At 44.4% G+C, this 142,831-nt stretch overlaps 4 protein-coding genes across 4 annotated transcripts in view; all 4 read left to right on the forward strand.

The window, feature by feature from the left end:
• Window positions 1-15,506, forward strand: part of LOC146189399 (uncharacterized) — an 18,072-nt gene extending 2,566 nt beyond the window's left edge. Inside the window, exons 2-3 of the mRNA XM_084604229.1 lie at window positions 3,881-3,995; window positions 10,492-15,506. Of these exons, the coding sequence (XP_084460355.1) occupies window positions 3,881-3,995; window positions 10,492-10,611 (235 nt within the window). The 3' untranslated portion in view covers window positions 10,612-15,506. The remainder of the gene's footprint in view (window positions 1-3,880; window positions 3,996-10,491) is intronic.
• Window positions 15,507-17,872: 2,366 nt separating this feature from the next.
• Window positions 17,873-44,623, forward strand: LOC146189400 (protein singed wings 2-like). The gene is made up of 9 exons (XM_084604230.1): window positions 17,873-18,164; window positions 19,444-19,909; window positions 21,007-21,297; window positions 27,023-27,146; window positions 30,265-30,416; window positions 31,940-32,130; window positions 33,320-33,383; window positions 35,173-35,364; window positions 38,049-44,623. The coding sequence occupies exons 2-9, from the start codon at window positions 19,502-19,504 to the stop codon at window positions 38,289-38,291; spliced, it is 1,665 nt and encodes a 554-aa protein (XP_084460356.1). The 5' UTR covers window positions 17,873-18,164; window positions 19,444-19,501; the 3' UTR covers window positions 38,292-44,623.
• A 2,408-nt stretch (window positions 44,624-47,031) lies between these two features.
• Window positions 47,032-112,850, forward strand: Tbc1d8-9 (TBC1 domain family member 8/9). The gene is made up of 29 exons (XM_084604231.1): window positions 47,032-47,261; window positions 54,042-54,153; window positions 56,686-56,737; window positions 57,434-57,511; window positions 60,054-60,230; window positions 61,436-61,569; window positions 63,091-63,156; window positions 63,859-63,935; window positions 65,495-65,620; window positions 67,083-67,215; window positions 68,417-68,527; window positions 72,071-72,159; window positions 74,606-74,649; window positions 76,241-76,370; window positions 81,287-81,395; window positions 82,185-82,385; window positions 85,563-85,698; window positions 86,395-86,506; window positions 87,257-87,317; window positions 91,858-92,022; window positions 93,153-93,263; window positions 94,689-94,799; window positions 95,514-95,652; window positions 97,280-97,516; window positions 98,827-99,039; window positions 99,990-100,063; window positions 100,303-100,393; window positions 102,625-102,728; window positions 104,017-112,850. Exons 1-29 carry the CDS (start codon window positions 47,218-47,220, stop codon window positions 104,251-104,253), a joined length of 3,474 nt encoding a protein of 1,157 aa, XP_084460357.1. The 5' UTR covers window positions 47,032-47,217; the 3' UTR covers window positions 104,254-112,850.
• A 16,593-nt stretch (window positions 112,851-129,443) lies between these two features.
• LOC146189402 (uncharacterized) lies at window positions 129,444-139,857 on the forward strand. Its single transcript, XM_084604232.1, has 3 exons — window positions 129,444-129,730; window positions 139,062-139,223; window positions 139,660-139,857. Exons 1-3 carry the CDS (start codon window positions 129,588-129,590, stop codon window positions 139,718-139,720), a joined length of 366 nt encoding a protein of 121 aa, XP_084460358.1. The 5' UTR covers window positions 129,444-129,587; the 3' UTR covers window positions 139,721-139,857.
• The last annotated feature ends 2,974 nt before the right edge of the window (window positions 139,858-142,831 follow it).

Here is a 142,831-nt window from a genome sequence, read left to right on the forward strand (position 1 = left end):
CAGACGTTAAAGAGGTCTTCCAAAGCAGTCATCTGGGCCACACATCTGCTTTGGTTTGGTTGCCTGTAATGTGGCATTGCAGCCATTCACAACTGTAGTCCTATTTGAAATGAGAGGCGACTCAGTTAAGCTGGAGCTCTGGAGAATTTTTGAACATCATTAGTTGACTGTCACTGTACACTCTTGGACCTCTGCCTTCTAGCAGCAATGAACAGCTTTTTCATGATAACAAAGAAAGAATGATAAATCAAAAACCAATAACAAGAGAAGGAACCAGGAAACTGAAACCAAAACTGGGTTTTGACCTTAAGGCAGCACAACAAATGATGTCGCAGATATTGTCATAAAACCTGTTGTATACGTGCTAAACAGCTGAAATTGTTATTGGAAATAATATCCATACAGAAGCTAAGAATGTTTTGTTCAACAAGCTCAGAGTGAATATCAACAAAATTTTTGCACACATGGAAGGTTGTCCTTGTAAATGAACTCTTTTTCAGCAGTACACCTCTTTTGTGGCCATCAGTTAAAGTATATTGTACGGGACAGGTTACCAAGGCTCGGCCGCGTGTTTTCAACAAATTTTTTTTTGCAGTAGTGGGTTAAATTTATCTTCCAAGCAGTATTTAAGGGTAGGGCTGGTCTTTCGTAGCCTATGCAGAGACGTGTGAGTCACCTGTGGACACACTGTGACACACCTTCTCCCTGCATTTCCTCTGTTAACCCAGGACAACAGGATGCTGGCAAACTTGTCTGTGCCTTCTCGCTTGAAGGGAAGGCAAGCTGGAAGAATGCATTCCATGCATTTCCGACAGTGTAGAAGATGCTAACATTGCATGTAATTATTGTGCAGCAGTTCGTTGCGTCGATGAAGCTAGGAACTTCATTTCAATAGAAAAACATGCAGCAAACTCCTCCACTGGCATCCCGGCAGGAATGGCGGCTGAGGAAGCTTCGCACATGTGTAGGACGTTACCGGAAAAAGGTCCATTATCTTTATTGAGGCCACAAAATGGGAAAATAAAGTTCGTTTTTGCCTAAACAGAATTTCATCGATCTGCAAAATCATTCACAAAGGGTACGAAAACTACAGAGAACTTGTGATGAAAGTTCTAGTCAAATGCATGGATGTCAAAAAATAACCCGGGAGTTTCCTGTAAGGCACGTTCACAGTGGCGAGTTACGAAGGTCGTTGAACAGAGCTCCATCGACCTGCAACAAGTGTTGATTGACACCTAGTTGTTCACACCAGGCAGGGCAGTTGCATGTCTGTTATGCACCCTCAACTTCGTCCTCTTTCTCCTCCCGTCAATCACCCTCAGCTTTCACGGATAGCAGACATGTATGCGCAATGCTCCGTAGATCTTACCTCCGCACCGTAATGGGCACTTGTCTTCAAGCACACTTTCTTACCCTTCAATTGCCTGATCACTACAATACTGGACTGGCAATGCCTGAACATATGGTTGCCATCCAGTGGAACAGAGTTCTAGATGTGACGTTTGAAAAAAGACCTGTCGTTTCCAGTGTGAACTGTATACACAACTACCAGACAGATCGCAAAAATGGGTTTGTTCTTGGCACGAAAATGTATGAAAAGAAAATAAACAGTGATGAACTATGTACAGATATTTCAATCGTATGCATAAGAACTTTTAATATCAAACCAAAATCAAGCATCGCAATGCGTAAAAAAATGAAAATTATAGCAAGGGTAAGTGGTGCTAGTGCACCTACTTTGTTTGATTACCTGTGCGAATTGGCAATAATTATTGTTGATGCCACAAGGTTCAGGTTCTAAAATCCGCTTCTCTCTGCTATAAATGTCTTTTGCTGCCACAAAAACATTAGCATTGCCAGAAAAGGCCGCAGAATTTACTTTTACCGAGAACAGAAATTGGATATAGTTGTACTGAGAGACAATTTAATGAATTGAAAAATTCACAAAATACAAGTAAGAAGCAAACAATGTGCTTCTCTTGGTGATGCAAAAGCATTGCCACCTTTGATTCACTTTGCAGCATTTACATATCAAGTGCATTTAAGTAAGCATGACCCGTAATTAAATGTAAGGAATTTTTCTGAAATTAAAAAAAGAAAACTTTGCATTTTAAACAGCGCATAAATCATAAAAGCTGCTAATGGAGCTGTTCTTCTTTTCTTTTTCATGCTTGACTTCGTCATTAAGTGACACTTAGTGACGAACTGTGGGTCACTAAGTGTCACTTAGTGACCCACACTAAAGAAGTCAATATAAATTATATCACACCCAGGGCTTAAAGTCAGGGGGGTCTCGGTGGGTCCGAGACCCCCCCACCAGTCTTTAAGAGGGGTCTAAGACCCCCTGTGCTCAAAGGTATATATGGACTGCATGAATACTGTCACTAGTGGTTAGAACAGTTCTCTGTTTCGGCAATTTGGCAGAGTTTTAATAAAACCATTATCATATATCTTCTATAGCCCGCAATGGAAGAAAATAATTTCTCTCATTTTGTATAAAACGATGTGCGAAGCAGACCTCCAGCCGCTTTCTCTCTCTCCCTCTTTATTTCCCTTTCCATGAGTAAAGACCCCCCCCCTTCGATAGAGCCAGACTTTAAGCACTGATCACACCTTGCCAAAATGTGGTCACATAGTGGAATGTACTGATCAAGACTAAGTTTCGACGAAGTTTCATTGCAGAACAATATGTCCAAACTGTCTTATGTTGCTTACGGGGCCCTTGAAATGCTGCTTGCGGTAATATTCTAATGCCTTAAATCCTTATGAGTATTAGAGTCAAATTTGAAAGCTTAGCGAGGTGCATATAATTTACAAAAATGTTTTAAAAAGTGCTTCTGGCAACCGCTCGCGACCGATCGGGGAGACACATCCCTGTGTGCACCACACGCAAGCCTCCCATGTGACATCGCATGGGCTTGCTGGGCACACTCGCTCATTCGGCGCTCCCAAGTGACGCACACAGAACGGGGCTTGTTGGGGTGTCATCACAACTTGTTTACTTTTCTTTTTTGCATGCTGGCATGAGCCGAGTTGATGGGGAGAAAAGCATAGTTTCCGATCGCTTGTATCTTCAGGGCTAATAAAGCAACTTAAAAATTATTGCTTTGCGATGACGACTGATGGGTTAACCATTGCTCTTGCTTGTTTTCTAGTTTTTGTAATCAGCTTTTCATTGGCCCTTTAAGGTGGCATGCTAAAATTGCAAACCCTTCTACTATTTATAAGAATAAGAACACTGAGGTCTGTTAATATGATTGAATGAAGGTCTTTTCATCCTCACTGTAATTTTACAGCATGTTTTGATCACTTGGCCCCTTTAATATATGCTTAGAGATTTGCATGAGCCTTGCTAAACAGGTTGAATGAAGAACAGCTTTCAAACTAACTACCTCTGCCATCCTTTAACAAGCTATGTAGCTTTGAAGGAACCTAAGGAAAAAACAAAAGCAATGAGAACACAAGGCTGTATATCCTTTTAAGTATCACAGGCTCTGCAGCGACATCTCTGCCTCTTGTACAGAAAAAGAGAGGCTTTTTGTTTACATTAAAATCCTTGACTAATTCTCAAGAAATTATTTTTTGTTTTTACTGGTCCCCGGGCCAAATTTGACATTTTTATTGTGATAGCTGAAGGCGTAAATGTAGAGAGAACCACTTATTACTAAGCTGGATTCTATCATGGTTTTCTTGTTTCTTGCATCATCAATGTTTTTGCTGACGCTGGCGAAAGTAGCGTTAGTGCGATGAATGCATCTTTCCTTTGCTCTGCTTATGGTATTCTATCGTCTGCTCTTGTTTTTGAGGTACTAGAGAGGTACTAGTGCATCTAGCCTGTTTGTGTTTGTTTGGTAATACTTGGGCGGTGTCTCATGTGCAGGATACCCACATGGATTGGCATCATTGCCACAGGCAGCGGCATCATGTTCCTTTTCGTCGGAGTCACTCTGACCATTCTGCTGTGCAAGCTCTTCAACCAGCAGGCTGCCAGAGAGGCGAGTCATTATCCACATTGGCCTTTTTCATCACTGCTAGCCGTGTATGGGCCATCATCATCATCAGCAGCAGCCGGACTATACACACTGCAAAGCAAAGGCCTCTCCCATATTCCTCCAATAGACCTTATGCAAAAGTGCTGCCATCTACTGGAGGAAAATCGAAACGAGTAATCAGCGCTATGTTGGGGGATTGCGTTCGAGAGATTGCCTGGTGCGTAATCTATGAGGAGATTTCTCGGTTTGGCGATCCTTTTATTTTAAGGTTTATGAGAGAAATAATATAGTGGTCAACAAGTAATCTGCAGACCTTTCTGTGTTTTTTACGTTTCCGATCGGCTTTGCAGGTACCTATTATGCGTTGAAAACGTAATCGGAGAGGCACCGCAGCAGCTAAAGAATTCACAATGGTATCATATGTTCGAGGGAGTGCACTGAAGCAAGAATATCTTTTCTTTTCGTTTTGGAGTGTCAGACACACTGTTCTTCAATGGTTGGTCTCCGTTTGTTTTCTTTTTGCTTCGGCCATCATATCGTGGAGGTTAAGCTCCACGCCCGCATTGCACAGACAACGCCATATCACGATCGCACACTCTATTACAAATACATTGCACAGACAACGCCATATCACGATCGCACACTCTATTACAAATACACATTGGTGAAGTTTGCTGATTATTACAGCTGACCAAAGACCTTGTTCTGATGAGTCGGAGGATGCAAGCTTGATTTTGACTGCAGCAGCCACTTTTCTAATAGGAATGAAAAACTAAAACGCCCGTGTGTCGAGATTTCGATACTTTTTAAAGATTCCTAGGTGCTCAAAATTGATCTTCAGCCCTTTACTACTGTGCGCTTCACAGCCCTGGTGTAGCTTGGAGGCAGTAAAAAAGGGCCTGATAATTTGCATTGCAGTATGCATTTCGGCGCCACGAGAGCCAGTGATCGGTACAGTGGTGGCCGAACCGTGACTGCTATGCTCCACTGTGGGTGCACACCATCGCTTGAGCAATTCTGCTTGGAAGATTCAATCTTCGTAAAATACGCGAAAACGAACAGCCGGTCACGAGCGGTGAATGACGGATTTGCGCAGAACACTGCATGCAACAGGCTAGCTGAAGGCCTGCTTCAGATGTGTTCGCCTGTGAAACTTCGCAAACAGAAACATAGGTAAGACTTATATAAAATCAAACTGAGCATTAAAATATGAAATTAAACTGAGTTAAAAATAAAAAAACGGGCACATGAAGCCAAAACGCCAGGCTAAAAAGTAAGTCTCACGTGAGAAAGCACTAGCTGACAGACGCACTGTTGCAGTAACTGCTAGCGGACTGTGGAGTGCTTCTTGGCTACCCTAACTTCTGCAAAGAAATTATTACCTCTCGTGAATTACTCAACATCTGGTACAGTCTTCCTGGTGCGGGCAGGGCAATTTATTTGATACAGCCCAAACTAACTGATGACCTCATATCTTGATCGCATCAAGAAAAAACTGTCGGGGCACTTAAGTCTCCTTACGTACCGAAATGAGTATCATTAGGTTCTACTGTTTTTCTTCTGTTGCATGTTTTTTAACTGAGGTAGATAATCGTTAGCTCGGTTAGCGCCCAGCTTTATCAGTTTGACATTATTTTTCGTGGTTTAGCGTTTGATTTCGGAAGTCATCAGATTCTTGTAACCAGCTAGCCCGCACGCCAGTTTTACTCATCCACCTACCTGACTTTCTGCCGCCCCCTACTACACTTTCCTTCCCTTGGTATCGTGCATGGGTATGCAGCGGAAACACGATGATTTGTACGTGCCTGGTTCGAACTGCCACTTTGCTCTTGCTTTGGTCCTGAGACTACCGAGTGAACTATTAAGTTTTTAGGCTCCCTTTCTTTTTTTAGAGCTCCATGGAGTTCCCGAAAAATTTTTCCTCTTTGAGTTTTGATTACTGACAGCCATGCCTTGGACAGTATTTGCTGCACCTAGTCGGGCGCTAGGGTATGCAAAAAATGCTATTGGATAATGAACGCCACATGTCTGTGCTTATGGGTGCCAGGAGCCATTCCGAGTTGGCATTCACGAGGCGAGCAGTCGTGTTCAAGCCACTCTTTTTGTTTGACTACGCACAATTTATTTCAGTCCTTGCATGGCTAGTCAGCCTTGCTGTTGCATCAGATGCAGTGGCACTTCAGAGAGAGTGGCCGTCCGCTCGCATGTTTGCACTAAGAACGAACGGCCCTGTACATTTAGGCCATCCCGCTACCTGTGAACCTGGATATCTACATTTGGCACTATGGCTGTACTAGACATACAGCAGTAATCTTCTTTGGACTGGCCTGCCATGGAATTCAGTGTCTGAGCCTTCATTAGGACAATCTTTATTTTTGTAATGAAGAAGCTCGCTAGAGGAACCACTTTGCCAGCATTACCCTAAAGTGAATTTCAGGGTATGACCGTGCGTGATTGTCGGCAAGTATCTGCGGCAAGCATTCCAGGTTGGGCACAAAAAAAACGCATAACACCAAAGCATCGACTTTCAGCTGACTGCTTTGAATTCTTCGAATTCAGGGAAGGCTTTAGATGAGCAAAAAAATTAGTAGGTTTCTTGAGGCAGTCATTATTGTGCAGTCATGACCGTCGCCTTGGTGGGCATTATGAAAAGTGGTATAAGTGTTGATTAGCAATATCCACCATTAGTTCTGGAAAAATGTACTTGCCTGCCCCACTGCGCTGCTGAGAATTCCACACCCCATGCTTTTTCTCCAAGTCAAGCAATGGCAAGCGATGGGCCACAGCCACTGGCTGCTGCAGCATCTTTCCCCACCCAAATGTTACTTGTCACATTCGTCAAATTGAGCATACCATATTTTCATGCATATAAGATGCACCCCTCACGTTCAGAGACTTTTTCATCGCATTAAAGCTATTCTAAACACGGATTTAGACAGCTTTGAAGCTGTTTGCTCTGCGCCTGTGTTTCGTTTAAATAGTGTTGCGTAAAACGAAAAAAAAAAGGAGCATATAGGCCTGTTAAAAAAGTGCTCGAAGAGCATTACCATATTATTGGAGACTGGGCTGTGCTCATATCACAGGCAAGGGAGCAGGGTTATCTCCCCCCGAGCCCACCCCACAGTCCCAGTCAGACCAGTTTCTTCAAGGGTCACGGAAAGATGCATAAGGCGCACCGTTGTGTGGGACGTGATAGTAAATATTTTCTTGTAAATAAAAACCTGTGTCTTATGCACCAGAAAAGGCAGTATGTAAGTTAACAGATTGCATGAAATCAGCTCTCGCATGCATCATGAACATTTCATTTAATTGATGTGAGCCATGTTTGCAGTGAGCACGCATACTTTACGCACAAAAGAAAACTGCATTCTTGCAACGCCTAAAAGAAAAATGTATGTATGGGCTATGTAGTGGAGCGATCTTAACTGTGTTCTATATTTGCGTATAAATTGAAGAAACTAAAAAGGACTTAATGCAATTTTATGATGAACACATTCCTTTTCACCCTGACTGCTCATTGGAGGGTCAAATTCTAAAGTTAAAACTCAGCTACTTTGGTCATCTGATGAGAAGAGAGGAGTCGCTGGAGAAAGATTTGATGTTGGGAAAGGTTGACGGTCGCCGGAGAAGGGGTAGGCAGCGAACGCGATGGTTAGATGGCATCCTCGAGGCACTGCAGATGAAGTTATGTGATGTTAGGAAGATAGTGAGAGACCGGAAAGCGTGGCGTGAAATGGTCCATAGGGTCACGAAGAGTCGGACACGACTGAACGACTGAACTGAACTGAACTTGCTCCTAGGAGACCATTCATTTGTTGAATTTCATCTGGTTTTAGCTTCCTATAGAAGCAAAGGTCCTAAAGAAATTATAGTAACAGAAATTTTATTTCTTATTCATTAATCACACACATTAAACCTTTGTTTGCTGCATGGTAGCTGTAGTTGCTTATGTGCCGTAAAACACCAGACAAAATTTTTGTAGTAGGGTAACGCTGTGTAAGCTGTTAAGTTTTGCAGGGCCATGCACGTAGACAGCCTGATTGAGACTTCACCAGTCATGTCTGGTAGTGTTTTAAGTGGTTAAGAGGATGCAACAGTAGCAGCAAGGCCACTTTGACAACCGGCATAAATTAACAGGTTGCCGTGGTCCCAAACAAATAAAAGCTCCCACCTGAGCTTCCATTAGTGCCGTATCTAGGTATCGTCCTTGATCACATCAGCGGGTCTTATTTGGAGTGTTTCTGCTTAAGCTGCATACACCACCTCTTTCGAGCATAGTTTTCTCGTTGGCATGTGAGACATGCACTAACGAGGTTTTGCTGTATATTTGCTACATTTCTTTAAATAGAAACCAGCAGTTGATAGTCGGGGCTTAGAGTTTCTCATCCTTTGCTCTCTTTTCAGTTATGAACCATCACTGACAAGCTCCTCTCTCGGCATCTGCATAGTTTATATGTTACTTCTAGTGTGGGACCCTAGAAAGCCAGTTGCCCTAATAATTCCAGTCGTAATCGTAATTCTAATTGTAACTGCCCAGGAGGCTCTCGACTTTTCACTGAACTTGCAAGTTGCATGATCACTGCCCTATATCTCCCAACAAGTTGCCTCTGGCTGCACAAAAATAGTTTTTGCGGAATCTGCAGTTGCATCATAATTTCTAGCATGACCGTCAATGGCTGCACTAGTACCATCGGCTGAGCAGTTGATCAAAGCCAAATTGAGCCAAAGCCGTAGCTGCTATCGGTCTTGCAGTTCGTGTTTGCTTTTGCAGTTGCTGGCCTGTATATTTAGGGTTAGCTAGGCCGCCTTTGTCCGATGCAGTTGCAAAGTTAGAATTCTTGTATGCTTAAAGTCATGGCGCTATCAAACCCCATGAAGAGGTATTTGCAGGCGTCTTTTCCACCTTATACTTCTAAATTTCCATGTTTCATTACATCAAGAAAATACGAGCATTTTATATTTGGCACAAGATGTGGATATGTTCATGACGGTGTGGATGGGACGTCAGCATATCTCACGGTGGCAAATGTGATTTGAAACTGGAACTAGAACGGAGTTCCGCTCATAAGCGTGCAGCACAACCTTCCAAAATCTGGTGCTGGTGAAGGGCCGCCAATCTGTACCATGCATTAAGCAAAAGCTGTTCCAACGGACTTTTGACGCCAGCATTGTCTGCTACTGCAAGGTCCGTGCAAAAGGACTCATTGGACACTGGCTGAAAATTTAATTGAAGCTCTCCCACCCCATCACCACCTTCATATTGAAACTTTGCTACCTCCTCCCTCCTTGGTGCAGATAAACAAACGAAGAGGGTTTAGTGCTTCTGAACCGAATGTGGAGCTAAAGCATTAGCTGCGGGTGACCAAGCGTTCTTCTTCGCCTTCCATGGTGCCATGGCAACACGCTGCCATGCCAACGGCTTGAAAACCTATCGCAGTGTAGCTTTCGGTACAAAAAAAATCTTCCGATTTTTGCCGTCACCATGTTGGTGAACTTGCTGGGAGCATCACCTGATCAACTCTGTCGAGTAGCACTATCCATTTCCCCAGGATAACACATGCACACATGCATGAGTTCAGCCATCAGTATGTAAGGAGTAGTGAGAGAAGGGCTAAATGACTAGCTGACGTTGACATTTGCAGCATGTTTGATGGTCACGTTCTTGTATGTGTGGGTATGTATGCGTAAATGCTTTCTTATGTGCATGCCCTTAAACCAGTCTTTCTTCAGGCCAAATCGTCATAGCTCTGGTTGGAGTAGCTGCAGTTCGATGCTGGTGTAACTCAAAGGGCAGCCTTGTCTTCAGCAATGCTGTTCATAGTAAAGAAACTAGTTTTGATGCACTCAGGCCCGGTGCAACGGTTAGGGTGCTCAATTACTGTGCCCGAGAAGGGGGAATTGAATCCCGCCAGTGGCAGCCACTTTTCAATGGAGGCGAAAAGCAAAGTGGCTGTGTGCTGTGCAGTGTCAGCGCACTTTAAAGAACCTATAGTGGTAGCGATTTCCGAAGCCCTCCACTAAGGAGTTCCTCATAACCCTAGCCGCTTTGCGATGGTAAATCCCATAAACTAAACCAAGCCAGTTCTGAGGTTAGCCTCACCGTGGTGGTGCAGGGGTTAAGATGCCTGACTACTGTGCTACAGTACCCGGGTTTGATCTTGACTGCCGCCAACTGCGTTTCGATGAAGGCCTCCGCCTAAACGAAGAGGCGTCTGTGTGCTGTGCAATATGTCAGTGCACGTTAAAGATCCCCAGCTGATCGAAATTACACCGTAGCCCCCAACTATGGCTCCTCTTTCTCTTTCCACTTTCAGTCCCATCTTTCTCCTATTCCTTAAAGTGTGGTTCAGGTGTCTACAGAGCAAGTGTGACAGATATTGTGCCTTTCCCTTCCTTGAACTAATTATTACTATTATTATTATTAGTATTATCATATTATTATTAACTAATTTTGAGGCACTCTGTGATCAGTGTGCTCACTGCTTCCTTCTCTCCACAGGGGGATCCAGGGCACATCCAGCGCTTCCCCTCTCAACCGGGTCTCTACCCGGTGCAAGCCATGAGCTGCACTTCACCTGGTGACGCACAGGACACGGCCGAGACTGACAAGCTCACCTGATCCGTCTTGGAAGTGACTCGACTTGGCTTGGATTCTTGCAGCCCTGCGAGCCGACCGCGCTCTCGCCATTTCGCTCGGCTATGTCCGTTTTTACTTGTTGGCCTTTCCATTTACCTCGCTGGTGTTTTATCAGGTTGGTCCACTCGAGCACACCCCTTTTTTGTGACGTTGATGAGAATTCATCTTCAGGGCATGAGGTTCTCGGAACTTGCATTGGGGTACGATCTTGCTTCGGCAGCGATTACTGTCGTGAGAAATGGCTCTTTCAGGACAAGGGGGTTGCGAAGCGAGGAGTGATTACCCTGGTTCTGCCTCACTCGTCCTCATCCTAGTGCTTATTGTAGTTCCACCCCACTCTTTTGTGCTTTGTGCCCGGAGTGCAATTGTTTACCCTTTTCTCGTTTAAACTCCCCTTTTTCGTGGTGCAGAACTTTTGCCTTTAAAGCTGACCAGGCAAAGGCTGTAATCTTATCATGGTCAACTTGTGGTAGTATAATTTAGTAGGTGCTGCTTTTGTTATGTATTTTTGAAGGAAAAAAGACAGATTGTTGACGATATCTGATCTGCGGTTATTCAAAGATTCGTTTAATTTGTAACTACTATCTGGATTTGATTTGATTTGATTTGATTCGCACCGCACATGTACTGTTCTATGTATCTGAATCATCAACTGGTGCCACAAAATGCCACAGCTATTGATTCCAATTGAACCTGGTAGTTCAGTTAATGGCAAAGAACAAATATGGAGGATGTTGTAACTGCAAAGGGTGAATAGTGGGGAGTATAAAGACAAAACGAAATCGTTTCCAGAACCTGTATATTATATGCTTCAAAACTTGAACTCCACGTTATGACCTATACGTTAATGACCTCACCTTTAGACAAATCATGTGCCTACATGTACTGCTATTGAGGTTGCACATGTAATCTTTTACCACCATAAGGAGACATGCAAAACTACGCACAACTGATCAAGGACAGTGAACACTAGCGCACAGGGTGAAGTCACTATGGATGTGGAAAAGTATGGGTCTAACGTAATTTTCATCTATTAGCATCTGTGAGCTACCCACTTTGTGCTGTAAGGAAGATGAAAATGGCAGCCAGAAATATGGGCTCCGTTCATTGAACCGGTCTATCTAATGGGTGAATTTCAATCACAGAATCGGAGCAGTCCGCATTCTTCGCGACAGAGCGCCCGAATCCGGCGGAGAGCATGGGTTCGGACTGTGTGTTTGGAACACTCGTGCTCTGGCTGGAGCAAGTAGATGGCACTCGTTTTAGGACTTTAAACCCCACAAATCAAAGAACAAACCAATTGTTGCAGGAGTAAATGTGGTAATGCAGTGACATATGGCATATAGCACATGTTTAGCTAACAACTTAACGACTAGCTTACCTCTGTCCGGCTTAGTGTGTTTCCAGGTGCTTGTGAGCACTGTTATCCACTTTCCTCTTACTCTGGCACTCTGTGTACCTTCGCCGGCATTTCTGGCTCTTATTCTCGCTCATTCCACTTGAGCCATGTTTCCTTTAAGCTTCGTAGCATGTGTAATGCATTTTGTTGTGACATGCACAACTTGTAGGCTGCATCTGACTGGCAAAACACATCCTGTACATAGCAGCCTCATTCATGCCACCTCTGCAAATATAACCTGTTTCTATTGCAGTTATTTTATACGACTTTAGCATATCGGAATCTCTATTTATAGCCGCCTAACAAAGGTGAGCACATCTTCACTGTGTACCCATCGGTGGAGGATCATTCCCTTCGAAATTCTTGAGACATTTCTGTAGCCACCGGTTGGCAGTGGGGAGTCTTTCATTATACCATATGAGCATTCTGAGTAGGGAAGAGAGAATATATTTTATTGAAGCTTTGTGACTAGGTTAATAAAATGGTCAAATTGTTTGGTTCTGACTGTTCCAAAGTAACCATCCAAAGCTCTACAGCTAGCGCGTTATAAGTATGGAAAGCATTGGAGGAGTTGTACTTGTTATTTCTATCCTGAGGTGGCAATACATTAGTGCGCTCTTTTCAGCATTATGGCCTTTACTGAGGAAAAAACATCTTTGTCCTGTGTACTTGCTAGGTTTCTAGCCACGCGAGTTATTTTCATTGTATACCTGAAGTCGCTAGTTTATGGAAATTATTATCAGCAAAGAAAGTAATTTCACTGCATTCTTTCATGTAGCCCCTAAGCCATATGCTCAGAAATATTGAGCAATGTGCCCAGAATGCAAAAATGTTTAATTTCTTCGCTCGTGTGTCTGTCCTGTAAACTTATAACAATCGGTGCACATTTGACCTAGAGAAAGAGGTGACTGATGCAACTCGGTCAGTGGCTGCAAGTTGTACCAGTGCGTAAACCACGCTGACGCAATTGTTTGCAGACGATGACTGAACCTTTCTACTGCATGTTTCGTAACTTTGCTTGATTGCACAACAATGATGAATCGCTCTTTTTGGGATTTGCCTGTACATGCATCGCAACTATACGGCAACCTTCTTGAAAGTTTTAATTCTGAACTTTCTCACTGTGGTCATCATTTTCGATTGACATTTTGTTATCAAAACGCTGATTATGCTGTCATAACTTGGCTCCCGCTAAAATACGTGAACATCTAAGAAAAAAAATTGTAAGGGGCATTTGGACCACTAAAATGTGATAGGATGAAAGTCTTTATAGTGCGGAGGTTGTTGAGTCTTTAGCGCCCTTCCCTTATAGCGGGGTTTAGGTTCCGTGGAGAATTGTGACAGATAATGCACCTTTTGTTTCCTGTAAACCAATTTGAAACGCTGTACTGCACCTGCTTCTGTAGGCTGTGTGGTGCAGCGTTCGAGGATGCGCCAAAAGAAAGCCACAGCACAGATGCCTGGACCGGACGCCCGGCAGGGTCAGCTTCATATACGCGTGAATCGCTTGGTGAAGCCATTGGTCATGGTCGGACGTGACATCGTGACTGGGTGTGACGTTATGATGACGTCACATCCACTCATGGCCGATGATGTCAATGGACTCCACCGGATCTCGCGGAATCTTGCGAAGAAGTGTGACACTTCTTGCAGAAGCACACACGCATGCATGGACAGACACTCATAAAAACTGAGGGGCACTTAATCATTATTAAAATAAACAGGCTTTCTTTTATCTTGTCCTTGGTCTTTGTGTTCGCGCTGTTTATATTAATAATGAATAAGTACCAACTCGCCCAACAAAGTATCTTGAGGGGCACTTAAGCTTTGCCTTTAAGAAAATGACGCAGCAACGGTCATGGCTACCCTTGCGAATCCTCATTCGCAGCATTCAATAATCTCACTAATCTAATCACTAATCTCTTCATTTGTGCCCCTATTATCTCACACATACTCATCACCATACAGTTGTAAGTTGCCGCATTATGTAGATGTAGATCTACTCACCTGATGTAGATATAAATATCTGCTTTACCCAAACCATATGAATATGCATGCATGGCATAGAAGCAGCGTATCTAACTTGGGACACAAGAGTCCTGGAAAGCTTGATTCCAGTCTGGCCTCCCTGTCTCTAATGCAAATCCCAAATTGGCAGCGCCTGACTCCTTCACCATGGTCTCGTGTTGTCGCACAACTTGACGATCAGTCAGTGCACAGCCATGCCACCTGTCAACTGCAACCTGCCATGCCATGCCTGCGACCTTTTACCCACATGGGTGACAATGCCGACACCAGATTTTCTGGAAACCAGAGTTTTTAACATCTTGTTAAGAATTCAACCTACTGCAATGACTTGGGCGCCGTAGTGTTTAGTTTCCAGCAGCAGCTTGAAGGGCAAGATGCCTGTGCACTGTGCAATGTCAGCACATCGTAAAAATTCCAGTTGGTCAAAAATATTTTCCTGAGCCTTCCACTACGGCACCACTCATATAGCTACGGGACGTTAACCCGCCCCCCCCCATATTGCATGCCGTACAATTGGTCTCACATACAGAAAGGTCACATGGCAACGCCATTGCGTCAGTAGGAAAAGAAAGTTGGCATTTGCTATCAGCAGGCATATTCAAAATTAGCTGCACTGCTGTAACCTTGACAGTCACCAACAGTCGCATCAGCATTGGCAAGCATGCATAAAAATAACTCAAGGGCCTGTTTTGAAGTCCTAGGAACTGAAATTGACACAGATGTGGCTCTGCTTTAGCTGATATAAGGGCCGCTTACACAAAATGAATGTAGGCCAGTGCTGAGATGGCTTGTCTTAATAGATGTCTTACAGCTTCTATCCACTTGGCTATAGATGCTGAGAGTTTGTGTTTGTGCTTGTTTGTTTTCCAGCAGAAATCACTTCGTGGTATTGAAATATTGTGTGAGGCATTCACCCAAAACATGCTCGTATTGAAACCAGGACGAACAATGAATGCTTCATTGTTTTCTGTTGCATGAAGAGTATGCGGTCCTGGCTAGTGCAGGACTAATCATTGTTTATTGTGGGGCATACATGAAAAAAAGAAAAGCTCTGAGAATAGAGCACAGTGTGCATGAACCTTGTAGGCAACTTCTTTCTCAGCCTTTTTTGATCATACTTGTCAAGAAAAACTTTTGTTCCTACCTTGTAAGTCTTCGTAGTCTTGTCCTGTGGCGTGACCTGCTGTGATAACGTGCATGATGAGAGTCCACATTTCATGAACCGATGAGCGTGTCATGAACTCAATAGATCTGTGATTGTCATGAGAGCACCGAGCCTTCAAAGGCACTCCATTATTCAGACAGAACTGTGGAAAGAAGGTTTGTACATCGTTGTTGTGCATATACACACCACGACCTAAGCACCTTGTCTTTCTGTAAGAGTTAATCTCGTTTCATTTATCATCCACACTTTGCTGCTTTGAGTGTCGAATAAAGCCTGTACTACATATGATTGTCAAGTTGTGTCTTTAAATGGCGAAAAGTTTGAAAAGTTACTGCAGTGTAGTGTACCCGGGCATACTATGGAGGCCGCACTAATTTAGAAAGCTGAAAATTTGAATTGTCTGAATTCCTGAGAAGACGCCTTTTGTGGTTTCGATTCATCGATCTGTATGTAGACAATATGTTTCTTCATCATGCACTGCTCGACAACAGGTAAGTAACGTTGCGAAATTTGCCATGGTGCAGAAGTTACCACAGTATGCAGGCTCGCAAGTGCTCTGCACAATTTCGCCGCAAACAAGCGAAGTGTTGAGGAGCGAAAAGTTTTGAAACTTATGATGCAACAAGTAGCTCTAAATTGTGTTCTTGCATTAGCTTTGTTCTGAGCCCACATAGTATTCTTTATAAAGCTAACTTATTTGCATATTCTTGACAACCAAAAAAATTGATGGTGGCTCAACTCCGTTAAGCCTGGATATGCGTAGCAACAGCTATCAAACGGATTGTTCACAAAGTCCGACTCATCGCCGATGCACTGGCTGCGAACTATATGATGGGACTGACAATTCGGTGTGTCGTCTTGGCACCTACAGAGTCTTCTTGCTACATTTGATCGGCTTTTTCTTCTCCTCCCTCTTCTTTCTTCTTCTTGGTGTGTTCAGAATCTTCTTGCTTCATTTGACTGGCTTCCTGTTCTCCCTTTTCTCTCTTTCCCTCTTCCTGTGCTTTGCAACGCCACAATCCAAGTACTTTGATTTCCGTTTTCGCAGGTATTGTCACGTTTGCGAGTTGCAGGGTGATTTGTAAGTCATATTTCCTTGTGCCTTTCTTGATTAATACGCATTCTGATTTTTTTGCTGAGCATGATAGTCCTCTGGCCCTGGTGATCATTCAGCCCTTTGCAGCCGCTCTTCTTTTTCTGCTGGGGAGCCTGTGGTTGCCTATATTGTTATGTTGTCTTCGTACATTGCATAAGTGATGTTTTCTATTTCGTCAAGTTTTTTCATGAATGAGTCCTATCATCACTACGTTGAATAGTAGCGATGATATTACTGAGCCTTGCAGAATACCCTTGTTTGGCACCGTGAAGCTCTCAGATCTTGCGTTTCCGGTGCCTATCATAGCCGTTCGGTCTGTACAAAAGACTTTGGCATAGCGGAATTCTCTGTTTCCGCAGTTTATATTATTGAGACCTTCCATGACGGCCACATGCCCCATTTTATCGAAGGCTCCCTTTATGTTGAGTGTTAGTACTATGCGTTCTCCACTTTGTATTTCATTGAGGACTTGTTCCTTTAATTGTAGAAGTACGTCTCGGTGCATAGTCCCCACCTGAAGGCAAAAATGGCGTCAGGTTAATATCCCTTGTCCTCCATGTATTTGTGATCCTTTCGTTGACCACTGTCGTGTATCTTCTCTAGGCAGGAGGTCGGGGAGATTGGTCTTAAGTTTTCGATTTGCAGTCTTTTTCTCATCTTTGGTACCTTAATTGCCTCTGAATGTTTCCATTCTATAGCCATGATTCTTTTTTCACAAATTTCGTTTTAAGTATTTGCTGAGTTCGGCGATGGCCGTGTCTCTCATGTTTCTAATTGTAGCGTTCACCATTTCTGACTGCCGCATTCTTTTTGGCTGCCCCTATAGCCTCCCTTATTTCCACCTCAGTGATTGACCCATCCATCTCGGGGTTTTCTTTTCCTGTATATTTCTGGTCTTGCTTTGGGAGCTTGGTTGTGCCATAGGATTTCTTCCTCAGTGCCTGTGTTAGTGTTCCGTTCCGGAAAACGTGTGAATTCATTTTCTCATGGACTTTCCGCTCTCACTTTTGGTTTTTGTTGGATCTATCATGGCTCTTAGTGTGTTCCAAGTTCGGGCCATGCCTAGTGTCCATACAAGTGTTTCTGAGAATTGTCGCCAGTTCTGCATTGTGGTGTCTGCTTATTCTGATGCCTTCTTGGTTAGTTCTGTGATATTTAGTTAGAGTTTCCTGTTGTGTTTTTGTTTCCTTTATTTCCTGATAAGTGAAAGGGATTTATAGGAAGGCACGGTAACTGCCTCACTTGTTTTCTGTGGACACCTCAACCGCGCCGTAAGGGAGGGGAGGAAGGCTCCGCGTGTCCTGGAGTGAAAGTGGAAAGAGGAGCTGTAGTGGAGGGCTACGGAGAAATTTCGACCATGGGGATATTTAACGTGCTCTGGCATCGCACACTGCCTAACCGCTTAAAAAGTTTCCATTGTATTGTTTTTTGAGAAGGATATGCCTCATAGCCTGAGTTGCTTTGGGACGTTAAACCCTACAAACCAACCAACCAACCAATCAGGAAGCGAAACTAATTGTTCGAGGCGCTCTTGTCTCATCGCCATCGCCAACGCTCTTTCAAGATGGCCGCGTCCGCTCTTGTGTTGATGTTTCACTGTCAGCTTGGAAAATTGGCCCTTTAATTATTTAGAATGCGCACTTGTTGACCCAGCTTCTCTCTGCAAGTTAGTCGCACCGTATCTGAAAAATCAGAGTGTGCCTTAAATGGGCTACTTTAATTCTTATTCAATTAGCGTCGTTGAAACTTGGGTCGGTTAAGGTCAACAACTTTGTTTACGAACTACCGATGGCCCGTCTTATCGAGGTTCGTCGCCGCTATGAGGGATCGCCAAGGAATTCTTCGAGGTAAAGTAACACCGGCGGCTACTCATCGTTCTGTTCTGCACATCTACCATACATGAAATGCTGACCTTAAATACGTGCTTCGAAACCTTGACAAGTCGCGCAACAGGTGTTTCAAGGACCGCCGCTTAGTGAAGCACATTCCGATGGCGCCGTATCGTACGGGCGCCGCCTGTCACTCAAAGCCGAACTGCCGCGCGTGAGCAGCGAGACATCCGCGAAACTTTCATGTCAGATTAATTGCACGCGTGATTGCGGCCACTTTGGCATCTAGGCTCGTTCTCAAAACTGCCACTACGTTGACAGGGGTCATCGTCCATGCTGAATGCATTTGGATTGTTTTGATCGGGCGTCCTCGAAGAGCTGTTAGTTTTCGTCCGCCAAGTTTAAATGTGTGACGTCCGCGTGACGGTGGTTGTAGGGGGTTGCTTTTAACGGTTCGTGTACAGATCTTATTTCTGTTGTAACAGCGATGGGGCTTTGATACGTTCCAAGCTGCCTAAACTGGAAGAAAAACTGGAACATTGTGCGCACGAACGTTCTGTGTGGTAAATTTAATGTCATGGTCATTCTCGTTACGCGGCAACTTGGTTTATCGCACTTGATTCCCCAGGTCTCAATCTTTGTTTAATGATTATCTTGTGTACGTGTCTACCAGCAAAGGACAAAGAATGTTTTTTATGTTGTTTCTGTTCTGCAACAGCGCCAACCGTTGCATCTCTGAAATTGTGGTAGTCACAGGGTAGCTAGAACAAGGCACTTCCTTCCAGCCAAGGAACGTGCCTAATCACACAAATGCTGAACTGCAGACACCATCAGTGCTGACAAACTTGTAACATACATTTATTTCCGTCTGCAGTTTTGCGAACAAAATCCTCGCATCTTTGTCACATCACAGAAGGGACATATTCGTGAACATTCTTCTGATAATCAGGGAAACATGCAATCAGCAGCTTTACTGGTTTCATGGTGTTGTCACCAGTTATGCTATCTTGCTTCATAGTTGTGCCAGTGTTAATAGTTTGCTAGCATAAATTTGTGTGATACTCATATTTAGTCGGGAGCAGAGAGAGTTGTCTAGCTTGTACTGGTTATCAAATACTCTATTTTCTGCCAGAAATAACAGGAGGAAACCTTACAAACGTCATAAGAGTAGAGAAGGCTGTATATGATGAATGCATTCGCTCTTGCATAGGGTGAAATCCAGTGCAGAAATTACTAGGCCTGCTAGCAAGCCTTTGCCCTCCTCCCAAGTCACACTGGATGCCTTGCGATATTGCAGGCAATTCCTCTGACCTGCGGTTCCTTCGCTTCGTGGTCCACAGCTGATCTGCCAAAACATGGCCAACCTCTTGGCGTCTACATGGGGGCAGCCATGGCTATTCCTCCTTCTATCTTCGTGTGTGCTTGCCAATGCATTTGAAATTGTAGACGAGCTCGACAAGACGCGACCCTGTGGCTGCCTTGAGGAAGCAGTGCCCGGCGGCCGACACAGCTGGGCCTGCACAGGCAGCGAGGAGCTGACGCAGCTGCACGCATGCTTTGTTAAGGCGCCCAACACTGCACCATACAGGCTGACGCTTCACAACTTCAGCGCCGATGTGCTCACGTTGGGATCTGCCAGGTTCACAGCTAAGCTCGAACACCTGTCACTGAAGGACTGTAAGTTCAAGGACTTGAACCTAGAGGGCGCCAGCAACCTTGTTTCACTCGACCTGGCTTCCAATCAGCTGCAAGCTGTGGACAAGGTGAGGACCTTGTGAGGATGGACTTTAAATCTGAGAGCAAGAGCTGGTGCTCATTATACACACTGGGGTAAAAACTACTGAGCTGATTGTGACCACAGCTGTTATTTGTTTACATGCTTTGCAGTGCAAGCTAGGTGTGGCCTAATTGTGAACTGTGAAGTAAATGTTTTTCATAACAGGTCTGGTTTTGGGAGCTTTTTTAAAGTTTGAATCAATCATTTTCAATGTATGCCTCCTTCACTCTAGTAGCCTGTGAATCTTTTTCTTGGATAATCGTCTTGATGTAATATAATACGAGCATGGCTTATCGTTGAATTTGAATATAAAAGCAGCTACGCTTCTAATTTTATTCCCCTTTGTGGGTTTAGCTATGGGCTTTTAATTTGCAATTAGCAATTTCGGATGTAATATTAACTTTGGAAGGCGATGACACATCACCCTTTCCTAGTGATATCCATATAATTCAGTTGAGTGTTATTACTTATTTGTTTCAAGGCACTCCTCATTTTCTCCAGGTATGAGATATTACATGAGGTCTGTATTCACAAGATTAGAAGCAGGCAGGATTCTTATCATTGCTTCACGGCTTGCCAATCTCTATGCTGAGACCAAGGTATTGAGGTGCGGTTTCACAACCTTGAACACTGAAGGAAACAAGCTGGTAGAAGAAAATTCCTTGGTGGTACTAATGCGCAATGCGACAGCCTGAATGTGTTGGACACCAGTGACTGAACCTATCTTAATTTTGCTTGTCATGTAAAGATATTGACGCATCACTTCACTACTCATGGTTTCCACCATCAAACTACATGAAAACGGGTGCATGCAGTGATAAAAAAATTCTCGGTAAAATATTTTTACGGCGTTTCTGACCAAACCGCTTCAGAATCGACAGCTTGAGATGGGAAACTTTTCATTGCGCTTAAGAGAATTGGATGGTCAAAGTGCAGTGTTTTGTCCCGTTGACATCAAAGTTCGTGAGACCCATAATACATACACATACTATTATTGTTTTCTTCTTGCTGTTATCGTTGCTGTTTGCTTGGAAGCTCTAAGTTGAAAAGGATATGACAATCCTACTTCTACTCTTCTTGCAGGCCTGGTTTCGGCCTCTGACCAAACTGGAGTGCCTAAATGTCTCTGACAACGTGCTGAGCTCATTGCCACCTAACCTGACCCACAGCATCACAACGTTGACCACTCTTGACCTCTCTCACAACCTGTTTGAGGAGCTCAAGGCCTCTTGGTTTGGTCCATCCCCACTTCTGAGGCACCTCAACCTGTCAAGGAACCAGCTGGAAGGGATCGCTGTCTCGGAGGAAGAAGCAACAGCACTGTGGGGCGGATACCTCAGTGCAGTGCAGACACTGTTCCTGTCGCGAAACCAGGTCAGGAGTTCACACCTTTCCATTGTTACTGTGTGCTGTTTGCTATCTTAACAGCATAGTTAAAAGTGAATAACTGCTATCGCACAGAGTGGCAAGACATCGGGTGTTTCAGGGACCGCTTTCAAGAATCTCTAAATATAGGGAATTAGGAGTAGAAAAGTAATATTTTCAGGTATACACGGCTCTGAGGCAGATGTAATTTACTCTAAAATTGTTTTATTTGTGTATGCAGTAAACTAAAAGACACTAATTAACTCCTTATTTGATCTTGTTTGATGGCTAGTCTTTGTGTCAAGTTCAATGCCACGGGACAAGCTGACATCGTGGCAATTTCTGCATTGAGACAAAAATCCGGTACATTTTTCTGCACAAAGTATAAACTTGAGTTTATCAGATACGCAGAAACTTCAGGGGAAACGTCCAGCGTGGAACGTCCAGCGCTGATGTGTTGCATTGACTGCAGTGCCAGATTCCACATGCCTGCTCTGCTGTGCTGAACCATGCACTTTCAATTGTTGCATTGCTTTAAAGAACAGCAGATGCGCAGCTGCCAGTTGCTGTCCTTTACCCAGCCTCAAGCAATGAAGCTCATGGATGGGCACGATGTGGTACACAGGCACTTCGAATTGGGTGCCGTAGGCACCGAGACACATCATCAGTGTCATCTCCTTCAAGCTTCCTGCATTTCTAATGGACTCAGTTTCGTATTTTGTGCTCAATAAATCACTAGATTTCCTCGCTCCACAGAGCTTTAGAGAATGAGTTTTCCTTTATTTGAAAAACTGATGTGGTGATGTCTTGTGCATGACTTCAAATGTTTCTTAAAAGGTTATGATATTATGTTAGAAATGACAAGGTCTTGCCTCATATAGCACTGATCAGGCACTACAATATCAAAGAAATGAGGATTTACAATTTTAATTTGCCATTGAAAGTCGCATAATAACAACTGTGGCGACATCTTGTGGAGAAACGGTGTTGGTTTGTGGGGTTTAACGTCCCAAAGCAACTCAGGCTATGAGAGACGGCATAACAACTGTGGCGACATCTTGTGGCTGTTACTATCACCGTAGTACCACACATGACTACACCTCAGAAGTATATCACTGATCTTCATGAATGCATATGTTCTTTCTTCTAGGAGTGCTCGCTATATTTTATTATATCTTGCGTTCCCTCCAGTGTGCCCTTAAATAAAAACCACCTCTGTTTTCGCATTGCGAATGGCATTCTCTAGCTTTGGTTACTAGATGGCGCCACAGTGCTTTGATGAAGTGGGGATAGAGACCACTAAAGCTTTTGTTGACGAAGCATACATTACTGTGCCGTAACAGCTTCAAATATGGAAGCTCAAATGGACGCTCAGTTCAGTTCAGTCGTGTCCGACTCTTCGTGACCCTATGGACCATGTCACGCCATGCTTTCCGGTCTCTCACTGTCTTCCTAACATCACATAACTTCATCTGCAGTGCCTCGAGGATGCCATCTAACCATCGCGTTCGCTGCCTACCCCTTCTCCGGCGACCTTCAACCTTTCCCAACATCAAATCTTTCTCCAGCGACTCCTCTCTTTTCATCAGATGACCAAAGTAGCTGAGCTTTAACTTTAGAATTTGACCCTCCAATGAGCAGTCAGGGTTTATGGTTGACAATATCGACTGATTTGATCTTCTGGCAGTCCAAGGAACTCTCAAGAGTCTTCGCCAGCACCACAATTCAAATGCGTCAATTCTTCAGCGGTCAGCCTTTTTCACAGTCCAACTCTCGCATCCATACATCACAACTGGAAAGACCATAGCACAAGTTATACGGATCTTGGTTGGCAGACTAATGTCTCTGCTCTTTACTAGGCGGTCAAGGCTAACCATTGCTCTCTTTCCCAGAAGCAGGCGTCTCCTAATTTCATGGCTGCAGTCTCCTTCGAGGTAATCTTGGAGCCCAAGAAGAGAAAATCTGTCACAGCTTCCACAACTTGTCCATTAATGCTCCAGGACTTGATAGGGCAAGACGCCATGATCTTTGTCTTTTTAATGTTCAGTTTAAGCCCAAACTTCTCACTCTCTTCTTGTACGCGCATCAGAAGTCTCATGAGTTCCACTTCACTTTCTGCCATTAAAGTGGTATCATCCGCATATATAAGGTTGTTGATACGTTTTCCAGCAATCTTCACTCCATCTGAAGACTCGTCCAGACCGGCCTTCCTCATGATGCACTCTGCATATAGGTTAAATAGGCAGGGCAACAGTATGCAGCCTTGCCTCACTCCTTTCTCAATCGGAAACCAATCAGTAAGACCATGCCCAGTCCTGACTGTGGCCTCTTGTCCTTCATACAGGTTCCTGAGGAGACAGATGAGGTGAATTGGAACTCCCATCTCTTGGGGAGCTTGCCACAATCTGCTGTGATCTACGCAGTCAAACGCTTTCGCATAATCAATAAGGCAGAAGTAGATGGGTTTCTGGAACTCTCTTGCTTTTTCCACGATCCAGCGAAGGTTGGCAATTTGGTCTCTAGCTCCTCTGCACTTGCGAAACCCACTTTGCACGTTCGGAAGCTCCCGATCCACATACTGCTGCAGCCTTCCTTGGAGGATTTTCAACATCACCTTGCTAGCATGCGAAATAAGCGCGATCGTGCGGTAGTTGGAACAATCTTTGGCACTGCCTTTCTTTGGAATGGGGATGTAAACTGACCTCCTCCAATCCTGTGGCCACTGCAGGGTTGTCCAAATCTTCTGACATAATGTATGCAGAATGTTAACAGCGTCATGGTTGAGGTTTTGAAGCAACTCAGCTGGAATGCCATCAATTCCGCTAGCTTTGTTCTTAGCAAGGCTGGCTAAGGCCCATTCAACTTCACTCTTCAGGATGCCCGGCTCGAGATCAGTAATCACAACCGTCTTATGTTGGGTTTGCACATTCGGGTCCTTCTTGTACAGTTCTGTGTATTCCTGCCACCTCTTCTTTATCTCTGAGGCTTCAGTGAGGTCCTTGCCTCGTTTGTCCTCTATCACGCCCTGCTTAGCACAGAAGCTTCCTTTGATATCTTTGATTGTCTTATACAGAGCTCTTGTGTTCCTTAATTGGCTGTTGTCCTCAACTGCATGGCACTGTATATTCAGGAAGGCATTCTTATCTCTCCTTGCTATTTTCTGAAAATCCGCATTGAGAACCTTGTATCTTTCTTTTTCCCCCATAACTTTTGCCATCCTCCTTTCCTCAGCTATTTGCAAAGCCTCTTCAGATAACCAGTTTGCTATCTTGAATTTCTTTTGCTTTGGAACTACCTTAGTAGCAACTTGTATTATATCACGAACATCAGTCCACATCTCTTCGGGCTCTCTGTCTTCTAGATCTAATTCTTGAAATCGATTCCTCACTTCCATAGCATATTCTAATGGAATTTGATCCAGATCATACCTGAAAGGCCTTCTAGTTTTCTGCGTTTTCCTCAATCGAAGCTTAATTTTGGCAACAAGAAGCTGATGATCGGTGCCACAATCGGCCCCAGGCCTTGTTTTTACTGCTTGTATAGCGCTTCTCCATCTCTGCCGGCAAAGAATATAATCGATCTGATTCCTGTACAGACCGTCCGGTGAAGTCCATGTGTACAGGTGCCTCTTGTGCTGTTGAAAATGAGTATTCGCTATGGTCAGGTTGTTTTCTTGACAAAACTCTACTAGCCTCTGCCCAGCTTCATTTGGCTCGCCAAGACCGAACTTGCCTATAATTCCGGATATTTCTTCACTCCCGACCTTAGCATTCCAGTCTCCTATGAGAAAAACGACGTCTGATGATGGGTTGCGGTCTAAAAGGCATTGTAGGTCCGCATAAAATCTCTCAACGTCAGCTTCTTCAGTAGTAGTGGTCGGTGCATAGACTTGGATAACTGTTATGTTGAAAGGGTGACCTTGGATCCGAAGTGAAATCATTCGGTCGTTTTTGGGGTTGTACCCTAGCACTGCTTTGCCCATTCTTCTGTTTACTATGAGAGCAACCCCATTCCTTCTCTTGGATTCGTGCCCACAATAAAAGACATATGGTCGCCGGAGTTAAATTCTCCCATTCCGGTCCACGTGAGCTCGCTGATACCCAAGATATCAATGTTCAATCTGTCCATTTCTCGCTTGACGACATCCAGTTTACCTTGCGTCATAGATCTTACATTCCATGTTGCTATGTGATATATCTCCTTGCAACATCGGACTTTCCGGTCGCTTCCCGATGCATCCACAACTGAGCGTCCTTTTGGCTTTAGCCCAGCTGCTTCATTCGTCCTGGAGCTACTAGGAATCGCCCTTTGTTCATCCCCAGTAACATGTGGGACGCCTTCCAACCTGGGGGACTCATCTTCCGGCTCCATATCTTTAATGGTATTGTGACTGGCCATAGGGTTTTCTTGGCAGGAAATACTGGAGTGGGTTGCCATTACCTTCTCCACAAATGAACGCTACTCTCCACTAAAAATGTCTAATCACTGCCTGGTGGGTGAAATATTTATTTTGTACATCTTTTCTGTCGACCACCAGATGTCATCGCAGTCTCTGAAGTTTGGTCACATGATGTTGGCAAAATGGCGAAGCATAAATTATCAGAGAGTAGTTCTTACTTCATGTACTAGAGATGCGGAATAATAATGCGGTGTCGTGGCTCAATGTGTCCATGATCATGATGGCTATGGGGTTCAATGGGGCAGTTACCATCACTTGCTGGTGTCCTGGTCTTGTGTGGCTAGGGGAAAGTTTGTTATCTGTGTCAAGGGTAGTACATGCTAACTGACACACCTTTTGTGTAAAAAAATAAAAGCACCAAAAAAGCGCCACTTGCTTCCCCAGGCACAGGTACTAGTTCTTATTTCATGCCTGGTGCCTTTTTTTTTTATTTATTTATTGTAATCTTTGTGCAGTTGTGGCTCTAGCTGGGCACCCGAAAATGCGCTTCTGTTAGCCTAGTGTGTAGCTTTTGCTACAATAAATAAATTATTAATTGTTGTTCAAATTGGTTCCACAATAAGCATTTGAGTTCCATGCTGTTTACCCGGCCCACTCACATTGGCAGTTGCTTTCCCTGACGGGCAGTAGACAGTGCCAGAAAACACTTCTGGTAACCTCTGCAGCTGTCGCTGTGCCAGCTGAAACTATGCGACTGTTTGCATTTCGGCTGTGCAGTTTGCCACTAGTCAGCTGACCACATGCAATTATGGGAAGCAGGATGAGCACTGTTCTGTTGCCTTTATTCTCCATTTGCCTCCTACTAATGGCATTGCATTTGCATTGTTTATTTGCATTGTTTCACATTCTTTGCTGCTTCAATTCCTTGTGTCATGGTGCCATCCCGCAGAGGGTGGGAGAGGGTGTTTACATATCAACCTAAATTTGGAATCAAATTTCATTTAAGCGGCGTGCTCTGAGTTGATCGGCTAGCTTGTATTCGGAGCCAATTTAAGTGTGGCAGTAGTATGCAGAGCTTTCCTATGAGCAGAATTCAGTGAGCTTTTTTTTTGTGATACCTATGCATACGCCGTAATGGAAAAAGAAAGAAGGACGTACTGCATGCAGCAGCCTGAGCGCACAAGAAAGGGGAACTGGAAGCAAATAAACGACATAGTCCAAATTAACACTTCTTGGTTTTGGCTACCCTTTCACTTCTGCTGTTTGCTGTTGCCTTCTCTCAGGCTGGTGTGTGTTTGTAAATGAGGATCGTACCCTTGCCTCCCTCCTGTTTAGCTGCGTTCGGTTATGGGCCTGGAGCTGTTGCGGGGGCTGAAGAGGGTGCGGCTTGACCACAACCGGCTCACTGCACTCCCGCCGTTTGCCAACAACACCCAGCTGGTGCACTATCATCTTGCTGGTGAGCCTTTCTGCAACCAGAGCAACGTTTGAACTAAGCAGTGTTTTCAATGCACATAATCAAAGGGATCTCCATAAAATCTCTGGAGACAGTAAAGGCGAAACAAATAGAGCCGGCAGATAAAAAAGAAAAAGACTGAAGTCATTCCTTGCATACGTTTTCGCATAACATCAAAATAGGTCGCCAATCTTCAAGGTCTTGTAATTGTTTTTTTTTCCGCCTCGTGTAAACTGGCTAGTCTGTGCAGGAGCATTGGTAATAACAAAAATTCGCAGTGCACTGTAAATCGTGGGTGAGAGTTCGTTCCCTGTGCAACGCTGTATGCCATTATCACGAGTGAAAATGTGCGTCGGACAGACGGGTCGTTGCTTAAATGCACAACTTTGATAACATGAAAGGTCTGTACATTCTGATCAGGGGACGAATTTGCAAAATATGCGGCCAGAAGCATAAATGCCTCCCTTTGCTTGAGAAAACCATCATACTGGGGCAAGGCGAAATCAAGAGCCCACGCAAAATCCTAGAAGCGTATCATATTATCAGAAATAAAAAGAATTGGGTCAGTGACACGCCTGTGACCTTGTTTTATAAAGTGGTTCAGTTTTTAAGCTCCTTCCAGCATCTATAGATAACTTAGCGTGCTGTGATGGGCATTTCATTTCCCTCGTTATTTCCACATGCGCACTTGTGGCTTCATAGTTGAAGGGTATTTATGAGGTTGAATTTCTTAGAAACAATTTCACTTGTTAGTCCAGCATTGTCCCGTGTACCTCTGTGTGTCTGCTTCCTTCCACTGGGTTTAATCTCTACAAATGTCCCGACTGGCCCAGCTCTCCACTCTAATTGTGGGGTTGGTAAATTTGAGCCTGCCCACCAGAGCTGTTGCAGCAACTCTGATGCTTTGGGAGGGCTGCACAAGGCGCTATTTGCCGAGGCCAGCTGGGATATTTGAAATTTGTATTTCGACAGAGGTTAAATGTTATAATGAATATAACAGTGCAAAGAACGGAACGAAACACGGAAGGAAGAAACACAGACATGGACGCTGACTAACAACTGATATTTTATTTCGATACAAAACACATATATAAAGGTACAAAAAGGGGGTGTAGCCAAGGCGATCCTGCGCAGTCACCGGAACAGTGTAGTCACATCCAGAAGTAAAAATGATAAAAAAGAAAAAGGCCAAAACGGCTAAAAGCGATGAAAACCACGGTGTAAGAAGCCGGGACGGAGAGTAAAACCGATAAAAACGGATATACACGTAGCCAAAAAAAAGCAAGTGAAAGCGTTAAAATATAATGGTGGAAACGCAGGACTAAAAAGGCAGCGCAAGGTAATTAACAAGGCAATTTTTATCAGTTTTACTTTCTGTCCTGGCTTCTAAAACCATGGTTTTCATCGCTTTTAGTCGTTCCAACTTTTTCCTTTTTTATCGTTTTTACTTTTGGACATGACTACACTGTTTCGGTGATCGTGCAGAATCGCCTTGGCTACACCCTCTCTTTGTACCTTTATATATGTGTCTTGTATCAAAATAAAATTTGTTTTTAGTCAGCGCCCGTATCCGTGTTTCTTCCTTCCGTGTTTCGTCCCGTTCTTTGTGCTGTTATATTCGTTTTTCAGTACCAACTAGCCCGGCATCTTGCACTTGTTAAATGTCAATTACACGCTTAGCTCCTCTATGTTACGATGGGGCGGCGACAGCGTAGCTGAGTTACTCTGTGTATCATTGCGTGACACCTTGTCCTCACGGCTACACTGCATAAAGCCTGGTAGATCAGCATTTTTGCAGCAGCTTGCAGAGTTTCCTTGGGACCAGTGATTTAGAGTACTGAACTTCATGTGAGGCACACTGAACTCAGATTCATGCATAAAAGAAGGCAAGGACAGGAAGAAGACACATGCACAGCGTTAATTTATGGAAAACATTATTACAAGAATGAAAAAATTGCTTAGGTCACGCAAGTTTTCAAGCAGTCCCAATATGACAGACATGGCATTGCAAACTGCTAGCATCACCCAGGCACACTAGTTGGGCCTCCAGGGAGAACGATTTATATATAGCATCATCATCATCATCATCAGCCTGACTATACCCACTGCGGGGCGAAGGCCTCTCCAATATTCCTACAATTAACCCAGTCCTGTGCTAACTGCATCCACTTGACCCCTGCGAACTTCTCAACCTCATCCGCCCACTTAACTTTCTGCCTAGCTGAACTTTTGGCAGAAAGTTATATATATATATACAAAGTTAGACAGAAAGTTAAGTGGGCGGATATATATATATATATTTAAAGATGAAGATGTACGTGCAAAGGTGAAGAAGAAAATTCGGTGCACTGTCTCCAATGGCATCGCTATCGGTGTATGCGCTGGACCTGCTTGTACACGGACTGTTCCTCAGATAGAGTCCTAGTACCTTTAATGAACCCCCATCCTAAAACATATATATATATATTCCTTTTTTTTCCAGTTATCAATGACCCTTTCTTTGAAAGAATGGATTACCAGATGGTGGTTTATTCCGACAGTTATTAAGCATCTTGTATGGGTAGTGGGACTGCTTCGTAACTTGCACAGTACATGTAGGAATCATTTTTTTTTCCTATATCATAAACTTTATATATATAAAGATGAAGATGTACGTGCAAAGGTGAAGAAGAAAATTCGGTGCACTGTCTCCAATGGCATCGCTATCGGTGTATGCGCTGGACCTGCTTGTACACGAACTGTTCCTCAGATAGAGTCCTAGTACCTTTAATGAACCCCCATCCTAAAATATGTATATATATATTCCTTTTTTTTCCAGTTATCAATGACCCTTTCTTTGAAAGAATGGATTACCAGATGGTGGTTTATTCCGACAGTTATTAGGCATCTTGTATGGGTAGTGGGACTGCTTCGTAACTTGCATAGTACATGTAGGAATCATTTTTTTTCCCTTATAAACTTTCCAGGAATTCAATGTTATGTATACATATATGGCCTTTCTGTCACTGTCTTCTTTTTACTCTAATCAGTTAGGTCATTGATGTTAAATGCAGTCTCCAGTGAAGCCAAGGATGGCCATGGATGATAAACTGCAGGATTTCTGTGGCGCTCTCCCCCTCAGAAAATCCGTGGCACTGCGATGACCACTTTGCGCAACGTCGGTACAGCTGGCTGTCGTCACTGACGCCGCTGCGAGAGGAAGACAAGCATCGGGCGGGCCCTGAGCTGCATGATGTCAATGCTACCCTGTGCGCATCGCCACTACAGTGGAAGGTAGGTGATCACTTGTTGTTTATTGTGCGTGTTTTTTTTTTGTTTTTTTTTTGTTTTTTTTTTGTTTGCCAGGTTTTAACACGATAAATTTTTTGGTCATGTATATGCAACGTCGAGTATACAGAAAAAAACATCTGCATTTGTGTACATCTCGGAAGCATTGTATAGTAGTAGAAAATGCCTCTGGGATTTTCGCCACATTCCTCAAGTGCCAGTGGAACATTTATCTTAGAGCCATGCTTCATGGATAAATCATCAGTGGTGTAGTAGAGCGTTATATTGATGGGAGAAGTCAGAATTGAAACTCCATGTTTTAAGACAGGTAGAGGCCCTCCCTGCGGGGGTGCAGGGGTTAGAGCCCTCAACTGCTGTGCCCAAGGATGCGGGATCAAATCCCGGCTGTGACGGCCGCTTTTCGATGGAAGCGAAAAACAAGGCGCCCATGTGCGGTGCGATGTCACTGCACGTTAAAGAACTCCAGGTGATCGAAATTTCCGGAGTCCTCCACTACGGCGTCTCTCATAGCCTGAGTCACTTTGGGCTGTTAACCCTCATAAACCAAACCAAACCTAACCAATGTAGAAAGCTCAGAAACTGAGTTGGATTATTTATATGGCAGCCTTTTTTTTTTTTTTTTCATTTAATTTTTATTTGCTGCAGCCTTCAGCTAACTTTCCTGAGAGCATACTTTGAGTTTCAGTGCAAATATTTGGGAAGCCTACGGACTAATGTGAATATGTGATAAATGCATCGGACATTTTTCTCCCTAAAGGGATTGTGAAAAGACACGCCGAAGATGTCAGTGATAAAAGGTAATGCTTCTCCTTTCTTGCTTCGAATGACTCTATCCGAATTGGAAGAAAAAATATATAAAGAAGGCAGGTCGCAAGTGTGCCTTGCCACACCATGTCCTTCCATCTTTTGGGCAGTCCCACTTAGAGGAGGTACCCTGATAGCCCACTTATCAACGAGGCAAAGACGGCCAAGAATTTGCAGCGAGGTGTCACTCTTATCGGTTGAGAGAAGCAGTCTTTAAAAATAATTATTTGTCCATTGGAGTATCCATGCAGAGCCTTTAAATCTGCCTCGAATAATACTCACAAAGACGACCTCTGCAGATTTGCTGCATTAGGATATGACCACAAATATCTTATCAAGGTCTCTGTATTTAGACCCTTATGCCGAAGGGCATACTTGCGCAATAAAAATAAAAAAAAAGGATCCCTGTAAGCCACATTCACAAATCATGGCATGCAAAATTGCAAAGCTTTTGATGTATCATTTAGGCCGTTGCTTCACTGTTTACTACAAATGGGCCACTTGAAAGCCAGCTAAACTACTCGGAATCACTGTAAGCGCGTTCAACCAGTATGCGGAAGAGGGATTTAGGGATTTGTTTTTAAGCAGTGAAGTGTGGGAAAAGATGGTCCAGGCAACAGGCATTTCTTAAACCCACACATCCAGCAACCCCAGGCATTGAAGTCGTCCCTCCCTTCCCCAAATCCATACCGTGTCACGTGCAGGGCCGCAGCCCGTTCCTGTTTGGCTTTGCGCTGTGCGAACGGTGCACGTGCGACACGTCCGAGTCCCTCCTGGTGGACGTGAACTGCACGGGTCGAGCCCTGGAGGAACTTCCAGTCGACCTGCCCCTACGGACGCGCATGTTGAGACTGGCCAACAACCGCATCAAGTCACTCATGCCGCCAGCCAACGGGTGAGAGCGCCCTACTGTCATGAGGGCCCCTCCCCCCACCCTTGCTTGCCTTGCATTCGCTCTGATTGGAGAGGTCCCAAAACTCGTTAAAGGCCCCATGGAAAGCTATTTACTAAAGTGATAAAACGTGCACGAGCGATATGTATCCCATAATTTCTTTCCGCAATACAAAAGTTTTTAAGCTGGCTTCATTAGCAGCGAGCAAGCGTCCACCAGGAGCACTTTTTAAAAATTATTTGTAAATTATCGGCTCCATGCAAAGCTTTCAAGTTTGGCACAAGTACTCACAAAGACCGCCTCTGCGGATTTATTGCAACATAAGTTTACCGCGAGTAACTGTTCAGGGGCCCTATAAGGCTCATTGGTTCATTTCAGTGCTTCATTTGAACTGCCAAAAAAAAAAAAAAGAAGGTACTATATGCGAGCACAGGGCTCCATATTTTTTCTGTCAAACTAGGCATGGTGAATGCATAACATTTTCACATTGCTGAAATCAACCTACTTTATAGATTTCCACATATCAAGCGACTCAGAATATGAACTGACCTTCCCAACTAGAAGCCCCTGCTATGCAAATGACATTTACCAAATTGACATTCCTTCCTTGCTCTGGCCAACCAATAAAGGAAGGTGGCAATGCACTGTCATTTTGTTTCCAGAACAAAAGTTGTGTACTGTTAAGATATCAAAAGCATACGGAAAGTAAAGTAGAACCTCAATGATATGAATCGCACGGTGTCGCAGAAAAAATGTTATCGTCCACAAATTCGTATCATCAAAGCAAACAAAAATCTGTATAAGGAAGTATGGGAAAGGCATTCAAGTAGATCTTTTTAAGGACATGCAGCCAGATCTCGCCACTCACGACACATACAGTGTCACAGATGATCGCAGCATTGCCGACATGCAGGCCACGAGCCACCGTTAACTGCTCATACCGCATACAGCACGTCAAGAGACCACAGTGTCCACAAGTATGGTTCCTCTCTACTACAATGGCATTTGCACTGCTATTCTCGCAATAGGTGGCAGTGGTTGAGTCCTGTGATAGTTTAAATGAACATTTCTGAAAATCAACTTGCATCTGTCAAGGTGTGCTGTGTTATGTACTGTAATGCATTATAATACATCAATATATGCATATTGACCCAAGCTGCCCTTTAATATTGCCTATCCTTTTTTCGTCTAGGCATGGCTGGGACAGTCTCCTGATGCTCGACGTCCACGGCAACGAGATCTCATCCATCGATCAAGTGAGACACGCGTGCATATCTGTGCTGCAGTAACAACTGCTTCAGCTCCAGTTTAACCAAGTGTATACTATTACTCATAATTTGGTATGAAATAGAAACAAACAGGGTTGAGGGATAACCTCAGTTCGCAAGCCAAGCCAACATTTTGTTAAGTGGACTTGTCTTCATCTGGGCAAGTCCAATTGTCGTAACGTTGGCGCGGCTTGCAAGCTGAGGCTCTCCCTCAACCCTTCTTTGGTTCTTTTTTATACTGTGAATACTGTGTCACCATCTGGGCCGTATAAGATACCCTTGTTGCCTTATGCAACCCAGAACACAGGGTAGAATAAGAGGAAAAAGATGGCAACACAGTTTAAAAGAGAACCAAACAAGGATGTTTTATACAGACCATCAATGGGTGGGCTTGCACTGAGGCTTGTAGTACGATTTGAATCCGTGACCCGACTCCCTCTGCATAGTATGAGCCTCTCTGTTGATGCCTTCAGGGGTAGTTGTTGCGTGTTGAATGATGAGAACAGGAACCATGCCACAAGACAGGGCGTTGATGTATTGAAATACATCTCCCTTGGGGCATGGATGTTCTTGGGAACGTTTGCCTGCAGCATAGGTGAAGATTGAATCCCAGCCTCCACAGCGATTTTTCGGTGGAGGTAGCAAGCAAGGCATCCGTGTGCTGTGCAATGTCGGTGTATGTTAAAGAACTCCAGGTGGCTGAAAATTCTGTAACCCTCCACTGTGGCATGTCTCATGGCACGAGTTGCTTTGGCACCTTGCAAACCAAGCCAAACCACCTTCCGCATTTGAGGTCTTGAAACTCTCGCACTGACGGCTGCATCGTGGTGATATGGAACTGATAAGCAGGTGCAGCTGTTTGTAAACAAGTGTGTACGATATGCAGACTCAAAGGCTCAGAATAATAATATTAATAATAATAATAATAATAATAATTGGTTCACAGGAAAGGAAAGGTATAGTATCTGTCACACTTGTTTCTGTCGACACCTGAACTATGCTGTAAGGGAAGGGAGGAAGGTGGGAGTGAAAGTGTAAAGAGAGAAAGGGGCGCCATAGTGGAGAGCTCCGGAGTAATTTTGACCACCTGGGGATCTTTAGCGTGCACTGACATCGCACAGCACACAGACACCATTTTGTTTTGCCTCCATTGAAACACAGCCGCCGCCAGTCGGGATCGAACCTGGGTACTCTGGCATAGTAGTCGTGAATCTTACCACTGCTCAACCATGGCGGGGCAAGGCTGAGAATTTTGACTGAGATTTTTGTAGGCTGAAATACACTACACCATAGTTGCCACACAGACATCCGACAGTAACAGTAGGAATTGCAGGAATAGGAGTGGCGTTACATGCAGAAAGGCATGAAAAAGGGAATGATGCAAAACAGCACAGCCAATGCTTCCATACCAGAATCGAAGGTGGCAGTCCCCTTACACCATGTTTAGCAGCTGTCCACTTAAAAATAAGGAAATTGGGTTTGAAAGGTCCCTACAAACTCCTATAAAATCATCCTGCAGTCACAAATGTTCTCTGAATGAATATGCTCGCAGTAAGCTAGCAAGGGAGTATGAGTTGGTGTGTCCAGTAAAGGTAAAGTATGGTAACGGGAAAGGGCCAACAATTTGACATGGGGCTGGTTAATGAAGAGACAAGCCGGTGAAAAGAGACAGACAAAAGGTACCATCGTCTCGTCTCCTCTATCTCCTTTGCGGCGGTTTTGCGCTTCGTGCTGCAGACAGCAGAGTAAGCGGGAGCACGCACCTTTGCTACTGCAGGTGGTGGGTATGCGTACCCTGCGTTCGCTGATGGCACTTAACCTGACCAACAACCGGCTGAGCCGACTGGCCTCACATGTGCTGCAGCACCTGAGCGGCCACTCGATGGACGACCTGCGCCTCAGTGGCAACCCATGGCTGTGCACCTGCGACACTGTCAGCTTCGTCTCCTGGCTGCAGGACAACAAAAAGGTCCCACATCATATTACACTTCCCATCCTTCCTCTCGAGGAAAAAAAGCTACACGACCTTTTCTTTGTTTCGGAGACGTTTTTTCGAGCATTTGTTGTTATACTGTGTTTGCGCCTTCTCAGCCTAATATTATTTTTGGTTGAATTTCTTGCCGGCGAGCATCCTTTCCCATCCTAGAGTTACCTTCGGTTAAATTCGATGTTGGCGAGCATCCATTTTCAGCCAGGGTTATCTTTGGGTAAATTTCATGTCGACCAGTGTCCTTTCTTCATCCTAGAGTTATCTTTGTTTAAATTTCATGTCGGGGAGCGTCTTTTTTTCTTTATTATTTTTTTTTTAATGAGTGAAGCATTAAAACACTCTTGACGACAAAAATCTATCATCAGGCGAGGCAGTGCCAAGAGTGCAGAAAAGGAAAAAGTGAGCGAAAGAAAATTAGTAGACGCCTAAGGGGCATTGCCCAGCCCAATTTGTAGTACACGAGAATCCTGTCGGCAACTGCCCAACCGCTTCAAAGACATCTCGTGGCATGACGGCACCACACGTGCGCCAGTTAGTGCGAGGAATTTTAAGGGCGTGTCTTCGTGTGATGTCACTTTTGGGCGCTGGTGTTGCTTCCTGGTTTGGGGACTTACCTTCTGGGCTGGTGCGTCACTTCCTAAGTGGACAGCAAATGTGCATGCGATTGAAAGGTGCATGCCAAATCTATTTCAGAATAAGACACATCATCACTTAAACACCGATCATGAATACTCATGCGAATGATAATCTAAACGCAAACTAAACATGGAATCATATTGAGTCATGGAACTGTGTCATTTCCACCTGGGCTCACCGTCGGTCATCCCAGATTTCTTTTAAAAGCTTTTACGTAGTGCTTCTGTTGTATTCGAGCTGTTTTCTCGTCGTAACATTACCTTTGGTTAAATGACTTGAATTTTGTGTCGGCAAGGCTTCATTCATCAAATGCTTGTACTTTCCCCTTCCCCCCACCCATGTTTTTTGTGTTCTCACCTCTTTTTTTCTCTTCTGAATGCTTCATGCATATTATGGAAAGGAAAGCTCTTGTCAGGTATTGCATCATTTGGGTCCTTTCCCAGAATGTATTCAAGATAGACTTCCAGGGCCATATTTATAAGCTTCCATTTTCCACTTCAAATCTATGTGGTCCTCTGCCATTGGTTGTATGACAAAGCCAATGCTTTCAAGTGCCCGTGGGTAGGGACCAGACATCAGCATCAACTGCATGACACAGCTCATAGTTAGCCAATCTGTGTGCCTCTGTTGCCAACAGCACAACCTGCTTTTCTGGAATTTCTGTTATTGACCACTCACTGCTTTCATCTGATCACATCCAAATACTGCAAAATAGAACCTTATGTGCTACGGGCCCTGCTTTAACTCCACTGTCATGAGACCCAGCCCTTAACCCTTTCGCTGTCACGAACGTACCAGTACGTTTTCGCGCTTCCCCACTGCAGTGTCACCAATGCACCAGTACATTCTCCATCATGCGTTCAAAACTTCGTTCCTCAGTGTGAAGCTGGCGCGCTTGGACTGGCTGCGCCATCTGTCAAATCTTTCTACAAGTTCGTATTTTTGCCCTGCGCTGTGTTGGTGCATATATATTGAAGAGTATGGAGCGACCGCGCCCATCCCCGCCATCTCCTTTGCTGGGAGGCGCGGTTGCTTTGCGCGCGCTACTCTATCGCTCTAAGCGATCGTTTGGCGCACGCGTACGGTTACGGGTTGAAGGGTTGTTCTGACATCTTCCGCAGGTTTGCAGTTTTTTATTTTTATTCTGTTGGCATGTCTGCTGCAAGGCGTCAAGTTCAGGGGCGCGCACCATTGCCTCTCCAATAGGTAGACACATGACTCGATCTCTGCTTTTGCTTTCTCTCGCCGCGCCCTTGCTTACGGTTAGCATCAGCAAAGGATGTTGTTTTAGCCTCTTTCCATCTTCCTCTGTCATCTTGATTTCACAACGTGCTATTTCTCTTCATTATGTGGGCCACCAAAAGTGCGCTCTTCGTGCACGCTGTTACTTTCGAATGGCAGACTACACGGGACCTTCGACGGCGGACTGGAACGATGGCTCTTCTGGTTATGAATACAAGCCGAGCTCGGATTCGGACTCTAAAAAAGCAGCGCTTTTATCTTATATTATCCTCATTTATCTAATTTATAGTCTGGCTGATGATGATGATGGTTTTAATTAACAACACGTGCAGAACACTGAAATGTGCATATTCCGTTGACTATGTTATTTGCATAGCAATCATCATAAAAAATAAATCTCTATGCTCGTTTCCTGATATGCTCGTTCCCTGAAACCAAGCCGACACTAGGGGTGGGTCACAGCCAGAAACGCCCGACAGCGAAAGGGTTAAGTACGGTTTCAACAAGCCGCGGGGACAATCCCTGCAATAATCACCTCAAATTATATATTACTAAAAGATATGCTGCAGTTGGTTGCGTACGCCCATCATTTTTCTGTGCTTGGGTGTACTATATATGTTGATGTTATCTGACTTTTTTTTCTTGCCACTGAGAAGTATCTTGTGTATTTTTATGCTTGTTTGTGTGAAGCCACGTGTGAATATATGACGCAGGCCAGAGTGTGCTGAAGTTTTGAAAAGCGCGAGCAGTGGTGCAACAACCTCCTTTTTATCCCTCGTGGCCAGGTCAAGGATGTGGAGGAGATCCGCTGCTCTGATGGCAGCACGGGCAGCCTGACGGGCAAGACGGTGTATGCACTGCCCAAGTCCGACCTGTGCCCACAGCCGACCGACTGGACACAGGGTCTGCTCGATGCGCTCAGCATCCTAATGGCTATGGCCATTGTCGCCATCCTGGCCAAGTTATCCAGGGACTACTGGCGTCAGAAACGCACTGGAAAGCTGCCCACTTTCTTCAGCTTCGTGTGAGAGTGGCCCGAAGATGTGCATTCATCTCGCAGCCAAGGAGAGCGGGATGGGCCTGAGCACCCGACATAACACAAGGCCCGGTGTTTGCACACCCGACACAACATAAGACCCGAGTCTGAGTACCCGACACAACACAAGGCCCGCTGTTTGCACACCCGATACATCACAAGACCTGATGTTTGCACTCCTGACACAACATAAGACCTGAATCTGAGCACCCGACACAACACAAGACCTGGTGTTTGCGTACCTGACACAACACAAGACCCGGCGTTTGTGTAGCGTGCTGCCATGCGCCAAACATTCTAGGCTGTTGAGTGGAGCACTTATATTGGCATAGGTCGTGGGTTTCGGGACGTTTGGTCTCCATCTTGGGGCTCCGATGTGCAGTTACACTTCGGAATGTCTCAAGCGAAGTTTATTTTTTCGAAGGTGATGGCTAAGAAAAGTTACTTGTAGGCCCTGCGCAGGCAGAGGGCGAAGGAAGATGCAAGTCAGAAGTGACAGGAGCAGCTGTGGCCAGTTGTAGTTCAAGCTACACATGAAACCACGAACATATTGCTGGGGGCCCTGCTAACCACATATACCTGCAGCTCGTGCCGTAAAACTGACCAGCACGGTGGGCTGCCATGTTTAGGAGGGTCATCTGAAAGCACTCCTGGTCACCTGTGAAGAAGAGGCCACGTTGGTTTCGAAACGATGGGATGACCTCTTTTGAGAGAACTAGAGGGTCATCGCAACGAACAGCGCAAAGAAAACACAGGGAGAGGAGAAAGGGCGACATAGGACAAGCGCTAGCCCTGTATCGTCCTTTTTTCCGTCCCCGTGTTTTCTCCCGCTGTTCGATGCGGTGGACCAGCTCACCGAAATCACTTACATTTAGATGGTCATCCTTATCGTTACTGTTTTACCCAGCCAGCAGGTTTCTGCAAACAATATATATATATATATTTGTCTTCAGGATGTCAAACACTTAATGTTTTGTGTATTGTTGCTCATGGTGTCATGACAATGTTTTGCTGTTGCTAGGGTGTCCGTGCCCCAGAGGATGGAAGTTCTCTTTGGCACATTTATGGGCCGTTGAGGGAAGTGCAGAGACCTGTCAATGTCGAATTTTTGGGGACGAGTCTAGCGCTAAAACGGGGTTTGCGTTCAACTAGCTTTGACCAGTAGCAAACCACCTAGCTGTAAAAAAAAATTAGTGCAGCCCTGTTTTGCTGTGATCAAAATGGTCGAGAAACAAGTTTCGGACAACTTGTGCCATGCACATCCGAGGAATCCAGGGCTTGTTCAGCACAACCCGTGTCATGCTTTTTGTGCAGGACACGCATGACACATAACCAGCTGCTCAGAGAGGGAATGTTTTTGCCATGGCATTACTGGTTTCGTTGGTGACACCTGTGGCTTGGGTTGAATTCATGATTTTGTCACAGCACGAGCAGACGCGCGGCTTATGTGGCATTAACTGTGGGAGTTGTGTTTCAGCAGTAATGGTAAGCTATACTCCATTTCATATACCAGGTGCAACGCAGCAAAAGCTACGCAAGTAGTTCGCAAGAAAAAAAGGGGGGCATATGACTACGCGCTTGTTTTGTGGCTGAGTGGTTTCTGCGGAAACGGGCTCTATTTCGAGCATACACGTTTGCAATAACTTCCTTCGCGTGTCTGGACATCTTCGCAATGCGGATCTTATAGAAAAAAATTTACTCTGAAGAAGCAGTTGAGGTGGCTGTGTTGCGCAGTGCGGAGGGCACAGCTGGCAGGGTTACGGTTCAGAGAAAATGCGACACAAAAGAAAACGACAAACAAACCAAACAAATCCACCGAATCCAATCCTTTATCCCTAAAAAAGGTGCTTTTTGTGAAGTTGATGGCAAATGTAAGATGTATTAAGCCTACAGACAAACCAACTATTATTTCCTCTCGTCAAGAGCAGGCACTATTTTTGATCGCAGATGCGGGGAGCGCAAACAAGAACTCTAGCTTTGGCAGCGTTGCACTTTCTGTATGAAACGGAGTACAGAGCGGCCTGATTGCAGTGCTTACCAGTTTGGGGTAACAAGTTTGGCTGATACAAAAGGCATTTGGGCTGTAGAGAGGCCGTTTTGCAATGCTTTCCTTATTATTTTTTAAGGCGGAAGCCTTTAAGGCCTCAATGTTGTAAGCAGGAGTTGTCGACAGAAATTTCACACTTTTCAATTGTTCGAGATGGTCGTGACATCACAGTGTGCGAATAAACGGGGCCAATTGTATTTTAGCTAGTAACCATGAAACCAATAAAAGGGATGGTATAGTGATGCTCCATGTAAGTGGGACTGAGTTTAGTTAGTTAGCTAATTAAGAAATTAGCGCAGTTAACCTAATTAGTTTTCTAAAGGTGGATGTAGTCAAGCGAGGGTGTACTTACATTTGAGCGAAGTAATAATAAATTATACTAATTAGCTAATTAGCATAGTTGTTCTAATAGGCAATTAGAACAAGTTTGCACTTTCTGAACAGGAACTAAGGTTTACTGATAAGTATGCCTTGTACTGGTAATTGACTGAGGTACAATACACTATATATCTAATTAGTGTGCTAGTGCTAATTAGGCAATTTGTTATTGGCATCACAAGAAGTCTTGCACTCAATGCCTAACAGTGTGCCAGGAAAGGCTTCTGCCTTGAAGCACTTTATTGAGCCAAATTACCCCCTGAATTTCTTATTTTGCTTTCCTAGATTATTCAGGGTCTGCTGTGCCATTTACAGAAAGCAGTGCATGTGCCATCTTGTTTCGGTAAAACAATGTTTGGTGGGGAAGAAAAATAATGTTTAATCGTTGTTCTTGTAGTGGTGCCGTCAGCATGTGAGATGATTGCAACGACAGGCCGCTTTTGTGTGCTTGTTTTGTAAGCAGAAGGGGATTATCCTTGCTTTGTGATAGAAAAACTATGCTTCAAGCTTTTCTCTTTTTTTGCTTGAGATACAGATTGCTGCACAAGCTGTCTGTGCAGGCTTCTTTTTTTCTTTTTTACTTATATCGTCACCACTCATGTTCCTGCCTCACCCTGTGAAAGATATAGCCCTCGTATTGACAGACAGTTGCCTGAGGCTGGCTCCTACTGAGAGAATTTAGCTTTATTTTCTTCTCTGTTGGGTAAAGTTATGCGATCTTTTAAGGGATTATAGAGAAAAAAAAAAGACAAATAATGGTAGCCCTTTCATATGGTGTCTTTAGTTTCAAAGGCGTACGCCTTCTTTTGTATGTTTGTATTAGTGAGTTTTGAATACACACTGTCCTTGTCTCCTGAAGGCTTGTATTACATCAGTGTACGTGCTTGGGATTTGATGGTTTTTACATGGTAGGAAATGGGAGATATGAAGCTTGTAAACTGGGAATGTACTTCTTGTTGGGGGTCAACTTTCTCTATGCTTTGTATAAAGGTGGCCTTGTGATATATGGTTTCCTGCCAGAAATGTTAAGCACGCACGCCGTTACATTTGTATTGTGCATAGATATTTGTCGTAATGAATGCCCCCCTTCCTTTTCTGACAAACTCTTTAGCATGCCATTCTTAACCATTTTGATGGCATAGCATGCTCATTTTAGCAAAATGTGTTCACTGTGCATAGGACGCTGTTGCAACTCCTTTGAGCTTGAGCTTGGTGGCCTTTGAGCTTGTTTTGGTTGCAAGTTAGTCGTGCAGAGTGAAACTAAATGTTCTGCTCTATTGTTAGGTGTGAATAGTAAATATATGTTGCTTATCGTGGTTTTTATTTTGTCATCCAGTTGAAAAGGATGCTAGCTTTGTAAATATGTGTGTAACGTTAGTGCTCACTTTTGTACCTTGGATTCACGTGTACACTATGTTGACCGACTTCTCGCACCTTGCTCATTTTAATGCGTTTGGACATTTTGGCTGCATTAGTCTTTTACGTTGCTTTTTGCTCACTTATTTTTTATGGCTGATGTATTTCTTGTTTAATTCTAAGGCCTATCACCGCTTACCTGCTGCGGCGGCTCAGTGGAGCCAAAGGTCACGAGATCGAACACTAGCCGCCACGGCTGTGTTTCGTTGGAGACAAAATGCAGAATGGCCCACGGGCAGTGTGATGTCAGTGCGTGTTTAAGAAACCCCCAGGTGGTCATAATCAGTCGTGAGTCCTCACTGCGTGTCCCTCGTAGCCTGCATGCAGCCTCAGAGTGGTGGTGGAACATTGAGCACAACTCGATCCGTTTAGTATTGTCGGTGAAAACTGATTTTGTGTCGGCATTTGGAAATTTTGTTTGAAAATCTTCCCACCAGTCTATGCAGACTCACGACATTCTATCCGAAAAGAACGAATTGCCGTCTTTTTGAAGCAAATGGTAGTGTAGGGTAACAGCCTTTTGGACCCAGACCCAAAAGTCGGGCCGTCGACACACGCAGTTTACTCGTGAAATTGGCCAGTTATGGCGACACCTGCTTTCATTTTTTTGGTGATTTGTTTCTAGCTTTTTAAAAGCCCTGTTATATTGAAGCAGTCTCTTTCCTATCAGAATGTGGTACCATACGGATACCAGCTAACACATATTCGTCCTCATTGTTCATACCACAATGTTCCGTACTGTATCATAGTTATTGTGACCTGGATGTGTGGAATTTGAGATCCAGAAGAGGCACATCCAACCCATCTGCTGAGCAGATGCCGTAAATAACATTTTGGGAAATTTTCGTCGTCAGCAGATGTATGTGCGAAAATTGCATCTGCAGACTCTTCTGTACTGTTTGCACAATACATTGTAAAAGCAGAGCATATTCTTGCTAGTCAGGAATACCGTGTTTGTTTTTTATTTCTTTTTACTTTTTTATTTTTAAATAATGTACGAAAAAGACAGAACAGAGTTCTGCAATTTTTACTTAGTAAATATGCATTGGCATTTGCAAATGTTTGCCATCGTTTCTCAACTAAATGAACTGCAAGAAAAAAAATAGTATCAGTAATAAAAGGTTTTTGAAAAACAATTTTCAAAAGTATTACACTTTAATAACTTATTAAGGCAATCAAAAAACTTACCTGAAGATCTTTGTTTTCAGACTTCATAATGGACAAAAACAGACTGTTTGGTGTGACACCGAAATATTAACATTGTCTAAGTTTAAAAGCATAGAAGTATAAAACAGTATTTTTTCATTACTTAACAATACCAATGCATTCTCATAGTAGTTATGAACACTTCCCACATTGGGAAACATTTTGATGGAAACATTTTTACGTGGCATGCGTAAGGATTAAGCAAAGTGGTACCATACCATGCAGTGCAAAGTTTAGTCGATGTACTAGTTAGGGTTGATTGCCAAGAGTGGTCTGGCATTGCTCATGGCGGATGTTTTTTTGTTTTTCTCTGAAAACAATCTTCATTGCTCACTTTTTAATTAAGCTAGTTTCACGGGTCTTTTTTTTTTCTTTTTTTTTTCATTTCATTCATTTCCTTCGTAAATTCCTGTAGCAGATTTCACTACGAAGGAAGTTTACATTGTTTGGTTATTGCAGCGTGTTTAAAAAAATGAAGAATTGCGGAGTGGAAACTTATTGAAAGCCTGATTTAATTGCAGAGTGTTCAACACACAAAATTGTACATCTGTATTGTGAAGCACACAACAAAAATATACTGGTAGAGAAAACAGGAATCAATAAAATGGACTTAGAGCAACAAACCAAAACAGGACAGACTGTAGGAAGTCAAAAAACTAACAAGCGTAAAAAAATGGCTACAAACGTTTCTTCCACCTTATTGCTGATGTACATTAAATGTGCGTTGGCCCCCTCCCATTTAATAGGCTTGATGATTGTGTGTTCATGCAATACATTTTTGTTTGCTCTCATTGTCCTATTATCTCACTGTATTTTTTTTTTTTTATTTAATAAATTCTTGGCCAAATGTGTTTTAATTTCTGCCAGCTGGCTCACAGAACAGTGCAAGGGAAGTGTGAAAAGTGTACTGTCTTGCTCACTGATAATAGTTTGTGACACTTTGCTCAGTTAGATGTCTTCAGCAGTTTTTATAGTGGTATTCAGTGTTTGATTAGTTTTTTGCCTTTCATGTTTTTCTCCTTTTTTTTTCTTTCTTTAACAGAAGGGCGACTGCTTGTCAGAGTTGTTCATAGCACCTACCCAACCAGACAATTCATTGTGACTTTAAGATGTCCAGTACGTTAGAGTTGCTGTGGTCTGTTTTAGCAACCGTTGCTGCAGCTTTGAGTTCACTGGCATTTTTTTGCAGTTCTACTTTAGCGGGTGCATGTCAGCTCGCACTGTATGCTTGTTTATTGTTGCACTACAAAATAAAATGTTTTATTGTTGTCTTTGCATCTACTTGCTAACTTATTTCAAATATTCCAAGGGTTCAAGACATTACTAGCAAAAAAGGGGAACGACAACAGGCATGTGTGTTTGCAGTGTGCTGTAGAGTGGTCTCGGTGCTAAAGCCTTTAAGGGGGGAACAAGGCCCTTGGAACATTTTTCTTTACCTTTAGACTAAATGCAACAAAAATGGTCAAACTTAAGCAGTTTTTATATGCTGATTTCAAACATGCAATCAGAAACAAAGAAAAAAACATTAATCAAAAAACTGTTATTAACATGTGGGTAGATAGTATACAGAATAGGGAATACAGTGTAGGAACTACTTTTTTGTTAGGGCAGTATTAGTCGTTTTACTTTTTGTTGAAGTTCGATTTGAGAAAAGTGATTCATGAGCCATTTAATTTAGAATGCACAAAGAGTAAGCGCAAAATGACAAATCTGTTCCCAACATTGTAGAGTTAAATCACTCGGGAGCATTCTACAACCAAAATTATTCTTTTTTTTTTCTCTAGATGTGAAGATATCCTTGTAAACCAACAAACCAGAAAAAATTTGTTTTTTGAGAAAACAAGCAAAAATGTACAGAGATGGGATTTATTCAGCTTGTTTTCACCTTATAAAGTGGAATTAATGTCCCAAAGAGAATATATTAGTTGACATGGATAGCTCCAAACTGTAATTGTCAAAAAGTTGCTTTTTTTTTTGCAATTAGAGGAGAGGACAAACTGCAGTTGACTACCTCTACAGATCAAATGAATGCTGGAACACAATGCAGAATAAAACGTTTTACGGGCGACTAGCTTGAATTTGTTTTCTTAATTTACCTAGTTGCTAGAATTATGATGTATAAACAAGATGAGATGAGACTTTCTTTTCTTTTTGCTTGAGCATTTTTTTATTTATGAACAAAGCCTCGGGAATAGAAAAATGCGAGCTCTTCATTGGCCAATTGGAAATGCTGTTCTTGTATGCCTGAAAAAATCCATGGGCACCCTTTCTTGTAGGGATAAATTAACATTTTTGGGGCTAGGAAAAATGCGTCAACATGGCTTTTAATGAATGGGCACGCAGCCTGACTCAAAAATCAAATTATACATTTGCATTGATATTTTCGGAAAAAACGACATTGTTAATGGTTCTCTTCAACAGCACCACGCAGATTCTTGTTCACGTAGTACATGCACTTTGCCACTCGCATCCTTTCATTTATTCCTGTATTATCTCACACATACTTATTAGCGCACAGTTATTAACCTACCACAGTGTGTATGTATACCACCCGACATAGGCAGAAGGCCCACCCCACTTTGAACAAACCGTGCAAATGTGCCTGCACGGAGTAGAATAAGTTTCATGTCTGACTCATGGATTTAGTGGTCTGAGATTGTATTTCCATCTACCTTTTCCTACCTGAGTTAGTAGCTCCTGGTAACTCGATCGGTGACGTCATGGGGTCTCGTGATGTCATACAACCCACCGACCATTCAGCGTCTGGCCATAGTCATATTTTACTCCCAACATTCATGTCCGATGTTCCGGAGAACAGTGTCTTTACACGCGTTTAAAAGGAAGTGTAGAATGTAAGAGTGTTAAAAAGGAGTAGAATTTAAATTTTCACAATTCCTTGGAGGAGTGTTTCTGAGGGTGGACCATGGTGGGCACGGATATATCTTCATAAGGAAATGAAGGGTCGCAAGCATTTAGGCTGAATCCCTTCGCGCCTTTCCCTGCTGTATTTGGCTTGACAGCATGCGTAAGTTTTGGACAAACAAACAAATTTTGAGTTTTAGTCAAGTGAGTGATTAAGTTAATGTGTCTGCATTAAGCACATCCTCATAATTATGTGCCACATACTATGGTGTAGTACGTACAACCATACAACGACAGGCGACGTAGACTGCTGCAAAACTGAGCGTCACATTTGTTGTTGCAAGAACGAGATGCTCTGTGGTGTGTGAATTACTGCCAGTACATGTTGTGCAAATGGCAGGAGTTCAGGCGGCTTTTCTCTAGCTTTTCGCACCAAAACAGCCGATCGTAGGGCTGCTGAAATCTTGTATCCAATAAAAACCAGCTGGTACTCGGTGGAACTGTGCATAATATTCAGAACCTTCGGAATCAGAGTCGTTCTTTTTCCAAATAATTTTGAAAAACGCGCTTAAACTTTTATTATCATCATTATCACAATTATCGCAAATACACTCATTTTAGCTGTTCTTTAAAGTCCTTCAAGCAAAATACTTTCAAGTATAATTTTTTCGGCTAATAATGTAAATCATTATGCCATATTAACGCTAAAAAGTTGGCATTTTTAATAATGTGGCGCTGTCAGACATACTTATTCTGAAACTTGCAGTCATACTACGTCTACAGCATTAAGGCAATTAAGGCACTAGAAATGCGTGTGTTTATCTGTCTATTGGCTGCCCACGAAGCCACAGGTGATTTTTGTAAACACTGGCATCGAGAAGCTAGCGTTGCAGCAGTTGACACCACGCCACGATGTGAAAGCATTTCCGTTCACTAGGCTGCGTTTTTCGTCACTGCAAGCCCGTCATGACATTGTTGAGTGTATGACCGGTGCGTCCAAGGCTGCACGATGTGGATGAAACCGGAAGAGATCCTTCTGGCAAACGCTCTTTGGTAAGCTCGGACAGAGCCTGACTCAATTCAGCTGGCATTCGCTGCCGTCATTGCGCTCTGCGGCGAGTAACGAGCCGATTAATCATCCTGTCGAGACGCTGCTAAGCCAGGCGGCTTGCGTCGTCTCTAGAGATCCTCCCGTGCTTTTTTAGTGTTGCCCCGACGCACGTTCGGCGCGTGCTACGATGTGCGGCCAACGTTGCGCAAGGTTTTCAGTTTGGGTCATGATCGAACTAGTCGAGGCCGCGTTAAGCCCCCCTTGCGTAAGCAACGTTCGTCGGCTAGTTGGCATATGTCACCTGGAACTTAATCCGCGACTCCAGCGGGGTTTGAATTTCAGACGGCTTTCGTTCAGGATTGAACACCTGCATGTTCACAGCTGCTCGAGGCTTTGTGCTGGTTTATGGAACCGCAGTCCTGTACTACGTGTAGACGCAGTTACTGTCGTCAAACAGTAGCTACAGGTACTGCACATACAGCGCGTGGTTGTATCGTCGATAAGCGTGGTTATTTGCTGCTGATATGTGTCCCCCTTTGCAATATCGCGCGCCTTGTCTGTTTATATCTCCTGACGCGTTACCACGCGCGAACGCTGCTGATATGCGAAAGTAACAGGCATGTAAATATTGGAGCGACTGAAGTCGAACGGCCGACGAAGCATTGTGTTTCGGCAAACTGTGGGGTACAACGGTTTCGGTTGTGAACTGCACAGCATTATCAGCCGCTCATTTTTTGTAAACGCCGACTTCACGCTTTTTAAGTGCTTGTGTGCATGCTTCCCAACTGGCTGTAGGAAGATCTGACTTAAGAGAAAAAAAAAATTAATTGGTAAAAAAAAAAACTGGTTTCATTAGTGTTGAATGTGCCAATGAAAGGCGTCGAACCAGTGTGACACATACCGACTAGGTAGAAAAAAATATCTGCCGGGCTTTGAATTCTTAACATAGTCGCTGTGGTACATGTCATTGTGTGGTGTGCAAGTGTCTTGAAGTGCCAAATGCAAGAAGGGCCATTATGTGTTGTGTGCCTAAAAAACATTTATGAAGCCATCAAAAAGACTTGCTTCATGCTAAAATACATTATCTTAAAGCATTCGCAATTTTCGCACGCCTGCATGGTGGCCTCCCACTTCCCATTTTGCTTAAAAAAAAAAAAATCTGCTGTGGGATATATCAGAATCACTGTACAGGGTTACTGCCAGTATCAAAGGAGGGCAAGATAAAAAGCCCCCCCCCCCCAAAAAAAAAAAAATAAATAAAATAAAAAGACTGCCTGTGAAAGTGTGAGATAAGATAGAGCTGAAGAGCTATTTGGTGGAGTGCATTCCAGTATTTCTGGTTATCTTGGTATCAAGACTGGGAGCAGAGCTTCCTCATTAAGGGTATTACAGCAGGGATTTCTAAAGTGTGCTACTGCACTCTCTTCTCACCGAAACATTTAATATCAGGAGGGAACACATTTGCATTTAACAGGTTGAGGTAGAGAGTTGTTTGTCTGCAAGGAATGAATGAATGAAATTTACTGGCAGATGAAGGTTTGCATTTTCATAGTTCGGGAATATGGAAAAGAGGATCTGCTAAGTTAGGTAATACTAGTTTGATTCATGTTGTTAGAATAGCATGATCCAGTTCCTTGTCATAGGAACACAAGTCAGAAGAAAAGCAGGAGTAACCGATTAAGTGGAGTGAGTAGCCCCAACCACACTGAAGACACTTTGTCTACCCATGGGCAGCAAGGTCTTCCTCAATATTGTGCAGGCTGAAAGAAAGCAGTTGATTTAAGGCATTGGCATCTGCAAGAGCACCATGTTTGGTACCCAGGGGATTCCGGTCTGAACTGGAGTACCATAGCCATATTATGTAAAATAAGTCTGACTCACACTTACCATGGGCAAAAAGGCACAAGCTGTTTTGTGCAATAAACAAAAATTCTCCTCATATCTGTTTCAGGTAATGATAAAAGCTTTGACAGTGGATCTAATTGGCTCTCTGACATTTCTTGGTGTGCAAGAAACGGTTAAACCTAGCACAGATAGATAGCATAAGTGGAGAACAAACTCTGTTAAGCATTTATTTTGCGCTGCCTGTGTGCACTGTTTTGACACAGTGTTTTTATATGCATTTGCATGTGCTGTTTCCGAGCAGCCATTGCACACACAGTTCAGTAGTTGAGGTATGGAAATGACGAGGGCGCATGTACTGATTGTGTTACTACTCCAGGTTTTTGCTGCACCGGGATTGCAGGTGTTATACGGGAAAACTTGTGACACATCGTTTTTCTTGCTGCGAGCTTCACGAGTCTGTTGAAGTAATAATGTAGAAAAGTCTTTGAGACATCCAATAAATGAACTGAATAGAAAAGTTATTTAATGTACAAAATGTGTTAATTAATAATAATGACAATATTAATAATTAATGTAATTGCAGTGTACACATATGGGCCTTCCCGAGGCAACAACAGGTGGCTTATGGGGCAGTGCCTGTGAGCATGGAACACGTCAGATAAAACATCACCGATCTATTTTACATCACGAGCCAAGAAAAAAAAAGTACATAAACAGAACCATACAGATCTGAGGTGCCATTCTTTCTGGCTACCTGAGAGAAGACACTATTTGGCAAATAATTACATAGAATTACACTTGTCACATAGAAATAAAAAATTTCTTCGTCATGTCTGGTCCTTACTTGGCACAAAATTAAACATTCATGTAGATGCAGTGTTTTTTATGAGAGCATATGGAAGTCAAAATTAATTGCTCCACGAATAACCTAAGAATAGCAATTTCCTTAAATAACATGATGAAGGAAGGCATATGCGAGCACAAAAAAAGACTAGCGATATCAGTTGTTGGCATGCCATAAATCACAGCTCAAATTATAGATTATTAATAAGCCATCAGCCTAGCTGTGCCAAAATACTGGACAGAACCATATAGCACAAAAAACTGTAAAGCAATGCATACGCAGTCATTTTCTGTGCTTCAAAGGTTACACCAGACGCACTGTTTTGCAATGACATCCGCAAATGTAAGCCAGATGGCTGTTCTAAGACGTACTTGGATCATTAGAATATTTTGCTGAAGTCAGTTGTTGCAAACAAGGAAAATATCCAATTATTTCATGCACGTTGATGGACATTGTATCTTGTAAGCAGGGATGTGATAATGCTAAAATTGATTGTACAAATGCTTTTCTACAAGCTCGATATTTAATGTGTGTAGATCAAAACAAATGAACTACAATAACATATATAACTATGACAGTCATAAATTTCATGACTTTAATAGGAGCAGCTGTTCTGGTTGTTCCAAAACTGAAAACCCGATGACGACGAATTCAGTAATTTAGTGAGTTCAGTGGGGAGGAATAATTAATGCAACTTGCAAGCGGGCATTGTTACTAAATAATGAAATGGGTTGCAAAGCAAAATAATATCAATGGATTGACAAGACGGAAAGGGAATTTTATACAAAGTATAACTCCTGTGTTTGGGCAGTAACCAAGTCATTCGGTCATGTGAAGCGCATGACCCTGTCCATATTGTCGCCGTTACTCCCAGTCCGCCAAAGCAGTTGAGCATCCTCCCAATTTCCTTTTGCGCTGCTTCAGCACAGTAGGTCAGCAGACAGCATTTTGTAATTTTTGATTGCACTGTGATTACACTCTAAAGTATCACACTTCTGTCGTATGCATAGAAAGCTTGACGTTCCAGAAATGGTACTGCAGCTTACAATTCAGTAACGCTTCTCTTTCTTATTTTGGGTGTAGCTGCCTTGATTCATCTTGTTTTATTCATTGGTTTCGTTCTGTTTTCTTTTTTGCATGATTTATTGGTCCCAGGATGACCCTTTCATTTGTTTGTTTGTTTGGCATAAGCTTGTTTCGGTTTTTCCAGTGTTTTTATCAACCTCCTCACTTTCACGATATATCCTCTGTGTCCTGGTCTGGTGGTTCGTGCCAAATTTCACATAGGAAAGGGGGGGGGGGGGGGGGGGGTGCTGTTGCAGTGTGCATGAGCTTTATTTTTTTTTTTTTTTTTTTTATTATTATTGTGCTGTTGCAGTGTGAATGTGTTCTTAATTTTTTTGTTTTGTGGCCTCGACAGGGGAGATTTCTGTGGGTACTGCCAGTGCATGACGGCACACTGATGCACCACTGTCAGTATTCACTCAGTTTGCCGAAGAACAAAATTTCGAGCTTGCATTTTGGTCACTTCAGACAAGTATAGCGACCCGAGCTACCACACCCAAGCTGTCACTTACAGTCGCCATTTTAGCCAATCAGCATGCACACGAAAGGTTTTATGGTGTCAGCGTTTAGTCAAAATTCAGCTTCAGTTTAGGCTTCCTTGTTTTGCAGTTTTATAATTACTTCTATTCGGTTCTTGAAGAGTGGCTTTTTGTACCTGAGAGCAGCGACTCTAAGGAATGTGATGTGATTATCAAAGCCAAAATATTCAAAACATCCTGTAGTTACCGCTTAAACTTTGCTTTTTTCGCAGTTCTTTATTATATTAGTCTGCATTCGGTCATTCGATGACAATCCCCTTGTTCAGTGTCCTACCTCAGGCCTCCAGTAGTGAATAAATGTGTAGTCATGGAGCTGACTGAAATATGGTTAAGTGAAGATATATATGATTATGACTTCATCCCAAACAACTGCAAAGAATTCAGAGTTCTTTATTATATTAGTCTGCATTCGGTGACAATCACATTGTTCAGTGTCCTACCTCAGGCCTCCAGTAGTAAATAAATGTGTAGTCATGAAGCTAACTGAAATGTGGTTAAGTGAAGATATATATGGTTATGAGTTCATCCCAAACAACTGCAAAGAATTCAGGAAAGATTGTATCAAAAGAAGTAGAGCAACAACCATACTGCTTAAAGCATCTTTTCAGCTTTTTGATTACCCAGCATCTCAAAAGTTGAGGCAATGTTTTGTGAAGTGTATAATAATATCAGGTACATCCTTAGAACTGTTTCAGACCTCGTAACTCTTTGTGTCACTATATTGCACCATTTAAAGGAATGCAATTGGTGTTATGTAAAGTCAGCAGGAACATTAATTATTCCGAATGATTTCGACTTCCCAAGCATTGATTCCTTTCAAATCAATTAGCTAATGCTATGAAAAATGAAATGCTGGATTTCATTTCTAATTGCGATTTCCTACAAGTTATAAATGAGCCTGCTAGGCTCCAGCACAGTCGACACCAATTCTAGGCTTTTTTTTTTTTTTATATAAGTGGCAACATTGTGAAAATGTCTTTCATTGATTTACTGTTACTTTTCTGGTTGTCCAGCAGTAGTCGTCGATGAAATGAAATTCAGATGACATCACTCTGGTGTACAATGTCATAGGCATGTAAGGGGATGCCTATGACATATAGTCCTGAATGATGAATATACTACGATTCTTTACTCTTATAGTGATGACCAATTCAGTATGCAACATAGCACGACTTAGCACATTGAAAAAACAGTAACCTAATGTAAGGTGTATTCATGGTCAATGAAATGTAATACGGCTGAACAGTTTACAAAGTAATACTCTGTAAATTGGGTCTATGTAGTTTGTACAAACATTAATGCCCAGTAGTGACTCAGCCATGAAGCAACGTAGCATGACTCGGCACTTTAATAATCTGAATACTGTAAGCTACAGAGTTTGTACACTTGTTTGCGTGGCCATAACTCTAATCATTATGAAAGTCATGTGGAGAGTCTGAACAAGCATTGTACCTAGTCATGACTCATAGTCATTGTCAGCGTTTTGTGTTATAGATATCCAGGAAGACCTGTAGCTATAATCCCTGGATGATTAATAGAGAGACATAGCATTTGCAGAGCAGACTTGATATGCCTGAAGAAACAAGAAAACGTGCCCACCTCTTCCACAGCTACACTTAACGAAGGCCTGTCACAGCAATTAAAATATTGCAGTGCACGTGAAACCAATGGATAACCTCAGTTTGTGTCCCACAGATGGCGCATACTGGACATCACATATATATATGTATACCCTTTACATAGAAACGAATGCCCCTTGCAGGTAGGAGAACAGTTCTTACATGGATATACATAGTGAAGATGAGGTTCCTAGGCAAACATCTGTTAACTTATCCAATTATAACTATGTGCACATACAGAACACTGCCCAATAATAAGCCTTGATTGACCATGGCCTTTGTTGTTACTCTTTGAAGAGGAATGGGAACAGAGAGGCTAGGTGACACGGCCCACTGCCACTTGTACTGATAAGGGGCGGTTGATTCTTTGTTCAGCAGAAACAACCCATGTTGCATAATACTGGAAAAAATGTACTGTGTTGCACATATGCAGGAAATGTATTGACTGCCATCTTTTCTTGACTGAATCCTAGCCTATGGGAACTGAGAAACGGGGTGGGGGATTCCACCCTTTCATCAGCCTGCTTTTAGGCCGTATTGTCTTAGTTGCTGTTACTGCTTTGTATTTTGTGACTGGGCAAGGAGAGGGTGAAGAGTGAATGGGTTGATTTCATGTTTCAGTGGAAAGTCGAGCATCGTGCGAGGTGGCTGATCTGTGGCTGAGCTATTGCCAAGGTGACACCATTGTAGCTTTTTCTTCATTGCTGAGGAAGATGTTTGCCAAGTACAGCAACAACATGAACATGAACATCGTACAGAGTTCGGTACTGTCGGCAACCCCGGTTGCAAATGATGGGGGGTTGTGACTTGACAGGTTTTTTTCTTATCTTTATAGTCATACCCATTGTACTTGTGTCATTATGTATGCAGGGTGACGGAGCAGTCGAACACCTTCTTCACCTTGCAGAGGCGGAAAGGACATGGCACTAAGGGTCTATCATCCGTCCTCGTAGGAACTCTTGACTCAGTGTTTGATAGCAAGGTGAGCACTTGCGCTGTTGTGTTGTTGTTTTTTTCAATACCCCCTCTGTGAATGCTAACTTGATCACTCTGTACGAGTGAGGTAAAATCAGTGGCAACACAGTTTATTTTTGTGGTCATCATCATCATCAGCTGAACTATACCCACTGCAGGACGAAGGCCTCTTCCATACTCCTCCAATTAACCCAGTCCTGTGCTAGCTGCATCCGCTTGACCCTGCGAACTTCTTAATTTCATCCGCTAACCTAACTTTTTGCCGACCCCTGCTAAGCTTTCCTCCCCGTGGAATCCAGTTTGTTACCCAAAGCAACCATCAGTTATCCCCTCTTCATACTGCATGTCCTAACCATGCCCATTTCTTCTCCTTGATTTCCACTAGAATATCAGTAACTTGAGTTTTTTCTCTGACCTACTGTGCCCGCTTCTCATCTCTTAATGTTACCCCTATCATTTTTCGTTCCATAGCCCTCTGTGTTGTCCTCAACTTAAGTAGAACACTTTTTGTTAGCCTCCACGTTTCAGCCCCGTAGGTGAGTACATGCAAAATGCAACTGTTATACACTCTGCTCTTGAGCGATACCGGTCAGCTGCTAGTCATAATCTGCGAGTACTTGCCAAATGCGCTCCATCCCAATCTTATTCTCTTTGTTATTTCCCTTTCATGGTTCATGGTCTGGATCTATGCTTACTACCTTTCCTAAGTAGACATATTTGCCTTGCCTAACACCTTTCTTTGTGGGAATTTTGTTAGTTTCTTGATGCAAAGCTATGGTTGCTGTGCAGCCACTATAGATATCTTCCAGTACTTTCACATACAGCTCGTCTACACCCTGATTTCACAATGCCAGTATGACTGCCGACGTTTCTACTGAGTCAAATGCTTTTTCATAGTCAATGAATGCTATGTATAAGGGCTTGTTATATTCCGAACATTTTTTTATCACCTGGGTGATGGTATGAATATGATCGATAGTAGAGTACCCTTTCCCAAAACCTACTTCAACTGTTGCTTGATTGAAGTTCAAGATTGTCCTGATTCTTTTAGCAATTACCTTAGTAAACATCTTATATGCGACTGATAATAAGCTGGTTGGTCTGTAATTTTTCAAGTCCTTAACATTCCCCTTCTTAGGAATAAGAGTAATGCTAGCGTTCCTCCATGACTCTGGTACCTTTCGATGACACCGGGCATTGTGTATACAGGGTGGCCAGTTTCATAGTTTCTAAAGCTTTCTTAACCTCGTCCTTCATCACTGGCGGAACATCTGACTGCTTTTCACTACTGTATGTCTCATTATTGTCCTGACTACTTCATCTACTATATAGATCAATACAGAACTCCTCGGCTACTTTTACTATCCTGTCCATATTTGTGATAGCGTCGCCTACCTTGTCTCTTTGCGCATACATTTGATTTTTGCCTATTTCTAATTTTTTCTTCACTGCTTTAAGGCTGCCCTCATTCTTTAGAGCATGCTCAAGCATTCTAAATATTTTTACATAATAACTTGTGCATTAACATTTCACTTTGTTCATGTAATGCTTTGTTCTTGCTTTGGTTTGTGCACTGGAAGCTGTGTCAGTACTTTGATGACTTGCACTGCATTTTTGGCCTTGCATATTTGGTAAGAGCAGTTCTGTGCCTTTGTTGAGCAACATTTGATCAAATTAATATACTGAGGCAAACAAGTGATGGAGATTGTTTGCTTGTGACAGCACTTGCAACTGCATCTTGTCTTCTGCTTTTGTGCTTTTCTCTCAGCTCTCACAGTCAATCATTGAGCATTACTGGATGTCAGAATTAAAAAATACTGTTTCTTTGTGAGAAAAATTATCATTATTACAATGCATCTGTTTTCTCTTCTGTAGTTTGTGCACAATTCATATTGGAGGTTATTTCTGAGCCATGTGGAATTCTTGAGTACAGAATCTTGAAACAGTCTGTTTCAGGTAGTCATGAGTAAGATCCTGCACATATTTTTTATGCTGCTGTTTCCTAGATGCACAATGTTTAGCCAAGTCAGACTGGAGTTAGCTGCTTGTACAGATGCTCACGATTCTGCTTCCAGTCCAGACAAAATCTAAAGCTGCCTGGGTGCAGTTCTGAACTTATCAAGTCGAAGAGACCAAAGGCCGCCCATTTTGGAGGTCATGAAACATCACTTTTGTATGGGTGCGTCTGAGATGGTGTCACATTTAACAGAGTAATAAAAAGGACCCTGTGTACAAAATCACACCAATAAAGGTGCACTTCCATGTTTTTAACTCACACCTTTCAGAAAGTTCAATAATGGATGCATTGGGATAGTGATGCACCCTTTAATGGGTGCAGTGCTGCTTGCGGCACCCATGCAAAGAATGTCTTAGTACCTCAGTGCACCCTTTCTGGAGGGTGTAAGTTATAGACACTGAAAGGGTGCAATTTGTTTACACTGTATGATGCAAATGCCTAGTGCAGGCAGGTTCAGGCAACTATATGCAATCGTTGCTGTTTGACGGCTTCTGTGAATAGTTGCCAACTGTTCCTTTGCAGCCCGCCCCATATAGGATATTGCACCGAACACCTCTCTCAGAAGTCAGCTATGGTGAGACACTTTCGGCTTTTTCTTACCTGCAGGTGGCATCAAGTAAATGCTCGTTAGGGTAATGTACACAGGTGTAATGTATAAAGGTGTAAAGTGACCTTCTCACACAGTTAACTACAGCATGAGGCCCTTGCTTCATGTTCACTGCCATGTAGTCAAGTATGAATTAGAAACCTTTGTTCATGGTCTGCTATGTTGCTCACACCTTAGCCCTTGAAAGCATTTGGATGTTTTGCTGTATTTGTTTGTTTTATTAACAAGACCTGCAAGTTATCTATTTATTGACTGATAGTAGAAGGTGCTGTGAAATGATGTTGGGGTTTAACCCATAGTTTAATTAGTGAAGCAGAAAGCATGAGAGAATAAATTGAAATTGGAATTGTTGAGCATAAATTGAATGTGACGATAATGTTTGTTGTACAGGTCTGGTTAGATATAAGAGTAACTTCCCATCATGTATTTCATTAAAATTTAGTAAACTTTTCACTTTGCGTTCTGTGCACATTTATATATTTCTTTTTTAAGTGCTGGCTCTTGAATTTTAATTTGAAGCAAGTGCTTTATTGCGCTTATCCTGAGCCTGCGGTATCGCCTTCTCAGTTTATGGTATTTCACTATGTGGACACATTATCCATGTATAATTGCAATGAATCCACGGGGCGCAGTGCTCAAACGGCTTGCCTCGTTATTTTCCAGTTGTGGCCACGTCATTGTCGCGAGAGGAGATCTTCCAGAACTGGACCTGGATCGAAGAGAACCTTCTTGAGACTCTCAGTGAGTCAACACAGCAGGCCGAGCATCTTAAGCACTGACAAAAAAGAGAAACCACTTTCATACATTGCATAATTATATGGCCAGGGAAATGCAAAGTGAGGTGATGATTATGGTTGGCAAGCACCTACATAACTAAAATGGACTGCTGAACTTTTTAATGACTGCAGCTAGCATATGTGTTTATATTGCAAACTTAGAGGCAGTCTTATTCCTGCGCAATTATATTCGATAAGATTCCTTAGCATGCAATAGTTCGGACCTTGGTGATACGAACCTGGCTGATACGAATTGCTCAAAATTCCGTGGCCAAAGTTCATTGTGTACGTGCTGAATTTCAAATGTTCCGACAACTCTCCTGTACCGTTACGGATGGTACAAACGCATCAGCCACAACTGCAGCCTCGAGAACAGCACGCTAACCGCATGTTGTCAACTTTAAGATCACTAGCCGCTCTGTGTGCACGAGGACAGTTTACGGCGGCACATGGTCGACACATTGGCGATGTTGCGATCACCAGTTGCGTTAACTGCATGAAATAGGAGGGGGGGGATATCTCGCAGCATGCATGCTCTAGAAGGCTTCCTCCTCCCTCTCCCTCTCTGTTTTAAATATAAAAATTCATGCTAGCTGCTGTAGTTGAAGACGTTCATTAATCGGTTTTATTCTGTTGTTCGATGATGGTAATTATGCCTCGCATTGTTGGCTGCTTGGATTATAGAGTTTAACGTGCTAAAGTGACTTAGGCTGCGAGGGACACTGTAGGGAGGACTCTGAAAACTTCGGCCACATGAGGCTCTTTAACGTGCACTGCCATCGCACGGCACGCGGACGCCTTGCTTTGCCTCCACTGAAAGATGACCGCCATGGCCAGTATTGAAACCGCATTCCTGCATTCATCAGTCGAATACCTTAACCACTGACCATCATGGTGGTACTCTCCTCTCTTCGTTCTCTCCTGGCTGTTTAACTCAAGTGCATAATTAGCGAGCAATTACTGAGCTGAGTAAAGGAGTAATTACTCCCTTATTAGAAATCTACTCCACCTTGAGGAGGTCTCTCAAATATTTGACCAACCGTGTGCAGTGGTGGATTCTGCGTGCCTATCAGGACCTAACTTTATGAAACCTGTTAAGCTCAACCTTGGTCACCCTATGGATTGAAGCACACTAATATGGGCAATCGCGGCACTTCTTTGCGACATTCTTGCTGGATGTTGGTCAGATGTTTAGGGTAATTCCCCAAGGTGGAGTAGATTTGTTATAAGGGAGTAATTACTCATTGACATTCACCCAAGCGCAAGCGCCCCGCCAGGGTGGCGCAGTGGTTAGGGCGCTCGACTACTGTGCCCAAGGATGCGGGATCGAATCCCGGCCTCAGCGGCTGCTTTTCCGTTCAGGCGAAAAACAAGGCGCCCATGTGCTGTGTGATGTCAGTGGACTTTAAAGAACCCCAGATGGTCGAAAATTCCGGAGTCTGCCACTACAGCGTCTCTCGTAGCCCGAGTCGCTTTGAGACACTAAACCCCACAAGCCAATCCACCCAAGCACAGCCATACAGCTTCAGAGGACAGCTATACAGCTTTCTCAGAAACTTTTTAGTTAAAGAAACATTCGTCCTGGTCGCTGGGGTGGATGTCCATAATTCCTCCCTTATTCTTGCTGGATGTTGTAACTGCCAGTATTTGAGGAGGCACCATCAGTTTCTACAAAACATTGCGGTTGTCATAGAAGTGAGGGAACAATTATTGCCAGTACTGCATCAATATTTCTAGAATTCAATTAACTTTGTCTTTTTTTATTACTATTATTGCTCTTTGGTGTGCTACAGGAAAATAGGCAGACACTGCTTGGACCCATAGCCAGCGACTAGTAAAGGGTCCAATGAAAAAAGTACACGAGTTGCAGGCACTCATTCATCAAAGTTAGACATCAAAAGAAGGAACTTTACAATAAACGTGGAGAAAGTTAGTTATCGCTTATACATTCATAATATTACCAATGAAGAGAAGAAAATATAAACTAAAACCTTACAAATGAAACAAAAGCGCATAGAACTTATACAAGAATTAAAGCAACAAAAGATGAATGCATAATGTCTTCTCACTGTAACAATACATAATGTCACATGTCGCAAAGAAATATCACATATGATAAAATGCAGGTGTATGTAGGAGTTATATGGGTAATATCAGGCGAGCGATGTAAAGTTACAGTAGGCAAGTGCAAGTTTGGACTCAAAAGGGTTTCATTCATTTTAAGGTAGCGATCTTTTATTGCAGTGCAAAAGTTCTTGGCCTGCTTTATGTCATAGGGTAGAGAATTCCAGATTTTAACGCGTAAACTGCAGCATACGCTCACCATAAACGTTTCTTTTTATGGGTAAATTAAATTTTCCGTACGTGTGGCTTCGGGTTGCACGTGACGGGATGGGGTCTAGGGGTAAAGAGATAAAAGCACGCAGACAGAAGATCATAGCTTATCATATGCTTGGTATTCAAGTTTGCCACCCCCCCCCACACACACACACACTGTTTTTCCGCAGGGTCGTTTGACTCTGAGGACGAGGCCACCGAATTCGTGTGCTGCAAGATCCGCAGCCTTGTGGCCCAACGGGAGGTGACCCTGCCGGAGGTGGACCAGGACAACGCCCAGTTCCGGGTCAACGCCAGCCGCTTCACCACCGTCTTCAACCTGCCCCCACAAGAGAAGCTAGTCAACTGTGAGTGGGGTGGCATTTTTTTTATTGTTATTTGAAGAAAAAAAAATAGAGATGCATACTCCACAGCACCGAAATTCTTGCCTGCTGTTCTTGATACCTTAACTACTAGAGAGATTTAGTTTACCGTGACCTGCGATCCATCACAGTGACCCTTTACCGCGCGTAGGCGGGGAGCACCACAAGCTGATTGGTCCCGACATGGCAGGTCTGCGTGCCGACATCCAGTATGTGGCGCCATCTATCGGCGTGAAGGGGATCTGGGCATGCGCAATGGAACGCGCCGTGGCAAATCACGGTAGCGGATCGCGGTTCACAGTAAACTAAAACTCTGATATCTCTAGTGAGGTCTACAATGGGGCTTATGGGAAGGCTTTCCTTGGACAGAAAGTTTAGATGGCAAAATTTTCTGCAGTAGCAAGACTTTCTTGTTTGTCGGTGTTACAAAACAAGCTGTGCTGCAGGGACGTCCTCTCTCTGTATTTCATGTGGCACTTTGAAGTTGCTGGAAACACATTGTGAGCATGGAAGGTGTATCTATTGTTTGCATATCTAGTTTTAAAAAGTATTTTCTATGCTGGCATAAACGTGTTAGTTTAATCGTTCTACACCTCTTGAGGGTAAACACAGTAAACAACATGTATCTGCTGTGACAATACTACAAGAGTAGGTAAAAGAAAAAAAAAGCAGCTGTGGTTCTACTTGTTATGGCAGAATTTCCACTAGGCAAGGGAGACCTTGAGCAGGAAAAGAAGCCGGGCTTCAAAACCGAGCCATCATTTGTGCAGCAGTTCGGCAGTTGTCTTGACGGGTATCACAGTTCTACTGCCTTGGACTAATAGAGAGATTTAGCTTACCGTGATCCGCAATCCGCCACCGTGACCCTCTGCCGCGCGTGGACGGGGGGCGCACAAGCCTATTTGTCCCGACGCAGCAGGTCTATGTGCCGACATCCAGTATGTGGCGCCATCTATCGGCACCAAGAGACTCTGGGGATGCGTAATAGAATGTGCGGTGGCGGATCACAGTAGCGGATCGCGGATCACGGTAAACTAGAACTCTTAATAATGTGCCTGTCAAACTTCGAAATGTGGGCCTTTGCGGCTAGAGGATTGAGCAGTTCTTCCAACCCATAGGGAGGTCTGCTAGCTGGGCTCGTAACCAAAGAGTAGGGCACTTACCCGTGCGGCATCTTCCGTTTTTGGCAGACTACTCATGCAGCTTCTGGAAGGGCAAGCTCCCTCAGCAGGGATGGCTGTACCTGAGCATGCAGCACCTGGCCTTCCACTCGTTCCTCTTTGGCCAGACCACTCGGCTGCTGCTGCGGTGGACCGACATCACGGTCAGTGGCACCTTCATGGCGCACTTTCGTCCCCGTCGTTTCTTGTCGATGGCATTGGGATCGGTCGACTCTTGGTCGTGAAACTAGCAACGTAAGCTTTTGTGCTGGGACGCACCTGGCCACACTGTGGCTGTTTCCGGCATTTAGCGGAGAGGGAGCTAGGTGATGCCGCGAAGCCACCATCGCAAGCGAATAGAGGTTAGTGTTTCGGGAGTGCCCGGAAGTGCGTGCTAACGGGGGAGGAACGTGTCCTAGTTGGTATTAAGTCATGTTGCGTAATAGTAATTGGGCAATAAAAATGTAGCAGAAAACTGTGCCGCTATACATATTTTTGCACTAAATGTCCACAAACAGTATGCACAAGGGTAGGTACCATGTCTTTTAGTCGCACTGTGGGCTGGCAATGCATACCTTATGTGGACCACATGTTGTCATTGTTTTTTTTTGCACCTACACAGCACCCATCAGTGCCTTCGCATCTTGTTTTACCTGCATATCTACGCATCAGTAAATAAATATATTACAGAGTGCTGCCTTGAAGTTCTTAATATTAATTACACATCTTTTGTTTTTCATTTTTGAGTTGTTCATAATCTTAAGTGAGGTTGTCGGTAGTAGAACCTCTTTACAGTGAAGTCGCTAAGACCGGCAAAGATCTTTACTATATCAGGGTCTTTACTGTATCAGTTGTTGGCGATGATATGGTCCTAAAGATGCTGTTTGGTAATTAAATGCCTACTTACGGAACACATCTTGTTTCTTATCGGAAAAAACACTCTAGAATACCTTCCATCTCTCTCTTAACGTCTCTTCATGCCATTTTTTCCTTTAATAGATTTTTTTTTTTTGTCTTGTGGAAGTACCCCTTTAGCGTGAATGCAGTGTGGCTATGAATACGACTGAATTTGATTTCATGTGAAAACCAAAGCCTTGCATGAACTTCCTTGACTTTCTGACTGGACTGCACCACCTTCTTTCTACGTTTGTAGACAGCTATAATTTTTTTTTTTCTACGCACTGCATGCTTTTGCTTAAGACTTTGAGGCCTACGTAAATTTGGCTTCTCCTGAATGGTGCTAAATCCAGTGGTAAAACCTTTAAAAAAAAATTTTTTATCTTTTTTTTCGCAAAACAAAAAATTGGCTCGCGATTTTAGGTAGCGCGCTTGTGGCGATGTCATTTCGTGGGAAGTCATCACGGCGGCCAAGACGCACTTTACCATAACCGAATTTTACCAAAAATAAAGGTAGAAAATGTTACAACACTCATCTGTGGAAGGTGAGCTGGGACTTCAGTTTCATCGGAGTTTACTAATAGTGGGGTTCTTACAAAGCTTGCAACCTGTTAATAAGAACAGGGTAGCTTGAATATACTCCGACTTGTGGACTAGGTGAACCATTTTTTTAGTTTTGCCATTTAACTAACCATGCTCATTTTCTTTCCGCCGTGGTTTCCCTGAGCATTGTAGTCCTTTATTTGCTTATGCCTGTCAAGAATGGTATGTCTTTACTTTGCTTCCAGACCCTGGAGAGGAGCAACAACTTCCTGTTTCCAGAGACCATAATGGTTGCCAGCCGTCAGAAGAAGGTGAGCCATCCTCATCTTGCTTTCACAGTTGACTTTCACAGAGAGGAATCGCATTGGGCCATCATAACCATGGATGAAAGGGGCACCGGTATCAGTAACCATTATTACCGCTACTCACGTATCGGGGAAACGAAGAGTTTGTGAGGAATATAGTTCTAGTTATTTGTGATGGAATATGTGTAGCCTAGGCAAGACAGAACAGTCAAATGCAAGCTTGCCCTGGCACCAGATAAATGTGCGATTTTTGTCACCCTTCGCTTTCCTGCTCAGCTGTTATAGGACCATACCTGGAAGAAAAAAACGTAAACCTAGATATGGAGGGAAAAAAAAAAAGAGCAGTTGTTCGAGGGAACATTGCTCCTTTGGGAGTAAGGTTTGAGCTGTTAGTTATTTAAGAGAAGTGAAAGTTCAGTTCAGTCGTGTCCGACTCTTCGTGACCCTATGGACCATGTCACACCACGAGAAGTGAAAAGCAGCGTCTATATTTTTTTTCCTCACTTTGGGACATCAAACCTAGCTGCGCAGACATTAGAAAGCCGGGTCGTGGGACTATTCGATTCTTTCCCGCGCAGTCTGTCACGAGTAACATAGTACATGAGGAGGCCCTGGTAATGGGAAGGAGCGACTTTTTAGATTTGAGTTATCGTGAGACTGACACAGTTTGACCTTTTCTCTCTCTCTCTCTCTCTTTTTTTTTTCCAGCACTATTTTTCTATGTTCACCAACATAGTGGAGACGTTCGCACTCATGGAACAGCTGGCCAACCTTGCCATGAGACAGTAAGTTTGTATGTTCACTGCGGTCCCTTGGTAAAAAGAACTGTTCGAAGCAGTAACACATTCGAGCAAGAAGCCTTACTGCTTCTAAAAATGTGCAGACAGTTTGAGAGCCTTTGGAAACTTAGTATGATGGTGCTTTATCATGTTCTGAGTAGTTGTTATCCGTGGTGGAAGTTACAAGAGATGTTTCTTCAAAGCACCGGTTTAAATATTAAGAAAGGGGCAACCCTTGGCTAACTACCCAACATTTTCGCGAGGAAACTTGTCTTCGTTTGAGTTGTAAAGAATGGATTTCGATCCTGCTTTATTTTTGCTGTTAGGGGGCGGTCCCGATACTCTGTTTTAAATTTCGCATCCAACTAAAGATACGTTCTTATTGGCAGATGCTACAGCCTATCGGGACCTGCAAGAAGCATTGGAAAACTTGCTCGCCCTCTTGCTGGGGGGAAAGAGAACCGGTTCTGAATTTTAACCATGACGATATAGTTTTGTGGTTTCAGCTTTTCAGTGTGATCACAACTGAGGCTCGCAAAAGTTAATTTCTATCTTTGTTTGCACTGTACTTTGTTTATTACCGATGCTCACAGGGTATTATTGTTGTTTTCTGGGTTTTCCGAGTTTCCTCTGAGTAGCTAAAATGCCTGGTGACATGGTGTTATGGCCGCACACGCTTCTTCTTGACACAGATGACAACGGTGCCTCTTCTGATACAGATTTTTCTCCATACGCTGAGCCTGAATTGAATGGCAGCTGGTTATTTTTTTGGAGATGATAGCTCATCCTTGGACGATGAGCTCCGTTTCATCATTTTTAGCTCTAACGACACTCTTAAGGAGTAGTGAACATTTTTTCCCTTTCCTTCTGTCCCTGACTTTCCCCCATAATACTTTCTCCAATTTCATCCTCTTCTTTTTCTATTTGTTCTCATTTTGTTTATTCAAAATCAAGGTAAAAGTTTGACCATCTTGGAAGGTTTTTTCAAAATAGTTAAACCATCAAATGAGTTAACCTGAAAAATCTGAAAAGCACCTTGCTTTTAGCTATACTTGACATTGACAGTTGTTGAACAACTTGGAGAAGGTGTCATGTGCTAAACAAACTGCTTGCCTGCACCGTTTTCACTGTCCTTCTCTTTCTGGTTGTCAGCATTTCTTGTTAGTTTGTTTTACAGAGCATGTCACCTCAAATTGGGAGCCTCTGGAAGTTAAATTTTTATAATATATTGACATTAGCATACTGATCAGTCAACACGTCCCGCCATGGCGGCAGCTGTGTGGAAGTTCTGTCTTCATATTCTCTGTGCTGAACAGGTGTTGGAGTTGCATAACGCGCATCCTGAAAAGGGGTCCCTGTTGAGCTGCTGTCAGAATTGTATGGAATGGCACGGTTCAGGGCTAGTCGGTTTGATTCCATCTGAGTGGGTTGGTTTAAACAACGTGTCTGGTCCACCTTTCTGCACCTTCTGTCCGTTCAAGCAGGCCACCCGAGTGGCTCGAGAGTAGTGTGTATGGTTTAGAAACTGCAGCTAGGCAATCTGACAATTTTCTTTGCCTCTGCAGACTCATTTCGGAGGAGACGTTTGAGGCGGACGAGCAGCTCTCGAGGAAACTCAGCCGCAACGCACCCAAGAAGCTGCCCCTGCTCAAGAGGGACCTGGACGCCAGGGCTCAGAGCGAAGCCTATCGGTGAGGGGCAGATTTGCTTCTGGCGCGGCGTTAAGTAGGTTTTTTTTTTTTACTGCGGGGAATACCTGCCGCGGTAACTGACCAGATAGTTTATTCGACTGCTGATCCTAAGATCGAAGGTTATTTAATCCTAACCATGGCGGCCGTTTTTCGATGAAAGCTAAATACAAAAAAAAAAAAAAAAGAGCCCATGTGCTGTGCAATGTCAGTGCGTGGTAAAGAATCCCAGGTGATCCAAATTAATCTGGAGTGCTCCACTATGGTGTTCCTCATTGCCTGGCTCACTGTGGCGAGTTTTTACCTGACAACCTAAAATACTCCTGTCATAATAATAATAATAATAATAATAATAATAATAATAATAATAATAATAATAATAATAATAATAATAATAATTGATTCGCAGAGAAGGAAAGCCTCAGTATCTGTCACACTTGTTTCGACAGACACCTGAACCGCCCTGTAAGGGAAGGGAGGAAGGTTGGAAGTGAAAGTGGAGAGGGAGAAAGGGCTGCCATAGTGGAGGGGTTTGGAGTAATTTCGACCACCTGGGGATCTTTAACGTGCACTGACACTGCACAGCACACTTCGTTTCGCCTCCATCGAAACGCAGCTGCTGGCAGCCAGGGTACTGTCATTGTTTTTTTTTGGTTTGTTTTTTTCTATAATTGGTATCTTGTTTTCGGTACCAGATCATTCAATCTGGCTGCAGTCTGTCTGCACCTGGTGAAGGGCTTTGCGCTCTTGTATGTTTTGTTCAAAGCATGTTAAAACCTTAAAAAATTGGCAGTCGCGAGGCTCATGTTTTGCAGCACTTGTACGCGGTTCCTACTGCTTTGCAGCAACGCATGGGAGTTTGCCCACTGCGATTGAGAGAGACGTCAGGTCCGCACTATGGCTCTCAACACTATGGTTCATCTGGTCTCAAGAAGTGAATTATTGGTGTTGTGTGCAAATGGACAGCTGAGTAAACAGTGGCAAATATAGTACTGAATATAAAATAATATCTTCAATTTTCTCGTGTAAGTTTCTAGTATACCACGGAAATAAAATACCTATTTGCTTTTTCTGCATATATTTTCATGCAGTTTTCCAGCTAGGAGCTGTAGGGGATGTAACTGTTTAATTTCGGTTTACTTTTTTGTTTTTGCCTGTTGTTGTTAGATTGCATTGTGAAGTTGCTGCAGGTATTTTCACCGCATCAGAGAACAATGCCAGGGCAATGAAATGAACGAAAGCTGCTTACAGCAGTTGAGACACTGAGGAAACTGGAAAAAAAAACAAAGAAAATAATGGTTGCAGTCACGAGAAAACTGCTTGGTAATTCTAATCTGACAAATTGCTGTTCTAGACAGCTCCATAGTGACACAGTCCTATGCAGAGGCTGCAAAGCATAACCAAACTATAACTCTCAATGGTTTGCCGTCGGCGTGCGATGTCTTACTCCGACATCTGCTCACAGCACCACATTTCGTCTGCCACTGGATGAGAGACTTGATGGCAGCATGGAATGCTGCCTGTGGACGCCGTACAACAAGCACACCGTCCGTGGCAAGCTCTACCTGTCGCCAAACTACATCTGCTTTGAGAGCAGGGTGAGGAGACTCCCCGTTTTGGGTGCAGATTGAGTGTTTAATTGATTACTCTCGATATCGGTGGTCGAAAAGTTCCACACAGAGTGGCCCTCGGGAGGGACGACAGAAGAAGCCATTTCTCACTCACTGTCTTTGTCGCAAATCTCAGGCATGATGCTATTGGTAATGCCATGTTTTGCTTGGGGTTCAGAATGCGATCATACTTTCCCTTGTGAAGGCACTATGAGCTCGTTATATAGAAGCTCCAAATGTGTTTATATACAGCAGCTCCAAGCCTCGTTGGAGCAGAAATCCAGTGTCCAACGTTGTCACACATTATGGGGTTCCCCTGTATGGGGGCGTGATGTCACAGCCCATGTGACAGTCCGAAGTTATGTTACCGACGATACGCCAGGGAACAGAGGTTGACATAGCAGTACAGAGTGTGACATCATGCTTTACATGATCAATGGAGGCCCTCGGCACCTTCATGTTACATCTAGACCCGGCTGTGGTAGCCTTGAGGTCTGCAGACAGCCATGGGGAAGTTATGCCACTGTAAACTTTGCCTGACCGTGCTTAATCCAGTGCCCTCTGTGATTTCTGTTTCGCACTTCATGTGGCATTGACGAAAGACCACAGTTGTGTGCGTGCGTCCGGTGTGGTTGCCTGTCAGAAGCATGCTGAGAGATTATGTGGATGCTACAAATGCAGGGTTTCCAGCAAACAGTGTTCTTGAACTCATCCCTTGTGCTGGCCATTTCTTCTTTTTCACTTTAGTCATTGATTGCATACAAGTAGACGATGTCACGAACCAAATATGCCAGCCTTATTGGTGTCTCCATCTTCTGGTGGAAAGAGCTGAAGGAAGCACCACGATGAGCCTGGCATTGTAGATCACAAGGGTGGTGATGACAGTCCAGATAACTGGGTGGACTTGTTTTTCTGCAGTAGAGGCCACGCTCGAGGTTTTTTTCACTAATTCTCTCACTGACATTGAAGAACTTGACAGAACATCGGGCATGTTTGTCTCTAGCCACAAGTTAAAGTGTGAGCTAGGGGAGTCAGTGGAAGGCGTGATAATACATGCTTGTTACTTCGCCTCGAGGACCAGTGTTCAGTACCTGTGCTTCATTGTTGCCGCAAAAGCATTGCAGCATAGTTGCCATTTGAGTGAATGCACCAGTACCAACAGAGCTTCCGCGCATGCTGGGTGGCGCAGGTGAAGAACCTGGTGTGCCTGGTGATTCCACTGCGCCTGCTCCAGGTGACGGAGAAGGTGGACAGCCACCACTCGCTCTCCAACGCTCTTCTGCTCACCACCCGGAACAAGGTACGCTGTTGCGGTGGCCACGACGTTTGCACAATTTGCACTTCAATATAAATTCGTTCTATGTTCTGTGTGTGCATAACTCTGCACAACTAGTGGGCTCCTACCGCTTTGTTTGTCAGCAAGCTTGCTTGTTACAAGTCGCACTGAGTGAGCGTGATGGTATGTGCCGTGTTGACCTCTCGCCTCCTGTTCGCATAATTGAATACAAATCAAGAATGTAGCAGCGAATACCCACCGAAAAGGGCCCTTAAGCAAAGGGAGCTGACCATATTTCGCGGTGTCTCAATTTGACATTAGAGATGACATTAGACACCTCTAATGTCATTAGAGGGGACATTACAGATGACTTGTTTGACATTAGAAGGGGTGGGCAGACTCATCCTTGAAATGGGATTACCTGCAACATCTTGACAATCGGTCAGCGCCACTACCTGAGGGGGCTTGAGCCTTTTTCTCGAGCCTAACCATAGCACTTCTTTTCAAGTTCAGTATCAGAAGTCAAAATTATGTAGAAGCAGGGAATACTCTACACCAGCATTCAGGATTGCATTCTTTTACATTTTTTTAATCATCGTCACAAATTACACTAGGCTCTCATTAAGCCGAGCACACTTAATCCAAACTTTTTGTTATTCAAAACATATTGTTTGGCCTTATCACCGCCCAGTGTATTTTTCTAAAAAGCCTTCCTTTCATTCAAGCACTCCATAAAATTTTACAAATTTTCGAATGCCCTTGAGTCGAAGTTGTAGCAAGCCGACTGTATAAAGGGATATAAGCTGCCAACCTTATGGTCTTTGATCAGATTTGATGGGGAACTCCTGTGCACACCTTGCGCGTGGACGACTGGACTCGGCAAGCATTGATCACTCCTTTTTCACATCGGGGCGTTTCTAAGCGGTCACAAGGGCTAGTTGTGCACCGGCACCAGAAATGCCTCCTCTTGTTGCAGAGACCGCTTGTGATTGTTGGAGGGTTGCCCCACCACAGGCATAGTATTAGTGTTATCTACAACAACGAAATGTCTTTTTTTTTGATGGCCATAGCTTCATCAGAAAATGAAGGGAGATGTGGCAAGAGCCTCCCATGCAGGACCAACCAACTGGTCAATATTGGCAATGCACTGTTCCTATGTAGGCCCTGACATTGCCAACAAAGAACCAATACAGTAAAACCTCGTTACAAGAGGCACTCAAGGGACCCGAAAAAGATGTCTCTTGTAAGCAAGGTCTCTTGTAACCAAAAATTCTAAAAGCACTGTGTTGGTCAGTTTACTGCAAACCAGCATATAAATGCATTCACACGCATTAACAGGAAATTGTTCAGGAAAGCTTAACTAAGTTATTAATTAATTAACTCATACAAGTATGTATTTTTGTGAGTGCAGAGTGAATTCCTTCCCAAATTCTGGAGGTAAATTGCTTCACTTTGCAAGCCTTCCTGTTGCTCTGATAGCTTTGAAGCACTCTTACATGCTTGTCACCCTCAGATGCTGACACTTTTCCTCTGAAATGTCCTCGTAGTCATCCTCTATGGCACATGTGCCATTTACTTGCGTGAAAATTGCGCAGTCTGTAAGCTCTTCGGGAGCACACAAGAGCCACATCTGCAGATACGAATTCCTGAAACGATTCTGGTACCTCAGCAGTCTCTTAGATGCTCGCCCAAGCTTCATATTCAAGGAAGCTTTCCACAGTATCCATATATGGGCCCTGTTACAGCATGTCACTACATTTAAAGCCTGCTTGTCTGAAACAGTTTTTCACAGCTTCACTTCTCAGGCCATTCCAGACACCTGAAATCACCTGAACAGCAAACTTCGCATCAATTACTATTGTTCAGTCTCGCTGCCTGTCGAGCAACAGACGTTCTACCAACCTTGTTTTGTGCAGCAACTTGAATGAGTGCATAATGCCTTTGTCTATTTGTTGAAGGTGGGGTGGGGAGTTTGAAGGGAAAAAATAACTTGTGGCTTTAAGCACGAGAACTTTGGTGCTGCAAGAAGCATTGTCTGCAAAGAGAATGACGTCAGGATTCTGAGCTTGCATCTTGTGATCAGATTTTAACAGCGAGGAGTTAAAAATGCTGGATGTCATTCATGCATTTTGATCTGCTTCACAGGTGACAGTAATGCGATGCCAGTGGCTGAAACAACGGGTTCGTTTTGACTTTCCAGTCATGGGGAAGCACTCCTTCTCAGTTGCTGACATATACAACAAGAAGGATGCTGATATGGAATAGAATTTAACTAAGGGAATCTGAAGTGCATCATGTACAAGTTGGCATGCTTCAGCTGCATTGCATGAGCACACCTGGGTTGTGTCTCTTCTAAATAGTGAAGATTTTAGTCTAGGGACCTGAAAAAGGTGCCCTTAGTAACAGAGTGTCTCTTGTAACCAAGTCTCTTGTATGCATTGTTGTTAACATGGCAGACATAGGAAAACCAACCAAACCATTTTCAAATGTCTCTTATAATCGAGTGTATCTTGTAACAAGATTTAACTGTATTGGCCCATGGTTTGTGCTGCCTAGGCTGTTTCTGCCTCCAGTGAGGACATTTCCAATTGCTCGCTGGGGTGTTGTGGGCACCTGACTCGTGCAGGGTGGATGTGGCGGTGCGACCTCTCTTCCCAGTGTGACCAGCCTAGAACAGTCCCAGGGAGGGGGGGAATGTTTCAAAACCTTTACTTCAGCAGTTGAAAGGTGTGTAGTACATAATGGCAACCTTCTATTCGTCCAGTGCTGGGCAAGTTCATGCGATCGTTCAGTGAACAGCCAGGACGGTGCATCTCCATTAGGGAGTATGCAGGTCATCGAGATATTTTTCTCACCATGTACAACCTCACATTTGCAGCACACAATTCAAAGGTCAAAGGTCACTGTTGTCCTTTCACTCGGCTTCAGAAACGGCGCTACCACTTTTAATCTGTTTCTTTCTCCGAGCCTCTCGTTGTGAATTTGCTAGAACTCTGAGGAACCAAATTTCTGCTACAATAGGATACTGTAGTTATAACAGGTAACTTGCGACTTGGACACAAGCTGCATTGGCTTGAATGGTATGATTGACCATCCCGAGCAGCATTCATTCTCGACAGACCGAATCTCCGATTTGCACTCTAAGCTGCCTGAGCACAAAGTAAGATTCATCTTGTGCATTCTGATGATAAAAATCACAAAAATATACCTGTGTACTTGGCGATGTCAGTGCACTTAGAACAACCCCTGGTGTTTGAAATGGGTCCGGAGCCCCCACTGTGGCATCTCGCTTTGCCCTTATGTCATTCAGGGAGATAAACCTCAACATTCACTACTGTTCTTTGTATTTTCCTGTCAGGCTTGTCTGTCCGGTTAGGTAACTGGCGTAATCTGAACAAACTGTAATTTAATTGCGTACTCTGCAGCTTTTGCCATGTAGAGAAAAAGAGCGCAGGTTAAAACTTTGGAAAGAAGGCTGGTGCAGTGGTGCTGTCTGATTTTGTTTTGAATCTGTGGCCTTTGCTGTTGCTCCTTCTTATAGGGGACGACCTCTTCTTTTTGTTCCAGGTGAACTTCCTGTTTGCTCAAGTTGAGGGCCGGGAGTTCCTCATCGAGAAGATTTCTGAGCTCCTCGCCAAGATTCCCCAACCCAAAGAGTACGCTCACGACAGTCTCTACACCCTTTTTTTTTCTTCGAATATCTGTTTTACTGCACAGCTAAGTTTTCTCACAACGAAACGTCTCTAGCTTGCGGTGTCTATTGAGAATAATAAATCAGGGTCTTCGTTCGCACTTAGAGTGAGCCCATGGCCTTCACTTAGTTTCTGACGTGCTGTTTCCAGGAGCAACATTGGGTTTTGAGACTGACGTTTTGATACTTATGTGTGCTTCTGCTAATGTTAGCCACTTGGTTATAGCTCATTACAGAGTAAACCATGTCTAGGACAGATTTGAGATTTTCATTTGATGCTTACTTTCATAATGAGAAGCAGATGGAATTACTGGCATTAAGACCCATGGCATTAAGACCCATAATTTGCTGTGTGTGTGTGTTGTGTGTGCACGCACACGTGTATATATTTGGTTTGTGTGTGTGTTTATTGCATGCTTGATGCCTTCCCATTCATGACAGCCCAAGGTTGTCAAAAAGTTGGCCTGTCCTTACAGTTCATTAGCCTGGTGAGCAAGGTGCTTGCATTATATTCGTGCATGTACTGTAATGCAGCTTTCAATAGATGTCTGTATTGTGACTCGTCCCATCAGGGCAGGATTAACAGGTATTAGAGCCTGGTTAGACTGTGGGTTATTGGTGTGCCCAGTGTGTGCATGCAAAAGAAGTCTGCTAGCCGCTTCCTTAAAGCGTTTGGAGAAGAGGCCTCTGTCAGAGGAACTGCTGCTGGGTGCTTGGCAGGACAAGGGGAAGAGTGTCTGGGCAGTGAGTGCTCTTCGCCGTTTTTTGTGCGCCAGCGGACTTAATTCGTGCTTGTAAAGCAAGCTACTGTGCCTGTATATATATTTCATATGCCTTCTTCCACATCGTCACTCATCATGATCTTCTTTCTTCTCTCTTTCCCCTTCCCCAGTGCAGAGTAGCAGGCCAGATTTGAATTATTCCGGCCAATCTCTCTGCCTTTCCTTTCAATAAATCCATCTATCTATCTAGAGCCTGGTTCAAAAATAATTAAGAGGGCCCTTATAATCCCTCCCCACCCTACCCTGGCCCTTGTTGTCATGTTTGAGATGACTCATTTCAGAATTTCCTGCAGGAAATGTCATATTTACTCGAATAATCCGCGTCCTGTTTATGAACATCGCTTGAGTATATACTTTCCCACAAAGTGCACGGACAGATTGGCATCTAGACTGAGCTGTTCTAGAAAATGAAAGGACATATAACATCCTCCCTCAGAAATCAGAAGGCGCATTCGTGAGAGAAATTTTTCGAGGGGTTATTTTCTTGGATAATTCAATAGCGCAGGACGTTGTGTGAGCACAGACAAAGTAAAGATGAACCTATTCGTAAGGTGTGCTTGAATTCTTACCATAAGTATGCTACCAATCATCAAATAATTTTGTGAATTCATCCAGCAAGACGAATTAAGTTCGTCTAAGGCATTGTTTCTGCAGAAACTGCGATATTATGTTCTGTGTGCTGACTTGAAGGACTTTGTATTAAAACTGTTTCCAGAGTATCTAGAAAACGGACTTTGTCACATTTTGTCCATTCTACCATGCCTTTTTGATCTCAATAAATGGCATTTTCATAAAAATGTATTTTGGTTGCTGACACACATTCTACGAGAAGTACTGAAATCCGCAATTTCGAAGCTAAAGCTAAGCTAAGCTAAAAAAGCGAAGCTAAAGGCCCGGTCGGGCGAGTTCCGCCGTGTGCGTGTCAAATGACCTTGACCTCGGGTGCGGCTTCTTATTCTTCACACACCTGCCAAATTTCGTTTGTACCAGTACATACCTCCACAAATATTTAACATTGCTTGATGAAATGCCACACAGCCTTCCAATCCTCTGCTAACCCTTTCCCTCCGCCATCTGGCTCACCTCCCAGGACTTCTCCCTTTACCTTCATGTCGTCTAGACCCGGCTGTGGTCGCCTTGAGGTTCGCAGACAGACGTGGGGGAGTTATACCTCTGCAAACCTTATCTGACCATGCTTAATTCAGCTTCCAGTCTGTAAACTAGGTTGTTCACATGGGTCTAATCTGGCTTATCAACACAGCATAATCAATCATAACGATGCTTTTGCTTGCATAACCAGGCTTAGCCGAGCTAAGCTGCAGCATTTATCTTTTTTCGTAGAATTGTGAGCAATAGCTGCTGTGTTCAGTTACTTCATTTACTTAAGAGCTGTGTCGATAGTTTGGCATTAGTCAGTTAGTTAATAGCAGTGTGCCTAATGGTAGATTTCTTTGATTCGAAATATAACAACTGCTTTTTGCTCTTCCGCCCTTTCAGCACAGTAGCTGTCTCGTATCATTTTAAGTTTCCGTAGTGGACGTGCAAGCTTTTCATTGTCCACAGCAGTGCTGACTAGTGAGGGAATGATGTCTTATATTTATTGTCTTCTTTTTTTCTTTCCACGTGTAGAATTCCGTGCCCAGAGGATGACAGCACTTCGCTCGCATCTTCAAGTAAGCTTTCTTGGGGTTGGTCCTCTCTGGCTCCGCGGTCTCTTTGTAGCTTCTCCTTGCAAGTTTAAATGTGACACTGTCAAAGGCCCCATTGTGCAGAAAAATCATGGGCATACCTCTGGCAGGAAATAGTTAACATATTGATCGGCGGATTGTATGACTTCATGAGCCTACATAGCATCGCCGAGGGTTGGCAGCTCTGGGCTGCTCCTCTGATGTGGGAGATTAATAAGGGTATTGATCTCAGGACCTTTCAGTCCACCCCTAGGCTATGCAGGTACATAGACCTGTATGGCTTGTTTGAAGTAGGGCTTTTCAGATAATGTGGTAGCTAATGACTTGAACCCCTTTATAAGGGACATGCACTGGGGAGCAGTTTTTGTCTCTTAGATGAGAGGTCCCGTATAAGCAGGATGCCACGTCTACAGCTAAAGTACACAAAGAAGAAGGGTATATCATGTCACCATATTGCAGTTGCTTAGTGGACCACCACAATGACCACACCTCGCAACTTTCTTACATTTATTTGCTGCTGAAATAGCTCTAAATCTTGGTCTGCTTCATGGCTGCATTGATAATGTTCAACACAGCCTATCCCAGTTTCAAAATCTGGCCAAGTGCCTCATGGCAGATGTGCAGCGATTGCAAAGTGCGATCGCGATGTGACATGGCACCGCCACTTGCGATTCGCAACTAAACTATGTGTCTGGTAACACTACAAGACCTGGCACTTCTAGCACCGAGGTGCTATAAACCTATAAAACATCACCAGCAGAAATATCCCTCCGAAATTTATGCTTGTTTGGCAAAGGGTAACAGCGGCTGTAACAAGTCTATGAATGCCGCTACTTGGACGAAAAATAAATGAAAAGCAAACGAGGCATTTCTGAGTGGACAGGAAATTGGTTGAATAGCAATCAAAGCAGTTTATTTGCCCTCGCCAGAGCAGAACCACTTCTGTTTTTATGTCATTTGTTTTGGTCTTGGCTTGGCTATATCTTGCTTTCTAGGCACAATGACTTGTTTATGTCAGCGGCACCAGCTGAGCACTTTTTTTGCATTTACCAGATGATTTGTCGCTCATACTGATAGGCAACGTAATAGACAATTTTCACTATATTCTTCGGACTAGTGGATGCAACACCTACGGGGGTTCGTGATAGGAAGCTCCACTAAATGGAGAACCCAACGGGGTTCAGCTGTATATGGCAACATGTGTGGGATAATACAGGCAAATTATAAAGGATTAGGGATTAAGGTAGCGACAAAGTGCGTTATATGCAAAGCAGCATCCGCAGATGGAGCCAAAGGTGGAAGCCATTAGCACTGTTGCAGCATTACTCTCAAAAGGCAGAGCTTAGCATTTCCAGTGGTGTCGTGTATGTTAGCTTCCATGTTTAATTAATTGCGTGCAGTCAGCATTACCTAACCTTTAATACTGTCCTGTCCGCGAGTTGAAGAGCTGTGCAGTGGTGCGTTATTACCAGTGTGTTTAACCTGATTGATGTCGACACCAAATTGGATGTTCTGATGATCTTGTGAAGATCAATGCGTCCGGTGCTCCATGTTTCACCGTTTAATGTCTCCACAGGTTCCTCGGCATCGTGGGAGCCAGAGCCGTCGCTGGCGGCGCGCTTCGAGCTTCCGCGGTCGCCAGAAGCACAGGAAGCAGAGACTAAGAAGGAGAAGCTCTGGGAAGAGCACTTCGCTGAATACGGGAGGTGGGAAGCACTTCGTTCTCTTGTTTCACACTCGTGACTTTTCGCTGTGTACTTTCGCACCCGAGGGGCATCTGTGCTTGTTATGCACCTTTCATTAGCTTCCCTTCGTTCTGAACATATCATAATGAGTAACGAAAGGCATGATATGGAATGACCTCGGGTAGTGTGTGAAGCAGGGGCTCAGGCAAAGTCCTCACTGCATTTCCGGAAGAGTATAGAAGCAGCGCGTTTGCAAACCCTTATTAACGCTTTCTTGTACGTGGGAAAAGGGGCGGTTTTTAGGGGATGTCATTAATATCTTTTATTTCTATAACAAAATTTGCTTGGTACAGGGGTGTCTAGTAACAAATTGTAAAGGAGGAATTCCTCTTCACAGTGGTATTAGTGGCAGCATATTTATTGAATAAGCGATGAAAAAAGATTAGCAAAAAATTGTAGTTAAAAAAAAACACTCAAAAGCATAGAAGTATCGTGATACAGTGAAAGCTCGTTAATTCACAACTCGTTAATTTGAAATTTTGGATAATTCGAAATAGTCATCGTGGTCCGGTCCGCAGTGCATAGAAGTCTATGCGCGTAACAGCTCGTTAATTCACTCAAAAATTGGCGCCGCCACCCATAATTCGAACTGCGCGCCGCCAAGCGGCGCTGTTAAAAACCATCGTTGGAAGCTTTCACGGCAGAACGATAGATGGCACAACCATCGGGGCGCCTTAGGGTGCTGGAACAAGTACTAAACAGTCTTTCCTGCCGCGACTCCTTCGAGGAACGACGTTTTAGTGTTATCGACCACGGTTTCGTGTTGCATTTCGTGAGCCCTCGTTTTGCACGCCGCTTGTTGTGAGCTTGTGTCCGCGAGATGTGTTCGCGTGGGAAATACTGTGCCAAGACGGTGAAGGAGAAAGTGGCTATTTTACGCGAGGTGGATGAACGGAAGGCCAGCAAAGTGGAAATCGCGAAAAAGCACGGGATTCCACCAAGCACGTTGTCGACGTACGTCCGAAATAGGAAGGCCATCGAGGATACCTATGAAGCCGAAGATTTCGCCAGCAACAGAAAAAGGCTTCGGTTAGCCAAGTATCCGGAAATTGAGACCGCTGTGATCACGTGGGTGAAAGAAATGAGAAGCGCTGACATTCCACTGAGCGGCCCAATTATCATGGCGAAGGCGGCCGATTTCGCCCTGCGCTTGAATGTGGAAGATTTTGTCGCCTCCGAAGGATGGTTTCACCGCTTTAGAGACAGACATAATCTTGTCTTCCGGGTGTTGTCTGGAGAAGCCAAAGAAGACTCCCTGCGTCGCATTCGCATGCTAGAAGACCGAGTGAGTACGGTAGCCCTCAGAGAGAAGCAGAAGATGATAACAGACTTTTTTGCTAAATAAATGTTTTTCGTGCCCTCCGGGCATCAAACGCCTTCATTTTTGCTCACTTTCATTAGTTCGAATTTTGGTTAATTCGAACTGGCCTGGCGGCCCCGTGGAATTTGAATTAACGAGCTTTTACTGTACAAATAAAACAAAAATTTTTTAAAATATACGTTTTTTACAAGGACCAATGCAACATTGCAGCAAATCCTAGCTTTCTGTGTACAGTATTCACCCTGACTGTTCTCTAGCAGAAAACACGACTCCCTGCGCTGCCGGCGGCAAGTAATACTACCCAAAAGACATCACCGTGCAGATAACAGTTGTGACCTTCAGAACAGTGATCTCTTCCGATCAGCGCGCAGGAGAAGCGAAAATGTTTGGGGAGCGAACGCAAAACTTGTCGAGGCATGACTGTCGACGTTCCGGTTTGGTTTGACGCAGTTTCGCTGTCAGTGTTAAAGTCTGAAGAGCTGAATTTGTCTTTCGAGCCATCACTGCTGCTGTTCGCATCCGAAAACGAGCTTTCTGATGCTTCAGCTTCCGCAGAAACGCCCATTTCCGCGTAGTAGGAGCACACGAAGTCGATGCCATGATGTAAACAAGGAGCGCTGATCACGTGACACCAGAGACCATCTGGACGGGTACGGCACGGCAGAAAAAATAAAACCAGAAGCAAAACTGAAAGAAGGGCTCCTCTATTGGAGGACGCCGCTTGTCAAGAAGTGCTTCGAAAGCGGGAAAATTCGAATCATGAAACCATCAATAGCGGACTATCGATGGGAATAGGCGCAGACGGGAAAGTGTTTAAGGACAGAACACTGGAATTTCTTTCGGCGCAATGGAGAGATTGATGTCTAAAATGTTCATTTCCAAAGCTGTTTTGGTAGAAACGCTTTGGAAACTTCTATCGAGAATTTTTCAATTGATGCATGTGCTCGTTTTTATGTAGTCCGATGCTGGAAACCATGAGCAGCGACCGCGACGACAACTGGTGGTCAACAGAAAAGATGTGCTGAAAACAAATATAAATTTCACTCGCCAGACAGTAATTAGACACCTTTTGCTTAGAGTAACGTCCTTTTCAGTTTTACACTCAAGGCTGTAATGGCACAATAATGCACGCCTCGTCGACAAAATTTTTAAAGCGCACTGCCATCGCTTCATTCACAGAATTCCAAACACTGTGGCGCCATCTAGTGGCAAAACCTGAAAGCATGCCTCTCGTGGTGCTAAAGGAGAGGTGATTTTTATTTAAGGGCGCACTGGAGAGAGCGCAAAATATAATAGACCATGACAAGCACTCTTAGAAGAAAAAAGAACAGTGTGCACTTACAAAAATCAGCGATATTTTGCTGACATGTCACGTGGGGTACTACAGTCAAAGTAATAGGGTTTCTCCACTAGATAGTACCTCAGTGGCTTTATGCAATTTTCAATGGCAAAGTAAAATTGTAATTAAATTGCAATTTTAATTTGGAAATATAAATTGATATTGTAGTGCTCGATGTGTGCTATATAGGGCAAGGTCCTTTCATAAAGCGATTCTGCATCAGTTGAGTTTCAAAAGGGCGGCCATTATTTAGATCTATGTTTACATTGTTTAGATTTGTGGGCAGAAAGCAGTGACTGGTGGAACAGATCTGTCTGTGCTTAGTGTGAGGTTATGTTTCACGTTGATGCACACATGGTGAGGAGGAATAGAGGCATGAAAGTAGACTCGAAATTCGCAAAGAGCCAAGCCGATGAGGGTGATCCAGATGCCAGTATGTGCGAAGAAGATGCGCTTTCTTCAGACACCTGGGTGTTATGCACTTGGGGACTTCCACAAAGAAAACATGTTTTTGACGAAGGAGAGTGCGGACTTCCGTACAAGAGAGGTTGTGTGATGTTGGCGAAGCAGGTGTTTTTGTGGAAGTTTGAGCTGCCGTGGAAATGGAGGAAATTTACAGTGAGAGCTGTCCGAGGTTCCGCCGTATGTGGTAGTGCGGGCTTGCTGGGCAGAAAATGGGCATTCATATGTGTAGTACAGTCGAACCTACTCACAACAAACACCACTTCGATGAAATATTTCCATTTCCTTGTCAGCTCGCCATAGAATGCAATGGGACAAACTTCTTGCCACAGCAAACCATTTTTTTTTTGGCGCTTCTGCTTCAACGAAATTTTGCCAATTGGAGCAGTGCTTTTTAAAATGGCATCCAACAATAAAATAAACATAATGCCGCCCATCTGTGCGGTCAACCCACATCTTGTAGCACCACCATCTGCACAAAATGCGGTGGATGCATTTGACATGATGCCGTTTTATTGGTGCCCACCATGGCGACACTGCGATACAATTGCTCCTCACTGAGCATGAAAATATCACCGTGTCGCTAATAGCAAAAAAAGAAAAAAAAAAAAAAGATGAGGCAGCTGACCAACTTTCTGGGAGTAAATTATATTTCTGGACTTTGTAGTCCAATCTGACTGTTTTTGGGCTGATTTCACCTCAGTGAGATTTCGCTTCCAACTAAATTTTTTGCGTTCCCCGTTAGTTTCGTTTTAGATGCGAACTGAATGAAACAGAATGTAGGTTCACCCGTGCAGAATAATCAAATCAGCCTATTTCCGCATCAGCATTTTTGATGGGAGAAAGATTTATAATGTCGACCCATATATTGTTTCATGTTTACTTGAGAGCATGTAATTTGTTCTGAGCTTGTGTTCACTGAAATCCAACTTCTCAGATTCACGCTTCCTGTTTTTGAGCTGAGCGCATTTCGTTCCTTTTGGGACAGTGATCATCGACTTGATGGCATCCAAGCAGTGTTGTGAATGTAGGCCAATAAGCTGTGGGCTCCTTAAAGGCCCACTGTCCACCCTCCGGTCGAAAATATTTTCTTCCGCGGTGACTGTGAGACTTCATCCCTAGAACGCGAGGCCGCAAAATGTTTTTGAAAAGAGTAACTAATAACGCAGTTACAGCCACCGCAATCACCCGATTCTGTCATGCTTCTCTCCTTCCATTCCGTCGCAAAGGTTTTTCACTCTCCTGCCCGAGGTCGTCTAGCCTCCGCAAGACAAATTCCCCTTCCTCCTCCGCGTTTGGCGGGAGGTGGGGCATGGCACTCCGCGAGCGCGGGCAAAAAAAAAAAAACGGCCGAGGCAGCGCGCGCCGCTGGATTCAGTCTGGCCGTGGCGAGGGAAAAGCGCGCAGCGAGCGGTAGACACCTATCCTTCTCTCGTCAGTCAGCGAGACGGACCAATGGACGTCGTTCGCGGTACGTACGTCATTATCGTGGCCCGTCGGGCCAGCGCAGGAAACGGGGAAACTGGCTTCCCGGAGGAGAGCATGAGAGAGCTTAGAATTGTATTTTCGATGCTTTGCGGCGCGCGTGTCACTGTAGCATTTTGCACAGACTATCTCCGGTACCTGATCGAAACACTGTGCGCCTTTGCTTAAAAGGGCCTTCCCTGGACAGTGGCCCTTTAAAAAATGTCGCCTTCTTGACTGCCACTTGTCGGCTGACCTGAGCCTCTTGTGGCGTTCTCGTGTGTTATGCAGGGGCATGTGCACGTATCGCACCAGCAATGCCCAGGAGCTGGTGTTGGCGGGCATCCCAGACAGCCTGCGAGGCGAGCTCTGGATGATCTACTCTGGGGCCATACACGAAGTGAGTCTCCCTCTTGTCGTCTGCTCCTCCTCACCCCCACCTTCCCTCATTTATTTAAACACTGCTACAGAGGGGACGTACCTTAATTTACACCCCTTCCTTAATCTTGACTTTCCAGCAAGTTTTATCCACCCTAAGGCGCAGGAGCTCAGAGAAGGCTGCCATTACATGTTCCAGTTAAAGATTTGGGCGGCTGTACTTTAATTTACACCTTGGAGTGACAAGACTGGGCAATCTTTCTTGTTGGAAGCCGGTTGGTCACTCGTTGCAAAATTTCAATTGCTGCTGGTCTTGTCTTTGTCATCTCAACACAGGTCCATTCACACTTGCAAGTTGCGAAGGGCACAGGACATGCTTTCTTTAGCACAAAACCAAGTCTGAAGCTTTCGTTTTGTTTAAGCGACAATTCTATTTAACCAATTTTTATTTGTCGCGATTCTACTGTATTTATTGATGAAGATGTATTTCGGTTGCACTTGCATTTCTGTGTTTTCTTCAGAATCGCAAGTGCATTTCTTCTCTGTCACGGAAATTTAGCTTCTGTGATTTATTTTCACACATAACATTTATGACCATTGTGACCTGAACACGCACACAAAGGTTCTTTTTATTCTTAACTGTGCCGAGGGCTTTATTGAGGGATTGATGCATTGCCTGCCTAAGGGCTTGCTCCACAAATTCTGCCTGGACCGCCTCACACCTGTGTCATTCACACTTGAACTGCATCCCCCTCCATAGGGTATGCCATATAACACAAGCACGCAATCAGTGCTGTCTACTTCCCTGCAGCTGGAGACCCACCCCGGCTACTACCGGCGAGCGGTGTCTGAGAGCCTAGGCAAGCGTAGTGTCACGAGCGAGGAGATTGAGCGTGACCTGCACCGGTCGCTGCCCGAGCACCCGGCCTTTCAGAGCCCACAGGGGATCGGGGCCCTAAGGCGGCTGCTCAATGCCTATGCCTGGCGAAACCCAGCCATCGGGTACTGCCAGGTATGTACGGAAAAATTCTGCCTCCTCGCTCACAGAGTAAGATAGACAGGAGCACCAACTCCGCTGGGACTCTGTTTTGGTGCATCAAAGCAAGCTTTGTGGGACATCTGCCAGGTGGCGCTAGAGTTTGGCAGAAGTATGGCTGGTACAGTCAGCAACCTGCCTACGCTGCCACTTTAGCAGTTCTGGGATCTGCAGTGCTGATGCATTCTCCTTTGTGGTGGTCATCTGCTTTGCCATGGTTGTCGTCTGCTTCGTGGCGCTGCGATGGCACATCGTCTTCTTTTCCGCTTGTGTTTGTCATCTGCTTTTTTTTTTCTGCTTCATGCAGTTCCCCTACTGTGTCTTGCTATCTCCTGTATGTGGGCACTCCCCATGAAGATGTGTTTTATGTCTGTTTTTTACTTTTCTCTCTCTCTTCATGAACAACCTTCCAAGGAAGTACTAAGTGCTGAATTGGGGAAACGGTAAGGTTCATCAGATGTAACGTCTGGCATTTACATATGGGCCAACAGGGAGGCAGTAGTGGATTATTATATTTTCGGGACACCTAGGGTTAAGCAACCTTTGAGCATGGTCACAAGGCTGAAAGATCAAACAGCGTGTGGCTGTTTCACGACTGCCACTTTTTGACCAACTGATTCCATAAACTCCATGGCTTGCGAATTCACACTTGCGAGGCACAGAGGTTGCTCATCCGTTCAGGTCAAAAAACAAAAGTAGCCAGGCTAGTTGTCATCATTATCATCATCATCAGCCTTACTATACCTGCTGCAGGGCGAAGGCCTCTCCCATATTCCTCCAATTAACCCGGTCCTGTGCTAGCCGCATCCACTGGACCCCTGCAAACTTCTTAACCTTATCCGCCCACCTAAACTTTCTGCTGCCCCCTGCTATGCTTTCCTTCCCTTGGAATCCAGTTTGTTACTGGCGTGGGCCTGGTATCGTATGTTGCCCGATTTGACAGCCTTCAGACCCCGAGTCATGAACCACTGAACTAATGGCAGTGGTTTCCGCCGGTACCCTGTTCTGAGAATGAACTGGCATCAACTGACTGCTGCTCACAAATGCATGCAGCATGATGCAGAGGAAACTTGAAAACTGTGTCAAAGGCAAGCAGCGGACATCATTGAAAGCTGCAGTACATTTGTTTCGTACGTGGCACAGTTTCACCCATAACCATGGTTTCTGAATGGGGTGGCGACGCTGTGATGCATGTGGTGTGCTGTATTTTGGCGCTGGTTATCTCGTCCATGGCTCGGCAACAAAGACAGACGCAGCAAGCTGAGGAAGCCTTCGAGGTCGGCAACAACAAGCAATATCTCTTGGAAAAAGGCAGCAGAGCAGGTAACAACACAAAAAATAAGAAGCACTCACAAACACAAGGACAACGCTTCTTATGTTTTGTGTTGTTACCTGCTCTGCTGCCTTCTTCCAAGAGATGTGTGACCAACTAGCTCAACGTTCAAGTCTATTTTTATAACAAGCAATAGTTCGATACAATTCTCGGAGGTCACGCAACTAGTTCCACCGCTGCCTAGAGAACCTCTCCAGCGTCCCTGGCCTCTCTAATTGTTCTGAAGTAGCGGCGCAGCCTTGTGGGTGTTTGGCTTGGTTAGCCATATGTCCAGACCACCCAGGCACGAGGGTGAGATGGTAGATAGTTTGAATTACCGTATTTTCACAAATGACTTTAAGCATCCCCCCTATTGTCACGACAACTTCTTTTTTGAAAAAAAGCATGCAAGCGAATCTAAGCATCCCCTTTTTTGCAAGGAAGAGCATGCATCCAAGGCCACTAAGCGCGGTCACTTTGTCGTTGGACGGGAGCTCTCAAGAGTCCCGAGGTGGCGCGGCGTTCGTGGCGAATCTCCGACCCAAGTGTTGCTATGTTCCCGCACTACCTGACAGATGGCGGCGTAAAATGCTGAAAATCGGCCAAAAGTCACCCTGACAACTCGCGTGTTGTCACATGGGCCTGGTACCAGCAGTGCTCAGCAGGTCTCACGGGCATCGCAAGCGCGCGCTGCTTGGTTTGGTGTCAGTTGTTCGAGAGTCCTAATGGAAGTCGGGAATGAGTTTGTAGAGGGCTGCCTGGAGCTTGAAGTTTAAGCAAGCTATAATCTCGTTTACCGAAGGTGTTTGCTAACTTTTGCCAAATAAATTTTTTTATGCGCCAGTCTCGTCAAAATATAGCTGCAAAAAAAAAAAAAAATTGCGAGGGGACTTCAGTTTAGGTTTTTCGAATCTAAGCTTTCCCTCTCACTTTTGCCATCACAATCATGAAGAAAAAACTGGGTGCTTACAATCAAGTAAATATGGTATCAGCAGGGAAACAGATTCACATTCCTAATTACTAATAAGGTGGTTTATACTGCTGCGAACCATTCAAATCTTTGCTTTCTCTTCTTTGACGGCCGCTGGCATGCGGCTTTATCAGTGTGACTGTAGCGCACAGATCGATTCTGTATTGTTTGTTCATAGACAGCTTTATTGTTTTCTTTGTCGCACAAGGTGCGTGAGATGTATCTCAAAGATTCCACCCACTCGCGTGTGTTTCGGCAGTGTTCCAGGTTATGCTAGTCACTGCTTACGACTTTATCTACAGGTTTCTTCGCCACCTTTAAATTGAACATCGACGAGTGCGGCCGGCGACGACCAGCGAGCGCGTTGCTGCTTTTGCTGCTTTGAGCTCGTTTGCTGCCGAGCTGTTCAGTTATTTTGAGGGCGCAAATCCACCCAATAAAGAGTTCATTTAAGTGCGACCGATCTTGTAATCCGTTGATTTCGGCATTATCACCACTGCATGACAATGTGTTTACTTCAGTGGAGTATGACGAGACGAAGCAGCGCAGTTTGAATCTTGAATCAGAAATTCAAAATAATGAAGTTCGAATGTTATTGTTGCTTCTTAGTGTTGTTGTTTTTATCTAAAATATACTACCTCAAAACCTGAATGTAAAAACGGTTCTGGGAGATGGAGGAAATTGAGTCTTGGTATCAGCTGCTCTCTGGGTGCCTTCGTTTCAGTCACGAAGGGTGAACTGCACGACGCTAATATAGGCGCTGTTTCTATCTAGTGCTTATTCTCTTTCCTGTCCTATATTGTTGTTTTGGGTTTTTTGTCTGTACCTCAAAAACCAAACCAAACCAAATAAAACTGCACCCTTTGCACAGGCGATGAACATCGTGGCCTCGGTGCTGCTCTTGTATGCCTCTGAGGAGGAGGCCTTCTGGCTGCTCGTGGCGCTGTGCGAGCGGCTGCTGCCTGACTACTACAACACCAAGGTGGTCGGTGCTCTCATTGATCAAGGTGACTCCATTCATTCTCTCCACACCCCTCCGGCCCTTGGTGCATAGAGGGAGAAAAACGCTTACCCCCTGGATACACCGAGAGCTTTTTGTATCATGCCAGTTCAGAAACTGCTTCAAAAAGTGGCTAGTTGTAGTACGCACTTTTTGGGTGGCTATGAATTGTCTTGCCATCTAGAGGCGGTCAGTAGAAGCTTTCTGCTATTGCTGTCATTGCCTTCTGGAAATCACTATTTTTTTTTTTTTTCCTTTCTTCTTGTTCATCTTAATTAACTCTACGGCTGTTCTAAGAGATTTTGCCACTGCAACTCTTCAACTGATGTTATTTTCCCCGCTGTTGTACATTTATTAATAGTCTGAATGTTTGCAACTTAGGTATAGCTTTCGTTAATGGGTGCGGCCACCACCACTATTTGTGAATGATTGAATTTTGGCCAATCAAAACTGCCGTTTTTTTTTTATATATGGGTCCTATGGGATGTTTTGCAACTGGTAATATTAAAGAGCTATGGGATACTCCTTCTCCTATCTATGGCAACAGTCTAGTGCTGTATGTGCATAAGAAGTCCCGGTGTCTTTCACATGAATTGCCTTGAGGCTGCCAGAGTGTTCGTTGTCTTGAAATAATGTGCAATCGCACAACTGGCGTGGCTTGCTGTCGCAGTCGGATGACTGACCGTGGATGTGCAATGTGCAGGTGTGCTGGAGGACCTGGCCAAGGACCACATTCCGGAGCTCTACAGCAAGCTGGACTCACTGGGCGTACTCTCCATGATCTCCCTCTCCTGGTTTCTCACCATCTTCCTCAGGTGGGCAGGAGGAGACACCGCTAAATGCTCTTCATGCACGATGCATTTCACAACTATAACTCTAACCCCGCCGGTCTTCGCTCGCAGAATACTTCTGACCTGCAGAACAATTTCCACGTCCATCACATGTTTTAACGAACGAGCGCAACCTTTACTTTACTTTATCAAATGTGATTGGCTGTCAAACAAATGCATCAAACTCTGCGCCACTAAGCGATACTCACTCAGACAGCAAGTGTTGGGCTTTCACCACTATACACAAGTGACGTGATGGCATGCCGAACATTCATACCAAGATCTGTGCTTTCTTTTTTTTTTTTGCACTCTTCAACAACGTGGTGGAAGATAAAGATGAATGGAAGGACTGTGCGAGGCACTGTGCACATGTTTGCAGCTCTCGCACCCGTTTTGCAGCACCCCGGAAGCAACGGCATGGATGGCTGTAGCCTTGCAGAAAGCATCCTACAAAGCAGCCTCGACTGCTGCACAGAACACAGGCTGCAGCTTGTGTGTAGTTATAGGAATGCGAAAAAAAACTACACCAGTTTTGGTCGAGAGCCGTTATCTGGTGAGGCTAATGTTTGGCCTGATTTTCATCCATTTGTTCACCATAGTCTCTGCACCCATCTCTGCACCTGTCTAAATGTGAGTGTGAGCATGGAGCAGGCTGGTCATGTCGTCTAACGTCCGTGGCTGTCAGAGGAGAGTCTCGCTCATTTTTCTTTTTCGCTTCTTTTCTTTCTTGTGCAGTGTGATCCCATTTGAGTCGGCAGTCAACATTGTTGACTGCTTCTTCTACGATGGTGCCAAGGTGAGGTTCTTCAGCTCAGCCTGCACTCATGCATTTGTTCGGGTGTCCTGTATTCATATGAGGCAGGATGCCATAGGTGCCCTAAGTGGATGTGCAGCCGTTGGTGAAGTCAGTGTAGTTTTCCGACCGTGGGGCAAACGTCGCTTTGCCACGAAGAATATTCTAAATTGTTTTGGTGCATGGTTTGGGCGGGAAACGCTTGACTCTCTGCTGTTATGCAAACTGCTAAGATACTTGTATATAGCTCTGCAAGACTGGTGCAAATCAGATTTTTTACGTGCATTGCAATTCACATGACTGCCTATAACTGTGAGGCAAAACTTTCACGCAGGTAGCGGCATAGCATTGTCAGACGATCTTAGTACAATGGAATGGAATAATCGTAGGTCATATTATCATTGATAATGTGACCTCCGATTATGCGACTATTCACATCTTATGGTGAATTGGTGCAGGCCTGACTAGTCTCTCATATGGATAACGCATTAAACATCTTCAGTTTGTGCATGCGGTGAAGAATTGCGCTGGCTCCATTTTGCACGACGGCCAGCAGAAGCTGTTCGGCAGAAGGGGTGATGGCGGAGCACTTTATTGGCAGGTGTCACGTCAGCCCTGTGTATTCTAAGTCGTAATTAATGCAGTGACAAGTGCGGACAACGATGTCATCCAGTATATGAAGGCCTTTAGTGGCAGTGCTGGCAGTGATGCTCGTTAATTTGTTTATATATTGGCACCGGTTAAAAAAAAATTCAAACTGCACTGTTTACCCAGCTCGTTCTCTCGCTCACACTGCTTTCATAGATGCACAAGACGTGGCAGCGAAGTTCCAGTAACCACTAGCGCACTCGCCAGAGTCCGAAACCGCTGAATCAAAGAACCAAGTTCGGTCTGGTGCTCGAGCGAGGGCTTGTTTTTATCGCCTTTTGTCTTGAGGTGTGCCAAGGCGGGAATGCTGCTGCCCTATTGGTAGAAGCAGGAAAGAACTATTGTGACGACAGAAGTGCTGACACACTATTGCAAGGCTTCACCTCTCAGCAACAATAGCAAACTGCACTGGAGGATGTGCACGAAAACAGACTTGGTGGACAGCTTTGTTACTTCTTTCACCTCAAGAGTACTGGTGCAAATGAAAATTGTATATTGTTTTTTCAAAACAAGATAGGCAGTAGCATGACTGTTATACTCTTTGTACATATCGAAGATGTACTAACTCCGTCAATTGAATTTGACGAGTTTGATTCAGTATGCTGTGCCCTGCACTGTTCCATATTGTCGTAAGCATTCAGTTCAGTGAACTTTCATTTGTATGAACCGTCTCCTTGGGCACCTCGAAGTTGAGCAGAGTGAGTTGTTGCTGTATTGCCAACACACTGGTTTTTAAATTAATGACACGAGCAAATCGAGAACAAAAGTACGAAAAGGTGAGGGCAAATAACAGATTGAAAAAAAAACCACCGGGAATGAAGGTCCAGAGACCAGCAATCATCACTCACAACTCAACTCATCGTTTAGGCATCCCGGCAATGCTTGTTGAGGTGCGTGCACGTTTGCTCTCAAAGCAGGATGGGTTGCACATCATTTAAAATTGCACGTTATCAACTTAGTTCATGCAGCACTTTGACGTGCTTCGGCACATTGGTTGCTCATTTGAAGATATAGATGCACCACTGCTGGTCGTTCTTGCGTTTGCAATCTTTTTTTTTCTTTATACGTAATTCTGATGATGCGCCACTCTATACTCCGTTTCATACATCAAGTGCAACACTGCCAAAGCTACAGCTCTTGTTTGGGCTCTCCGCATCCGCGATGAAAAATAGTGCCTGCTCTTGACGAGAGAAAATAATAGTTGCTTTGTCTGCAAGCTTAATACATCTTACACTTGCCATCAACTTCATAAAAAGCCCCGTTTTTAGGGAGAAAGAGTCGGATTCAGTGAATTTGTATGTTTTTTATGACGTTTTTGTTCGTGCCGCGTTTTCGCTGCCTGCAACCTTGCCAGCTGTACCACTAGATGGCGCTGGCTGTGCCCTCCGAACTGCACATTTCTTTTTGAGAAAATGGTTCTTCAGTGCGCATTTTTTTTTATAAGATCCGCACTGCGAAGATGTCTAGGCATGCGAAGCAAGTTATTGCAAACGTGTATGCTCAGAATAAAGCCCATTTCCGCAGGAACCACTCGGCCACAGAACGAGCGCGTAGTGATACGCCTCCTGTTTTTTATCTTGCGGACTACTTGCGTAGCTTTCGCTGCGTTGCACCTGATGTATGAAACGGAGTATAGCATTAACTTCTGAGTTGCAATCGTGGAGTCCTTTGCTGGTGTCATGAGACTGAGTGGGGTGGCAGGCCATTCAGTCTTTTCCAATCTTGGAGTTCGATTTCCTCGTCAATAAATGGGTCTTTTGGCATGCATTAATGCAGCCAAGAGGACCTGCGCAATCGTTTTTACCAAGAACAGCTGCATGAAGTTTCTTCTCAGTAAAAAAGGAGCACCACTTAAAGGGACACTAAAGACACCCAAAGATGCTATGAAAATCAAATAAACTACATTTGGTGACACTGTCGCCGCATATCCGGCAGCAAAAAAATTGAATAATTGCTGAGATATTTGTGATAAGAAGTTGAGGTTTTTTTTCTTCTTCCCGCCGGTCGAATTCCAACTGTTTCTTCCAACTACATAATTGGGGTAGAGTGACGCACACTATGGCGTAAGCGGAGACTCTGTGATTGCTAGCGAGCCGGCACGGCCCGCGGCGTCGCATCCCTCAGGGGCCAACATGGCAACAGCGTACTCGCAATCGACCATCGGCTCACCATAAGTGACGGCGACAGCCGAAATAAATAAAACGATGAAGAGAGTAATTTACTGAGCGATGGGCCCATAAAGGAAGAAAATAAAACATAGAGCGCTTGTAATGCATAATAATTTACATGTTTCTCAAGCCTTTGCGCTCCTTCTTGCACTACGTATGAACAAGTCGAGGCCTTGGTCATCGCAACGCTACCCGAAATGTTTACATACAAATAAGATTTAGTTACCAGCAAAATAGTGTCCTCGCTGCTGCGCTTGCCAGTTTTGAAGCTTCGTCGCACTTTTTTCCTTCAAGGATTGTGCTAAAGCTCCGTGTTCAGCGAAAATTACGTCCACGGTAGCAGAGCATGACCGAAGAGCCCGCGCCCCTAAATTTGCCAGCGCTGTGAAATTCCACATGTTAAAATGGTTCCAGTGCACAATTTAGTGTGCATAGGCATCCAGAACATTAGTTGCAAGTCGTGAGAGTAGGCAGCATGCTCCGATGGTCAAAAAGTTGTAATTTTTAGACCGGCAGCAATGGCCTGTACACCTCGAAACATGTTCCATTATAAATGCTGCCATGACATAATATGCAGAAATATTTCCAGCTCCCTGAGGCGCGGCATAGCCAAGTGGTTAGCGCTGAATGCTACAGAGTGCGCAGTGGTGTGTTCGAATCCCGCTGGTGGTGGCAGTTTTTTTTTTTTCTAGAAATCAATTTTTTTTTTACATTTTTTAATGTATTTGTGATGCTTCGTTATTTTTAGTTTTTGCTTTTTATACCCGAGGTCCTTTTTTTCGCCGGGCGACCAGAGCAATAGATCGACGCTCTCCTTTGTATGAGCGGCAAGTATGCCCTTTTTGTTTACGATGCCTGCAAATAGCACGTTGGAGGTCTTGTTGCCGCAGTATGTGGGTCAGACGTGCCATAATTTAGTGAACAATTGAATGATAATGCGTTTTTCCTTCGGCACTTAGCATATGTATGCTTTTCGTGGTGTATGTAACTGTAGTAGAGCGATCAGGTCAGGGTTAACGGGAGCTCGCAGTCGAAGCGGCGACGGCAGCGATATGTTGGCTCAGAAGTTTGAATGAAGGAGCGTGTCGGCGGCAGCGAATTTCGCTCACTCGCGCCTCCAAAAGCTCAAATGTGAACGAGCCAGGCGCATCTGCTGCTCCAAGTTCGTAATTCAGGCACTGCAGGTCCAAACTTGAAACTATCTGAGTATGCACGAAGTGCCTGAGCCGAAACAACCGAAACTGACGTGGGCGCCTGTGGCGCCTCCAAGTATACTTTTTTTATTTGCCTTGCAACGTTCATGTTGTCTTCTCACCGCCGTTTACGTATGATAGAAGCGTGTTATCATATTCGAGACAAAACCTATGACCGCATTCAAACGGGCAACCTAATTCACATTTGTCAGCCTCCGGGATCCCGAGCGTATCACATGATTTGTAGTTGCGAGTTTCGGCTGTGGCGGCGATACCTGTATTTCTGTTCTTCCTCGTTACTACCTTATAACAACTCTGTTTTCAACAAGTAAGAGTGGATTTTTTGTAATCAGGGATTGGCATTCTATCGATGCAAGCCCACTTCAGTTTTCTCTTTAGTGTCCCTTTAAATCAGTGATGATGGACTGGATGAGTTGGGGTGTCCTGTTAAAGGCTGCAAAGCATTAATGTGGCATTCCCACTTTGTGTTTGCTGCCTTGCTCCCTGGCATTAAGCTGTCTCTGTTTTGCTCAGGTGGTGTTCCAGGTGGCGCTGGCTGTGCTCGAGGCCAACCAGGAGCGGCTGATGAGCTGCAAGGACGATGGCGAGGCGATGATGGTGCTGTGCGACTACCTCGAGAACGTCCACAACCCACAGGCTGCTCTCTGCTCCCGGTCAGCGTCCACGACACCTGCCAAGGTGTGTAGGGCCACTCTCACTCACTTAAGTTTTCAAGCGATAGCGTCGCTACACGAGCCAAGGTCACCATGTGCTTCTGATGACCTTCAGACAGCTTCGAGGTCAAGTTGGAATAAAGCCACAACCACTTTGGGTAGCTATGCTCCCACCAAAGGTCAAGGTCGAAGCTCAACTGACGTGGGAAAGTAGATTGCAGGAAATGACTTGTGTGCTGAGAGCCCTTGATGGACAATCTACTCCCTGAAAGCGCGAGAAAACTATTATAGAGCACCAAGGTTGCAGCGACTGATGAACAACAAGAAGTGCACGCTAACTGCTGATTTTTTTCCTAATAAGCAAACCAGTTCACGTCTTGTCTCGCCTTCTTCTGTGTCAGTCATCACTGCTGAAGTGCTCTGTACCTTCAAGCAGCACACTTTTATTGCGAAAGCAATACTATGCCAGGTCTAACGGCTCGTCGCTGTGTGCCGTGTTCGTGGTTCCCTGGCAGGAGCTGCCAACTTGGGTCTCTCGTTTCACTGGGACGGTTATGTCAGAATCAGCCTGCCAGGACCCTGGCAATCACGTTACCCCTATAGGCCACTAATGCACCTTTATACGGCTTGGTTAAAGCGGGGCTTTATATATGGGCTGAAGGAGAAGAAAACGAGGAGAAGAACGCTCGGTCACCCGCAGCTAATGCTTTCGCTCTATATTCAGTTCAGCGGCATTGAACTAATTTTTTTCACAGTGAACCAATGCTAACTGAACCACATCCTTGCGTTGTGAAGACCCAATTTAGCTGAACTGTTCCAGTATTTGTTTCTGCTGTGGAATGCTTTAAAGTGGTGGCTACAGTTTTACTTAGTACCTGGGTTCATTTAGCTCAACTTATATACATCTGTGCGCAGTTTGCACCGAAATCTGGCGCCTGTGACAGAACATTAGGTGTAGCAGAAAGGAAAGTAGTCTGCCTGATGATAGTGATAGATTATGATAGCAATGCCAACCCACCATGTCTCCACAAGTTGAACTGGTACTGATGACTGCTTTTTCTACCCTCGTTTAAGGTCACTGACCTCTTATCCTACGCAGCTACAGGTGGCAGCGTTGCGCCTCGCCTCTCTCGACTCTGGTCCATTCCCTCGCAGGTGACTGTGGAGATTTCGACGTTGGTGTACGAGTCGTACAGCAAGTATGGCTTCCTCACGTCCAGCATGATTGAGAAGCTGCGCCTCAAGCACAGGCTGAGCGTGGTGCAGGCAAGTCCTCAGTGGATAATGCTTCTTCCTTCTTCAAACTCTGGTGTGCTGTTTCTGTAAAAACATGGCACACTGGAGACAGGAAAATGCATCACTCTCACTTGCGGTGTTTCGCTCTAGGCCTGGGCTGCCTCTTTTTTTTTTTTTTGTAATTATGGGAGAGGGGGTAGGGGAAGAGTTTTTTCCAGTCGTACAACATCACCAACTAGCGCGAACATCTGGATTAATTTGGGGTGGCTATCGTGGTGGCCGGTCTTGGACCGTAACCCGGGGGTTCTTCGGAGTGCTTTTTTGTGTGCCTCTATGCATGCCTCACAGCCCACCACTCTCAACTTTCTTTTACCCACTTCAATTTGGTTCTGATCGTGCAGCAATTGTTCATTGCTTGCTGTTCCACTCTACAGCCACTCGTTATTAGTTGAATTTAGGCATTTCTCGAGGTACCCTTTGATCACATTCTCCTTTCTTGTGTACCTGTTGGACTGGGTATGATTGAAGGCATGAAAGAAGCCGTGACACATGTGGTTCCATGGCACCTTTTTCAAAATCCATTTGAGGCTGGAAACCACTGGTCTAACATAATACAAGAAACTAGTTTATAGCTTTCATTATGAAATTCTGGGAATTCTGTATGAATAGAGTGTTTACAATAGGGTGACTCTACCATTGGGAGGCGTAGGGGAATCCCGATACGGCTGATGTAGCCAGGCAATGTGGTAACATCTGGGTGCCACTCATCTCGCTGCCGTTGCGCTTTTAAAAAAGGTTACAAGCTGTCGAATTTTACATAATGTGCGGTTTTTATTGGGAGACATTGATTTTTGCTTATGCTGCCATAAGCAAGAGTTGAGTCAAATTAAAATAACGAAATTTGCAATTAATTAAGTCCACTTTCAATCCGGAACAGCATTGCGTAAAGCCAACATAATTCCTTGCTTGTAGTTTATGACAGCCAACACTTGGACCTTGCTTTGATTATTTTATGGTGAAAAAGGCCATTTCTGCAATCATCATACTAATATATGGAGTTTTTCAAGCATAAATTAAAACGATTGATGTTATTTGTACGCTCATTATCACAGATGATGGGCCAAGCATTACAGGGTTGATAATTTGGCCCTGGTAAATCTGCACGGAATGTTCTCAGCTGGGGCACTTATCCCACTATGTACAGTCGACGTCATCCTTGTGTAGAGCACTCGGGAGCCACAGTCCCGGTAAATCAGGCCAGATATCGGCCGCAGCCGGTAGGTTCTTGCGACAACACTCTACTGAAAGTGGTGCCACAGATAGCCACAACCAAGATAGACACTAGCACCTAGCCCAGAAGTCTGAAGCTGGAATCTATTTTTGGTTTTTGTAGCCCGATATGTCTTTCTCGAGCGCTCTACACAAGGGTGACGTCGACTGTACATATATGTGCAGGGTCTTCAGGACACGAGCGTGAAGAACGTGCTGCGCAGCCTGAGCCTGGACCCACGCATCTCGGCCCTGCTCACGCCGGAGGAGCTCAGTGACCTGGTCGCTCTCATCAGGGTAGGTGCACCCCCCCCCCCCCCCCCCCCCCCCCCCCACTTGGTGTTGATGGGGCCAGAGCATTGGTTCGAACTGGATGGGAGTTCTAGCTGATGGGAGAAAGAGGTTCTTAGACTAAAAAGTTACTGTTAATGAAATCACAGAGGTGAAATTTTCAAGGCACGTGTATTTTGAAGTGGTGAATTCAAATATGCCTAGAATCTTTTGTCAGTTTTTTTGTACTTAGAAGAAATTTTATCTACAAGGAACATGATATAATGCATGTCATTGGTTTCGCCTGACGTCAAGAAATGCAGTAATGGTGAAACTGTCATCCTACCTGTCATAGGACTTGTGTCGAGAGGCGTCGAAGTTTCTGCGCAGAAAGAAAATCTTTTCCTTTGTGTGGTAGCAATCTCAATGACAGCTACAGTTTGTGAAGGCTTGAGGAGAACCACAATAGATGGCTTTCTGCAGCTGTATCAGGATATCGGTCTTCCTTCTTTCTGTTTGTGCCTCACCTTTTCTTTGATTTGCCTATTGTATTGGTTGAGCCTAGAGTTTGGAGATTGGTGTGGAAGTAGCAGCAGACCAGGTAGACGCAGCTTTGCAAGGGGTCATCACGAGCGTAATGCTCTGGACTCGTGGCGAGATGCGAAGCACTGGAACAAGCGGGAAGGGGTTCACTAACATGCCCTTCTCCTCCTCCCCTATGCGTCCTTCGACTGCGTGCAGGAGCAGCAGCTGAGCCAACATAGCTGGGGTACGGGACCTCCGGGTATGGCGCCACCCAGCGTGGACAGTGGCGCCCCCTACGGCGAGCAGCTGTTCCATCTGGACATGGACCAGTTCCTCAGCTTCCTAGGGGCCATGGGTGAGTCCTCCAGAGATATGCAAGGCAAGGGGAACGAGCGAGAGTTGTAGCGGGCACCTTTTTGAGACTTTCATTCCCGTAGTCTTGCACATTACGGAGAATTTTTGGGGCAAAAGAAAATCTGCCTTGGCAGATTGAATGGCTGCCACTTCTTTATGAAGGCACTGTCAAAATGCTAAGTTACTAGCGAAAAATAGGATAGAAAAAAGGCCATAATAGTAAATACAAGAAACAATTTCAGAAGAGCTTCTTGGCCTCTCCTGGTGTGGTCTGCTGAATAGCAGCTTCAGTGAGATGAAGAATGCATGCTTTCTTTCGACATCAATGAATTGTATATTCAGGGTGTTCCCAAGTCTAAACGTTGCATCTTTTTGTGTACTGATGCCAGAGCAGAAGAAGGTAAAATGCAAATTAGCTTAGCAGAACAAATGACAGTCAGGCTGGAAGTATAGGAAGGTTAGATATAATTGTTATTTATTGGCTATTGGAAATCGGGGCATCGTCGTACGGATTACCAAATGCGTGCTCACATTTGGGATACTCTGCTATTTTCATTGGTCCCAAAGCAAAACAACTTTTGAGCACTGATGCACTTCCACCACTTCGTGAACTCCTACCGGGGCTTGGCAGTTGTAACTTACATTGAATGTGGTTGGTATTCGAATGGTTAAGGAGGGCACGAAAAACAACCCCTCAACTCGCAGTGAGATTTAAGGGGCCAAATTTTCGCTTGCAGGTTTTCTTCATTTAAATGATACATTTGGCATTAGTATTGGTATTTACGGATCACTACATGGTACTTCCCGATGACTGCTAAATAATTTATAAACAGATTTCTTGTGATGCTGTTTTGTTTTTGAAGTCAACAACTGAATGGTAGCTGCAATGGCAAAGGTAGCTTTAGGTCACATAGTTATGAAAAAAACAAACTGCATTATTATTGCTGACACGTCATTTGCTGTCATTGTGGCCCTTGAATCATGTTGGCTTAGGAGTTGTAGCAAATTAAAATGACATATCACGATTGTGTCACAGTTTTTGTATGTGTCGTGGGACCTACTCGCACCTTTTTTTTTTTTTTTTTGTTATTTTCGTGCAGTTTTTAGGAGAGATTGATGCCTGCCATCGGCACTGGCTGCTCCTCTACTCGAATTCAATGAAACCTAATCACGCTTTACACGTCACAGCCATCATTCATTCCAGACCAACCATTATTGAAACGAGAGCAGCTTGAGAGAAAATTCAGCTATGCATTACTGACTGGTCATGAGAGAACATCTTGGAATCACTCATGCATACTAATGTCTTCTGCATCATTAGAAAGAAGAAAATGTGAAGCTTAAATTAGGTGCTCATACTTCTTTAGCAACTTATTCAAGACTGTCCTCCTGGCAGGGCAGCTTGAGGGTTCCCAGCATCACTTCCTTTGTTTGCATGTAAGGTTTTGAGCTCGGTCATTGCAAAAAAAAAAGCTTGAAAGAAAACTGTTAGTATCAAATCGAAAGCATAATGTTTTGAGATGAAATGGGTGGTGCCTTTCATTTTGCAGATAAATAGATCATCACCTGTTTAGGTACCTCTCAGTGCAACGATCCAAACCGTGATCTTTTTATCTCCTCCACACAAGGGCCGTGGAGCCAAGGGGAGCATCCGCGTCGTCTGGGCGTGCGCCTCTTCCGGCTGGCTGACGCCGACTGTGACGGCTGGGTGAGCGTGGCCGACTTCTGCCGCATCTTGGCCATGTCCTCGCGGGGAGACATGGACGACCGGCTGCGGCTACTCTACGGTGCTCACCTGGTGGTCTGCCAGCCGGGTGACGTCGAGGACCCACAGCGGGATTCCGCGGATGACACACCCGAGCAGGGTCAGTGTGGCATCATCGCTGGTCCACTAAATGGCTTCCTCGTTGTGTCGCCGGAAGGAGGTGTAGTTTAGCGGTTCTTATAGGGGGTAGCCTTTCTTCTGTGGTTGCTGAGTGCGAAGGTCATGGTTTCAGTTGGAGTGAATGTTACCATAGTGAAGAGCCGCTAAGCTGACTGTCAGAATGGCAAGTAGTGTTGGACAAATGTCCAGGATTTTAGACCTTGGCTAAAGCAGATATTTAGGCTGTGCGAACTAGGGCTGAGCCCACATTGGGCAACTGCAGTCTGTGCAGATATGGGAAGTCAAAAAAACCTTTATCGCTTTAGTGCTTTTTCATTGGAAACCTAAAGAAAAATTGGGGGGATACTTAAGCGCTGCCTTTAACGGTGTAACACAACTACATTGATGCCTTGTCTGCAGCTTTCCTTGCGGATCTTCATTCACGTACACCGCAGTGTCTTGGCACTCTGCCATATTTTTCATGAGTGCTACCCCCATAACTAGCTGTCATCGAATGCGAAACGCTCCGTGATGTTATCAACATGAGTGAACATGAGTGCTACCCCCATAACTAGCTGTCATCGAATGGGAATTGCTTCGTGACGTTATCAACATGAGTGCTACCCCCATAACTAGCTATCATCAAAAGTGAAACGCTCCGTGACGTTATCTACATGCTGCAGGAAGGGCAGCAGTTGGCAATTGAGGTCGGGACTATGTGGTCATGACAGTCCCCTCGTCGACATGGATTCAGAAGCAGAACTGTGGCATGCTGTGGAAAGCGCTCAACCAGTAACAGTCACACACATAGGCAACATGCTGTCACATTTAATAAGTATACCATATGGTATTTCACATTATGATTGCTATTGTGAAAGACTGAACGGTGTCCGGGTCTGCGTCGGCGAGTGGAACTGCTGACAGTATCAGTGAATGTTGCCGCCTCGTACCCTTAAAGGCAGAGCTTAAATGTTGCCTAAATGGCTTGTTTCGGGAAGTTAATAGTCAACAACAAAATTGGGTGATGGGTTCGTTATGCGAATTTGTTATTTACGCAAATAACTATGGTATCAGCCTAGAGAGTTTTGACAATCAGGACCAGCACAAAGTGAGCACTTCAGATCTAACCTGGTCAATCAAAATGCTTTGTAGTGTGCATCGCTTTGCAAATAAATATTGTATGACAAGAAATAAAGCAGCGAACAGCAGTGCTTGTAGGGGCGTCATATGTGACTTTTGCTGAGCAGCTGGTATAAAGCTTATTGCTGACACTCTTCGTAACCATATCACTGCCCCCTTCCCCCACCGCAGAGAGCACAGAAGTCGCCACAGAGGCCGAGGAGTACTTCAGCTCCCTCGAGGAGGCCACCTCCATTGATCAGGTCCTGTCACAGGCCAGCAGCGGCGCACACGGTTCACAGCAACAACAGCAACTTCAACAGCGCATGGAGCTTCTCGACGTAGTTCTTCAGCGGGTTCGAGACGTCGACTCCATCTTCGGCTCAGCCTCACTCAGCAGCAGTTGTAAGGGTGCCGCCTTTAGGTTCCTGATGCCTGCTGCCATATTTGCGCTGTCCTAAAATGCATGTCGCTCCCACTTGTGTCTTGTTCCTGACATCTAGAAAGAGGAAGACCGAAGTTAAGCAGGTTCGCCTCTGTCCACTTGACCCAGCATTCAAGTTGTGGGGACTTCTTTCTTATTCCGGAAAAAAAAAAATAATTCCGGCATGCAAAATGTGGGGACTTCTTTTTTGTTCCAGAAAAAAAAAGGTGCTTGCGTGCAAGTTGTGGGGACCCCTGTTTTATTCCAGAAAAAAAAAATGACTGCATTAGGATCGAGCAAATGAGTTCGCTCATCAATTTTCACGTGGAAATGGCATTTAAAAGACCTCAGCCAGGGTTCAAGGCCAGTGGATTTGCCTTGCCTAAAAATGATTGTCTTGATGGAATGATTGGGGAAAACCTCTTGTTTTCTAGAAGTGAATAATTTTGTGGAGGAAAAAAATGCTACTATTCATCCATCAGATGGCCTTGTCCTGTGGTGGTTCTAATTGCAATTTGGGAGTGCTGGCTTGCTCCATTTTGAGCTGCAAGTTGTGCAACTCGTGTTGGGCAATCATGTGCTAGGGCACAAAGCAAACTGCACATCCAACATGAGATTTATAACTGGCATACTGCCATAGTATCTACTTGTCATGATATTAACCTGTTTATCACCATTAAGCAGACATGTTCACATCTCAGTCCAATTTTGACACTATTTAGGCATACCTCTGACCATTTAAACCATCCAAAATGCAAACAGAAATTAAGCAATTGCATTAAGTTTTGTGTGACTCTTTGTTTTCCTGGGATGAATTAATTCTGTTGTATGTTGGTGTGAGTGGACTATTTTTTTCTCGGTCTGGCAGGTTTGGCTGTGGTAACGGTCACCTGTAATTCTCTATATTTTTCCTTCTTTTTGTTGCGGTTAGACGGAAACAGTGGGGGAGATCCTTCTCGGTCTTCAAGCAAGCCACCGGACATGACTCTTCCTAACATGAACCAGGTATGGTGTTGTGAATGCCACAGTGCAAGAAGCATATGCCGATAAATGGTTTTCATAAATTACTACTTTATGGCATCGTAAATTTTCTGGGAAGGTATGGCATCACCAATGGCCATTATGAGGAGTAAGATATGCAAGGGGCACTGCTGTCAATTGTACTTTTGAGGTGTTCATTTTCTTTCTAGTTCTATTTTATTTCTTTTTTATTTCCTCCTCCTGAGTGTCTTCTGTTTGTGCAGGAGCAGTTTGTGCAGATGTGGCAGAGTGTGTACAACCTGTTTGTGGGACACCCAGAAGAGCAGGACTTCTACCATGCCCTTGCATGCACAGGTACTCTCCCACATGCTGCAACTGGGGTGCATGCCTCATCTGTTTTATTTTCTGCACTCCAACTCAAAGCTTCATGTGAGCTTTGAGCAGCAATGTGATAAGGTTGATCAACGTCTTGAGATTCTAAAGAAAAAGAAAGAAAAGAAACATGAATTTCACTGCAAAAAGTTGCTATTTCATCTTCTGATAGCCACATACTAATTGAAAGGAGTGGTCAACAGACCACTTCTATCCAATCACATCATTAGGTTTCAGCCTGCATCTTGTCATAACTTTTGACTGACTACATTATAGTACTATATAACCGCTTTTTTTCCAGTCAATATTTGGAGCTAAGTTCTCATCAGCATGTCATCAAGCTGATGATGTGGTAAAACTGAGTCACAGAGCCCAGCTTGCCAAATCAAAAAGTCTGGAACAAGAGCATGAAAGCACTGTTGTGCAGGTATAGGTCCGTTCAATTTGCCTGCGCTACATGAACTGTGATGCCATGCTTCATCATTCGTTTTGGCGGTGAAACATGGCCCCCTTGATGCCATTCATTAAAAAAAAAGTGCAGCCATTGTGCTGGTTCAGTTGGTCAGTGCAAATGGCGCAGCTGCCGCCACTATGGAGGCAGACTACAGCTTACACAACAGTCGGTTGCGTGTTATGAACGGTGAAGCGGCTTGAGTTGTCACAGTTGTCAACGAGAACGGTGCACGAGTTTAGCAAGGAAGTGTCTATGTGTACTTCACACCACGTATGAACATTAAAGGTATACTGAATAAAAAAATTGCCGCTGAGATTTTCAGCGCAGATGGTAGCTATCGCATTGGGAGTGACCAAAACAATCCATTTTATGAACAGAAATGAGCGGAAAGTAAGTATTTTAATGAATATTTCTCAAATCGCTGCACCTAACGGGCTCCTGTGAAAGCTCTGACAAAACCGGATATCACATCCCCCGTCGCGGCCGGTCACACTATTATTTTTGCTTTACCCAGTGGCACTCGCAAAGCGCAGGGACAGACGTGCTTTTTTTTTTGCTGCTCGTGTTTCTGCGCACAATTCATTGTTTTCTCCCACCGCGCAAACAATTGTCCGCAATATGCGCCCTCCGCACGCGTCCCCCTCTCAACCTCCCTCGTGTGCAGCATTCCACACTTCGCAGCATTGCGTACGGCGCGATGGAGGGGAACCAACACTGCATGTAGCCGGTCAACCAACTTCAGGTGCGGGGGCGGCGGCGGCGGGATCGCGGGGCCATGACATTGCTGAGGGTAGTCGTGAAGTCACACCCGCCGGCTCACAGTCTGGAGCGCGCTGCCTCTGACCCGGCGGACGCTCAGAAAACGTCAAAAATACAGCCATTCGCTCACAACTAACCCGAATAATGTGTCTGTACTAGTGTAATCATGTCTTAAGAATGCAATTGTGGTGCTTTCTCAATATTGTTGGATCTTTGTTCAGTATACCTTTAAGCACGCGCATGCAGTGTGAGGCATGCTGACACTTCATTCGTGCGGCGATCTTGTGCAAACTGTTTCCGAAGTTCTGGGAGCAGGTCACAGAAATGGAATTCAGTAAAGGCTACACTGGCCTCTAAACAACACGCACTTGATAAGTGCCGTGCCTGCAGAGGGTGTGGGGACAAGGTGACGCGTCAGCGGGCACCGGTATGCATGCGACTAGAAGGGATTAGACTCCTCCCAAACCGTGATGCTCATTCGTTGGACGCCCGGGATGTTTCACATTGCAGCCCCTTCTAGCAGTGCGGCGAGAGCTTGAGTTCCACCGATGCCCACATCAACAAATGCCCTAGACGCTCTCTCTGTTTTGCACTCCTCTTCTGTTTCTTTTGCTTTGGGAAACTAAAGTCTTCTTTGAACTGTAGGAATTTTAACCCTGCAAAACTGTGCCTGGCCAGGCCAGAGCTGTCGCGCGTCCTTTCTTTTTTTTTTTTCTGTTGGCGCAGGTATCGCTAACCCCAAAAGTCCCCTCACCCACGGATCCCCATTTGAGAAACGCTGCTTTAAACTAACCCTGATGCTTATAGCATTCAAGAAAATCGGTTATTGTTTATGCTGCATGTTTGGTACCCAGTTGCTCAAAATTGCAAAAGGTTGCATTCGTTCTTCCTATCACTCAGTCAACTGTTTGCTGCAGGAAGGTGAAAAGAATTCTGTCTCTTTTCGCTTGTGTTTTATGCTGGTTTATTTATTTCTTCGGCTTCTGTTATGTCTCAACAGGAACGGAGCTGCTTCAGATGGGAGAGCTGAACCACGAGGCAAAGGCCAAGCATGAGGACAACTCCTTGGGTCATCAGTCAGCAGGGGATGGGACGCAGCAGACGGTGAGACTGATTAGTACTAGAAATTGCTTGTCCATGTGTCTCAAGGGGGCACTGTGACATGTGCTGTAGGAGCTGCTGTTGAAGACTTCGTGGAAGGCAGCGGTAGCATGCTTGGCGCAGTTGTTTATTTTATGCACATTCTTCTGTACGGGCCTTCAGTGAATGTGTTGCATGGGGCGGAGTGACACAGGGATAGGCAGCTTATTTCGCACTCTCTAAGGAGAAAAAAAGAAGATGCTAGAAAAAAGAAATGCATAAAAATGCAGCAGCGGGCACAAGAAAAGTGCACTTTAGTCAATGACAGTACAAAAGAGAACTCTTGTAAGAAATGGCGATATTCAGTGACTAGCAGCTTACCAGTATCCCTCAAGGAGCAAGAATATATATAAGAGTTGCCTGTTACCTGTACTCACCTATGGGGCTGAAACGTGGAGCTAAGTAAAATACTTCTACTTAAGTTGAGAAACAACACAGAGGGCATGGAACGAAAAATGGTAGGTATAATGTTGAGAGATAAGAAGCGTGCAGTGTAGGTCAGAGGAAATCAAGAAGAAGAGATGGGCATGGGCAGTGCATGTAGTGTGTAGTGGGGACAACCGATGGTCGATTAGGTAACAAATTGGATTCTAAGGGAAGGGTAAAGTGGATGCAGCTAGCACAGGAAACCAGGTTAATTTAAAAAATATGGGAGAGGCCTTTGCTGGCTGGTGATGATGATGAGTATGTGTTTGCTTATACGGTAAAAAGCCAAGAGGAAAGAGAGCAGTGCTTTCAGTGCCCAAGCTGGGAGAACCAACACCCATGAAGATATTCAGACACAAATTACTAGGTAGCTGTCTAGGTGCTTGTGGGTGAATATTAAGAGCTTTCATCTTATCATCAAGAGGCCTTCGAGATCACCGCGCGCAGGGGTGTGATCTCGGAGGCCATAAACCGTTGGCAGTAGCTTTTGTCGCCGCCGCTAAATGACGCGGCACACGATCGCGCGGGCATTTAAAACACTTCTGCGGCGGGCGACTTGATTGATTGAAAAATTGCATTTCTTGGTGTTTTTTCCGGTTCCTTCATGCATTTTTTGCCGTTTTAATGCAAAAAACTGCTTCGTTAAACCGATCTAGTGTCAGATTTTGAAATTTTTCTTTAGACCAACCAAACTTTGATTTTAGTTTGTTTTATCCAATAATTCGCTATATCCGTGTTCGTTATAGTGAGGTTTGACTGTATTTCATTCAGTTCCATCATATGCCCTCGCTTGATGTCTGTGTGTATCCAACCCACTCTGATCCAGGAGGGGCCACGGGGGGACGACAGTGGTGCGGTGGCAAGCGTCTCTTCAGCCATGTGGGACCAGCACTGGTGCATCAGTTTCCAGCAGTTCCGTGCCTGCATGCACAAGGAAGAACTGCTGGTGCACTTCTTCGACGCCAAGACATCCGTTTCCGCTGCGCTGGAGGGGCTCCAGAGCAGCCGATTCCGGCAGCGAACCTCGAGCACACCTCCGCTCACGGGACCCGTACGCGTCTAAAGTCTATAGTGACAATCCACAGTAGTCCCGAAGTGGTGCACCGAGACAAGAGACAATCCGTGCGAATGGTGTCGTGTCGTCGAGTCCACTTGAAATCGGTGTTGCAGCACATGTTTGTGCGTGACTGTCCTTGTGCCACACTGTAAATTTTGTGTAAATGGACATGATCTTTGAGTGCTAGGCTGCTAGCGTTGTTTATGTGTTGACAGCTGCAGTGTCTAAATCTATTTCGAAAATTTGTACGATGCAACTCGGTCACTATAGCAGCAGTTGCGGAATTCGTGCAGTGCTGTTGGTGACGTGCTTAAGCCGACAGCTCTGTGGCAGACAAGAGTCTTGTCATGCGGTGTTTGTGCGAGACAACACAGCTAGTTGCCCTAAACGCTGTGCGTCATGCTGGTTTCGGGCACCAAGAACTTTCACTCAGCCATATTGGGAGCTAGGCTAAGAGGAAAGCTGAGCTTGTAGTGCCACTGTTTGGAGAGGACTACTGCAGTGCAGTAGTCGTCCATCATTCAGCTTTGCCTTAGCCTTTCAGACCCAGACGACGCTTCCCGCCAAATGACTGTAGCTGGGGCGGCCTGTAAAACCCCTGGGCTGTGCATATTGATATTCATTACTGGGTGTTGAGAGATCTGGTCTGCACTTAATGGTACAGTCTACGGGTGTTTGTGAAGCAGGTTTAAATTAGATGATGTCCAGGGTACAATTTTAGCACATCTATGGAATCCACTTGTCAGTAGACATTATCGCAATGATGAGAGTGCTTTCTCTTCTTGTTCAGTGCCAGAGCTAGCTGTTCTCTCATTTGGAACTGTGTGATGCAGCAGTAAAGATAAGGCTCGCGTGCTCATTTTACACCTCTCTGTAAAAGGTGCTTATGTTAGTCATTATGCAAAGGTGCTGTCGCAGCATACACAAGTGTCGTGAAGCCAGGGGGACAAATTCTGACTCCGTGGAAGTAACAAAATCTTGCGCAGCACTGGCTGCTGCTCGCTTGGTCTTTCATTCAAAGCCTTATTGTGCTCTCTTACATGACAAGTTGTGGGATTAAACGTAGACTGTGATGTGTGGCAGGTTTGTGCTGACCGAATATTTGACCAGTGTTTTTTTTAGTTCACTCTAGCAGCTCTGTTATGTCTCCTGTTCCCATAGTTTTGTGTGCAATGCTCTCTGCTGCCCGCATCGCTAGTGTACTGCAATTGGCCGACACTCGGCCAACCAGAGGTTTAGAAGGGGTCGGGAATTACTACTTGATCGTGCAGTTCGCCACACGAGTTGCATCTCACATGCGCTGATCATAAACTTCAGAATACTTGGTAACCACTCGTTTGCAAACTGCTGTGGAGACCTAACGTAATGCTACACTCGCTTCTAAGGCTCTTGTTTATTGCCACGATTTCTTCTACGAATTTGTCTCAACAGGTCGTAGCTGTTCTTTCAATGGCGACCGCATGCTTTTCCAGAGGTGTCGCCTCATTCCCTGCTTCTGTCGCTGCAAATTCATTGCTCAATTTCATAGCGTCAGACTCTTGAGGACACACTGATTCGTTTTGCTCGTTTGTGCTTAGAATTCGTTCTCGACGACGTTGATTCAGACGAGCTTTTTCTTTCGTGGCCATTTATTATTGTCATTCTTTTGTATACCTTGTAGAATCGTGTGAAGCTGCACAGAATGGTATTGTTTGCATTCTGCATGTTTGTGATCAAAGCCGTCTTCACGTAAACGGCGCGCACGTTTTGTTATGCTCACACATCTCTTGGAGGTGCCTCTAATAGGTAGCAGCCTACTCAAGTTTGCATGCCTTTAATGCGAGTGTTTGATTGACATGTCTCGCTGCTCTTTCTCGGGTGAGGTAGGCACTTGTTGGCTAAAGCATGGCTGTGTATTATTTTCTTTGGCACGATTTGGTGGCACATTTCACTTTGCACGTGGAGACCCAAGGAGATGAGTTATTCTTGCATTGCACTTGTAAGCGAATGCCCTCTTATGCCAGGCCGAAGAAGTTGCGTGCATTGCACGGACCCGAAGATTGAAAGCTGGCCAACAGCATTCACTGGCGCATGATAGCCTTAGTTGCTTATGCACCATAATACACAGCAGCATTCACACATCGCAAAGCTGCTACAGCCCCAGTGAGGTCTGAAACTGCCTTGAACTGTGCACATGTGAGCAGTCGAGATGCACTTGTTAAGAGCTCACTTCGAAGATTTATTAGGAAGAGACTTTGACGACGTATTTGCTCATCAAAGTAGTCGTAGATGAATGCGGTTTGCATATATTTTACTACACAAGACGTGACCCATGTCGTCCATAATTGCAAAAGACCATTTTAACTGCGTGACAAATATTAATGCTCGTGTAGGCTGTTGGTGCAAATACCGTCTTTTTTTGTGGATACGAAATGATCGTAGCAGCAGCTATCTGAAGTAGTTCAGTCTTTGTAGTTTTGCCAATACAGCATTGATCATTATATCTGAAATAATTTGAACATGATTGTGCATTAACTTTGTCTACACTTTTGTAGTTGGTAGTTCAAGCTGGAGTTTCAAGGACCTAGTCATGGTTGCATAGAGGGCACCACAGTGTGTGGAGATAGTATATTTTCTGCTCCAACTGTACGTGTCTAACTTTGTGCGAGTGCTCAAGGGCCCATATGCTGAGGTGGATTTTGCTTGAAGCCACAGATTCGTACTTCATTCGGCCAACATTCCGCTTGCACATCTAAGTGTGCACAAATACTTGTTTATTGCCGTGGTAGCCGCTATTGAAATAGAGTTTGATCTTGCTTTTGTGGATTAATGTCAGACCCGGTACATACTTTGAGGCTTGCCAAGAATAGCGCACCCCAACATGCCTTTTCTCTGGCTCCAGATACATTTATGTGAGTTAGCACAAACAAAAGTACACCGGTAAGAGTCTGTAATTTATACCAGTTCTTTCCCCAGTTCTTTGTGTTTCCTTATCATTGCATATTGCTGCCAATAGCATTGTGATAGTATGGTGAGTTATACGAAAAGTGTTGTTTGCTGGCTTTTATATAGATGGCACCACTCACTACCTGGCAAGGAAGTAAGGGAACGAGTTGCGGATGGTATACTATTTGCAAAAACTTTTCCAAAATGACTGCAGAGTCTGCAATGAAGAAATGCGTAAGCCTGAGCGTTACTGTATTGTTTGCGAGATGTGTCAGCGGGATTCTGCGAGACCTTTCCTTTCCTATAAACCAATTATAGAACGCCGGTGAACTTTGATGCATTCAACGGAACACTGGTTGTGTTCCACAAGGGGCGCGTGATGTACCATGTGCAGCAGTAACGCTCGGGCTTTTGAATTTCTGCAGTGCTCTCGGAATTTTTCACACTTTCCTGCCATTCCCACCCACTTTCGTGCACGCAAGTTACGCCCTTTCCCACTCGTTCACGTTCAGACATTTCAACTTTCCCACCACCAAACGTTAGGCCTACGTCACCGGAAGTCAAGTACCATGTGACCCCCATTGTACATCGACATTGTCCCTCCTGGCTATTTCGATGTCTGATTGACTTAATTGGCTCCAATTATTTAACTAATTAACCCACATCAACCATTTTGTCACTTGAATAGCTTTCCTTTTGCGCTCTATCCGATGGTACCATTCATTTTCCGCTATGCCAACTAATTCCTCTTTTACACCGCCGACTAGGTCACGCCTACATGAAACCCACTCACTCAGCCATACAGTGCTTACGCATTAATAAGAAAAGCACGCTGCCTGAAGGCTATCACTACTGGTTGTTATCTTGATAAACAAAGTGCAACAACTAGCAGAAAAGCTGAAAGCCCGCAGGCAGGGACTCTGAAATTTTGTTTGAGCTTTGGGGAAAGGGGGTTGCTGGGTTGTTATTGTTATTTGTTTATTTATTATCAATATTTTGTCTTGATCTATAATATTTTTTTTATAATGGCAGTATTATTTTAATGGTTTAACCCTATTAAACGTTGCATGTTTTGCATTCTCGCTTACTGTGCATTGTCATGAAGTTACCGCGTAGCTCGGTGTGTGCAAATATCTGGTATGTGCACATACGCCTCGCGGTAGGGGGGCGATGTATACCATGCTGAAAGCCTGTTTTATCCCTAAAATAGAATGAAGTAAGGAATAGCTAGCAAATGTTCCCTGCTAAAGTAATACCACACCTCATACAATATGAATGAGATTATTTACTCAGTACCGCAAACATATTGATAGTTGAGCAGTTCAGAAAGCTGGTTCCTTGCCTTCAAATTGTTTGCAGGATAAAATATCACTTAGTGCATGACTCCTAGGCGGTTTACCAAGGCTCTCCTCGAAGTAAAAATATTTTTAAAAACATTTTGAAATAAGAGGATGACTTTTAAGAACAAATACAAAGATGTTGAAAGGTCGTCTTACTGGTATCTATAACTGTGGTACCCTAGCTCTTGGCCTCAATTTTTAGACCTCAGGCTTTCACTGTTCTAGAGGAAAAAAGGAGAGGAAGAGTTAATCGTCAAACTTTGCCCTGAAATGTTTGGGACAGGAGCCGGAAGACTTCGCCACAGGTGATAAGGTATGACGAAGGGCAGGCTTTAAGAAAACTAGCAGACTTGAAGGTTTATTTTACATATTTACGTGCAAGCACTTAAGAGAACAAAGAGGCTAAAGGTCAGAAATACGATGCTGCTGAAATTCGGAAATTTGTGGTTTGCAGTTGATGGTTCCGAGTTGCCGTTCTTAACAGCCGTTTAGTCAAGACGGCTGTACTGCACTTGTGCTATATCTGCCTCTCTTTGTAAACAGGAAATGATGTAGTATAGATGTCACATCCAGAGGTCTTGCAGTGATCACCGCAGTTGACATCTAGGCTGTACTATTTATTCTTAACTTATGAGAAGGCATATCCTAAAATGTGTTCAACACAAATATGCATTAAACACAAAGAATTAAATGCATGGATGCCATTTTTCCTTGTTGACATCTAGGCTGTACTATTTATTTTTAACTTATGAGAAGGCATATTCTAAACTGCGTTCAACATAAATATGCATTAAACACAAAGAATTAAATGCATGAATGCCATTTTTCTTTTTGTTCTTTGTTGTGGCTGTTGTGGCTCTTTCCGTTATGAAGCTTACCCTCAACAAACCAGGAAGTGATAATGCCAAACTGACAAATACAAGATAGATAATCCACAACATATGCTGCCTAGTAGGCACATGGTAAAAGCTCCATCAATATTATAAACTACACTAATGGCCAGTGAATGGAACATTGGGCAAGGAAATGAATTAGTTTAAAGGCATTTTAGTTGATATAAAGCAAAACATGAGCTTAAAAATAAAAATAGTATGCACGCAAACAATACACATGTTGTTTAAGGATGTTTGTGCATGCCCTGTTCTAGTTCCAGTGATCATGCTCTGGGACTGCAGTCAGTCAGTGAAAGCTTTTTGTCGGGACGGTACCATTTTATTTGGTGTACGTAAAAGCTTAAAAGTGGCATCGTTCCTAACTAACACAGTCGGAATATGCTCTGCATTTCAAATGTCCTAGAAGTTACATGCTTATCACAATCGGATATTTGTTTGACCCCCCCGGCGTCCGAGTCTCTGTTGTATATACACAAAGTAATTTGCTCTGCCTGGAGATTCGGAAATACCAATTGGCATTTTTTCAGCATGTTTTAATACCACCTAAATTGTAAGGCACTGCATGGGTCGTGAAGGATGTTGTAGTGGAAGGCTGAAATTATTTTGGGCACATGAGGTTCCTTGATGTGCGCCAACGTCTCACCAAACATATCCGGAGGTGTTTTTTTTTTTTTTTTTTTTTTTTTTACCTTCATTGAAAGGGGGCTATCATGACTGGTATCAAAACTAAAATCGGTGATCCACTATAGAAAGTGTCTCGGTAGCATGTTTTGCATGTTGTAACATGTATACTAACCAGGGCTAGCGGCAAGGCCACGTATAGGTATAGAGGTGGAATGCAAATATGCCGGTGTGATGTAGGATGTCGGTGCATGCTTCAGACACCTAGTCGAAATTATTTGGAATCCCTCCATTACAGTGTCTCTCATAGCCCGAGTGTCGCTTCAAAATGTTAAACTTCTTCATTTTGTAGCTTTAGCTTCAACTTGCGTGTTAGTATATTTGAGGCAGTGTGTGAAGAGATATTTTCCGAAAGGCTAATGCTTTTGACGTCCACAGCTAATCTTTTTTTCCTTGTTTCAAGTCTTACTCAAGTGCCTTGGCTTTCAACTTGGCTACTTGAAAGGTTTATCCTTTGGGATGTCTTGGAAAAGGTTTGAGAAAGATGGTGATCAAAGCCGTGTGTGAAATTACATCGGAAATTTTTGGAAGTATGCAGTCATTGCAATTCAACTCCTAGTTGGTTTTGGAGATGCTGATATTGCTATATGAATGCCAACCTCAGTGTGGGCAGGTTTGGCCAGTGTTTTCATTGTGTCGCTATATTAGTGTATTGTGTCATTAATGGCATCTTGGCTTTTTTGGCTGTATGTTGTGTCAAAGTAGCATTGAGCCGAAGGTTGCTTTGCAAGTATTAGGTAGGACCTCAGTTGTCAAGATTGCATCTACCAGGTTTCCCTGTAAGCTATTGAAGATTTTAGTTTCTTTTTTTTTCTTTTTTTTTTCTTTTTTTTTGTAATGACACGTGAGACATTAGTATATGTATATTGCCGCATGGCATGAGAAAATACCTTCAGTCATAAATTATCTACCTTTTATAGGCAAACATCTTGTGGCGTGGTCGTGATTCATGTATGTTACGATCATGCTGATTGTTAACTAGAAGAAAACATGCTACCGAAATGTTTTGCTGGTTCTACATTAAAGCTCTAAATACAAGAAGAAAGTTTTGGCGCTTGAATGCAGGGAATTAGTATTCTTTGATGTCAGGTGAACCTGTGTTTGTTGTGGCCGCAGTTTTGTTATCACTGCACACAAGCAGTGCTATTGGAATAGCTCTTTTCATCTTACGAGAATTATTTCTGGACGTTGTTGTGGAGCTGCGCTTAGGTAATTCCGTACGGAGCACACACAATGTTGTCCTCAGTGCTGTCTACAAGTAATGGTGGGGTGAACTCCTAAAGGAATAAGCTGTACTCTATTGCTGCTGCTTTTCGTGTTAGTTAAGTACCAGGGTATGTACTACGGGTCCACGCATTCTCTGCAAATCTTGACACTATGTTTGTTTGTGTGACGTTGTCGCTGCCTCTGTTGTACGTTGTGGTGGCCAGTGCAAGAGGCAACCGATAATAAATGCCTATTGCTGCGGCTATTTTGGGATAGTCACGTTCTCAGATGTTCCTTTTTGTAGTGGCCTCTCTTTTGTGGATGGACTAATGCACAAGCTTTTTAAGTATGTGTTAGTTGTTGCTTGTAATACAGTGTACATAAGTTGCATGAAGTGTACACTTATAGCATTATATTGAGATGAAAAGCCTAGCTTAAAGATATGCCGGAAAATCTACTATGGGCCATTATAGCCAAGCTAGTCTTTCTCCACATCAAGGCTGTCAACCTGAGGTGTGACGCAGGGCATGGTCTTTGAGAACACGTGAATTGTTTCCCTCATACCATTTATAGGTATATACTAGATGAAACAACTGGCTGGAATGTAAGGGAATATGTCTTTGTAGTGTAGAAAATAACTGTGGTACTGTTGAGACGAGGAACAAATTGGAATCTGTTTTTCTCCTTTGCTGGCCTTTTTGACTGCAAGAAGCAGGTTTGCTAACCTCATTTAAAGCTGTGAATCATGGACGTGGCAGTAGTATTATAGAAGCCACAGATATTAGAGAAGATCCCTTCCAGACACAGGGAGTGCAGTAGTCTATGTCATTGCTGCTTTTATTTTTACTGGCTCGCTTTAATGTTGACGAGCTATGTTGCCGTTTCTCTCTAGCTTGTGGAAAAGTGCAGGACTGTGCGTACGAGTGTGTTGGTGGCGGATTTCCTTGAGGAATCGTTAAAATCAGTGTCTACCTTCATTTTTACTTTGATGTCGACATTTGACACCGCCATTTACCTTGCTTGCTTAAGCGATGTTGGTGCTGCAATGTATGGCTAGATGCTCAAAGTAAGCCCAAGTGTCCAAGTAAGATGGTACAGCTTTTGATCGTGTGGTTCAAGACTGTGTCTTTAGAGACCCCACGGTGCACGTGCTGTGGTGTGGATCGTTTGCATCGGACGTTCACTGCCTGTACCGTACAGAAGGCGACAGCACTCGCCAAGCGAAGGAAAGGTGGAAACAGTTGTTCGGCAAAGTTTACAAGAACCTACCTTGGGCCTGCCATAGCTTATTGTATACCAGCAGCAGGGTAAAATGCAGATTTGTATTTTTGTACTGTTAAATGATACCCATCTTGTGCAGTGGAAAAGTTGAATGTACCCTTGAAAGGCCAGATATTGCACCTTGTTTACTACCCTGTAATAGTTTATTCGGACGAAGAGCAACTGTGCTCGTTATTTGTTGCGCTCTGCATTCTAGCTTAGCTGGACAGTAGCACACTTTCAAGGGCCGAATTTGTGCATTGTGAGAGCTGTTGCCAATAAAAGCGTGCACGTTGTACTTGACATATCGCAGCTCTCTCGCCATTTTTTATTGCTTCTGACAAATTGCTGTGTTCATTGTTTCGATAGATATGAACTGGAGGGGCTGTCGGCTACTAACCAGAACATGCAGTCGGATTATAGGGACAAGTGAACAATTTTGCCCTTAACGATCGAATCGAATGCTAGATTATTGGCTAAATGAGAGATTCGAATTTTAATTTGACAAAAAAAAAAAAAAAGAAGGACTGATGAAGCGACATTTTATAAGGAAACTTTTGTACTGTCAGTGTATGCAGCCAACATGACCATAGTATACACATTTTTCAGCTTTTGTTGAGAACCAAAATTGAAAGGAAGTTGTTTTTAGCAAACATTCATGGACATGCTAAGCATTATTTTGATTGCCAAAAATAAAACACTCCTCACGGCACTGCTTATTAAAGAAGTGCGGTTTATTGTTAGGCAATAGAGATTGGAGGAGAGTTCAAAATTGGCATACTTATGAGATCGTTGAAAGAGAAAGGCAAACTTTGTGGGTATAATTGAGGTACTTTTGTATAGTCTAACAAATTCCGCTCATGTTCATGACCACCGACCACTGTTACTTTGCAACGAGGAAATGAAATGGCCATTTGTAGAAGCTTTTTTCGTTATGCAAACAAAAGATAATGGCAATGAAGCAACAAAATACTTTTTATGCCTCAGACATGTTAATAGAGTGTAACATTACAATATTGACTATTTTCTAGTGCGATTGGTTGATGGAGTAATTACAAGATGTTTGTTGAGCAAAGTCTAGCTTGTCTTCTCTGGTGTCACTAGCTTGTACAGGAAAGGGCGAAAATCCTCACCACACAAATTCCCAGTTGAATTCCAGTTGGGATCAGTTCGTATCCAACTGGAATCCAACTGGTAAAAAGAACTGGGAAGCCAAGCTAGGCTTCTCTGGCTATGAGTGATTTTATTATTACGCCTACATTTTGTCATTGCACCACTTAGTGAATAGATCACTGACAAGATTCACCACGCAGATACATTAGGTGAATAATTCCTTTTTTTTTTTAACCTCGGGCAGTTTCGGTTTCGGTTCCGGCCGCTAAGAAATAACTAACGTTATGCAATGAAACGAGCAAAAGAATGGTTTTTGCGATTTTAACTTTTTGATAGGCTTGCAAAAGCATTCGTGCGAATTAAATTAACAAAGCAGCGATTATAATCCAGTTTTTGTACGCCTCGCATGACATCAACGCATCTATGACGTCACATTCATCTCTCGGCGCTCGAAACCGAAAGTGCAATGGAGAAAACATTCAAATATAAATTATTCGTTGCTTTTTCGCGAAATTCACGTAGCTACTCATGTTTGGTAATGTGCCCATGAGCAAATATGGGCATGAAGCATATGGAACAGCTCAGGAAACAGACCGTGCATGTGTGAAGTTGGGCCTTGGTTGGGCCACGGCCGGTCTCGAGGGAGAGAGCGCGCGCTCTTTCTTACGGCCTTCTCAATCGCCGCGTGAACAATAGGAACTTTTCTCCTTGAGTCACGCTCTCCGCCGCCGCAAGGGGCGCGACCTGCTCACTGTTCGCTTCGCATCTGCTTCAGTGGCGGCGGGTGGCTTTTGCCTGGTTTCGCGCTGTCGCCCGCGCGTTTCGTGGTAAGTGCAGCCCCTAAATGAAAGATTACAGAAGGTAGACGCTGCAGCCGCATCCTGTCAGCGTGCTACACACGTGAATGGAGTCTTTATATTAAAAAACACTGTCGCTCAGCAAACGCTCGACAAGCATATGACATGTATTGCGGCATGACATCTACTTTTGTTCATTTTAATCTGAATTTTTGCCCAAGCCTGTACAAGAAGATGAATAAAAAAAGTGAATGAGCAGTGATCACATCGAAGCTTCTTCAAGGCAAACATAACAGCAACAATGGCAAAACCGTCTTTCAGCGCTAGATGAGAAACCACCGAGGTAACACCGAAGATGAAAATAATTTTATAAAAATGTAATGTAAGTTGCACAATGCTTACATGACATAAAGTATTAGTAGTATAACGTCAGAGTTAACGCTTTTAAGTTTTGTTTTCAATTTTGCTATAATTTATAGACCAGCAAATGGTTTGTGTTGTATTTTAAATTTTGCAAATAAACGTTGGTTTAATGAAATATGTTTACATGATATCATGATTATTTCGTGAAAAAACAGGAAATCTATTTCAAGCACTAATTTCTAGCAATATTTTCTTTCTTTTTCTAGTATGTTTTTGAACTATAATAGTTCCTTAACTATCTGTGCAGTAATGCCTGCCTTAGAGAGCAATCGCTGCCCCATTATTTTGGTAGAATGCTTTGCTTATTACACATTCGCCACTGTTACTCAAGGGACACTCCTCAATAATGGATACAAAAAGCTTTTCTCTGTGCTATTTATTCAGAGGTGACTATGAGTTGTATGTCGCGCTGTATTGCGCGCCTAGGCACCTAGTGTCGACACCGACGAAATCATTTCAGCTCTGCCGCAATCAGTAACCGAGGAACTGAAAGAAGTGATGGTATCTCCTGTCATCCCATTACCCACTGTCACGTATTCTGGTTTAGCTTACGTCGCTGGATAAATTTTTGAAGTTAATCAGTGACTTCGGGTGTGACGCTTGTGCTATCCTTCTTGAAACCAGCGAAAGAAGCAGCCCCATGTACACTATTCTGCGAGGACAAGATTCTAGCGGACTGCATTATCCAAAACCAGAGTTTGTAGCTCTCTTGGACAAGGTTGTGTCTTTTTTTTTTTTTTTTTTTGAAAAAGTTGTCGTGCACCTACCACAGAAATGTCCTTGAAGTCCTTCAAATCTTAATTTAGCCAGCACTTGAGGACTCACCTTTGCTGAGTTGCCCGGAAGGCATTGACAATAGCCAAGGTTCGCTTCTTTAATACGTGAGAAATTTCTCAGACTCCTTTTTGTCAATTATGCTAAGAAGGTGACAGACAGGAACGAAAGGCCAGCTCCTTATGTGCACAAACCGTCCAGAAAGATTTTGAGACTTTAATTTTCTAGCCGCATGTACCGTTTTGATGAATGAGTGCAATGTGTTAACTTTGAAGGACATTTTTTTTATTGCTTGCTGCTCTTTTCAATTATGCATATCTGTTTATGCCCATTTCCTTGATTAAATGTTTTTTTTTATCACTGGTATTAACCCAGACGGCCACTGACGTCCGACGGACAACCGAACTCGGCCGCAACTCGGCGGCCGATTTCGGACGTCCGCCGGAATTCCGGCGTACGTACGAAAGCGGATGGTCGAATCCGTTTGCCCAGCGGACAGCCGCCGTACGTCCGCCACTGGATTTGCTTTTACACAGCTATGATATAGTTTGTAGTCGTCGTGCTCGTCTGAACTGCGTATAAATCAGTAATGCCGTCAAGTCTGCATTATATGATGCCAGAGCGAATCGATGCGACAGAAAGCGTTTCCATTAAACAGTTTTTTTTTTTATTTTCCGCATGTTTAATCGTTGAATTCTTCCATCAAAAATTTTTGATTAAAAGTTAAATGACCATTAAACATTTTTCTATCATGATGCTTCGGTGAAATTTTAATCAGTGGCTGAATAGACGCAGCAAGCAGCAAGCTCAAAAAGAACGAAACCGAACCTATCCTCAAAAAAATCTGAAATGAGCCAATCCAATCCACCTGACAAGTTGAAGTTTAGTCATGGAAGATGGCTTCACGTTTCCGTGTTCTGCATTTTCTGCGCAGTTACAAATACCTACGGCTGTAATGCACTGCTAGCATTGTTTTTGCTGTGGCTTGGTGCGGCTGGCACACTTTGTTCACCCGCCGATTCCAAAGTAAGTATTTCACCGAACTTTTGTTTCTTTAGTGGAACTTTTCGATGCACCGATAGTGGTGAGCTTTTGGGTAAGGAAACAGCTCTGTACAGCAGCCGAACGGTCGAGTGTTTTAGGCGAGACTGACAGGATGGCTCCGCGCCGACTAACTAAAGTGCAGCCTCAAGTCTGAGGGCCATCTTTCTCGGCATTACTGGACGCTGCGCCAGTAAGCCGCGCAACTTCTCTGTCTCTGATAAAGGAGTGCCTGCCCGAGCTTTAAAGGAGTTAATTTGTTAACCGTGCGCAACGTGCTGAGTTGTAAAAACTATACGAGAAAACTTTTGCACTCCTCGAGCCTATCGTGCGACATGCCTACACTTGTGAAAACGTCGCGAGTTTTTTTTTTTTTAGTGGACAGCCGCTGATCTTTCTCTCTCGAGCTTTACGGCAACTACAGTTTCTAGAAGGAACGGCTGTAGCTACTAAATAACTAAAGGTTTAGTACTCTCCTTCAGCTTTGACAAACCAGGACAGCCCCTTGCGCATGTTGGTTATGCATGTGGAACCGAACCGCGCAGAACAACCGGACAAGGAGATGAGAGAAAAAAAAAAAAAAGTCAGCACTTGTCTTTTTCTTGACCCGTTGTTCTGCGCTGTTCTGGCACGAATTTGACATACCGCCGCCGCGATACAGTTGGGCTGTGAGCTCTGGTGCCTGCAACGCCTTCTTTTATGCAAAACAGGCATACTGGGAGGCCATGCAAACCGCAGGCTCAAAAAAAAAAAAAAAAAGAAGAAACACGATTTGAGCAAAAGTGAGATGAAAACAAAATTGTTGTTGCTTTGTCCTTACAGATATTCAAAGGCTCCTCAGAACTTCACTGCATTATTGACAGCGAGATAATGCCAAAGCTACACTAGAGCCATGCAGCACCTTATAGTGCATGATACTGAGCTTATGTCTCGCACTGAATAGATGATCATATTAAAGTAGCTTTAAACCCATGCTTGTTAATACAGTGATAGCCATAAATTGAATCTAGGGCATCATGCTCACATACAAGGCTTCTGATAACTGCTGGTCACATGATGTGGGCTATAGCAGAAACCTGTACCTGGTCATCTTACAAGCATTTGTGCAGTTGATGCTTTTAATGTGTTGTAAAAGTTTTTGTGTTCTGTTTCTGTATGGGAATGCTTTCCTTATTGAAGGCTAACATTTGGCTTGCTACAGCAAAACCTCTACCTAGTCATCCTAAAAACAGCACCGCAGTTGGTGCTTTTAGTGTGTTGTAAAAGTATTTGTGTTCTGCTTCTGTATGGCAATGCTTTTCTCGTTGAAGACTAGCATGAGGCTTCCAAAAATTTTTCAGATGCCATTTGCTGTAGCCGATTTCGTAGGCCAACAGGAAGCAGCACTTTGAAACTGTCATCCACGGGGGAAAAACAGCAACATCCCTTTGCATTCTCATTTCTTTGGTATGGCTAAAAGTGAGTATTGTATCATTATCTATATTATTAATATTGAATCATGATTGTCAGTGTTGAAGTTGTTTGAGCGTGATTTTAAACACACAGGACATCCCTTCGACATTAAGGTTTTAGCTTGTTTACATGTAGGATGTAGAACTGGTTTCAACAAACTTTATGCAGCAAATTCTTTTTACATTGTCCACCATGTTACCTTTTGTCATTGTCCATTGAAGTAAATAACCAGTATTTTACGTTTACACAGTCGTCCACTCTTAGCTTGAATGGGAATGTGTGGCATGCAGTTTGCAAAATAGCAATGCATCCGTCACAGCCATGCATCAAGGCTAAGTGGCTTGTGCGTAGAGGGACCAGCCGCTCCAGCTTCACGTCATCTGCCTCTTTGCTCCGGTGTGCAGACGTGCATTGAGGCAAAGTGGTTTATGTGTAGAGAAACCAGGAGCTTCTTTGTCACATCTGGCTGTTTGTTACGGTGTGCAGATGCGCATCGAGGCAAAATGGCTGATGTGTAGAGGGACCAGGAGCTGCTGCTTAACGTCCTTCGCCTCTTTACTACAGTGCACAGCCGTGCATTGATGCTAAGTGGCTTGTGCACGGAGGGCCCAGGAGCTGCAGCTTCACGTCTGCCTCTTCGCTCAGGTACGCAGGTGCGTATTGAGGCAAAATGGCTTATGCATAGAGGGACCAGGAGCTGCTGTGTGGCGTAGTCTGTATATTTGCTATGGTGCGTATCGAAGTACAATGGGGGGGGGGGGGGCTCATGTGTAAAGGTACCATGAGCTGCTGCGTCATGTCGTCTGCCTCTTTACTATGGTGCGCAGGCATGCATCAAGGCAAAGTGGCTTATGCATAGAAGGACCAGGAGCTGTTGCTTCACATCTGCTATGATGCGCAGCTGCGTATTGTGGGTGGTGGTGGAAAACATTGCCATCAGATACAAATACAGGAGGTTACTAGCTGACCCTGAGGGGGCCTGTCCTGACAAAAACAAGGGGTCCCTAGTTTGGGACCCCAGTGGTGGTAGAGGGACTAGAGGCTGGTACTTCACGCTGTCTGCCTCTTCGCTACGGTGTGCAGCTGCGATGGATGCAGTGGCATCTCAAAAAGTGCATGCCACGCACTCGCATGTTCAGCCTGAGTGGACGACTGTGTACCTGCTGTAGCTTTGGTATTGATAGAATAAACCTAGGCCAAGTTGGATAAATTATAGCTCACCTCATATGTGGTCACCAAAGAAAAGCCACTCCAGAAAATCTGATGCATTTACTGTCATAGGATTCTTATTCATATACATGCTACTGACAAGTCAGATTCTTCACTCTCAGAAATGCCAGAAAAATAACCAAGTGTGCGTCTGCAATAGTCTAGCTTGCTCTTTCTCTGCAGACTTGAGTCAGATGTGTGTTCCATTGCTGTAGGTGGGACAGGTGTGAATCTTTGATTTTAAGCTTGCAACAAGTATGTTATTGTAGTTTAAAGGCAAAACGGTACTAATAATCGCAGCCCCCCGTGGCCTTTATCCCCTTTTAATAGTGTTGCTAGACACTGAATTATTAGTTTACTCTGCACCGTTTCTGTCTAGTTGATGTGCGGAGATGTCTCGCACATCTCCGCACATTTCTGTAAGGGATCGGTAGGTATGCTAGGCACCATTATTAGTCTGCTCTTTTTGGGTCACCTGTTCAATGCCCTGCTGCGGCCGTCTCCCACTTGCCCTCGGACAGGAGGCAGAGAGACGCGCACAGAGAGGCAGCTACAGCAGCTACAGTGCTTAACGGAAACGTAGGCAGAGAGGGAAAGAAGTCCCCTCTTCCGAGGACTTTGCTGTCGCACTCGAAGACGCGGGGACAGGCAGTTTGTTCTCATTGCTGTGTCATGTAGGAGGCTCATTTTTATTTAAGGAGCTTTACGAACAGTATACAACTAAGGGGTCCTTAGTACTAAGCGTACTAAGGGGTCCTTAGTACGCTGACTGGAGCCATCACCCGGAGGCAGCACAGCTTTGAAACGAGCACCTCTTTTGGAAGAACTGCTTATCGTTCAAAGAACAAACACTGTCAGGTTGAAGGGTGTAAGGCCCTCTTCCTTGTTGGGGAGCCCATAAAAGTGACAATTATTCAGTGCAGGCGCGCTGAGTGGGGTCTCGTTGAATTCCAACCCTGGATGTCAACAATGGTGGGAGATGGCGGCGTTGAAAAAGGGCAAGTGTGTAACAGTGACGGTATGATGCGGAGCGGGAGGATGTGGGTTGCCTCTTCTGATGTGGTCCGCAATGGTGCTGACTCGGACGCCAATAATTGCAATAATTGCCCTGTAAAAGGAGCCGCCAAAGATGCAAGCTTTGGGCAATGGTTGCGCACGTGGGACACCGTTTTGATGGGTTCTAATTTTTTTCTTTTTTTTTTTCCTAGGGGAGAGAGTTTGGCATGTGACCTAGTGAGCCAATCATTTCGAGGTCCATTCTCTAAATTCCGTTTGTTGTGAAACGAATTTGTTGTCCCTTTGCATTGCTTGTATTAGGGAGAGGGTGAAGAACTTATGAAAGTGGAAAGACATGCCAAAATGTTTGTTAGCCAGTCATGTGTGAGTTCGTTGGCATTGGGGATGAGAAATGTGGGCGGAGTCCCGAAGTTAATGAAACGGCCCCGCGGCCTGGAGAACTCGTTCTGAGCTAGATTTTGATCTCTTTCCTCTTCAGCATAGATCACGGTCATTGTTTCACCTGTTGTAAATACGTACATTCATGTATAAAATTTTCAGTTCATCTTCCTCTCCGTGTGCAAGTTGTTGTGGCCAGATGCAGTAAATTCACTATTTTTATTTCTATATAAGGTGCCTTTCTGAAGATGGTGAGCTCTTTTGTCCAATCCTGTAAGAAAGCAGCAAAGCGCTCCCAAATCTTCCACAAAACTGTGTGATATCTTTAATACTAACTGCGGCTTGGTGTCACTCAAAACATGTAGTTGAGGTAGATTTCTTCCCCCCCCCCCTCTTTTTGTTCGTTCAAGTGAGGACCAGCGGACACTAACTCTTGCTTTTGTAATGCCCTAGGCCCCGCCTTAAGGCAGTACTCCAATGTCAATACCATTTTTATAGCTATAGCTGTCCAACAGCACTAATGTCTTTTATACACTTCTTTTACTAATCCCTTACCCAAGTGGTGGCTTATACTGCGGGGGCGAAAGTCTCTGGACAGTATGTCTAGATTTTGGACTAGAATCGCTATGTAAACGAATTGTGACCTTATTTCTCTTGCACACATGAAAGAACTAACGTTCAACTTTCACATCGACAAGTATGGTCCGAGTTTCCTGATCGATGTGAAAGTTATGTGCTTTGATTGCAGTTTGTGTAGTCCACACACTTGTCCCCGATATTACATAGGGGCAAATTAGGCACCTTTACAGGGGCAGTTTCTTTGGCGCCCACTACCTTCCCCATAAAAAGCTAGTGTTTCTTGTGAACAGCTGGCTGCATTTATAAATACCATTATTTTTTTTGTAATTTGTTGTGCGTAGTTGAGAAATCCATGACATACATGCACAGCTGGTTGCCAGAATTATGTAACCATATTTCAGTAACTAACATCCATGTTGCATGCTGCCGGTAATACATCAGGAGCTTGTGGTTGTCAGCTTTTTGTGTTTTGTGTAACTATAAGCCTTGCTATTGTAATGTCACATATAGCGCTGTGGGTAAACAAATAACTTTACTTTTAACTCTTGTAGAAGCATGAACACTGCGTAATCACTGCGGCGGGCTATGCTTCCACATTGGGCTTTAGCCACATGTCAAATGTCTATCTTTATTCTGCTGCAGCAGCTTGCATGTTATCAGATAAGTTACTTCGTCGCAGCTGCTCTAAGGAGACGCTTTCTAGACGCTTGTAGCCTAGATGTTGATGTCGATATACCCCCGACACGCCCAGGGAATGTCTTCGGTAGAGGGTACATGGAAACCAGCGAAATGTGCAGTTTACAGAACAAAAAGGTAACAATTTTAAATGATGTTATTATTGATCACTTCTTTTCAGAGCAGGAACAATGACTTTAGAAATCTGCCTGTTAAACCGCTCAAAATGCAGGTTTCTGCTGCCAATGCGTACCTGTGTAATACTGCAATGCTCTGGCTGTGCTTTATGTTCATATACAGCATCCTTTATGCTTAGTTTCTCTGCATGTGCACTCCATGTCTTGGGCATTGCTGAGGGCGCATAGCAGCAAGCATAACATGCCATGTTTGGTCAGAGTGGCATGTTCAAAAAGACGACATAAAAACATTAAAATACTGAATGCCAGGTTCTGGTCAAACTACGTTTGTATCTTTTGTTATTCTGCATGGGTTTTGCTGCAGTTATATGACCTTTCTATATAGTATGCGACAGTTCTGAATGGAGATGCATGCGTACAGTGCCATCTGGAAAAAGCAATTGAGAGAAACTGGCAGTTGCCCTTGGAGATGTGTAATCAAAGTTCAGCACAGATAACTTGAATTTCATTTTCCCTTCTATTGCAGGAGGAGCCCAGCCTGCTCTTTCCATCTTAGGCATGAAAGACCAGCAACAGCTGATCGATCAAATGCACAGGATAGTAACTGCTCCTGGAATCCCGGCCTGCGGAAGCCACCCACATAGAACTCTATCATCTCCTCGCTAATTCCGAAATATTAGGTTTCAATAAATACCTTTTCCTCCACCACCTCCCCAAGGGAAGAGCTGTCACGGCCAAGGATAATTAAAAAAAATTATTCAAGTAGATTCTTAATACTCCAGTTGGCCTGCATTTTACGATATTTTTTTAGTGTAGACTATTTATGCATGCAATTTTTGAAATAAAGCCAAAAAAATGCTTTTTTTACAACCTCGCATGCTGGTATGCCTATACACTTAGCATGTTTTCAGGAATGGTTCATTTGTGTAAAGCTCAGCTAGCATATGTGCCTCTTTGATGGAAGTTTTAATTGCACACTACTGTTCAGTGCTTTGTGTGTGAAAGTAAAGCAGACAACAGGAAACTTGAACCTGTTGCATATTCTATTGTCTGCTTTACTCTCACGACAAAGGCATTGAGCACTAGTATGTGACTGAAATTTCCATGGCACATGCTTGCTGAGCTTTACACGAATGTTATAGGCAAGTTTTTACACCAATAGCGGGCCCTGCAAGCATGTTCCGGGAAACGTCCGAATGTCCGCCTCCGGCTGCCCGTCGGACGTCCGTGGGACGCGATCCGGATCCACGAACGATAGTCCGACGGACGTCCGCTGTACGTATATCGAACATAACCGGACTTCCGTCGGATGTCCGAAGGTCCGAAAACGGACGTCCGTCGGTCGACCGTCGGACGTCTATGGCCGTCTGGGAAACTGACTACGACTGTCTACGTGTGCGTCAGTCGCGAGATTATACGTATACATCTGCTGTATTTCAACCTACTGATTTGTTTTAAACGAAGCTAGAACAGCCCACTTCACTAGACAACTGAAATTTTAACTGTATGCGTAAATTTTTGTTCCTTACTCTGAATCTGAAACGTGCTATGAATTTTCGTCAGTGCCTCTTTTGCTCTAAACGAAAACGGCAGCGGTTGACAGAATACTTGGAATATCCACCGAACAGTTTGTCATGCACTAGCGTCAGGTCGCGTTATACCTGCTTACAGCTTTCAAAGGCACATTGCATAAAATGGTACATATAGTTTTGTGAAAAATTTAGGGGCAAAAAGTGTTGATGTAAGTGCACCCGAAACTTTATTCGACCGTGCGCGACAGCACTGACGAAGGCGCGCGCTCTCTCGCGCGCACGCGCATTATGACTATTTTATTGGTCATCCACGATAAATCAGACGCTGATTACGGCTTCTTTCTATAAGCCATAAGGGGTGAAATATCAGGACCTGCCGGTTGCAACCGATGCGGGCGGAGCGAAGAGCGAGCGCGCGTTTCCCTTGCGCGTGAACGGCTGTAGCGGAGGAGCAGCAGTGGGGTGGTGGCGACCCCACCGAGGCGCGGCGGGCGGTGGAAGCAGACCCTATTGGAGAGGCCGTAAGAGAAGAGAGAAACGCGCTTTCCCTCGAGACCGGCCGTGGTTGGGCCTACATATGCTGCTAGCAGTGTTGGGCTAGCAACACTGCAGTTAATTCGTTGTGTTGCTGATCAAACGAACATCTTGGCGGAACAGCAGGTGCAGTGAACTCGTTCGTAATTTTTGAACGGCCAGTCATGGCTAAAGCCCCTCCATGCCGTTTTCCGGCGACCGCCAACGAACAATAGAGGGGCTTTAGCCATAGCATGCTCTGCAAAAATGGCGGACGAGGCCTAGCGCACACTGTAATATGACGTTACTGAAAAAGCTAAATTTAATTAAATTGGAACACCAAATTAAATTACATTTCAATTTAGCGAGACAATAATATTTCAACCCCTGGCTTTCACTGCAATGGTATGAAGACTGTTGCGTAGCAACTTTATTTGATCCGAACTGTAAAACAGTCGATTCCGGTTATATCGAATCGTTGCTTATATCGAGCTCTCAGAATATTCCCTTGAAGCTCTCATGCGAAAGTAAACAATAGCCTTCGAGTTTATCGAAATGTGCACCGCACCCCTGCTGGGCGCGCTTATCCTAATGGTGCTATAATTCTTCGCGCGGAGACGAATCGACAGCGCAACCTTGGCCAGCTCATGGCTGTGCTAACGTTGTGAAACTTCTTGATTAGGAGAACGTCAAGTCCGCTTGAATGTGGCCTTGTATCTGACGGGCTGGTTTTCAACGCTACAGCTGTCATGCGAGAAATCCAGAGTCAGTTCATCGATTGTCGTGCGATGAATCCAGCCTGATATGGTCGAGGCTTGCGGCGATTGTCGCGTGTGGCCTGCCTCGCTGCCGAAGGAGACAGAGCATCAACTGTACCTTATTACAGGTTAGTTAAATGGCGTTTAGTGTATACTTGTAACAGAATTGCACCTCTTTGCGGTAAACGGTGGGGTAATATATATGCAAAGCACCGATTGAGTAGCCTCTATGTGAACTCTAATCCCTCTACCCCAATACTAACGGCATATGTGCATGCGCCACGCAGCGTGAGCTTCGATGCTCGATCCGATCTTACTGCACCAAGTATTTGAAGTACGCGCTGGTGTCCACAGAGAGGCGCGTGGCGGTGCGCTCCTCTTCTGCACGGCGCCTGGCACTATATATAGGTCGCGCCGAGGTGCAGCGCTACTCGGCACACGGGTGCATGCGGGTACGAGTACGTGCGCCGTACGGGTCACTATATGCCCGAGGCGAGCGGTGGGCGACCAGTACGCCGGCGTGCAGCACATCACTGCAGGAAGCGTGCCCTAGCCGTATCGATCGACGTGCTTCCATGTATTCGTTACACAGTTGCTTATCTTTTAGCATGCTTCATATTGCAATATACAGAGCTATACTGCGATCTCCTTTTGAGTTTGTATCCGAGATCGACTGCATATAATTTGTGTTCGTGTTTCTGTTATCCTAGTCACGACGATGGGCATAAGACGACAATTATGCATCTTACCGCTGACAACTGAGATTACAGGTATACGCGCGATAGCCTTGGCTCCCATTGCGGAATTTTATTTTGGACATGTAGTTTCTGCTCGCTAATTACCAATTCCTGAACTTGTACTTCATGTATTCTTATCAGCGTATACAGTCCTACAATTATTCTATCCAGATATAGCTAGCGGGATAACATATGATAGCTTAATGTAGCATGGTAGAACTCAACATGGAACTTGACTTTCAGTTGGAACCAACTGTGAATGCATTAGTGGCCCAGGAATAGCGTGCCTGATATCGGCATCCAAGAGCCCCGGTGTTAATGTAAGTTGATTCATGCATAATAGCTGCATATCCCGCCCTTTTACCTGAAATGAGCAACCGCGGAGTCGGTATAGCTCCTCCCATCTTTATGACATCAGCATGTGGCATTCTTTACAGCACATAGCCCATTGAGGAATTAGTGTGCAGCTTTGAGCTGCTATACCGCCTGCCACCTGTGATAGCCCTATTACGCCATGTTTTGCCAGTCATCATGGTGGGGCCTAGCCTAGGAGACAACAGTTTGGTTTAGAGAGGTCATGCCGCGGTCATTCAATATATTAGTTTTGCAGCCTGGCAGGTGATACTGGACCTTATTATTCTATTTCCGAATTTTCAGCGCCTTAGACGCATTCCTTGTTTCGAAATAAGTGGCCGAAGTTGACACCGCGCGAAGCTCCTTCCACCGACAGCGATCGCCATGTTGATTGATTGATTGATTAAAACTTTAATTTCCACCGATTTAGGAGGCCCCCTACTCCCCGCTCCTGGCACGCAGGCCTGAGGAACGGTGGCTGGAACCTCCGCGACTAAGTACTGGCGAATATACATTGGTTATTCGCGGCCTCAGCCGCCAGGCGGACGGCTTTCTGCTGGTCAGCGGGGACGTCGCTTCGCAGCAGGGTTACCCAGGCTTCTCTACTTTTAATGTTGTCCCTAGCGCCCGGAGACTTAGGGCATTCCCAAATTATATGGTCGAGGGTCCCCCTCGCTTCGCAGGCTTAAATTTATCGTTTTTTCTCTCCTCTATCTGGGTGTGAAACAACCAGACAGGGTTCGGGAAATTTCCGGCTTGTAATCGCCGCCAGGCTATGGCCTCTTTATTATTTAAGCTAGGATCCGGTGGCGGCATCAGACGTCTTCCAAATCTGTAATTTTCGATTATTTCTTTATAGGTTTGCAAACGTTCGTCCATCGCCTGGCAGTCGGGCGGCTCCGCGTTTGCCCGGAAGTAGAGATCTCGGGCTAAATCATGGGCCGCCTTGTTGCCGGGGACGGACGTGTGTGCTGGGACCCAAATTAGGGTGATTTTGCGATCGATTTTAGTTGCAGCTTTTAGAATTCGGGCGGCTTCTTGTGAGACCCTGCCTTTTCCAATATTCCAGAGAGCAGTTTTACTGTCGCTAAAGATCAATCTAGCCTTCGTTCCGACGCAAGCGAGAGCAATTGCGACCTCTTCAGCCGTGTCTATGTTTCTACTTCGGATGGTGGCGGAGACGACTGGTGCGCCGCTACCATCGACTACCGCGGCGACTGCCGCCCCTGAAAGGCCGCTTGCAGCGTCTACGTAGGCAACTTCTTTTACTCTGAATTCTTTTGCACTTTTAACCAGTGCTTCTGCTCTCTTCTCCCGTCTCTCCTTGTGGTATTCTGGGTGCATGTTGCGGGGGAGAGGACGGACAATGATGTTCTCGCGACATTGTGGTGGTAGGGCAACCTTGTCGGCTGAGCCCCTATTTTTCGACCCACCCATTCTAAGATGGTTCGACCCGTGCTCGACCTACTTAATCTTTCATGTTGGGCGATTCTCACCGCTTCAGCAAGTTCCGTCCAGCTATTATGCACTCCCATTTCTATCAGACGTTCCGTTGAAGAGGAGATGGGTAGACCCAGCGCCCTCTTGACGCAACGCCTGATGAGTGCGTCTATCTTATCTTTTTCATTGGTCCTGATGTTGAGGAACGGTGTGGCATAGCATATTCGACTTATTATGTACGCCTGCATTAGTCTCAAGAGGCTTCTCTCTTTGAGGCCTCTGCCTTTGAATGCAATCCTCCTAAATATTCCTGTTACTTGCGTCGCGTAGGTAGTGAGTTTTTTTATCGTTCCGTCGTTATACCTGTCCTCTTGAATAAATAGTCCGAGGATTCTGATTTGCTGGACTCTTGGTACGGTTTTGCCGTCGACCTTAATTTCTGCGTTAAAGTCGCCCTTGCACCTCATTGATTTTGGATTAATTTCATATATAATCCAAGATCGCCATGTTGAAATGCTTGATGACGTCACACTCCGACACCGGGAATTGGGGGCCTCCTTATCTGGTGGAAAATAAAGTTATCATCATCATCATCATCATCCCACGAACCACCGTGCCCCGAACACTAGGCATACGACGAGCGTCTGCAAAATTACGGGGAAATAATCTACCATTATAAATTGAGACGTAGACTGGTACCCCCGCCAGATGTTATAATAGAGAAGCTGTCGCGTGGAGGCGGCTGCAAACTCATTCACCAACCCGGTCTGGCCGTTTTACGCGCTACCAGAAGGGACAATGATCTGTGCAAACACCGTGGGCGAGAGGGACCCTCGACCGCATAATTTGGGAGTGTCCACAATGTCCAGGGATAGGACTAAATATAAAATGTAGAGAAGCCTGGGATACCCTGCTGCGAAGCGCGGACCCTGCGATCCAGCACCGCATCGTCCATCTGGCGGAAGAAGCCGCAACAAGTCGAGGGCTACCTGCCAGCCTCTAATTCGCGGGCGCACGACTCCCCGTCTTCCTTGGCACGCGTGCCAGGGGCGGGGAAGAGGACGCCCATTTCCGACGGAAATGGGCGTCCGGCCACCGCGTCGTCTGCTGCCGTGCAGGCGGCAGCCGATGTTCGCGCTTGCTAAACTACCAAAATGATTTCCAATAAGTGTACTCAGCATGTTTATGAGAACAGCGATTTAGTTATTGCGATTTAGGAACCCAACTTCGGCGCGACCTGCGCCATCGTCTGATGGCAGCACTCCTGAATTCACGAAGAAACGAAAACACTATATTTAAAAATATCTGCAGCCCTGATGCAGCTGAAACTTTGAGCTTTATATGCTTGGCACATAAGGAATAAAATGCGAGAAGCAAAGCAAACACGCAAACATATATAGGCAAAAATGTTTTTTTTTTCGTTCACAGCGCCGATGCCGGATTTTCTGGAGAACGGAGCCTTTAAGGTTATCGCGTTAAATTTTATTGGAAACTTGATCAGTATACTGATAAACCTTTCCATCGACCTGGATGCGCTTTCAACTGCATTGAGCGGGTGCAGATCGATAGTTTGCGCTGTCACTTCACATTGCTTGCATACGTATGCGGTTAAACCCATGACCTGTTATTTACGAAGGCAGTAAGCAAAAACTAATATCAACAACTTGTTAAATAAATTTAACGGCGCAAAAAACAGACAAACACACAGAGAGACAACGGGACGAAGCGTGTTGAGAAGTTTTTGCTTACTGCCTTCTTAAAGTCCCAGGTAGCTGAAATTTGCGGAGAACGCCACTACGACGTCTCTAGTAGCCTTAGTCGATTTTGGACGTTGAATCCCACAAACAAAACCAAACTTCTCTCCTTGGTGATAACAGCTTTATCTGCACACAGCTTATCCAACTTTAAATCGAGCGCCATCAGAATCGCTACCAGCGCCACCTTATATAGCCGATGTCTCGGTCGAATCCAGTCGCAGTCATCCCGTCGCTCGCATAACGAAACGCCAGCGCAACTTGCCAGCAGCGTCCATTGCTTTTTGTTCCCGCGCCCGGGAACTTATCTTTCGTGTTCCGGACCCCGCACGGCTTCAAACTGTACGCCAACATGATGGCCCAATCTTACCAGATCACACCGGGTGTCCTAAAAACGGTAATACAACCGGGCATAGGTCCGAGGCCAAACGTTGGCGACAGCATCACCGTCCACTGCACAGGCCTGCTGACGAATCCGCCCAGGAAATTTTGGAGGTAAGTTTTGCTCGTTTGTGGACCGCGAGTCAGTTTTCGCGTTCGGGCGAGCGCTGAACCTTGTCATTTCGACACACGTTTGCACGGTAAACTATAACCGGCGAGAACGAAGAAGCACTTCGGCAAGCTTTGGCGCTTAGTTTACGCACGAGTTTGCGGTGAGGAAAAAAAGAAAAAAAGAAAAACCTGTTATGCTTCACGGACCGTTAATTGAAAGTCGACTGGCTCGCTGGCGGGCATTGGCATTGCCGAACTTATTACACAATACTTTTTGGGATGCGTCTAGCTTCGTGAAATCTTGACGTTCATTTGTATTGGCCTCAATCGCTGGCTGTCATAAGTAGGATGAACCACTTCCTCCTCCCTTTAAGGAAAAACTGTAACGTGTAGTCACGAGGTTTGTGGTATTTCGGTGATAAATTTGCCCGTGTGACCTGAAGACCGGCGATCTGCTACGTGCCGAGTGCGGCGTCATTCGAAATATCCTCACCGGCTTGACGTTAAGCCTCATGTCAAACGTGACTTGCTCTTTATCCTACGCTAGGCCGCGCGATGTTTCCTTCGTGTACGACAAGCCCGCCGCCTCATTTCTGCATTGGTATTTGCAGCGGGCGTAGTTTACCATTGGCTGAGCGATTTTTCTCGTTCTTGTTTTAAGGCGGTTTTTCTTCCTTCTGTCAGTGTTATCACTACGGTCAATCTGCGCCGGCGTGCTCCGAAGCACGCAAACACATACCAATGCCTTCTGAGGTGATCGCCCTTTGGTCATGAGCACAATGGTGTTGAAATTGGAGATTTGTGCTTCGTAGCTGGGTGCATTTGTGTTTGCAGCTTAACTGCTGCGTCGGTTGCAGTGGTATTTTGGCACAGTATTTTGTTGCAGTGGTAAATTCCTTCTTCGCCTATAGTGATGCCGCTGTACCGCATGTAAACAATTGTTATCCGTTCTTTTAGAAAGGTTCAGGGCTGTAAGTAGCCTCATTTTTAACTTTTATTCTGTTTATGTGCGCATTCTTACCCTGAGGGTAACAATAAACAAATAAATATAAAATATTTTCCTAGTGTGAGCTTAATCTCGCTGCATTCAGTAATGTCGTTTCAACAAGGGCAGGAGGGAAGTGTGAAATGGGAGGAAGTTGTTATTCTCGTGGGCCTGAACAAATGTGAACATGTCTGTATATTTTATCTCGTGTGTAGCTTAGCTTTAAGGGAACAGGGTAGAGCAAATTAGAAAAAAAATGGATTTTTTTATTTTTCTGTAATTAAAAACCCATATTCTACCCTTTACATAATCCTAATCTTCATTTAAGCGGAATATTTTTGCAGAAATCGACATTTTTTGAAATCTAGGTGGCAACCAGCCACCTCCCACTTTGACACCTGCTTGAGATCTGTGCTTTGCCTAATCTGAATTTTTTTTTTTTTTCATTTCTTTTCATGTTTCACGGGATCATTTTCACTCATCCCACAACAGTGAAAAGCTAGCTAACATATTTTATTTAGCCTAACAAATATTCAGACGCAGCCGGATTACTTGTGACGCGCTATTTTGCTCGTGTTTCGGCTTATTTGTGCGGGCAACAGACATTTTTTATTTTGAAGCTGGATATTTAGCCCTCGTCCAATGACGAAGACAAATAAGTGGTTTCGAAGACGCTTCCACTGGAACCTCTGTAACTGTCGACAATGACACCAAATCTCCGCAGCACAATCCAGCGGCGAATTCCGTGGTCACCGCATGCGTCTGCATCGAAGCTTTCACGCTCGGTGGGATGCATGGAGACCATAATGGCAAATGCTTGTAATCGTGGCTATGGCCTGATTGTATTAACCCTAATGGCAAATGCTTGTAATCGTGGCTATGGCCTGATTGTATTAACCCTAACTCATGTGCCATCGCCGAAAGCTGTTCGTGTAAAGCATGCGGTGAGGATTTGCAGCTGGTTGAAGACTCTGCACGACAAGAAGTTGCTGGCACGTTCTCCAACAATGTAAAGTGGCTCTCAGCGCACTGGTTTGAGACATCCAAACGGAAAACATTGAGCAGCATTGCTCAAGCTGACTTTTGAGGTCATTCGGAATTTCTGCAGGTCGATTAACAGTCCACTGGTTATGTGAAGCCGACTGACGGCGACTATACTTTGTGCAGAAGGCTTCACAACAGGTCACTAAAGAGGTCCGCGGAGCAAGGCTGCTAGTACAGAAAATTATCGATAATGGAGGTAACTAACAGGCTAGTGGTTATTGAAAAAATTCACAATGTATTTCTAGGGTTCTATACTCTATAAAGTATCTCAAAACATGAAATTTTGCTGCATTTGACCCTTTTTCTCAACCTGCTGGAGCTAGGTAGATAATTTAGACCTATTGAGTAAGCACTAGTCTACTGAACCAGAATTAGCAACATTGATGGAGAGTTTCGATTTAAAGGTAATTTCCTACATTTTGGCTTTAAAATTTCGTAGTCCTAGTAAAGGAAAGAAAACAAATAATGACCAGAAAATAATAATCCTGGTAAGTATCACTATCTGAGATTGCTGATTAAAATAATACCAAGATGAATGCTCTAACCCCAGCACATCATGTGGAAAAGGGTCACAATCGGGTAAAAAAATGCATCTGAGGAATAGGGCCTACCCTGTCCTCTCAAAGTAGTTGGTTCATGAAGAAAGACCTTAGAGTACCCTCCAACCAAATCAGTTGCTTGGAGAAGCTAAGCATAACTCCTAAAGATTGTATTATTTCCGTGGATAGTGCTCACATTTGAGTCTCTTCTGCCGCTTGAGTTGCTGTCAATGGAGCAGAAGGCGCAGAATTTTGAAGCAGGCAGTGGTCTTTACGTGTAATCCTCGATCTTAAAGCACTGCCTTGCTGTTGCACACAAAATTGCTAGGAAGCCACACTGCTGTGAAGGCAATATCTTGAAGCCTTCAAGGCAGCCTTTCCCGATGCATGTACCTTGCTGTAATGTGCATGCCTGTACAAAATTATTGTTGGCACTGTGGCATGCCTTTTAGATTTTTCTTTCTTCTAGGTGTCCTGCATTTCTGAAGTTTTTTTTTTTTTCTGTAACTACACCTGCACATGACCGTGCAAGCTAATATTGCATGTTGCACAATTACGTGCGTCAAACAGAATGCTTCTCCCAGCTAAACTGTTGAATCCTCAGACCTCAAATTTTGCACTAAATGCAATCTGGTCAGCAGTACTGTTTTGTATCAAGTTTCTTTGTATCAAGGGCACTTGTCCGTTTCGAATATGACTGTTTGTAGTTTTATGCAGTGGCAGTGAAGGCAGTGAACTAAGCTTTGCTGACTATTATTGACAAAGCTCTTCGAACCTTCCACGAAAGAATTGCGCTCACCTAATTTCCTTTCATTTGCATTTCTCTATGGGAGGGTCACTGTAAACAAAAGATGGCACTATCTGTGCGATCTCTGGGACAGGTGGCTTACCTTGCATTGGCGTCACTGCATACGATATGAGTATGAAACTTATTTATGAATTCTTCTGAATAAGGCAAAAATATATAACCAACCAGATGCCATGTTTGTGCAAAATTTGAGCTCTAAGGGTTCAATGGTTTAGCTCGGAGAAGCATTTTATGCTATGCATATAATTACGCAGCATGTGGTACATATCTTTAGTTAAGCTGACACTCTTTAAGACTGTACTTGGGGATAACTTTCTTTGGTTGTGTAGCCAAAGCTTTAGAGCTGACACTCATCAACTCACTGCACAGCAGAATATAGTTCCTCCAGAAATTTCGTTGTTCGCACTCTGGAACCTATAGATAGCTGGCGCTGCCTGTCTGGAATCCTGTGAAGTGTACCTGAGCCATATCTGACTCATCTACCTGCCGATTTCGGCGTATGCTTTCATAATGTGTTTTGACAGCATATATTTTGTGGGCTATTGATTAGCCGGAATTTACGTTCACGTAGGGCTTCAGCAGTATAAAGTGATACATTTTTGCTTGTTGAACGGTCAGAAAATATTTCAACGTAACTGAAACCAAACTGCAACTAATGTCAGACATGACGGAACTACTCGATTTAGTAACACGTGTCCCTGTAGCCTTGGCTGCTTAGCTACAGAAAGCTGTCCCAGAGTAGTGTCGGCTCTGCCCTCGGTAAGATTTGTAGACTGTGTCCTTGTTAGTCAAATCGATCTGTTATTCTGATATATTCCCGGCCATTGATTTTGCTTCATTTCCGTGTCATTACACTTGTATAAAAATGCATTGTTTACTCAATATTGTGCGCTAGTTGCCCCCTTTATTAAATGCTCCCTTGTTAAAGCCTTGCATTTCGGCATGGTGCTGAGTGGGGCACGCTTCAGGCGAGACTTGACCAGCTGGTGTGCCTTGCAAGAGGTTTGAGCACTGGCCTCTGCGAAATTAATAGCAAGACGCATAGAGCAGAGTGGATTAGGGAACAAGCCAGAGTCCGTGGCGTATATACGCTGGCACAAGCCTCGCGGGCTAGCAACCTTGGACAGGAAATGGTCTGTACAGGACGGCTGACGTCTGGGGGTTAACAGAGTGAATTGCAAACCAAGGTAAACATAGCCCCAAAGGTAAACTCTAAAGTGACCAAGTGAACGTTTGGTTTAAAGTGCTTGACACATGGTGGATGAGAACAGTCTCCAATTTATTACTGTTCTCGATGAGGCAGAAAGTTGGGAGAGTTGAGTCCCATGCATAAATGCCGATTCACGCTTGCGACTCGCCGCGGTTGCATGATCGTTAGTCAAAAAGACTCTCAAATGGTCTCATTGGTCAGAAAGTAACAGTTGCAGATCGCTCGCATGCTACTCGATTTTCTAGCTTTGTGACTGCAGGTTGCAAAACGCTAACCAATCAACGGCACAGCTGAACGTAAGTTAGTTTTACTGGTGCACAGTCAAGATTGGCAAGTCTCATTCTGAACGAGTTCAGTTCAGGAAAGTAACACGGAAAGTAACACTAAGTTGCTGAATGGTTCCGTGGTTGCGACGGACGATAGTGCCATTACGCTACCCGTAAGTGTTTTAATCTGAGGTAGGGCGGAGCAAGTGTGCTACACATGCATCAGTGCCACATGAGCAAACTGCATGTGATCAGATGTCTGCACTCTTACGTGGAATATGTGCCCGTTTGCCTGGACATGATTGCGCTATTGGACACATTCAGTGCTGGATGCATTTGTGCATAGTTGCCTGTGCTGGTTGCCACTTGTTCTAGTAGTCTCTCCCCTTTTTTGGGGAGCACCTCTTCTGTGTCCCTCCCGAGGTTCGTGCAGAGCCGCCTTTCAATTGCCTTTTTTTCTGTTTTCTCCTCCCTTTTTTCCTTCTTTTTTCTCTCTCCCCTTTTTAAAGGGTTGTGTGAAGGTTATAAGTGGCCCGTTCCCTGTGACGACTGTGAATGTTGCTAATGGTCAATGGTGATGGGGGAGCGGGTAAGTATTGTCGCTGCTGCCTTGCATGGCTTTCAGCCGCTTGTTTGGCTCTATCGCTCTCTCTCTCCGATCACGAGTTGGAGATGCCCGGTGCCAGCTGGCCTTTCAACACGCTTGCTGCTAACAGTGCTAGCAGCGCGGTTTCACTGCTTATCTTGCGCATCATGAGCTTCTTTAACATTTCTTTTTCTGAGGCACACTACTTCCGTGCCCTAATGCTTGTCACTACTGTTGCCTTTGAGGTGTTACTTCAGCTTGTTGCAGTGGTAGGTGTGGATCATGTGTACCGGCTTGCTTAGCTTTTCAGTTTTAGCTTACCTGCTGAAAGAAATGTTGGAAGCAGCTTCAGTTCCACAACAGTGCTGACTCAATCCACAGTGGTGGAAATGTCGCCCTGTTTTGTGCGCTGTTGTGCAGTTAGTGCCGTAGCACTGAAAGAAGTCCGTTCTGAAGTCAGTCGTGTTAGCACACCTCGCCACGGCACTCTGCCATGCCCAATGATGCAGGATTGAATCCCAGCCGCCGTGGCGGTGGAGGAGGAGACAAGCGAGGCACTTGCATGCTGTGCGATGTCAGTGCAAGCTAACTCCAGGGGTTATAAATTTCTGGAGTCTTCCAGTACGGTGTCTCTCGTAGCCGGAGTCGCTTAGTGACGTTAAACCTCTCAAACTAAACCAAACCAGTTTTGTTGATGCCGTTGGTTAGATATACTGCTGTTCAGTGATGAGACGCTTGAAATGGGGGGCAGAGATCTTCACTTAAAGAATGCGATTATGTAATCCTCTTACAAACCGGTCCTCAGAAAAGTGCAATTATGTGCTAAATTTTTTTATAATTTCACTCTAAAAGGACACTCTGCCAAAACAGATATTGTTTTGGGAGCAATCAGTGAAGTTTTCTTTGTCTTACTTTAAACTCTGGATCAGCCCTAGGTGTATGGGTCTTACATTTTAACCTCCTGTATCGTTTAGGCTTGATGAGCGTTGGCTAGTGAAGCTACTAGTCAGATTAGCATTGGGGTTAGATGTATCTGATTCAAGAGTCGAGTTGGATGTTACATGTTTATCTGACGACTTTTGCGTAGAGACTATACTCTGCAAGAGGCCTTTGGAGCTTCAAGTGGGTATACTTTATGCTCTGGTAACTTGTATGCAAAAATGGCATGGTGAAAAGAATTTTTCAACAGAAAAAAAAACATATATATATTAAACTGTTAAAAGCAAAGACTGGCTCCCACCCTGTCCCGAGTTCTGTAAATGGCATGCAAAGGAGCTGCATCTCATTTGCTCCTTTGTTGTTTTGCTTGTCATGCTGCAACAAAAAAAAAAATTGTTTTGAAAAGAGTGTTACAGCAAGCGAAGCGAACGTGCATGTAGACTTTTTTTTTTCCTCATCTTAAGTTGTGTGCATTTGAAATCGCTGCCGGTGAGGGTACGTGAACGCTTTGCTTGTTCTGTGCTGCTTTATCAAAGCGCATTTGCAGTGAGTGACGGTTCCCGTACAAATATACTTGCGTGCTTATGTGTGCCTGGTGAAAGGGAAGTTCTTCGTGCGAATTTGTCTTCGTGATGCCTTGTTAGCTTTGCATTGCTCATTGAGGACAAGACTTGCTGGGCACTATTTTGCATAGAATGCTAGTCTGAGTTTGCTTTTTCCTTGATTGCATCTAACTGTAGCTATTCATAGCTAACATAGCAGTTGGAAATTTTGACATTTGCACCCTGATTTTCTTCATAGTAGTGTAAAGATGAGTGAGCAACTCTAAGGTGGTGTCTATTTTCTAGGGGGTGGGCCTTCACGCTATTGTGACAAGATGGGCGATGACTGAAGTGTATGTGCAGTATAGGTGTATTAATTAGTCTAGTCCCCAGTGCCAACTTTCTTAGCACTCGTGTTACATTGAACTGTGCTGGCTCTCCCCTAGTGCTCTGCTTTGTTTTCCAGGCTGCATTCTCTTGCCAGTTTCTCTGCTCCAAGGTGTAGGTATCTGTTCCTAGGTCTGTGTCAAAGGAAAATAATTCCTATAGTAAGTACACTGAAATAAGCAGGGAAGCTCCCAAAGATGGAGCCAAGTAAGGTAGAGGTTCATAGGTTGACAAGTGAGCTTTGTACGAGGGTAATCCCAAAAGTAAGGTCTCCAAAGGGCTGCAGCCGTTGGTAAGCTATTTGCGTGACTGCTCGTCATACTGTTTTGTTTATTGTTCCCAGTCTTCCAAACAAGCCATGACTCAGCGCAAAGGGTACTGTCATTCTTGACACAACAGCCATTTGAAATGGCGCTCCCGTTTGTCGCTACCGCAAGGTGTGACTTTCGTGCAGTTCGATTTTTGAGCGCAAAATGCGTTCAACCAATCGAAATTCATTGCCATTTGACAGAAGTGTAAGGAGAGTCGTGCATGAATGTTGAAAGCGTCTGCGAGTGGTGTAGGAAGTTCGCAGCTTATCGCACTACAAGACCAAACTAATCCTGTGTGTGGCAGCATTCCTCTCCTCGCAAGCCGCGAAACTTCAAGCGAACAGTCTGCCGGCAAAGATGGTAACTGCGTTTTCGGATTGAAGAGGGGTATTGCTGATAGACCCCATGGCTCCCGACACCACAGTAAACGCAGACAGATATTGTCCCTTAAAAAAAACATAGACGGGAGATTCAAAATCGCAGGAAAGGAATGGTGAGCAAGGACTTGAGTCTTCTCCACGACAACACTCTTTTCCACGTTGCCTGCCAAACCGTCATTCTCCTGCAACAATTTGGATGGGACGTCATCAACCACCCACCCTACAGTTCGGACATGGGATCAAGTGACTACCACTTGTTTCCAAAGCTAAAAGAGCATCAAGTGGGAAGGCGCTTCACCGGTGATGACGAAGTAATAGATGCGGTGAAACTCTTCCTCAACGGCATGGCGGCTGTTGGTATGACATGGGCATACAAAAATTGCCCCAGCGTCTGCAAAAATGCATAGACCGCAACGGCGATTATGTGAAAAAGTAAAAGAATGGTCAGCCTTTTAAGTTATTTGTAAATTTCTTAAAATAATATCTTTCGATTTATTAAAGAGTTGAAGACCTTAATTTTGGGATGACCCTCATATTATAACATGTATGGTAGCGGCTGTACTTTCTTATGTTACCAGCGGGAACTTGCACGTGATTAATGGGGCACAGACGGAGAGCCACATGACAAAACTCACCCTGACGATAGCAGCTTAGAAACAAGTAGATTTATGCTCGCCATTCCAGAGTCTTTGGTGCTTGCTTGTCGTGCGGTCTTTTTTCGTGGACCCTTGTCGGTTGTGTGCATGTTCGGAACTGCTGGTGGATAGTTAAACCATCAGAATGCAAGGTTAGCTAGCCTTTCCTTTTTTCTTTTTTTTTTTTTTTTTTTTTTTTACAAGTTCTTGCTCTTTGGACTGTCTCGCAGCAGACTTCAGCAGAGGAGGTTGCATCATGTTGTAGTTGCATTTTCCAGGTAGTTCTTTTGTTAAGAGAGTTCTGAAATCAAGAGAAAACAGGTGCGCGTCGCACCATCATTTTTCAGTACAGTGCCCTTTTCTCGTCTGGCAAGGGACGCAGGGAGCATGCTGTGGTGTGACATCGAGTCTTGTCACATTTATTTGATGGTGTTAATGACACTGTGGTACGGGCATAAAATATTGTGGTGGGTCTCAGTTTGCAACTGCGTTGGCAGTCTTCCCTCTTCGAGATTTTCCGTCTGCCTCATTTCCGCATGTGTGGCAGCGATATTCCTAGTCTTCCTTTGCCTGTCGGCATAGCGAGTGGAGGAGTGGCTTGTTCGCCTATGCTGGTGGGTGCATGTATGCCGCGTCTGGTTGTGGCATCGCTGCCAAAAGAGTACGTGTGGTGTATGTAGTTCCCCTCCTGGCGCCTTACAGCACCCGTGACCCTGGCCAGCAGCCCTTCTCGTTCCGTGTGGGTGTTGGAGAGGTGATCCGCGGCTGGGACGAGGGCTGCCTGTCGATGCAGAAGCACGAGCTGTCGCGCCTCACCATCTGCGGTCTCAAGGCATACGGCGCACAAGGATTCCCAGCCTGGGGATATCCTTTTCCCTTTCTGTGGCAATGACAGTGCTGTCATGTCGTGTGGAGAGTGCTGGCTAAGTGGTGTGGTCAAGTGGGAGTGAAGGGTTGCAGTACAGTTGTCATGAACACATTCTTTCGGGAAAAAGCTAGCAGCAGTTCTCTTGGGGTTTCATTGCCAATATTTATCAAGAAAGCAGCTTTGCTACTTATTCACCTGCAATATTTTTTTTTGTTAACCTTGTCAATTACAGAAACTCTTTCCTTTATATTTATTTTTATATGCTTTATTTTACTTCCTCTTGGCAATTCGCGACTCTCGGGTGGTTTCGTATCATCCACTAACAGTTGATAAAATGTCCCAATTTACAGCGAAAGGAACTGGCAAAATTTTGGTTTGTATCATTGGTGTGTCGCATGTTTAGGTTGTTTGTCCTTAACCTGTCTCCTCCACGATCCCGCCAAATGCAGACCTGCAGTTCGAGATCCAGATATTGGCCATCAACGGCATGTGAGGAAGCCCTCCCCCGAAGTTCTCTGGCGGTTGCCGTTGCCACCCGTCTCTCTCTCTCTCTCCACTCTCTGCTGCGGGACTCTTGTAAGCGTCGGCCCATTTGTGGTGTGCATTAAAGGTATAGAACAACTTTCGAAAGCGGTGGTCTTCTTTCTGAGGGGGATGTTGGGAGGAGGAGATACCAAATTTATTGTGAGACAGGACAAGCACTATGCTCCAGCTGAAAGTTTTGATAAAAAGCAGGACATATAAATCCAGGCAACACTTGTATGCATTGTTGTCGTGTGCCTCCAAGAAGCATCATGTTTCCAACCAGCCTGACTATCTTCGGTAACTAATTGAATTTGTCTCGCATAGTTTTTCTTTAAACTCCCAAATTGTGGCTTTGATGTCGCAAGTAACATTCGGACCACATGAGGCTTACAAACAGTGCAACATAATCTCTGCCTTGTTCTAGCTTCTAAGCTAGCATGCCACAGGATTCAGGTTGACAATTGGCAATACTTTGCTGCCTTGTTTTCGCGTGCCTTGTGTGACTTCAGTTTTTGCAGGTGATTTACCTCCTGAAAACAAAGCTGCATCGAAGAAATTGAATTATAGGTTGTTTATAGGGCATGGGGGTGGATTCCATATTATGACTGTTTACCGGCATCTTTTACAAAATAAAAAAGGCAAAAGTATACTGCCTTTACTAGTGTTTAGATAATGCTTTAAAACTTTGCAGTCCATATCACTGATCTTGCACTGGGTTTTATAGAAATAAAATTTTTGTAAGCAAGGGAATTGCGAAAAAAATACACTATGCATGTGGCATATAGCACCTCTTCCCAGCCTTTTGAATGTCTGGTGAAGAGAAGCAAGAGCAGCAAGTGAAGCAGACAGCGCAAACTACTGTGAGCCATTAGGAAGCCTGTCGGACTGCAAGAACTGCATGAGTTATACTAATGCTTTCCCTGTGAAAACAAGCAGGTACTTCACCATTGAGCCTCTCTGTAGTGGCAAGCATGTCAGGCCTGTGGCAGACAAAATCGTACTTGAAGCTTATTGGGTTTGTATTTCAAAGGTGTCTGTCACTAGGACTCTTCCCAAGGGTGTTGGAAAGCCACGCAGGGCCTATCACTGATATGTTAGAAATGAACTCCAGCATTGCTCATGCAAAAGAATGTAAACTATTGGCAGGAGGCACTGAGGTAAAGAGGCTGAAGGATGAAAAGGCTACCTTTCAGTGCCATCTATCTTTCCTGAACACAGGCATAGGATGAAAAAAAGGATATCCACTAGATAAAGCAGAAATGTGCCTATTAATCTGAACCCCAAATTTGTGGCCCTGCTTGAGGGTATCAAAGTGGTAGACTAGACAGTTTAGGTTAGGCTGCTAGTCTGTTGCAAGTTGTTGAAGATCAGCCTGTGTTATAGGTCCGCTCGATTCACCTACACTGCCTACACAAGTTCTCTTCTTAGAGCACTTCGCCATTCGTTTCACAAGTGTAGTCTAGTGCCCTGTACACAACGCCGTTCTTTTCACACAAGTGTAGATGTCGTGCAGTCCTAGTTGCGAAAATTTCTACTCTCTCTTCTGACAGTGCTGATTGTGTGCAGCAGACGGAGAGGCACGCGTGACTTCGCCCTTCAGTGTGTCAGTTTCGAACTATGGCAGCGTGTTTGGCGTTAGCAACGACTTAAACACATCATTAATGCCTATCATTGCAGAAGACAGCCAACAACTGGGCTCAGAGAATGGATATACATACACTCGGTCAACAAAGAGAAACTTGCATGTGTTTCTTCATGTGCTGACGCTGTGCTTGCATGGTACTTGATTTTTTTTTTTTGCTTATTTTGCTCATCTAGTTTGCTTCTCGCTTTTTTTTTTCTTTTTTCTCTCCGTAAATGAGCTTAGTACTAACCATGTTCGTAGTTGGATATCTTTGCTTTATCCAGCCGTGTGTGCGTCGCCTCTCCTCCTTCGACCTTTGACAGGTTTTATTCTGAGCTATGACTCGGATTTTAACTAACCCAAAACATCAATAGTCATACTCTTGCACAGACTGCACAATCGTATCTGCGATGTTGAACTACACCACCAGTCACTGGGCCATACACCCGGTTGATCGCCGAATGTCGACGCCACCACAGTTCCTCTTCGTCGGGGAGCAGTCGGTGTCTTGGCGGCAGCTACAAATTCTTATCCATGCCTGTCTTTATACAGCAAGATACATCCGACCGTATACAGGGACACGTGTCCCTGGTGTGGACAGAAACCGTCAATTTATCACATCACATGGGCCTGCCAGAAAATAGATGCAGTGCCGATAATTCACAACGCCACGCCGGAGCAGTGGGAGGCTGTGCTGTCCAGTTCGGAGTCGAAAAACCAGCTTTGGCTGATTGAACGGGCCAGCAGGGCAGCAAAGGCCGTGGAAGTCCTGGACTGAGGATCCAACCACGGGAGCTCTAGATTATTTTCCTTTTTTGCATTATATAAAGTTTTCTCTCTCTCTCTTCGTCACTGCTGTCGGAGACTACAAGCTTCATAGCTGTTTGTATAAACGTTGGCACCAGGTCGCAGTCCATTTTCCTTTCCTTCGTAGCTCAGAGAACACATGGCAAACAATGACAATCTTGTGCGCTAGCAGCAAACGAAGCTGAAGGCTTGCACAAGTTCTGCACTTTAGCATTTGTTTCTATTTGGTGCTAATGTCGAGTTACGCCTGCACGTCTGAACTGGCGCTGCATGAGTGTAGCACTTGCTGTGCACTGCATGCACTAGTAGATTGTGCAGGGTAAATTGAATGGATCCTATATAATGCATCTTCACATGCTTTGGCCGTGTGTTGTCAGAGGTAAATGCGAAGATGGAAAAACATCTAACTTGCATAAAAAGGAATCTCGTTGGGATTGTGTGTCAGTAAGAGAAACCCGTAATAATTGGAGGCGTTTGACCTTAGTAATGTGCTCCAACACACCACTGAAATACTCCAAAATGGTGTCATTACTGTTCCTGGGCTGCTCCAAAATGCCTCCTACCCTTGGCGACTCATTACAACCTGGCATTACTGTGTGCAGAGTCTTTTTGTGAGAGAAAGCACTTTTTTTGCTCCCGTCGGAGAGC

The sequence above is a fragment of the Amblyomma maculatum genome, chromosome 5 (genome assembly GCF_055883805.1).
Source record: "Amblyomma maculatum isolate TAMU_Amacu chromosome 5, ASM5588380v1, whole genome shotgun sequence".
Classification (NCBI taxonomy): domain Eukaryota; kingdom Metazoa; phylum Arthropoda; class Arachnida; order Ixodida; family Ixodidae; genus Amblyomma; species Amblyomma maculatum.

Coding starts and splice junctions, on each gene's coding strand:
- LOC146189400 (XM_084604230.1), top strand. CDS start 19,502: ATGGCCAACCTCTTGGCGTCTACATGGGGGCAGCCATGGCTATTCCTC. Junction 30,417..31,939: donor CATCGCCACTACAGTGGAAG/GTAGGTGATCAC, acceptor TGTCACGTGCAG/GGCCGCAGCCCGTTCCTGTT. Junction 33,384..35,172: donor AGATCTCATCCATCGATCAA/GTGAGACACGCG, acceptor TTGCTACTGCAG/GTGGTGGGTATGCGTACCCT.
- Tbc1d8-9 (XM_084604231.1), top strand. CDS start 47,218: ATGTGGATGAAACCGGAAGAGATCCTTCTGGCAAACGCTCTTTG. Junction 61,570..63,090: donor TGCGGTGGACCGACATCACG/GTCAGTGGCACC, acceptor CTTTGCTTCCAG/ACCCTGGAGAGGAGCAACAA. Junction 92,023..93,152: donor CGTCCACGACACCTGCCAAG/GTGTGTAGGGCC, acceptor ATTCCCTCGCAG/GTGACTGTGGAGATTTCGAC.
- LOC146189402 (XM_084604232.1), top strand. CDS start 129,588: ATGATGGCCCAATCTTACCAGATCACACCGGGTGTCCTAAAAACGGTA. Junction 129,731..139,061: donor CCGCCCAGGAAATTTTGGAG/GTAAGTTTTGCT, acceptor GGCGCCTTACAG/CACCCGTGACCCTGGCCAGC. Junction 139,224..139,659: donor CAAGGATTCCCAGCCTGGGG/ATATCCTTTTCC, acceptor TGTCTCCTCCAC/GATCCCGCCAAATGCAGACC.